This window comes from Pteropus medius, unplaced genomic scaffold (assembly GCF_902729225.1).
Source record: "Pteropus medius unplaced genomic scaffold, Ma_sr-lr_union100, whole genome shotgun sequence".
NCBI lineage: Eukaryota > Metazoa > Chordata > Mammalia > Chiroptera > Pteropodidae > Pteropus > Pteropus medius.
In genome coordinates, this window is record NW_024344240.1 from 10,630,140 (window position 1) to 10,774,318 (window position 144,179).

At 31.9% G+C, this 144,179-nt stretch overlaps 1 protein-coding gene across 1 annotated transcript; it reads right to left on the reverse strand.

Annotated features, from left to right (window-relative positions):
* Positions 1 to 29,427: 29,427 nt before the first annotated feature.
* Positions 29,428 to 98,749, reverse strand: SNTG1 (syntrophin gamma 1; the record flags this gene model as incomplete). The annotated part of the gene is made up of 6 exons (XM_039868965.1): positions 29,428 to 29,713; positions 57,125 to 57,235; positions 74,136 to 74,228; positions 78,734 to 78,886; positions 97,361 to 97,432; positions 98,627 to 98,749. Coding segments are annotated over 6 exons (711 nt in total), but the record flags the coding sequence as incomplete, so codon positions are not given.
* Between the last annotated feature and the right edge of the window lie 45,430 nt (positions 98,750 to 144,179).

Sequence of the window (144,179 nt, forward strand, 5' to 3'; positions counted from 1 at the left end):
CCTTTTTAACCATGATAGCTTTGAAAACCAGCAGCCTCGCAGATACTTGATAGGACAAATGGCTTAGAATTCCTCATAAGAGACTTTGTATTCTCGGAAAATTTTAATAGTTTAATCTGACTAGTAGTTCCCCAAAAAGCTACATTCTCAAGCTTTCCTTTTATTAAACTTACCAAAGCTTATACCTCTAGAATAGCCCTATTCCTGTGGTGTTTATCAAATAGAAATGATGACCTTTATTTATTTATTTATTTTTTAGCATTGCAGCTATCTGAAGTAATATAACCCACAATTGGGCCTAATAAGAGACTGACAACAAATTTAACAGGAAAATCTGAGAAATGAGATATCTATAAAAGGCTTTGAAATAGTTCTCGAAATTTAAAAATCCAGTGAATGTACAAGGCAGTGCGTAAGACTTTGAAAAAGCTGAGAGAGCATAAACATTTCACAACTGGCTGACCTTGAGGCTCTGTGCAAGCAGGAATTGAAGATTAAGGCAGAGTTATAAATTCCAGAAGAATGTAGGCATTTTAGGATACAAAAAGAAACCCTCAGCAAAGGCTGAGAGACCTGCTGTCCTAAGGACTTTAAGGAAATTTTAGTCCAACCATTAGCCAATCAGCAGCCTAAGTAAACTGAAACTTCAGTGGCTGCTTAAAACAAAGAATACAGAATTTACTGAATTGTACAGAGAAGTCACTAAACAAACAAATGACAACAACTATAATAACCATGAATAGCAAAAACAACACTGGGAAGGGAAGGAAACATCTAAATTCCATAATTGTCTCATTATACTCATTAAAATGTACAATTATCAAAAAAATTAAACATGCAAAAACACAGACAAATATTCCCTATACAAAGGAAGAAAAAGAAGCAATAGAAGCTCTCGAAGGGAGCCCAGCTATTGAAGTGAAGAGACAAAGATTTTAAATTAAACATTCCCAAAATGTTCAAAGAATTAAACAAAATCTTATTTAAAGAATTTTTAAAAAGTATAATTATATGTTTCATTAAATAGAGAATATCAGTAGATAAAATATGAGAATACATGTCCAATAGATATTTCAGATTTGAAAAGTAAAATAACTGAAATGAAAAATTTTCTAGAGTAATTTTAATGTTCAGAGAAAAAGTATCCATGAGTTTAAAGAGACAAGACAACTGGATTTTTTAGTGTGAGGAGCATAGAGAAAAAAAATAATAAAGAAAAGATAATAGACACTCAGACACATAAGACAACACTATGTATAATGTAATAGGATAACTAAGAGGAAAGGGTAGAAAAAAAAAAGACAGAAAACATGCTTGAAGAAAGATGGCCCCAAATATGCAAAATTTTATTAAAATCATTTATCTACACATTTAAGAAGACAGAAGAAAGCCTGTCCAGAATTCTAATAATTGTGTCTTCATAAAAAAAGTTTATAAACACAAAGACATCAACACTCAGATTCATTATCCTCAAACAGTGAAAAGTGAGAGATAAAGAATGGCTCTAGAAGGCAGCAAAAGAAGAGTGATTAATCATGTACAAGAAATTACAAATAAGATAAAAAGCTCAGTTCAGAAGAAGTGTGCGCAATACCACACTCCCCCCAATAGACTGCATTTCCCTCAGTAGAGCTGCGCTCTGCACAATAAAGTTGGTGTCTGCCATTTCATTATCATGTCAGCCTTTCGTGCATTCTTCCAACTGGGCATCTCATCATTGAACCTTCTCTTCTCGATCAGCTGGGCACTGACACTTGGCATAGCCAACAGGATCAGCTCGCCACTGACAGCAGGATTTATTCCTAGGACACAAGGTTGATTCGCTATCTGCAAATCAATTAACGTGATACACAACATAAAGAAAATGAAGGATAAAAATCACAGGATGCAAATATATACAGAAAAATGTGTTTCACAAAATCCAGCATCTATTTATGCTAAAAACTCCAGCATAGTGGAAATAGAAGGACCATATCTCAAAATAATAAAGCCATATATGACAAACCTACAGTTAACATCATACTCAATGGGGAAAGCTGAAAGCATTTTCTTCAGATCAGAATTAAAGCAAGGATGTCCACTTTCACCACTTTTATTCAACATAGCATTGGAAAACCTAGCACAGCAATCAGACAAGAAAAAGAAATAAAAGGCATCCAAAGTGGAAAGGAAGAAGTAAAACCATCATTATTTGCAGATGACACTATGCTATATAGAAAGAACCCTAATGTTTCCACCAAAAAACTATTAGAACTGATAAGTGAATTTAGTAAAGTGGCAGGACATGACATTAATATTCATGAGTCAGTTGTATTTTTATACATCAATGATGAACTATCAAAAAGAGAAATTAAAAAAAACAATCCCATTTACAGTCACATCAAAAAAATAATAAAATACGTAGGAATAAACATTTAGATTTGAACATATGAATGTCTGACCAAGTACAGCTATGTGCTCAGTTGTCATATAATAATTAAAATGAAGCATGAATAAAACATATACCTTTTCTAAAGAAGCTAAAGTGCTTAATTCATATAAATATTTTCTGTGGTGGATACCTCTTTATTATTAACTCAACTATAAGTTTTCAAATTTCATCAGTTTTTCATTCACTCACACTTGTGAGAGGAAGAGGGGTTGTTCTATATAAAATATTATGATATATGGAGAATTCATGATGCCACAGCCATAATAAGAATGTAGAAAAGTTCTATAACTTTCCTATGCTACACCTTTATAGTCAAGTTCTCCAATGATAACCCCTGAAAAACCGTTGATTTATTCCTCCTTATGGTTTTGTCATTTAAGACTATACGTAATCATACAGTATACAACATTTTGAAAATGGCTCTTCTTATGCAGCATAATGCCCTTGAAATCCCTTCAAGTTATTACATGTCAATTCTTTATCCCTTTTTATTGCAGAGTAGTATTCCATCGTATTGATACACCACAGTTTGTTGCTCCTTCACCCATTAAAGACATTTGAGCTGTTTCCAGCTTTGGCTATTGCCTATAAAACTGATACAAACATTTGTGTACATGTTTTTGTTAATGTAAGTTTTCATTTATCTAGGATAAATGACAAGCAGTCAAACAGTTCCAAAGAAGCAGTAAGATAGCAGCTGCTAGGTGTTCTTGTAACACTTCTAAAGATTTATCTGGTAAGAAGATAAGGAATCTAAATGGATTCATACAATTTATTTTTCATGACACAGTAGACGACATCAGCGTCATATTCTCCTTTGCCCCCCAAGTTCTATGAGGACCCACGTAGATACTGACCACACAGTGTCTGTGGCATGGCCGAGGAGCTTAGAAAACTCCCAACTGTATAAGAGAACTGCTCTAAAGACTAATCCTTGTCTGCTCTGGAGAGAGAGAAAGAGACATATTCATTATGTTAGAATGCAAGCAGATCTCTGAGAAGGAGAGGGCAAGGTCTTTACTATCTTAGAATGTCTCTGAGGAGATAGAGGTTCTCTATCTTTTCTGTTTTGTTGATAAGGTAAACAGCATCTCTAGCTTCCAAGAATGTTTTCTGTGTAAGGATGTTTGAATGAAGATGTGCAAACATTTTTTTGAAATGATGGTCTGTACCACAAGATGTGTGGAAATACCATGGAGAAATGAAATGTTTCCCAGTAAATTGACCTAAGTCCAGTTGTTGCATTGTGTGGTAAATATATATTTAACTTTATAGAAAAAAGCACCAAAGTATTTTCCTCAGAGGCTGTAACATTTTACATTCCCTCTAGCAATGCAGAAAGTACCCAACTGCTCTTTATCCTATCCAGCTAGCCATTTCGTTAGGTATACAGGAGTATTTCATCATGACTTTAATTTACAATTCCTTAATGGCTAATGATGTTCAACATACTTACTTATGCTATTGGTCTCTGTTCAGAAGTGGCAATTTAAATCTTGCGCTCATTTTCTAATTGAGTTTTTGCTATCTGTTGACTTTAAAGTATTACTCATATATCCTGGAAAAAAAGTTCTTTGCTATATACCTGATTTTCAAACATTTTCTTTTGAAGAGGAAATTTGAGGAATTTACATCAAAATGCTAAACCAGCTCTCTGTTCTGCTTCTGTAAATATGCTTGCTGTATGCAGGAGCTCTTGCTCAACTTGTATATGTAACTGTTTGCACCCATAGCAGCTCCCACCTCTTGTAACACTTTGTATCCCTGCCCCCTTCCTATAACAATTTGTATCACTTTGTACCACCTGGTAACCCATGACAACTCCTGCCCTTCTCCATTTTTTCTACTTGCAATCTGCATAGCAACTGCCATCATTTATAATGGCCTGAGTTCAAACTAACCAATCAGCTTGTGCAAAATCCCTGCATATAAGGAATGTTGCAACTGAGCACACTGCCCAGATCTTCAGAGTGTAAGCTCCTCTGGGACCGCGCATAGTAAACCTGAGTTCTCTTTCTCTCCAAGTTACTGCTTGGTTTTTTCGCTGGTCTGACTTTGAAGATTTTCTGCAACACTTTGGCTTATCATTTTTATTCTCTTAACAGGGTCTTTATCACAACATATATTTAAAACTTGATAAAATCCAATTTATTAATTTATTTCTTTATCTTCCTCTTTGAAAATGTTTTAGTTTCTGCCATTGGATAAACAACCTGGATGAACTTTGGCAATATTATTCTAGGCAGAATAAGTCAGACAAAAACAGATACTGTATGATTTCACTCACTTGTGAATCTAAAGCAAACAAAAAAAAAATCATAGAAAAAGAAATCAGATTTGTGAGATTTAAGAGTGGAGGATCTGGATAAAAATGGTCAAAAGGTACAAAGTTTTAGGTTTAAGATAATAAGTACTGGGGATGTAATGTACAATATGATGACTATAATGCTGCTATATGGTATATTTACATGTTGCTAAGAGAGGAAATCCTAAAGCTTCTCACTGAAAAGAAAAAATTGTAACTATATGAGGTAATGGATGTTAGCTAAACTTATTGTGGTAATCATTTTGCAGTATTTATATATCAAGTCATTATGTGGTACACCTTAAACTTATAAAGAGTTGCATATCAATTACATTTCAATAAAATGGAAACTATGTTTTAGTGATTCTACTTCCTTTTCTCTTCCATATAAATTTTAGAATACTTTTGTTTATATCTATAATTGACATATTTACTCTGTTGAGTCTCCTATCCATGAACACACACTATAAATCTTTAATTATTCATATCGTCTTTGATATTTTATAATAGTATTTTGTAGTTAGCAGAATACAAATTATACCCTTTATTAAAATTACAACTTAGAATTTAGTTTTTGTAATTGTAAATAGTGTTATATTTTAAAGTTTGGTTTCCATATTTCCATTTTGTAGAGAAATAAAATGGATTTTTAAATGTTAATTTTGTATCCCACAACCTCGATGAATTCACTTTTAGTTATAAAAGTTTCTTTGCAAATTTTCTACACATTCTGTGAGATTTTCTATATAGACAATTTATGTAATCTGCAAATAGAGACAGCTTCATTTCTTTCTTTCCAATACATCTATCTTAATTTCTTCTTTACTTTATCACAGTGGTTAGAATTTCCAGTGCAAAGTTGAATAGTACTGATGAGTCAAAATTCTTGTACTCATGTGCTGTATAATGATGTTTTAGTCAACAATGAACTGCACATTCAATAGTGGTCACATAAAATTATGATAGATGATCTCACATATATGTGTAGTATAAAAAATCAAAAGAAAAAGAAACAAACTAACAAAAACACAAGTATAATATAAACTATTGCTACTAAACTCCAAGCCTGTACAACACAAAAAGTTCTTATCACCAAGCGACATCATAGATGTATCATCCTAGCACAATGCATTATTCACATGTTTGTGATGTTGCTGGAGCGCCACACACAATTACAGTCAGTAGTAGGCTATATCATCTATGTTTATGTAAGATTCGTGTAGGTTTATGTTACACTCTATGATGTTACACTCTATGAAGGTCACAAAATTGTCTAATGATGCATTTTCCAGATTGTATCCTCTTCATTAAGTGGCACATGACTGTAATAAGTAAAATCCCTGTCATAAGTAAAATCATTCAGTCTTTCACCATTAAGTATAATGTTAGCTGTAGGCTTTTACAAATATTCTCTATGAGTTGAGAAAATTCTTTTGTGTTTCTCTTTCGCTGAGAGTCTTCATCATAAATCGGTGTTGAATTTTGTCAAAAGATTTTACTGCATCAATTGATACAATTGATCAAAAGATTTTACTGCATCAATTGATCATATATTTTTTTTCTTTTTTGCCAGTTTATATAGTAGATGCCATGTGATTGAACTTAAGTATATTAAAATATTTTGAAAAATAAAATATTAAACCACTCTTGTATCTCTGAAGTAAGTATCAGTTAGTTATGGTTTAAAGTTGTATTTACATACTGCTGGATTCTATTTGGTACTACTTTGTTAAGGAGTTGTGTGTGTGTGTGTGTGTGTGTGTGTGTGTGTGTGTGTATTCATGAAAGACATTAGTCTATACTTTTCTTATTTTATGCTATTTTTGTTTGGTTTTTATGTTACAGCAATATTAACTTCAAGTAATGAGTTGAGAAAGTTTCCCTTTTCTTCTACAGACATGCACTACTTAAAGACTGGAATTGTTGAGAAATTTGCCGTTAGATTTTGCCTTTCTGCAAACATCTTAGAGTGCACTTATCCAAACCTAGATGATGTAACCAATTACATGCTTAGACTCTATGGTATAGCCTATTGCTCCTAGGCTTCAAGCTTGTACCAGATGCTACTTTAAAAAACAGTGAGAGATTAAATTAAGCACAAGAGAAAATGATGTAATCAAGAGACCAGGTAAACACAAAACATATGAGGCTGCTGCGGGAGTAACACACTGTACTGTTTATAGCAAGCTTATTTTTATAAGTAGAAAGAATACACTCTTAAATAATGATGAAAAGCATAGAATAGTATATAATAAACTAATAACTTAGTTACTTATTATAATTATCAAGCATTATGCATTGTACATGATTGTCTGTGCTGTACTTGTATACGACTGGCTGCATAGTAGCTTTATTAATGGCAGCATCACCACAAACACATGATTAATACATTGTGTTATAATATTACTACAGTTATGATGTCACAGGATGATAGAAAGCTTTTGGCTCTGTTACAATCTTATAGATACACAGTTGCAAATAAGGTACATCTTTGATTGAAACACCATCATGTAATGCATGACTATATTTTTTCTAAGAGATTGTATAGGATTGATTAATTCTTTTTGAAAGACATTTTTTTCTTAATTTTTTTTGTGACATTGGTTAATGAAATCCAGTAAGTGTCAGGTGAACAATTTAACAGTAAACATATATACATTGCATTGTGTGTTGCCCTCTCATAGTTACATTTCTTTCTGTCACCACATATTTGATTCCTTTTACTCTATCTACCACTCTCACCCCTGCTGCCCACCTACGTTCTGGTAATCACTAGTCTACTGTCCATGTTCATGACTCTCTGTTTGTTTGTCCTGTTCGCTTGTTGCTTTTAGGTTTATATCTTATATATAAGTGATATCATGTGGTTTTCAACTTTTCCTGTCTGGCTTATTTTGCTTAGCATGATTATCTTGAAGTCCATCATATTATTGCAAATGGCAGTATTTCATCTCTTATGGCTGAGTAATATTCCACTGTATATACATACCACATCTTCTTTATCCAATCATCTACCCTAGGACACTTTGGTTGCTTGCATATCCTGGCCGCCATGAATAATGCTACTATGAACATTGGTGTGAAAATATCTTTCCAGATATGAGTTTTCAAGTCTTTGGGGTAAATACCCAATAGAGGGATTGCTGGATCATATGGTAGATCAATTTTTAGTTTTTTGAGGAACCTCTATACTGTTTTCCATAGTGGCTGTACCATTTTGCAATTCCACCAGCAGTGTATGAGGGTTCCTTTTTCTCTGCAACTTCCAACACTTGTTATTACTTGTCCTGTTGAAAACAGCTATTCTAACAGTTGTGAGATGATATCTCATTGTGGTTTTGATTTACATTTCCCTAATAGCTATGTTGAGCATCTTTTCATTAATCTGTTGTCTATTTGTATGATTTCTTGGAAGAAGTGTTCTTTCAGGTCCTCTGCCCATATTTTAATTGGATTGTTTGTTGTTTTTGTTGTTGTTGTTATTGAGTTTGTATGAGTTCTTTGTATACTTTGGATATTGGGCCTTTATCAAAGGTATTGCTTGCAAATATATTTTCCCATTCGGATGGTTGTCTCTTTACCATGTTGACAATTTCTTTTGTTGTGCAGGTATTTAGTTTGATGTAGCCTCATTCACTTATTTTTGCTTTTACTTCCCCTGCCTTTGAGGTCAAATTCATAAAATCCTCTTTATGTCCAAGGTCATTGAGTTTAATTCTTATGTTTTCTTTCATGCAGTTTATTGTTTCAGGTCTTATATTCAGGTCTTTAATCCATTCTGAGTTAATTTTAGTGTGTGGTGATAGACAACAGTTTAGTTTCGTTCTAGTGCAAATGGTTTTCCAGTTTACCAGAACCATTTACTAAAGAGGCTTTCCTTTTTACACTGTGTGTTTTTAGCTATTTGGCAAAAATTATTAGCTCATATACATAGGTTTACTTTTGGACACTGGATTCTGTTCCACTGGCCTGTGTGTTTGTTTTTTTCCAATACCAGACCATTTTGATTATTGTTACTTTGTAGTATAATCTGAAGTCAGGCAGAGTTATTTCTCAAGCCTCGTTCTTTTTTCTCAGGATGTCATGCCATTCGAGGTCTTTCATGTGTCCATAAAAATCTGATCATTTTTTGTTCTATTTTTTTTTAAATGTTGATGAGATTTTGATGGGGATTGCATTAAAACTGTTTTATGCTGTAGGTATTAAGATTATTTTAACTATATTGATTTATTGAATCCAAGTACACAAAATATCTTTCCATTTCTTTCTATCTTCTTTGATTTCATTTGACAGGGTCTTAAAAGTTTTCATCTTATAAGTCTTTCCCTTGTTTTGTTAGATTTATTCCTAAGTATCTTATTCTTTTTGTTGTGATTGCAAAAGAAATTATTTTCTCCATTTCTTTTTCTGACACTTCACTGTTAGAGTATAGGAATGCTATGGATTTATGAAGACTGATTTTGTATCTAAAACGTTTACCTTATTTGCTTATTGTTTCTAGTAGTGTTCTTGTGGAGACTTTAGGATTTTCTATATAGAGAATTATGTCATCTGCAAATAGTGACAGTTTGACTTCTTTGTTTCCTATTCGAATGCCTTTTATATCTTTCTCTTGTCTGATTGCACTTGTTAGGTCCTCCAATGTTATATTGAATAACAGTGGCGATATTGGCAGCCTTGTCTTGTTCTGATCTTAGAGGGAAGGTTTTTAGGTTTTCACCACTAAATATAATGTTGGCTGAGGGTTTGTCATAGATGGCCTTTATTATGTTAAGGTACTTTCCTTCTATACTGATTTTGTAAAGTGTTTGATCATAAATGGATGGTTTACCTTGTAGAAGGCTTTTTCTGCATTTATTGATATGATCATATAATTCTTATTTTCTTATTTTGTTTATGTGGTATATCACATTAATTGATTTGCATTTGTTGAACCATTCCTGAACCCCTGAAATGAAACTGACTTGATCATGGTGTATAATTTTTTTAATATGATGCTGTATTCGGTTCACTAGTATCTTAATTAGGAACTTTGCATTTATGTCCATGAGGGATATTGGTCTGCAGTTTTTCCTTTTTTTGTGTTATCTTCACCAGGTTTTGGTGTCAGGGTAATATTGGCCTCATAAAATGAATTAGGAAGTATTGCCTCCTCTTTGGTTCTTTGGAAGAGTTTGAGGAGAATAGATATTAAATCTTCTTTGAATGTTCAGTAGAATTTACTGATGAAGCCATCTGGTCCTGGACTTTTACTTTTTGGTAGGTTTTTGATGACGTTTCAATTTCCATACTGCTGATCGATCTATGTAGATTTTCCAGTTCTTCTTGATTCATTCTAGAAAGATTGTATTTTTCTAAGTACTAGTCCATTTCTTCCGGCTGATTAAATTTGGTGTTATATACCTTTTCATAGTATACTTGTATGATCCTTTGTATTTCTGCCATGTCAGTTGTAATTTCTCTCTTTCATTCTTGATTTCATTTATTTGTGTCCTTTATCTCTTTTCTTAGTGAGTCTAACCAGGGGTTTGTCAATTTTATTTACCTTTTCAAAGAACCGACACTTTGTTGCATTTATTATAATTTTTTTATCATTTTTGTTGTTGTTTTCAGTTTCATTCATTTCTGCTCTAATTTTGATTATTTCTTTCCTTCTGCTGACTTTTGGTTTCATTTATTCTTCTTTTTCTATTTTTTTAAGATGAAGCCTTAGGTTGTTTATTTGGGCTCGTTCTTGTTTTAGGAGATAAGCCTGTAATGATATGAACTTTCCTCTTATGACCGCTTGCTTATGCCGTGTCCCAAAAGTTTTCATATGTTGTATTATCATTATCATTCATTTTTATGTATCTCTTGATCTCTCTTTTTATTTCTTCTCTGACCTAGTTATTCTTCAGTAGCATGTTGTTTAATCTCCATGTATTTGTAGAGAAAGCTACTTTCTTTTTGCAGTTGATCTCTAGTTTCAAAGCATTATAATCAGAGAATATGATTGGTATGATTTCAACCCTCTTATATTTATTGAGACTATCTCTGTGTCCCAGTATGTGGTCCATCCTTGAGAATGTTCCATGTGCACTAAAGAAGAATGTATAAGCAGCTGTTTTGGGATGGATGGCTCTGTAAATCTCAATGATATCCAGTGGGTCTAATGTGTTATTTAAAGATGTTATTTTCTTATTGATTTTCTGTTTGGATGATCTGTCTATATCTGACAGCGGGGTATTTAGATCCCCTATTTCACTAGTGTTTTGGTCTGTTTCTCCCTTTAGTTCTGTTAGTAATTGCTTTACATACCTTGGGGCTCCCTGATTGGAAGCAAAATTAGTAAGTGTATGTCATCTTGATTCATGATTCCCGTAATCATTATAAAGTGTCCCTCAGTATCTTTCTTTACCTTTATATTTTGAAGTCTATTTCATCTGATATTAGTATCACTACTCCCACTTTAATCTGAATGCCTTTTGCTTAAATTTATCATTTCCATACTTTCACTTTGAGTCTATCTTTGTCTTTGGAGCTGAGATGTGTCTCCTGGAGGCAGCATATGGTTGGGTTTTATTTTTTGATTTATTCTGCAACTCTATGCCTTTTTATTGGTGATTTCAGTCCATTTACATTTTGGGCGATTATTGAAATATGAGATCTTCTTATAGCCATTTTATCTTTTGCTTTCTGGTAGCTCAGTGTTTCCATTGCTTCCTTGTCCTTGTGTTTCTGTTTTCTTTATTTTGGTTGGCTTTGTATTCTGTTTGTTTTCATGTTACATGAATTTGAAGTTCCGAATCTTTAGGGGGTAGGTGTGGTTAATTATTATTGAATATCTAATAGATATTATATATGTATAATATAATAGGCAGTATGTATATATTATATACAGTAGTGAGTATATATATGTGTATATATATATTAAGACATATATACATATATTACTGGTTGTAGCCACTGTGTCCCAAAAGTTTTGGATACAAGTCAGTATTTAATTCTCCTTCTATTTCTATGTGTATCTTCTCTCTGATCTCTCTGTTATTTTTTTTCCTGATCCGTGGTCATTCCTTTTCTTTCCCAAAGCGTGCATAGTTGTTTAATTTCCACATATTCAGGTTTTTTCTATTTCTGCTTTTTTTTTTTTTTTTTTTTTTTTTTTTTTTTTTTTGCAGTTGATCACCAGTTTCAAAGCATTGTGATCAGAGAATATTCTTGGTATGTTTCAATCTTCTTAGGTTTCTTGAGGCTAGTTTTGTGTCTCAATATATGGTCTATTCTTGAAAATGTTCTATGTGCTCTAGAGAAGAATGTATAAGCTGCGGTTTTGGGATGAAGGGCTCTGTAAATGTCGGTTATGTCCAATTGGTCTAATGTTTCATTTAAGGATATTATATCTTTTTTGCTTTTCTGTTTGGAAGATCTAATCATAGCTGAAAATCGGGTATTTAGGTCTCCTACTATAATTGTGTTTTTCTTGCTTTCTCCCTTTAGTTCTGTTAGTAATTGCTTTATTTATTTTGGTGCTCCCAGGTTGAGAGCATAAAATTAATATGTTAGATATTCTTGACTTAATATTATCCCTTTATCATTCTGATGTGTTCATCATTGTCTATTTTTACCTTTTTTATCTTGAAATCTATTTAAAAAGATATAAGCATGACTATAAATGGATACCATTTACTGGGATTATCTTTTTCTACCATTTCACTTTGAGCTTATATTTGTCCTTAAAACTGGGATATGTCTCTTGAAGGCAGCATATAGTTGGGTTTTGTTTTTTAATTCAATCTGCTATGCTGTGCCTTTTTATTGTTGAGTTCAGTCCATTCACGTTAGGAGTGATTATTGAAATTTGAGGTTTTCCTATAGCCACATTATCTTTTGTTTTCTGGTAGTTCAGTGTTTCCATTGTTTCTTTGACTTTGTGTTTCTGTCTGTTATTTTGATTTGGTACTATTTTGTGAATTTTCCTCTTCTCCCTCTTATTTTATGATATGTGTCTCAGTTCTGGATTTTTGGTGTGTGGTTACCATTAAGTTTATGTAAAGGATAGTTATACATATACAGTGATTTGTTTTCTTCTATGTTCACATTATCTTCAATCACTTTTGCAGATTTGAATCTTTACTCCTTCCTCCTTTCTGTTTTTTTTTTTTTGTCTGAAATTATTGCTAAATATGCTAAACAGTCATTTCTAAGTTGCAATAGCTTTTATCTTCTCTTTTCAGGTTTATTTTTTTTCTTTTTTCTTTTTTTTTGCCTTTAACTATTATGTAATTTTTAAGCTTATAATACCTTGTCTTTATAAGGTTAGCCCTTTTCTGTTTCTATCTGCCTGTTAGTCATCTTACTCATATTTATGTAGTTTTTGTCTTTTTGTTTTAGGTAAAATTACGCCCTTCAGTCAGTATTTTTTGTAATGTAGGCCTTGTGGTGGAGAATAACCTCAGATTTGTATGTCTAGAAAGGTCTTTATTTCTCTTTTATATCTAAAGGAGAGCTTTGTTGGATATAATATTCTTGGCTGGTAATTTCTTTCTTTCAATAATTTGAATATCTAGTTCCACCCCTTCCTTGCTTGTAAGGTCTGTGCTTAAAAGTCTAATGAATTTTCCTTTATAAATTATTGTCTCCTTTTCCCTAGCTGCCTTGAGAATTCTTTGTTAGTAATTTTTGACAATTTTAATATAATGTGTCTTGAAGAAGAACTTTTTGGGTTGAGATAATTGGGTGTTTTTATTTTGCTTCTTGGATTTGAAGATCCAGTTCTTTCCATAGGTTTGGGAAATTATTATCAGTTATTTGTTTGAATATGCTCTCTGTTCCCTTCTTCCTCTCTTCTCTTTCTGGTATACCCATTATTCTTAGGTTGCTTTTTTTTTTTCTGATTGTGTCAGATAGTTCTTGTAGAGTTATTTCATTTATTTTTCATTCTCGAGTCTCTTCTTCCTTCTGCATCATTTCCAGATTTCTGTCTTTGATATCATTAATTCTTTTCTCCATCTCTGTTTATGAAGCTGATATTTCACTATTCATGTGTTCTTCATCTCCAGAAGATCCATATCATTCTTTTTTATGGTTTCAGTCTCCTTGGTAAGTATTTATTTTCTTCATTTATTTTGTTTCAATTTTTTTGGACTTGTCACTCAGAATTCTCTTGCATCTTGTTGAGCTTTTTCAGAAGTGCAATCTTGAATTCTCTGTCATTTAAATTATATAGTCTATGTCTTTAAACTTATTTTTTGGAGATTTTTATTTGCTTCCTGAGCTGCCTTTGCATCTTGGTTGTTCATGGTGTTTAATAGACTATTCCTCTGCCTGGGCATTAATGGGAGTGAGCTCTGCTTTTTCTTTTTTCTTTTTTCTTTTCTTTCTTTCTTTCTTTTTTTTTTTTAAGAAAATTTATTATTATATAGTGATCTCTCTTTAGGAGATTGATAAGAGGATGTTCTTCTTTTCATTTCTAGTACATAGAATTCAAGCCTCTTGAATCTCTGCTTTAAGGCTAAAAATGCTCTTTCCTCTCTGGTATGTGCCTGTGTGCCTCCTCTGAGTTCAGGTCCATCAGTCCCAGCGCTCCACCCTTGTAATGAATGTAATAGATAATGGGGGTCTGAGTCTCTGAAAAGTTCCTGAAGTCTCATTACTGCTCCAATAGTCAGATGCCATGCTCCGCTGCTTCTTTCCAACTTAGGCTGACTGGGTGGGGGTGGAGTTGATTAGGAGAATTCTGTGTTATGTTTGGCTATTTCACTTCCCTGAGTACTGTTCCCTAGGGTTTTGCTTTCTTGCTTCAATATCAACGCACTTGTCTCTGTTACCACCTTTAGTGTATGTTTCACCACTGGTTGCACAAATTCCCCAGGGGCTTAGTGGTGGGTGGTGTTAGCTCAGAGAAAATATGGTGGGGAGAGGGCACCCTCTGAGTTGGTACATGTGTGTGTGAGGGAGTGGCCAGGCTCTGTGATTCAGCCTCCCGTTTAGCAATGGCGGTTGCTAAGCCACAGCTGTTACTCCTCAACATTCAAACTCTTCCGTGTTTTCTGTCTTGATCCCTGGACTTTGCTGTGTAGAATGAGCTGATCATTCAGGCAGCACTGCTCCAGGCTTTAAAAGGCTAGAAAGTGTCCCTTCCTCTTCTTCCTGCAGGAAGCCCCAACATTGCATCACAGTTCCTTTTTTTTACACTCCTAATCTTCCTCCCAGTCTCATGTGGATTTGCCTACCTTTGAATGCTCTTATGCGCAGATCTCTCAAACATGCTCTTGTGGAGGTTGGGTGTTATTTGTTGAGTTACAGAGGTTCAACTTGTTCTTTCAAGGGGAGAGATCTGGAAGATCCTGCATACTACCATGCTTCTGACGTCCTCGATTTGTATTTCTTAATCTCTTTCTTTTTTAACCCAACCTCCCATACCCCTTAGCAACCATCAAAATATTTTCTGTATCAATGAGTTTGTTTCTCTTTGTTCATTTGTTTATTTTGTTCTTTAGATTTCACATGTAAGTAAAATCACATAGCATTTGTCTTTCTTTGTCTGATTTATCCCACTCAGCACAACACCATCTATATCCATCTGTGTTGTTGCAGATGGTAATATTTTATTTATTTTTTTAAATTTTTTATGGCTAAATAATATTCAGTTGTATAAAAGTACCACTTCTTTGTTGATTTGTCCATTCATGAACACCCAGGTTGCCTTTATATCTTAACTATTGTAAATAATGCTGCAATAACCATATAGATGCACATGTCCCTTCAAAGTAGTGTTTAGTGTTTCTTCAGATAAAAAAAGTAGAAATGGGATCACTGGGTCCTTCTTTGCTGTACTTTTGTTTTAAAGTCTATTTTGTCTGGTAAAAGTATTGCTGTCCCAGATTTTTTTTCTTTTTTCTTTTTTCTTTTTGATGAAATAAATATCTTTACTATCCCTTTGCTTTCGATCTGTGCGTATCTATCTATCTGAAGTGACTTTCTTGTGGGCAGCATATGTAAGTGTCTTGTTTTCTTATTTACTCAGCCACCTAATGTTTTTTCATTAAAACATTTGAACCATTTGCATTTACATTAATCATTGATAGGTATGTAGTTATTTCTATTTTATTATTCATATTTTTTATCAGTTTTTTTTATTCTTAAATAAGTTCTTTCAACATTTCTTATAACACTGTTTTGTTGGTGATGATTTCTTTTAACTTTTTTCTTTATCTAGAAAGCTCTTTATCGGTCCTTTGATTCTAAATGATAGCTTTACTGGGTAGAGTGATCTTGGTTGCTCTCTCTTCTTCTTCAGTACCCCTATGATGCGAATATTGATACTCTTCATGATGTCCCAGAGACTCCTTAAACTATCTTCGCTTTTTAAGTTGTTTTTTCTTGTTGCCATTCTGATTGGGTGTTTTCTCATATCTTGTCTTCTGCATTGTTTATTCGAACATCTGCTTCATCTAATCTACTATTGGTTCCTTCTAATGTATTTATTTCCATTATTGCACTCTTCATATCTGACTGGTACATTTTTTTTTTCTGTCTCCATTTTAATGTTTCTTATCTCTTTGTGAAGTTCTCTCTGATATCATTGAACATTCTTATAACCAATGTTTTGAAATCTGTATCTGGTAGATTGTTTCTCCCCATTTTTTTTTTTTTTTTCAGTTTCCTAGAGCTTTGTTCTGTTCTTTCATTTGGGACATGTTTCTTTGTCTCCCCATTTTCACTTTCTCCCTGTATTTGCTTTTAGGTATTTTAGGTATTAGTAGAGTGGTCTCATGTAGTAGGTTTTCTATGCAGCAGCCTTCCCTGGTCACCTGATTTAGGTACTCCAGGTATGTCCCTTGTGTGGGTTGTGTGTGCCCTCCTATTGTAGTTGAGCCTTGGTTACTATTTGAGAGGGATCGACCCTTAGGTTGATTGATTGTGAAAACTAGTTGCGATTATAGTATAATAGCTATTGTTCAGGGGCTAACCCTACAGCGTGAGATTTGCTTTAGTAGGGCTCTGGTACTTGCCTAGTCTGCCCTTTGGGTGTCTCATCTGTGGAGGCGGCTTGGTGGTGCTCAGGTATGATTTGAAGCCTGTCATCAGGCATGCTGGCCCCAGGGCTGCAGGCCAAGTTTAGCCACTGCTTGTGTCCCAAATAAAGTCACCTGGCATGAGCCACAAAGCAATCCACAGATGTCTTTTAGCTTCACTGGAATTGGGGTGTCTGAGAGAGTCTAAGATGCAAACCAAGACTGCCACTACTACTAGGCTTGGAGCTGCTCAGCAAGAGGTACAGGGCATAATGAGGCCAGATGCTTTTTATTTGGGGTTTGTGAACCTCTAAGAAATTTTAGGAAAACTCAAAGCATGAACCAAGAGACAGGCCATTTGTATGGAAAAGCCACTGGAAATGGCTTGAGTGGGCCCTCAATTTGGGTGGGGAAGGGTCTCAGGGGATCACCAGGGTGGAGCATGATTTTTGTGAGATTGCTGGAGACTCAAATATGCAGCTGCCTACATCTGCACACTGGGTGGGATCAAAGGCTCAACAAAGGAATGATGATCTCTTCCAGCATTTGTGCCTGAGAGAAAGCTAAGCTGATCCTCCAGCCCTCGCCCTAAAGCCAGACAATTCAGTTCCTCTTCATGTCTCAGAGCAAGTTAATCAGTGTATAAGTGCATGTGTGGGCCCACTAAAAGGAATGCTTAGGACTTCAACATCCTCCATTTTACACAGTTATAATATCCCCTGTTTTCATAATAGCCAGAAGCTTGAGAACTTCTCTTCCCAGCACTTGCTTTTTAAGGGGTACCTTTGCAGATAAGACATCCCTCCTGATTTTTAACCCACTATGAGTGTGAGACTATTATCAGGTCTCTTCCCCTCCTAGTAGTCTTGATGTGGCTTCTTCTGTATGTCCTTAGTTATAGGATTTCTGTTAAGCTGGTCTTCAGATGATTCTCCATGATGGTTGTTCTTTAGTATATTTATAATTTTGATGTGGTCATGAAAGGAGAAAGCACCATATTAGCTTACTCTGATATCTTGACCAGAAATCCTATGTCTAGTGATTTTTAAGTATAAATGTCTGCACATTTTTTACTTCTGTAGGTAATGCATTATATCTTTATAATATGCCTATTTCTGTTGTCATTTTACCAGTTCAAATGCAGTATAGATATGCAAACTTCCTTATATCTGTTTATCCATTTTTATTTATAATATAATTGTATTAAGAACTTTATCATTACTTTTTCCTCAACCATCATTCATAATTTAGAAAACTAAATAAGAACCTAAACTTATTATATTTAATCATGTTACTTTTTCTATTCTTTCTTACTTCTTATAATGACAAGATTATGTTTTTAATAATTTCTATTTTCATTTGAAAATATTCTTTAGCCATTTTTTCTTGGTAATGTTCTGCTCATGATTCTTTTGATTTTATTTAGCCTTAGAATATCTTGATTTCTTCCTTCTTCTTGAAAGATGTTTTCATTGGATATAGGATTTAGGGTTGGTAATTAGCTTTTTTCAGTACTTGAAAACTGTTGTGCTACTTCCTTCTGGCCACTATGGTTTCTGAAGTTAAATCTACTGTAATTCTAATTGTTGTTGTTGTTCCTTATATGCAAAGTGTCCTCTCTCTTATTGCTTTCATTTTCTTTTCTCTTCATTTGAGATATGTATTTTGACTTTGATATAGTTTGACTATCATATATTTTGCCATTGAATTATTTGACTTTATCCTGCTTAGGTTTCATTTTTATTCCTGAATCTATATGTACATATCTTTTTCAAGTTTGGGCATATTTCAGCCATCGGTTTTTCAAATACTTTTTTAACCCCACCTTTCTTCTCTCTTTCTCCTGGGATTCCTATGACACAAATGTTAGATTTTTTGCTGTAAGCCCACAGATACCTGAGGTTCTGCTTTTTTGTTTTCAGTCTATTTTCTGTCACTTTATTGTCATTTTCATTGATAATTTCTGCTGTCAAAATATTTTCTGTCCTGCTAGTTTGTCCATTACCAGGTCATCTGACTTAAGAGAACAAGTTTAACTTGGAGCTTTTTAAGTTTGTTTGTTCTCATTGGTGTTCTGGGTTGATGATTTTTGATGGCACCCAGTCTGAGACAAATGGCAAAAAGAAAACCCAGAGAATTCATTGCCACACTCTTTCTCAGGTCTCAATTTTCTTAACCAGTGTGTATTCTCTTTATTTCAAGTAGCCAAAACCCTTGCATTCACATATAGCCTATTTTAGTTATCATTTGCTTAACCTTGTATGAATCAATAGGCTATGTTATTCAGCTTCCTTATATAGAAAGTGAAAATAATGAAATGCAACTCACAAATCTTGGTGATGATGTTGAGAAAGAGTGGTTTCAGGAAAAAAAAAACAAAACTGTTAAAGTTACATTTGAAATGATACTGAAGTGAGTCCAAGTTATCCAAGCAGATTGATGGATGACTTCCCAAGTAGAGGCCATGCTAGGATGAAAGGTTCTTAGCAGGAAGAAGCATGGAGCAATAGACATTTCAGAGAAGTCTGGAAAAGATAGAACCAAGTAAACTTGGCAAAAAGGAACCTGGTTATACAAGTGAGCCATAGTGACATGGTCATTGTTAGTGGAAATCCTAATATTATACTGCCTTCCCACTGCAGGGTCTTATTGTAATTTGATTACAAAACATATTCATAGCAGGAGCTTCTGTGTAATATATTCCAAGCTTATAAAAAGCATCTACACCCAAAGGAATGATACAGCTACTCATTAACATTGTCGTAAAATCCACTGTGAATGTGCTGGTTGTAATCCAATGAATTTGGGATGCCAGGCATCTCAAACAAAGCTTTTGTGAAGTAGAGCAATACCTCAGGGAAATCCAAAAGGACAATCATCCAATCAGTGGAATGCTTCTAGTACCCTCAACCTTTAATTAATTACTAGAACTGGAATTGCAAAAATTTTGAACACTAGTAATACTTTACTTATTTTACCTGCTTTTGTAATTTACTAGAGGATTTGGGGAAGGCTATTTAAATGCTATGTTCTTACCCATAAACTGGGGATAATATTAGTACCTGCCTCAAAAGTAGTTATAAGGATTAAATAAGTTAATATATGTAAATCAATTAGAAACATGTTGGACACATAGTAAATGTGTTATAACAGTGTTACCTGTTGTCATTAATATCTATCATTGCATTCCAACTTTTTCTCCATTATTTCTCTTAGTGTCTTAGAACTTAAGAAACAAGAACTTTAATAAAACAGAGATATATAATTTTGGAGCATGTTAGATAACACTAAACTAGAAAGGTTTGAGAATACTGTATAAATTATTCAAATTATGCAGAAACATGCACAGAAGAGCAGGAGAAAAGGTAGCCCATTTCAGAGATAAATTGTGTTTATTTAAATTATTTTATAGAATCCATTGTGAATCCAATAATGGACTTAAAATTCTCCTTTGTTTTCTCTCTCCCCAGTACTATTAACTCCCGGCCACCAGGACTTGGACTACCATATGATCCAGCAATCTCACTACTGAGTATTTATCCCCAAAACTTGAAAACCCATATCTGAAAAGATATTTGCACACTGATGTTCATAGCAGCACTATTCACAGTGGCCAGGACATGGAAGCAACCAAATTGTACTATGATAGATGACTGGCTAAAAAAACTGTGGCACATGTATACAATGAAAAATTACTCAGCCATAAGAAGAGACAACATACTGCCATTTGCGACAACATGGATGGACCTCGAGATAATCATGCTAAGTGAAATAAGCCAGATTGAAAAAGTTGAAAATCACATGATATCACTTATATGTGGTATATAAACCTAAAAGCAACAAATGAACAGGACAAACAGAGACTTAGGGACATGGACAATGGACTAGTGGTTACCAGAGGATAAGGGGTAGGGGAGGAGAGGAGAGGTAGATGGGGAAAAGTGGGTCAAATATAGGGGTATAGGGGGAAGGCAAAGTGGGTAAAGGGGATCAAATATATGATAGCTGAAGGAAATTGGACTTTGGGTGATAATTATACAATATATATATGTTAAATTATAATGTACACCTGAAAATTATATAATTGCATTAACCAATGTTACCCCAATAAACTTAATTTTTTTTTTTTAAAAAAAAGGACTTGGAACTCAAATAAGCAGAATTATTACCTGCCTTTTGTATGTAATTGTAACTTTTTGTGTGTAATTGTAACTACATATAATCTCAAACAAACATCATTTCATTTCTTTAATATAGTTTTTTCTGATTCGAGCTGGTTATGCCCAGATCATGGCATTGTGACTTACTTGTTTTTTCACCCTCTTTCCCTGTATACCTGCTCCTTTAATCATTAAGTCATAGAACAAAAGATTTATAGAGCCTGAGGTCCATGCTCATGGGGACCATAGGTTTCAGTTACACTAAGGATAAGATCTTGGCCTTAGATGTGTTTCAGGCCTAGACCCATCGAGCAGAATAACAATCCCACTGGCCATGGGACCAAATGAGATGGCACTATGGCTGATTCCAGAACCAAACACAATGATCAATTTCTCCAGCCTTGTCCAATCATCCAGTCAGTAGCAACCAAGCCTCCACCTCCTTAGTTTCCAAGACAACTGATTTTTTCTTATATAATCTGTATTACCAAACACCCAGAGGGCCAGATTGTTAAAAACATTAGCTTGCCTGTGTCTCCAGGACTTGCGACTCACTAAAATAAATCCTTACTTTCTTTGCTGCCGAACCTGCACATATCTTTTCTTTGACTCAGGTGCGTGTAAGCAGAGGGACCACTTTTGTTCCCGTAATATGATCAAAGTAGTTGGATATTCAGCCATAAAAGGGAATAAAGGACTCTTTCACACTATAACATAGATGAGCCTAGAACAAGTTCTGCTGAAAGGGAGCCAGACACAAAGAACACATATTATATCATTTTATTTATATAAAATATTTAGAAGATATAAATCCATAGAGACAGTATACAGAGCAGATTAATAATTGTCAGAGAGTAGGGGGAAAGGGGAATGAGGAAAAACCACTTAAGGGGTAATGGATTTATTTCAGAATGTTGAAAATGTTTTAGAACTAGATGGAGGAGGTGGCACAACACTGGGAATAAGCTAAATGTTACTGAATTGTTTAAAATTGTTAATTTTATGTGAATTTTGCTTCAATAAATCATATTACAAATCACTTACAAAATTTTTTAAGAAAAAGTATAAAGTTATACTTGTTTATCACACTTTAGAGTTTTAAAACTTTACTGAATCATGAAACTGAAAGTGCTTTTTATAAAGGGAAAGCGGATGTGAGATAAGCGGTTGGATAATGTTGTTGACAGAGGTGACCATGACAATACAAATTTTTTTTAGAAATGACATAATTTTGTTCCACATAAGTGTTTTGTGTGAACTGTTGCAGAGCAGATATGCAAATCTCATTATTGTATATTCAAAGTCAATATAACATATTCAGGATTATTTAACTTTGATTCCTTGGTTCAACTTATCTTATTTTTTGAATAAAATTACTAACTCAAGAAGAGTTAAAGTAGTTTCTTTTATTCTGAATATTCATAAGAAATTTAGCTGGTTACTGATATAGATAGCAGAGATCCTTCCCTCTCTGGATGGCATTCTGATTATATTTTTCAGGATGCATTTCACAGAATTAGTAAATTGAGTTCCTCTGTACAATTTTATATTTATGTATGTTTTTCTTTGTTCACTTTACAATGCCTTAATTTTGAAGCTTTTTCTTTTATATTTACTTTTGGAAAAATTCACTCTAAATAAAGAATTTAGTTGTTCTGTAGAGATACATAGCATTAATTTGCTTTAAAATTGACAATGTTAAAAATTTACTAATATACTTTATATATTGCTAGAAGATGCCTTAAACAAAATAATAATGCAAGACGAGAAATACAGATCTAAAAATAAAGAGAAAAAGTATGGAGGAATAACAACTCTTGTTTTCTTATTTTGTCAGCTATTGTTTATATGGTCAACATCTCTCTATAAGTGGAAACTCTCTAAAAATGATTTTCTTGAAAAATTAAGCAATTTTGTCATGATAATCACCAAAATAGTGCCATGTAGTCACTTTTGTATTGCCATATCCTCTAATTCTGAACAAAACCTCATTTTGGTTATTGTTTTAATTAAAATCATTTAACAATACACCCTTTATTAAGCACCTTCTGTTCCATTCATGGTAATAGGTGGTAGGTATATGAAGGTAAGTAAAATAGACATAGTCATTGACTTCATAGAAATTAAAGTTTAATAGGGAGGATGAAAAATTAAACCATTGAAATAAAAGTAGCCAAGTGCTATAAGTACATGACAGATAGAATCCAGCTTTTTTTGAAGGGAAGGAGAAAAACCCTTCTTATTGGAAGGGAAGTTTAATCTGCCATATAAAAGGCTGTTATGTGTTGAAATGTGTCACTCTCGAAATTGATAGGTCAAAGTCTCAACCCCTAGTATATCAGAATGTAACATTATTTGGAAATAGGGTCATTGCAGATGTAGTTATTTAAGATGAGTTTGTGGTGGAGTATGGCAGATCCCTAACCCAATTTGACAGTCGTTCATATAAAGAAGGACACACACACAAAGTGATCCCTATGTAGAGTTTTTAATTATGCTACCATAAGCCAAGGAACCACCAGGTAATAGAAGAGAATACCAGAATGGGTCTTTCATAGTACCTTCAGAGGAAGCATGGCCCTATTGATGTCTTGACCTCAGATTTCTAGGTTCCAGACCTTTAAGCTAATAGATTTCTATTGTTTAAGTCATTCAGTTTGTGGTACTTTGTTATAGCAGCCCTAGCAAACAAATGCAAAAACTATGAGAAATTTCAATTTGAGACAAATGAGAAGAAAAGAAAAGGAGCTACTGGATACTTAGGATTAAGAGTCCTATTCTTCTTATGGTTAAATGTGGATGCCACTACACACCGATTAGAATGGCCCAGATTTAGAACACTGAAAACACCAAATGCTGGTGAATACGTAGCAACAGGAACTCACATTCATTACTCTTGGAATGTAAAATCCTACAGCTACTTTAGGAAAAATGTTTGACAGATTCTTACAAAACTAAACATACCCTTACCATATGATCTAGTAATCACTCTCCTTAGTATTTACTCAAATAAGTTAAAAACTTATGTTCACATAAAAGTGAACTCATGTAACCTCTTGAATTTAAAAAAAATTGTATTGTGGTATTTTCCTTTAATAGAGTTCACATTCCAAGAATATGTTCTCTTTCTTTTTTTCCATACGTTCTCATGCAAAGAGTAGTACATGACTCATGCCTAGAAAATTCTAAACCAGGTTAGAAGTGCTTCTCACAGAAGACTGATGGGCAAAGGGTAAAAATGGTTATAGAACATTTGTGGACACAATTAAAGGAATTAGAATTGGTATTCTCTTGAAAGTGGACATACCCAAAATGACTATGAAGAGAACTGATCTCAAAAAAGAGAGATAATAATCTCAAAAGATGACATATTGTACATTTCAATTTTGGAAAGAGAAAACTGTGGAGACAGAAAACATCAATACTGGAAAAGGGCTGAAATTAGGGGAAGGATCTGTCTACCAAGTTATTTATTAAACCTATCATATTTTCATCTCAGTAGTGGTACACAATCATACCTACTTATCAAAAGTTACAGAATTGTATTCGAAAAGGTTGGATTTTTGTATCTAAAATTTATATTAATTGATATTAACATATGAAAAAAGAGTATTCTTGAGGTCATGATCCTTTTAAAATATATACATAATTCTACTCTTTATTAGTATAGTTAAATCTTGAACAACACCGTTTTGAACCACACAGGTCCACTTTATATGCAGACATTTGTTACTAAATATACAGGCAGTGTTCACAACCTCATGTTCACCCAATCGTATTTTCTCTCTTTGATTAGGAATCTGCAGATGTGGAGAGGCAACTCAATGCATTTTTCTACACCATTTTATATAAGAAACTTGAGCATCTGTGGATTTTGGTATCTACATGGAGTCCTGGAAACAATCCCCATGGATATCAGGAGACTACTGTAGTTACGTTTCTGGGGAGTCAAACATTATATGCAGATTTTTGACTGCACAAGGTATGGTAACCCTAACTCCTGCATTGGTCAAGGGTCAACTGTATCTAGTTAAATTTTAAAATTCCACATTTTTCTATTCTTGTTCATATATATGCCCCAAACACAACTATCTATTTATTTTATATTATATTTTTGTAGGAATAAATTTATAGAAGCATTTAAATCTATATATTTGTACATCAATTAATTTTCTTTTTATGTCTGTATAAACATATATATATGTTCATATATATACATATATATCATATATATCTAAAATGAATAGTGCATATTTTTGTGGTTTTAATATCTATTTGTTTTGCTTTATTTCTTGTATTTTTTATGTATGTAAATTAGCAAAGGGCATGTACTAATTTTTCAGATATATATTTTTTCAAAGCAAACAAACAAAAAACAAAACATAAAAGGAGAAAGATGTTCATGTGATAACTGGAATAATATAGATATCAGACTTGTTTTTAAATGATTTATATAACAGTCACTTTTATGGCACTGCAATTAGCTGAAAGACAATTATAGTCTTGTATGACATAAAGTGAAGAGCTGCTTCTCAGTTACAAATGACCAGATAATAATGCCCTGTCAGAACGGTCTTCTCAATATAGATTTAGTTCATAATAAACTATTGTGAAAATAGCTAAGTTGTTATGCTTTCAATAGTTGTAACTCTGGTTGTTTAAGTAATTTGTCAAATAGCATCTTTCTTTGACCTAATATTCATGAATATTGATGAACCAGAACAGATCATGTCCCAAAAGTTTCTCACTCAAGGCAGACAGCTCACATCTGCTCCTGTTCATTGCAGTTATGTCTCTCAAGATCACGATTTAGTACATGTAAAACTTACAAATCTAACCCAAGAAGTGAAAACACGAATATAATAAAAAGGTTTTTTTAATTTTCCAGTATGATTCATTAAAAAAGGTACAGTTTTATTAGTAGCACATTAATAAACTTAAAGAACAAAGTGACAAGTTATTGTCACTAATATTATTTTATATTTTACAAACATCCACCAAAACAATTAAAAATGAAATAAATATATTTACATTTCATATTTCTGGAATTTTCATTGTATTTTAATATATATATAAAATATATAACATTTGCAATATTTATTTATCTTCAAAAGGAACTTCAAATGTGCAAATATGTGAATTATGATCTTAAAGTATTAAGGAATAAGAATAAATCATTAACAACAGTTTTAGAGGTATGAATAAAGCAATTCCTTATGGAGAGCTGATGAGTACAGTAGCATTAAGAGTGGCAAAAGATTTGTTATTACATCAGAACATCTACACTTACCTTTAAAAGTTAAGCACAAGATTGTCCTTGTGCTTTTAAAGCTTCTCTACACTGCTGATTTCTAGCAGTAATTCTAAATAATTGCTAAATTATCACTTTCCACAAAAATAAATCAAGCTTCTCTCAAATCTAAAATTCCATGTACACAAAGTTTATGAACAAGCTTTGTCATTTTAAATGAGGGAAATGGTGATCTATAAATGAATGCACCCAAAGGAAAATTTCTCTTCTAACATGGCCAATACGGACTTGATGTTTGTTTTCAAGTAATTACTTTTCTACTTTCTAAATGACAGTTTTATGAGCAAAGGTTTTAAAATTATAAGTTGGTACATGCTTAGAAAATGGATAAGAAATTATTAGCTAATTATTCTTCTTTAAAAGTAGTGTTGGATGATAAATGTTAGGATACACACTAGGTTTATATTATCTATTAAAGTATTTTTAAGTAAATACTTGTTGCAATATAACACATTTAAAATTGCCCTGCTTTAATATATTTTGACTTAAATTAATTGTTATTCTTTATCAGGCAAAATACATTATTATAGTAGTTAGCAAAGATTTAAAATAATTGAACTCTCTTCTCTGACCTAAGTATCTGCAATATAATAGTCTCTTTGAGCTTATGCTATGTACACTATAATGAACACTTTAATGTGCATGGTATACAACGGGTATACACACACAGACACACACACATACACCAAGGCACTGGAGGGGTTAACACAAAATTAAGCATTCTGCTGTTATAATGTGCTCTAGTACAAACTAGATTTTGATAAATAAATCTCATGCATATAAACCTAAATTACATGAGAAATAGAGATTTATCTGAGTATTTTTCATTTTTAAACTGCCTCATTCAAGTAATCCAAGTTATAACAAATGACAGTGACTAATCATTGCACTGTAAAAGAAAATGTTAAATATTATTTGCTAACTAATAAAAATCAGAATAATATTTTTGTAATAAGTGGCTTCTCTAGTAATCATACTAAGTAGAAATTTAGGCCTTTTTTATCAATAGTATAAAAATAAATATAGTGTTATCATAAATTTTGATTCAAGGTACAATTTACAATGTAAATTTAAAGTATATTAAGTACATATATTTGAAATATATCCTTTTAATATAATTTGCAGTTAATGTTTTATTATATATACATATATGTATATGTGTATGTGTGTATGTGTGTTGTGCAAAGAAATATATAATCATACATATCTAATTGTTCACTTTTTCCTTCATCATACACATAAGCATAGGCTAGATATTTATGACAACAAAAAAGATGTTTAAATAAATTATCTTTTTGTATTTTTAAAATGGAAATTTTTACATAATCAGACATTAATTTTTAATGGTTACATTGCACTTATATAAAGTTTTAAAACTATTTTTTTTTCTTTTAGCTAACTATCCCATTTCATATTGCCTGTGGACCAGATTATCACACTGTGGACACACAGGCATTACCCCAAGTTAGGGCACACTGAGTTACAATTCTAGTTAGCAGCAGAGACTCCATAATGAGCTGTCTGCTACTGTTTCACATCGCAATGTAGATAACTCTCTCTATTTTTTTTCCATAAGCTCAATAGTGGCCTACTGAAGCCTGTTTTAGTGGGATTCTAATTTTCAAATGACTATTGTGTTTAATCGATACATCGTGAGGAGTAATTCCATGGTCTTGCTCTAATTACAGTTATGTATTTAGTTTTTTGTTCAAAATAAATTATATAGAAACAGCATATTGTTGAATTTGCTACAATTCTTTTAACACTTGTCCAGGTTAAATTATGAACCTTCACTTTTTTTTAAATTTAATGTTCTTCAGAAGCAGATGCGAAGCGAATTGATAATTGATGATTATAGAAATAGTTTGATGTTAAATTTTTAATTATAATGTTAGCGCCATTTTTACAAATTATTTTGTTTCTTTCTTGAGTGACTTTTTCTCTCCTATTTTTTAAAAAGGTAAATCAAATCACTTTATTAGCTACTTGGTCATTTTCACAAGGAAATATCTAATTTTAATGTAGTTAGGAACACATGTGTTAATAAAAAAAAAAGGATTATTTTTTCTTTTTAAATAGATAGCTGGTTGTTTAAAAGCAGATCTCAGTAACAGCTGTAGTGAAGGACAGAATGTTTTCCACATTATACAAATAGTTATTTAATACATGGGATCTGAGTCATATGCACACACTTCCAATGCTTTCAAATTTTCAGTCTCTTCACATTTTCATTCTTTAGACAATATACCTAAAATCACTCACATAGTTTGGTGTTATATAATCCCTTTTTATGACACTATAAGACAGACATTTAAAACTTTATTTTCATATCTCACCTTATTTTCTCATAAAACATTATACAAAAATAGAAAAATGTACTTTAACATAAGTAATAGTTTTAAGACTGCTTTCTAGAAAGATTTCATTTCACAATTAGCTAGCAAGGTTAGGAGTACAAGGAATTATTTCTACACTACATTTGTTAATATTTCCTCTATGAAAGTTTTTGGGGACACTGAAAATGTATGAAGAATAATAAAGCCCATTAGATAAAATATAAATCTTCTTAAATAAAGAGAAGAACAAGAGGTTCATGAATGTTTTCATTGTTCATAATTAAATTAATACATTTTGTCATATTTGGTTGACATGGCAGCAAGTAAAACATTTAGTATCAGTGATGCAAAAGGAAATAGTTCATTTCATACTTTGTCTATCAGAGGTCAATATTATAATTTTGCAATTTTTAGGAATATTTTACAATAAGATGAACAAAATTGCAGTTCTAATGTCAAATTATGGAATGAGAATGCCAAGAGAAATCTAAATCAGCAAATTAAAGTGCTTTTTTTAATGAGACTTTTTGCATGCTAGTGTCCTTGCTGTCATATGTCTTTTTTTTTTTTGCCTCCTTATGTCCCTCATAATACAATTATAGGGCATTAGTTTATGATCTGAGCCAATGTGTATTTTGCATACAAAATAATCTAAAATACAGAATAACCATTTAATTGGTGTTTTTATTTATAGATAGCTAACAATTTTTATATTATTTACATAATTCAAATTATTTACTTTTTGTCTTCAGTTTTGATGAAAGCAGTATACTGGTACAAATCCACCAGGTGAGAAACAAGCTGTTTTACTCTTTTATGATTATTCACAGATGCCTTCCAGAATAGAAATGTTTTTGAAATCCCTTCTGACCTTTTTTTTTTTTCCCCAGCAGAAATTTTAATTTGACTTTACAGTTGACTTGATGATATTATTGTTTCTTCAGGGTCTAAAATGAAATATGTTTATTAATTTTATATAGTCATGGTAAGTGGAAATACAAAGCTCAATGTATCAAGTCATGTACTTTGTTTTGCTTGTAGTAGCAGAGCTGGCAGCAGCAGAAGCAGTGACCTGATTGCTTAAAAAGAGTGGGTCCAAACAAGCTACTTTGGCAGCAAAGAAAGAATGAATGCAATGAAGAACAGCAAATAGATTTGAAAACTCCAGCTCCTGAAAAGAGAAATGAGTCAGACAAAATAAAAATAAATTTCTTTAAAAAATTGATAATAACTAGACAACTAGATAATAACTACACATTTTTTTTCAAGTGCAATAAACTTAACTAGAATCAATTATATCTAATGTATGGAAACTGTAGAAATACTTGTTAAATATATAAATTTCATATGTATTGCAGATTTACCTCAAAATATGGTGGTGTAAGAGCTAGAGGAATGAAGCATTCTTATTATTCATAGAAGTCACTTCGGTATTGATAAATGCTGCATAAAACATTATTTGGACAGATTAAGATTTTATTCTTAATAAAATATAAGTAAAGAGAAACATGGGAGTTGTTTAAAAAGTATTTTTTTCTCTTTATACACACGTCAAATAATAAATTTGGAATGGGGCAATTTAAAAATATTTTCCACTATTCTTTAGAATGAGTTAGTATTTGTCATAGAATATTAAATATGAAATACTGAAAGTAAGGAGGTATGCATCTTTATAACATTAGAAGCCACATCATTCAATTTCAAAAAATAGTGCATGCCTTAATTTTAAATTTAAATAATTTTAATGCTCTATTTGGTTGTTTAAAATTGTTGTACGTGATTGTTGAAATTATGAGTATACTAGATAGATTTTAAAAGCTGACATCACAAATGTCTCTAGGAAAAAATATAAAAATATTTTAATTTCAAAAGAATCAAAAGAAGACAAATACATATTTGTGCTTAATGAAGTCTATATAATAAACTTATCCTAAAGAGGACAGAGGCTGATAAACCGTAGGAAATTGCTGATGAAATTGTTGTTTTATCATTATGTATTTGTAATAAAGAACTCAGAATTACATTTGATATGTACATTATTGAGAATATTTTCAGTTTATAGTATGTAGCAATGGAAAATAATTTTAAAAATATCCAATTAGGACATGTTTTAATATCTTCATGTGCCAAGGAACTGTTAAAATAATTCATTTTAGGAGTATTTTTTCTGGTCATGCCATAGCAGTGCAATAGAATTTAACATAGATTCATAGTTTTGTACAACATAAGTAAAATACCTATGTTGCCCCAGTAATCCCCTTCAAAACTTTAGCATTTCATAGCCAGTTTTCTATGGCACATGTTGACTTATCCTAGAGAACAGCAAATATTTCATTTAACTAATTTAATTTCCTAAATTGTTTCTCCATAAAAATTATTTTAGTTACTTCATCGGAATAATTTCAGAAGCTTTAGTTTTAGCATTCCACTTTTATGGACTGTTACTATAACTATGATATGTTATTGTTCAACTAAAGGTTTCCCTTTTGTCTTAACCCCCAAATCCTCCATTCAGCATTTCATTTTTTGTGCAGTCAGCATATTTCTCCTGCAGATTTTGAATCTTTTCTGTGTCAACACATATTAAGTCCACCAGATATAAAAAGAGTGGGAAAGTTTTTGAAAATATGACATGTGATTGTGTGCTATTAAAAAAAAATTTAAAACCATGTGATTTATTCTCCATGAAGGGGAAAATATTGTTGAATGTTGTAACTGGGCAAAAATATAACAAATAAATTCTCAAAAATAATTCGGACACATTTTTCTTAAATTGGAGACTATGTCTTGCTTATCAAAAAACAAATATCTAAACATACAGAAATTTTGGAAAGATTAATATTTTCAATTATTTATGCCTTGTCAATTAATGTCAATTATGTGATGTAGATTGGCTCTTGAAAATTTTTAGAATTTTGCTCAGAGTGGTAATAATTGAGTGGTAAGCAAGAAATAATTGGCGTTTAGGAGAGAAAGGAGGCAAAGATGTGTTCAAGTTTAACTCTTGATTCCAATGTCAGCTCATCTTTCCTCAGCCTAAACGATTACCTTTGACAATGACATTCACTCCTAAGGCTTAGATGATTACTTCTATATAACTACAACCTTCTTTTACTCATTTATAATGTGAATCCTAGGCCTACATGTCAATCTATCTACTAAGCATCCACAGATGACTTCTACCAAGTTATTTACTACCTCCTTGTAATAAAGCTCTTCTAAATCCAATGAATCTCATTAAATATTAAGTTCTCTTCAAATTTAATCAATTTATTCAATTTGTAATTATTGATGCTTACTATGCATCTAGTCTTTTTCTTGGTGAAAAAATATGGTAGTGAGCAAAAAAACAGACAAAAATAAGTACTAATGGGACTTACATTCTAGTGGTGGGGGACAAAATATAAGTATAGAAGTAAATTAAATATGATACTTCTAAATATGATAATAGGTACAGTCAAGAAAATAAAGCAGGAAAGAATAGTCAAAAGACATTGATGAACGAAATTGAATAAAACACAAAAAAAGAAAGATATTTTATGATCATGGATCAAAAAAATTAATATTGTTAAATGTCCATATTACTAAAAATGATCTATAGATTCAATGCAATCTTTATCAAAATTCAATATCATTTTTTTCACATAAATAGAACAAACAATCCTAAAATTTGTATGGAACCACAAAAGACACCAAATAGCCAAAGAAATCTTGAGAAAGAAGAACAAAGCTGGAGGCAACATGTTTTCTAATTTCACCTATACAACAAAGCTATATTAATCAAACTAGTATGCTACTGACATAAAAACAGAAATAGATCAACAGAACAAAATAAACTCCAGAAATAAACCCACATATATATGGTCAATTAATTTAAAACAAAGCAGGCAATAATACACAATGGGGAAAAGATAGTCTCTAATAAATGTTGGGAAAACTGGACATCCACATGCAAAAGAAAGAAACTGGGCTAGTATCTTATACTATATACAAAAATAAATTCAAAATGAGTTAAAAATTTCAATGCAAGATCTGAAACCATAAAAATCCTAGAAGAAAATATAGTCTATAAACTCCTTGACATCATTTTTGGTGATGATTTTTTGGGAATCCGATACAAAAAGCAAAGAGAAAAAATAAAAATGAACAATTGTAATGATATCAAACTAAAAAAAGTTTCTGCATAGCAAAATAAATAATCACCAAATAAAAAAGAAACCTACTGAATGGGAAAAATATTTGCAATATTTGATAAGGGATTATTATATATTATATATAAAGAACTCATACACATTTTAATAGCAAAAAAAAATAAAATTCAGTTAAAATGTGGGCAGAGAAACTAAACAGAATATTTTCCAAAGAAGACATACAGATGACCAACAGGTACATAAAAAGATGATCATCAGAGAAACACAAATAAAACCATAATAAGTTATCACTTCACATTTGTTAGAATGGCTATCATAAAAAAGACAACAAATAACAAGTGTTGGCAAAAATGTGGAGAAAAGGGAATGTTGTGCACTCTTGATGGGAATGCAAATTGGTTCATCCATTATGGCAAACAATATGGCCGTTCATCAAAAAATTAAAAATCAAACCTTCATATAACACAGGATTTCCACTTCTGGGTATTTATTTGTAAAAAATGAACACATCGCCGTGTTCATTCAGCATTATTCACAATAGCCAAGATATAGAAACAGCCTAAGTGTTTGTTGATGGGTGAAAAAAGAAATTGTGATTATATATAATTATACACGCAAACACACAATGGAATATTCACCCATGAAAAAGCATGATTCTTGCCATTTGCAACAACATGGTGAACATTGAGGTCATTATGATAAGTGAAATAAGTCAGAGAAAGAAAGAAAAATAAAGTATGCTGTATCTTATATGTGGAGTTTAAGGGAAAAAAAGCTCATAAATACAGAGATCAGATTGGTTGTTGCCAGATGTAGGAGTTGGGGGGTGGACAAAATGACTTAATTAGGTCACAAGATATAAGCTTCCACTTGTAAAATACATGTCATAGAGATATAATATACAGCATAGTGACTATAATAATGCTATGTTGTATATTTGAAAGTTCCTAAGAGAATAATCTTATGTGACCTCATCATAAAAAAAAAAAAAATTGTAACTGTATTGTGATGAATGTTACCCAGACATATGGTGGTGGCCACTTCACAATATATACAAATATCGAATCATTATGTTGTACACCTGAAACTAATATAATGTACATATTATTTATACTTGTTTTTTAAGAAGTCATTTTAATAGCTTCATAATTTCAGAAAAAAAAAACAAGTTTAAATTCGTTTTATCACATATACTTTAAAAGTATATACAATAAAAATAATGTCCAAGTTAAAAATTTTAAAAATCTAAAGTATTTCTTTTGTGATCATCATATGCCTAGATATTATTTTTTAAATTCATTTTGCTAATAGTTTTTGTCTAGAATGTTTAATCTATTTACTTTAAATGTAATTACACATAAAACAAAATTTATATCTATCATTGCTATTTGTTTGCTATATATCTTAGTCTTGTTGTTCCTTTGTCCTTTCATTACTGCTTTCTTTTATGTGTGGATATATTGTCCAAATACATATATAATTTTAATTATGTATGAAATATAATTCAATGTAAATTTTATTACATATAAAATACATATTAATTGTAATTCTCTTGTTTCTTTTAATATATATTTAGTTATTCTCTTATTCCAGAAATATAATTAACATCTTAACAATCTAGTTCAGATTAATAGCAACTTAATTTCAATAGTATTAAAAATTTGTTTCAACATACCTCTCTCCTTTATGTTATAAACCTGATGACAGTTTTATAATCATTGTTTTATGAAACTGTCTTTTAAAACAGAAGAAAAGAATTACAAGCAAAATTGTATTTGTATTGTTAATTATATTTAATTAGGTAGTTCCCTTTAACAGTGCTCTTAATTTCTTCATGTGGATTCTAGTTACTGTCCTTATTTTATTTTTAAGAACTCTGGTACTTTCTGTACTGTAGATCTACTAGTGACAAATTATGTTCTCGTTGCTGTTGTCATTGTTATTTAATCTAGTAATGACTTATTATTCCTTTTGTTTTCATTTATTATGAAAAATCATCCATTAATGATCCCATGTATGATTTGTGTTATTTTTTCCTTGCTGCTTTTAAGAGTCTTAATTTTGGGATTTTGAAAGTTTAATCATGATGTTTAATTCTCTTTCTATTTATCTTACTTGGAGTTCACTGAGCTTCTGGGGTGTGTAAATTAAGTTTTTCATCAAATTTGAGATTTTCATTTATTTTATTCCTTCAAGTATTCTTTCTGTTCTTTCTTTCTCTACTCTCCTAGAATTCTCATTGTGTATATAATGGTACACTTGTGGACCTTTTTCATTTTTATTCTTTATTGTTTTCCTGTTCCTTAGACCAGATAATAATTGACCTGTTGAGAGTTAAATGTATTGAACTTTTCAAGTTCATTCATTCTTTCTTCAAAAACTCAATTATGTTCAATTCCTCCAGGAAATTTTGTATTTCAGTTATTGCACTTTTAAGTTACAGAATTTCATTTGATTCTCTTTATTATTTCTATCTCTTCATTGACATTCTCCATGTCATGATACACACCATACTTTCAGTTCTTTGGGCATGGCTTTCTTTAGTTCTTTGAATGTATATGCAGTTGATAATTCCAAATTTTTGTTTAATACGTCCAAGGTGGATTTCCTCAGGGAAATTTCCTATCGAAGATGTATTTTATTACATAAGGGCCACTATTTCCTGATTCTTTGAATGTCTCATAGTTTTTGTTTAAAACTGGACATTTCAAATAATATACTCTTGAACTTAGATTGCCATCTCTCCCAAGGGGTTGCTTTTGTCACAGTTTATTATTGAGTTGTTACTGTTCTTTGTGTGTGTGTGACTTTCCAATAGTAATTCATAATTTTTAAAATCTTGTATTTTTTGTCAATATTGCCAATAAAGTCTCTACTTGTTTAGCTTAGTGGTCACCTAATGACTGGGCAGATATTTCTTTAATGAATTGAAGCAATTTCTTCCAACTTTTCCATGGGGTTCTGTGTGTATTTTATGGGGATCCTTCAATGATCTGGCAGTTTACACCTCTTTTTAAGTTTTACTTCCTTATTTTACAAGCTCATATGATCAGCCAGAGCTGAGACATTAAGGGATCTTTCCTGGTCATGCACATAGCTCTGCATGTCAATGTGCCCCTCTAGGTTCTCAGAAGTATATTGGAGTTTTCCAAAGCCCCTTATTAATATCTTATTCATCAGACTTTTCCTCCACATTTCCTTAGTTTCTTATTAGCCTTAACTGGTATCATCAACTCGGGTAGCTGGAATCTTAAACAATTACTGCTAATTGTTTTCAATAAATACCTTAGGGCAGAGTTTTCCCAATGAACAATGTCTAAGTAATGTCAAATAATGAGAAGCACTACAGATGCACTTTTTCAGGGGATTGCCAAATAAATCAAATAATTACAATTTTCTGGCCAAAGAGCTTTTAGAGGTGCTCCAAGCCCAGTCTACACTCTTCAGTGGCTTCTGGTCCGCTGTTTTTCACAGCTATCATTTTTTTTTCTAGGTGACTCATTTTCAAGGTGATAATGAATCTCTGGAGTGGGTGATTGAAATAGGGCAAGTTAAAATGCCACGAAGCTCTTTATTCTTACCAAGATTCATCTGTTTATTTTATTTTTAAATAAAAATAGTTACTACAGTTACTACAGTTACTACAGTTACTACAAACTTTTGGTTAATTTCCAGAGTTCTGAAAAATTAATTCTGACAATGTTGACTGTTTTCTCATCGCTTTTTCAGAGAAGTGCAATTTCAGTAAACCTTTTTGTGTCACTCTGGAAGTTCAATCCACATTGACAATTGATCTCTTAAAATACCTAAGGTACAATGATTTTCAAAATATATGTGGTCAATAATATCAACTCATTTGTATTGCAATGTTTATGGACATAGATTAGATTTCAATCTACTTTTTTTGGACTCTTTTATTTTACTTTCTTCATCTACATTATGGATCCCCAATAATAACAACCTATATCTCTTTGTGGTTTGGGTTATTGATTTATTATGTATTCCATTACAGAGCTTGGTAAATAAAAACAGAAACTTTTTAATTGCCAATCTATATTAAACTGTTCGCTTTTAAAATCTTAAGTACCTCTAAAATCTTGATATAATATAATCTTGTTTGATAATGTCTTGTGTCATACCTTTAAATTAATTTAAAGAAAATAAGATTCTGATATATGTTAATATCATGTTTGTATCTCTTTTCTAATATAAAATTATTTAGTGAATGGTAATATGTTTAGCGAATGTCTTGATACCCTTATAAAATTGAAGGAGACATGAATGTTAAAGTAAAGAAACTCATCTGGGGCATTGTTAGGCATAATTTTAACAGTTAATTCTAAAACAAATGCAAAAGACTAAATAATATTTGCAGCTTCAGAACAGTTCCATGGTACTTGTTTCATCAACTTATAATTTTTAGGTTGAAAGAGTTTATTTTTTCTGTTTTCTAATACTTGCATATATTTATATTTTGTTTTTATTAATTTATTTTTAATTATAGTTGACATACAATAATATGTACAACATACTGATTATACATTTATATATCATACAAAGTGATCACCCTAAGTCTAGTATACATCTGGCATCATATATAGTTATTACAATATTATTGACCATATTTCTTGTGCTGTACCTTACATTCTCATGACTTTTTTTATAATTGGAAATTTATATATTCTTAATCTCTTTCACCTTTTTCACTCAGCCTCCAACACACCTTCCATTTGGCCACCATTACATTGATTATTTTAATTTTTTCTATTATTTCTTTATTATGAGAAGATAACACAGTACCTGGTTATTATACTCTGTATTTTAAGTTAATTTGCATTTTTGGAAAATGTTTTCAATTATATCTTTTTTCTTAAAATTCTGATTTTCAAAATGATTTTTGTTATATGAATTACATAAAATTTAATTACATTTCTTCTATAGGTAAAGGTGGCTTTTGGCAAGAAGGAATAAAGAATCAAAATAGCTCCCCTTGACAGCTACTTATTTTGGAGGGAGTTAATCTATTTGTTTTACCTAAAAGATGTTAATTTAAATTTTATAGCTTATCATATTAAAAATAAATATTCTAAAACCAACATAGATGGGTAAATGAACTTCAATATCTCTGTGGAGAAAATAGAAGACTTGAAAAATAAATTATGAAAAAGAAGGGGAAAAAATCTAATATAAATAAAATGGTTCAGAATCCTCAGTGATTCTCAGATGGTTAGAAGCCCTTTTAAAGGTAGAGGCACATGTTGTTCAGGTATCTTTTTTACCATATATTCCTTTTCTTAATCCAATTAATAGTTTGAAATGATCTCAGCTAAAACAAGCAGTATGTAAATTACACACACACACAAATTGACTTTAATCCCCTCCATACACACTTTATTTCTAGCTGCTTCAGTTTCTTTTATAGTATGATGAAGGACCTGTACTAAGAAGTAGGTATCCTTGCCCTGTCCTTGTTTTTCTTCTCCATTATCTAAAGGGCCAGTGCTCTGGACAGTTTGTAGTAAAAGGAAAAGAACTTTGGAATTTTAGAAAATCTTTGGTTCAAGATGCCAAAAAGAGTCAAAAATTGTGAAAAGCAGGATATATAAGAAGCAGATCTTTTATTTCCAGTGCAGAGGCATATCCTTCATCCCAAATACCTACCCAGTTTTTTAAATATTAACTTCTCCTATATGAGACCTCAAGTGCCATAAAAATTTGTTAACCTTACCAGTTTTTCTTTTCTGAAAGGCAAACTTCAGCACATTGTGAATTCTTTAGTGGGGATTTTTTACAGACACTTACAGAGCATACAAAATGGTTTATCCACTTTATTATATACTCAATCCTTACCTTCAAACCACAGAATGTTTTGTCTCTAGATTAATCTTCTAAGGCAGGAATTTTATCCAAAAATTATAATGAGAAAATGAAGATTTGTAGAGATTATCTAGAAGGTGGCATTACTGAAAGTCAATTCTTCAATTTCTTATTTGAGTCTTACTAAATCATAATATATGTGGAAAGATATTTTATGGCAGCATACAGTCTCTGAGACCCTGGGGGTTGGGGCAGGAAAAGGTTTGAGGGAAGAAGCATACAATGACAGAGTCTATTTAAAAGATTTCCAGAAGGGTGCTTCAAAATGGCGTAGACGATAGAGGCTCTGTTCATCTCTCCAGCGACCAAATCAAAGTTGTGACGGAAACAAGGAGCAGCAACAAAGAAAACTCACCTGGGATTTAGATGAACAAGCCATACAACTAGAGAGAAATCCAAGAAAGCACCCTGCAATGGTAGAAGGTAGGACAGGGCAAGGACGCGGGACGACCTGTTCCAGAGCAGCTGAGTGAGACGGAGACTGAGGCGGTGACAGCGGCAGTGTCAAAAGCCTATTAAAGAGGCCGTGTCCACGAGTGAATTTTCATGGGACGAGCCTGCTCACTCTGAGCACCAGTGCCAACTCGGCTGCGTGCAGGGGGCATGAGGGTTTTATAGTGAGATATTGTCAGAGAGAGGGTCAAAGCGAGATTCCCTTGGAATCCATTGTTCTCTGATGAGCCCTCCCCACTCCCAGTGTGTGGACATCATCAAACTGGATAACAGAGGTCGCTCTACCCAGAGGATTCCCTGAAACCCTGCCTCCCCTAACCCGGGCCCCACCCAAGACACATCCAGGTATATACTCAGTGAGTCATATGCGCCTTGCTGAGCAGTACCTAGACTCACATTGGAGGCAGCTGGCCTCGGTTTCTGGTGTGGCCTTTTGATGCAACTATAAGCACAGTCTCTGTGGATTGCTTACTGAATCTTGACAGGTGGCTCCAGAGGGGTAGAGGCTTGTGCTAAATTTGGACTGCAGCTGAACCCCTCTCAGGACTGTGCCACTGGACATCTACATCACAAATCTGCACTAATAAGACCAGGAGAGTTAAGAGCTTTGCTTAGTACATAGACACAGAAAGACAGCCAACATGAGAAGACAAAGAAGCTGAAACCATATGAGAGAACAGAATAGAGGTCTAGATAAAATAGAGTCAAGTAATTTAACAGATGAGGAGTTCAAAACACTGTTTATAAAGATACTCAATGAACTTTTGGGAAATGTAGAGAACTCCAACAAAGAGATAAAAAAAAAAAACATAAAAATAGAAATGGAAATTATAAAAGGGAACTAGTCTGAAATGGAGAACACATTATCTGAGATGAGAAGTATATTAAATGGAATAAACAAAGTGAATAAGGAAGAGGATCAAATGACCTATAGAGTGGATGGGAAAGTCAAGGATACTCAATCAGTGTGGCAAGAAAAAATAAGCCAAGACTATAAAGATTATTTAAGGAGAATATGGGACACTATTAAGACTCCAAATACTCGTCTAATCGGCGTAAGTGAAGAAAATCAAGATGTTGAACAGCCGTTTGAAGATATAATGATGGTAAACTTTCCTAACCCAGTTAAGGAAGTGGACATAAAACCCCGGAAGCTCAGAGGATTCCAAAAATCAGGGATCCAAAGAGGCCCACACCAAGACACATCATAATTAAAACGCCAAATGTTAAATGCAAAGAAAAAAAATTTAAAAGCAGAAAGAGAAAAACAAAGAATTATATATAAGGTAACACCCATGTGACTGGCAGTTGATTTCTCAAGAGAGACTATGCAAGACAGAAGGGTCTGGCAAAAAAAAAATATTCGAAAGAATGAAGACTCAGGATATACAACCAAGAATAATTTATCCAGCAAAGTATCATTTAGAGTTGAGGGACTTCTTTAAGAAGAAAAAACACCTATCAATATCGGGAATAAAGAATGGTAACAACTACATTCTTATCAATAAGTACCTTAAAAGGAAAAGAATTAAGTGTTCCAACCAAGGGATGGAGTAGCTAAAAGGATAAGAAAGCAAGACCCCTACATATGAAAAGGAAGGGGATGGAAAAAGATATTGCTGTGATGAACCTAAGAGGTATTTAAGTCAGACAGAGAAAGATAAACACTATATGATTTCACTTATATGCGGAATTTAAGGAATAAAAAGAACAAACTAATCAAAAACAGACTCATAAATATAGTGAACAATTTGGTGATGGACAAAGGGGGCGGTTGGAGGGTTGAGAGAATGGGATGAAGGGTTAAAGAAGTACAAATTAGCCGACGGATGGTCACAGGGATGGGAAGCATGGCATAAGGAATGCAATACATTAATACATTGGCTAGGTGGAGGGTCAGGGGAGGGAGGGAGCAATTGGGGGGATCATTTTACTAACTATATAGATGTCTAACCAATATACTGTATACTTGAAACTAATTAAAATTTTTAAAAAATTAAAAAATTAAAATAAAAGTTTTCCAAACTATGCACTGCTCTAAATAGATAAGCAATTTTCCTTTCCTTCTCTTATTGTACTGTACCAAAAATACTACCTTGGCTCCCAGATCTCAAATCCAGTAATTTAGAATTAATATGCTGTATACATGAGTTTAGGAAATACATGTATATATTTTTTTCTTTAACTAAGAAATTTAGTTATGGACAACTATGAGAATATGTTAGTAATCTTTGATTGTCTATAATAACAACATATATAAATTACTTTTTAAAAGTTTAAAGTAGCAGTAAAATGAGATTTTATTGTAAATTGTCAAATAAGTACAATATTGCTCATGATTTCAGTTAGGAACCATTCTTCTGTTCTAGGAAAATTCAGAGAAGTTTAATGAGGCTTTGGAAAATAGATGGAAAACTTATCAAGCTTTCTGAGTCATGAAGTGAAAATTTGAGTTTCTGCTTTCAAAGAAAAAGTATAGCAGGCTTTCGTATTATAATATTATTCTCATATATTTGTAAGACAACATCAACAACAAAAAATTAAATTCCTTCAAGTTCCACATAAAACTACATGCCTTTTTTCAGTATTTCTGAAACTTCTTTTTACAATGAAAAGTTAAATATAATTTAGAATGTTTAATCTTGTAGTAAATATAGTAACTCAGACAATCATGTCCCCCAAACAAACCATATTTTTTTGTTAAATAACCTCTGGTAATAATGTATTTGCCTTGTAACTGGGAATGTACATATATATTATTAAATTAAGACATGTTTTATCAAAAATATTTGCTTATCACATGTGGCAAGATCTGAGTTCACTCTCTAAAACAGTTTATCACTTTTTCAATTATTTTCAAAAGAAAAAAATAATTGTAACAGCTTCCATATTTAACCCCCTTTTTTGACCCATATTTCAAATGTGGCTCACTTTTCATTTCATTTCATAGAACTTTATTTTATATCTTTGACATGTAAAAATGTATACATTTAAAATGTATGAATTGATGTTTTGGTATATGTATACATTGTGAAAAGAGCACAACGATCAAGCTAATTAACATATTCTCACCTCTACATAGCTACTGTGTACATGTAGATTTTATTATAAAATCTATCCTTATTGCAAATTTCAAGTATAAAATACAATAGTGTTAACTATCATCATCACATTATACATTAGATTCCTATTTACTTGCATAAATGAAACTTTGTACCCTAGGATTAACATCACTCCATCACTCCATGCCCCCAGGCCCTGGTGATGATCATTCTACTGTACATCTACATTTGAGTTTGACTATTTTAGTTGCCATGTATAAGTGAGATCATGTAATATTTCTTTTTCTGTGTCTTGATTATTTCACTTATAATAATGCCCTTCAGCTTCATCCTTGTCACAAATAGTAGGATACCCTCTCTTTTAAGGTGAATAATATTCTATTATGTCTGCCAAATATATATCACATTTTATTTATCTCCTCATCTATCAAAGGACATTTAGATTTGTCCCATATATCTTGGCTATTAAAAATAATGTTATAATGAACATGGCAATGCAGATATCTCTTCATGATACTAACTTTATTTTATTTGAAAATATACCCAGAGGTGGAATTGATAGATAATTATGATAATTCTGGTCATTCTATTTATTTTTTGAGGAATGTTTATACTGCTTTCCATAATAACTGTACCATTTTACAATCCCATCAACAGTGTATAAGGGTTCCCTTTCTCCCCATCCTTGACAACATTGTTATGTTTTGTCTTTTTGATAATAGCCATCTAAATAGGTATCTCATTGTGGTTTTATTCTATGATGATTAGTGATGTTGAGTACATTTTTATATATTTGTTAGCTATTAAAATTCCTTCTTTTGAGAAGTCTATTATGCCCTGTGCTAAATTTTGAAATTGAGTTATTTGTATTTTTGGTATTAAATTGTATGAGTTCTTTATATACTTTAGATGTTAACCCATTATTGAATATGCGGCTTACAAATTATTTTTTTCTCATTTTATAGTCTATTTTCTTGACTTTTATTTATTTATTTTTTTTTTTTTATTTATTTGCATTGATTTATTTACTTGTTAGAAGCTTTTTAGTTTGATGTAGTCCCACTTCCCACTTGTCTATTTTGGCTTCTGGTGCCTATGCTTTCAGTGTTGTATCCAAAAATTATTGTCAAGATCAACGTCAAGGAAGTGTTTTTCCATTTTCTTCTAAGACTTTTATGATTTGAGCTTTTACATTTAAGTTTTTAGCTCATTTTGAGTTCATTTTTATGTACAGTGTAAGATAGCAATCCAAAATCATTCTTTTGCCTCTAGGCATTGCATTTTCACAGCATCTTTTATTAAAAATATTGTCCTTTCATCGTGTGTTCTTGGAACCCTTGTCAATGATCAGTTTACCATAAATGTATGGGTTTATTTCTGAAATTTCAATTATGTTACACTGGTCTATATGCCTATTTTTATGCTTGTACCATATTGTTTTACTTTAGCTTTGTAATATAATTTGAAATTAGGAAGTGTGATGTTTCTAGGTTTTTTCTTTTTGAACAAGAGAAATATTACATGATCTCACTTATATGTGGCATCTAAAATAGTCAAACTCAAATGCAGATGTATAGTAGAATGATGGTTATCAGGGGCTGAGGGGAGTGAAAAATGGAATGATGTTGGTTCTAGGGTACAAAGTATCATTTATACAAATAAGTAGTGATGTAATGTATAATGTGATGATTACTTTGGCTATTTGGGGTCTTTTGTGGTTCTATATAAATATATTTGTTTTACATTTTTGTAAATATATTATTATAATTTTATAGGTATTGAATCTATAGATTAATTTGGATAATGTGGCTATTTCAAGAATAATTTTTTCTATTTCATCAATATAATATATTTCCATTTATGTCTTTTAAATTTTTCATCAATGTTTTATAGACTTCATTGTACAAGATTTTTACCTCCTTAAGTTAATTCCTCAGTAATAATCTTTTTGTTGCTATTGTAAATGAGATTATTTTCTCAATTTCCTTAGCTCATTGTTAGAGTATAGTGATACAACTGATTTTATATCAATTTTATATCCTGCTACTTTAGTGAATTTGTTAATTAGTTCTAACATATTTGTGTAGAGTCTTTAAGGTTTTCTATGTATATTATCATGCCATCTGCAAGCAGAAATAACTTTACTCTTTCCTTTCAATTTGGATATATTTATTTTCTTTTCTTGTCTAATTGTTCTGGCTAACACTGTCAGTGCTATGTTGAATACTAATGGCATGCATGGGCATTCTTACCTTGTTCCAGATCTTAGAACAAATTCTTTCATTTTTTTCCTTATTGATTATGATGTTAGCTGTGGGTTTTTGAAATATAGTTTTATTATTTTGAGCTATCTTCCTTCTGCACCTATTTCGTTGAGTTGTTATAAAAAAGAAACTTTGTCAAATGTTTTTGTACATCTAATGAGATAATCATGTGGTTTTTATCTTTTATTCTGTTAATGTCTTATATCATATTAATTGATTTTTATGTTGAACCATCTTGTATTCCAGACATAAATTCTACTTGGGTATGGTGTATGATCTTTTTAACATGCTGTTGAAGTTAATTTGCTAGTATTTCATTGAGGATTTTTACTTTAATATTTACCAGGGTAATTGGCCAGTGGTATTCTTTCTTTCTGTGTCTTTGTCTGGCTTTGGAATCAGGGTGATGCAGGCCTCATAAAACCAATTTGGGAATGTTTCTTCTCTTATTTTTAGAAGAGTTTAAAGTTTTCTCTTATGTTTTGAATATTAGAACTTAACCATTTTGGTCCTAGGCTTTTCTTTGTTGGAAGATTTTTGATTATTGATTCAGTCTCCTTGTTATTTGTCTGTTTAGATTTTTTATTTCTTTTTGATTTAGTTTCCATAGTTTTTATGTCTCTAAGGAATGTATTTATTTCTTCTAGATTACCCAACATGTCGATATATCTGTTGTCAATAGTCCCTTATGATATTTTTTATTTCTGTTATTCATTGTATTTTTTCTACCCAAATAGAATGTTTTATTTTCCACAGAAATATATGTAAAATATAATATTAAATCCATTTAAGACTAGCCAAGACTTGATATTACAATTTAAATACTCAAATATTTTATTCATAAGGTGTTTGGTGAAAGATTTACAATTATATGACCATTGATATTATTAAGCTATATCAATAAAAATACAATCTTTTTCAATAACTATCCCCAAACCAGCAATAAGCAAAATAAAAAGTGAACAGCATCATAAACTACTTAGTAAAACCTTGAAATACCAGGAGAAACTATTTTAATATAAATCTTTTAGACATAATTCCTAGGCTACATATTCGCTTATCTACATAAAATGAGATCAGAGTGAGAAATACAAAATAAGATTTTGATAAATGAATACTATTTAATATTTTAAGGATGAAAAATGTTCTATTGGATCATAACTAATGGAGATAAAGCAAGGCAAATTCTAGTAAAGCAGGCAGTGGCCTTCTGATCAAACTGTTGTGGGATTACAATTCCTTTCTAAATAGGAACTATTGCAACTCATATTTCAACCAGAACTTAAATTTATTTTATGTTTAAAATTAAGAATAAAAAGTAAAAGTTTAAAAGTTACATTGTGTTAAATTCCTTCAAAGCATGTAAATTCCTTTAGCATTTTTAATCATTTGAGATCTATTATTTTGTTGTATCAGATTTTCAGTAAAAATAAAGTGGAACTCAGGAATGAAATTGTAGAAACCTTTAACTCTACAAAATAGATCTATATAGCTAGGTCCTTACATATGAAAAATTTTTGCTACCCAACTATTGAGCTAAAATAACAAAAATCATGTCCATAATAAGTTTTATTGTCAAATTTTTGTTTTATTTCTGTCACTAATTCGCTTTATTAAAAACTAATAATCAGACTCACTATGACAATTATTTTTCTTATAGAAGTGGCATTATTAGTATTTTAGAAATAAATATAGTTCTACTTTTGGTATGATAGAGCAGATGTATGTTTCCCTATCTTTGCCCCTCCCCCCTACTCCTCAGTATAACAAAAAGCCCTGAATATGATCTGCAAAAGAAACAAAAGGACCCTCTGAAAGAAGGTGAGAAGAGGCAAATAGGCTAGGGGTCTGGAAACCTCAGGTCCCTCTGAGAAACAATATCATGGTTAGGTCTCTGTTTTTGTTTTTGGTTTTGTTTTTTTCAGCAACATACATCTCACACAAGATAGTTGGGACTCTGAGGATCCAGAAATACCAATGAGTGCAAAAATGAATAAATGAAAGACCAAAACTAGGAGATATCTACTCTCTCTAGCCATTCAACTTGAAAAGGAGCGGTACAGCCAAGCAGGAAACTTTTATACATTAATTGCTCTACTTTAGCCAAATGCTACAGAAAAATTGTTGACCACTCCTGCAAAGGCTGAGCAAAAAGCCTAGACTTTTACATTTGCCAAGCTGTAATAAAGTCATATCTTAGGCTATTAAAAAAAGTGAAATCATACTGAATGAAAATAGAAATACAATATGTCAAACTTTATAGAATGCAATAAATGCAGTGCTAATAAAAATTATAGAATTAAATATTTATATTAGAAACAATGAAGTTTTAAATCAACAATCTAAAATCTCATCTTGTAAAATTAGAAAAAGAAGAGCAATATAAAACCAGCGTGGGATATTGAGAATTTTCTAACAAAATTAACAGAAAAATAGAGAGAAGTCACCATTGCTGATTTCAGAAATAAAACAAGAATATCATCAAATAATCTTCAGTCTTCAAGGTGACAATAAGGAAATACCATGAAAACGTCTACACACATAAATGTGACAACTTACATAAAATTGGCCAAGACCTTGAAAAGTAAAAATTACAAGTGATCAGATAAGAATGGATAATTTAAATAGCTATCTATTAAGTAAATTGAATTCATAATTTAAAAATATGACAAAAATAAAATAACCTGGCCAGATGGTTTTACTAAAGAGCTCTACCAAAACTTTAGGGAATAATCAACAATGATTCTACATAATATCTTCCAAAATATAAAGGAGGTGGGAACATGTTCAACTTATATTCTAAAGCCAGTTTTACCTTGATACCAAACAAGTAAAAATAGTACAGACAAAAAAAAACAAACAAAACGAAACAAAGCAAAACAGCTTTATAAACCAATATCTCCCATGGATATAAAGGCAAATATACGTAATAGATTTTTGACAAATAAATCCAACAATATATGTAAAGAATTACACATCATTATCAAGTAAGATTTATTTCAGGAATGTAAGATTGGTTCAATGTTTGAAGATCAATTAATATATCCCACCATAATAATAACTTAAACAATAAAATTTACATAGTTATATTAGTTGATATCCAATCATAATGAAAACTTTCAAAAAATTAGAAGTAGAGGGGAAACTAACAGAACCTGAGGGAAAAAAAATGTTATTCAAGCACTTAAGTTAGTAACATACTTAATGGTGAAAGACGAAATGTTTTTCTCTAAAATAAGGAACAAATAAAGAAGGTCCAAAACTATTCAATATAGTTTTAAATGTATAGCCACAATAATAGGCAAAAAAATAAAGATAATGTGATTAAAATATTTAAATATATGTACAATTTCTTTTTGATGATCTATGTAGAAAAATGCAAAGAATCCTACAAACAAAAATTGAAACCTAGCACTAATAAGTATATTTATACAGGTTTCAAAGTATAGTTTCAAATAGTACCAATACAATATACAAAACAAAATTTAAAAATGCCATTTATATTCTCTGAAAAAGAAGAAATGATTTACCTAGACATACACTAACAAAACATGCATAGGATTTGTATGATGAAAATTATCAAAAAGTCCTAAAAAATAGAAAAATAGCTTTTGTTGCTTCAAGAAATCAACATAGTAAAAATTGTCAATTCTCCTCAAATTGATATGTCTTATGCCATTCCTATCAAAGTGCCAACAAAATTATTTATAGACAAGATAATTCTAACATATATATGGGGAAAAAAGGAACTAGAATAGCTAAAGCAATTACGAAAAATAAGAGTAAAGTAGAAATAATTCTTCATTTCAAGTATTATTATATAGATAATTTATTGAAGAATGTATTATATTAATAGAGAGAGATGCACAAATGAAATAAGAAATATTATCCCATAAATATGACCAATTAATTGATTTTGACAAAATTGCAAAAACGATTAAATGGAGAAAGAACAGTCTTTAAAATAAATGATGCTGGAGTAATTGCACATCCATAGGCAAAAGAGTGAAAGTTAAAAAATGAACTCAGAAGTGTCGTATATTTAAATGTAAATAGCAAACCTATAGAACTTTGAAACCTGTGTCTTGCTGAAGAATTCTAGACATGACAACAAAAGCATAATCTACAGAAGAAATAATTGACAAATTATTTAAAGAATGGGAGAAACTCCAGAGAAAGAACTAAAAAAAGAGAGGCAAGCAACCTTCCAGAAACAGAGTTCAAATTACTGGTTATAAGGATACTTGAGGAACTTAGTGGAAACTTAAAAAAAGAGATAGCAAGCTTTAAAAAAGGACATAAAAGCCATAAAAAACAACCAATCACAAATGAAAAATACAATAACTGAAATGAAGAATACACTAGCAGTAACCAACAGAAGATTAAATGAAGCAGAGTATCAGATCATCAATTTGGAAGACAAGGTAGCAGACAACACCCAATTGGAACAACACAAATAAAATTAAATAAATAAATAAAAATAAATGAAGATAGTTTAAGGAATTTCTGGGGCAACATAAAGTATAATAACATTTACATCATAGGCATACCAGAAGAAGAAACTAGAGAGCAAGAAATTGAGAACTTATTTGAAGAAATAATGACAGCAAAATTTCTGAATGTAGTGAAGGAAATAGACATAGAAGTCAAGGAAGTGTAGAGAGTCTCAAACAAGATGAACCCAATGAAGCCCACATCAAGACATATCATAATTAAAATGCCAAAAGTTAAAGACAAAGAGAGAATCTTAAAAGTAGCAAGAGAAAAGCAGTTAGTTATCAGAAGGGAGCCCCCTGTCAGCTGACTTCTTAACAGAAACTTTGCAGGCAAGAAGGGATTGTCAGGAGATATGCACAGTGATAAAAACCAGGGAACTACAGCCAATACTACTCTACACAGCAAGACTATCATTTAAAATTAAGGAGATATTAAGAGCTTCCCAGACAAGAAAAGCTAAAGGAGTTCACCACCACCAAAACAGTATTATAAGAAATGTCAAAGGGACCTTTTTACGAAGAAGGAGGAGAGAACATTAATAGGAATGATCAAATGGTAATAACTATCAACAATCACTGTAAATGTAAATGGATTAAATGTTCCAATCAAAAGACATAGGGTAGCTGAATGGATAAGAAAACAGGACCCATACATATGCTGTCTACAAGAGACACACTTCAGATTAAAAAATACACACAGACTGAAAGTAAAGAGATAGAAAAAGATACTTAATGCAAATAAAGATAAAAGAAAAGCTAAGGTAGCATTACTTATATTAGACAAAATAGACTAAAAAAACAAATGCTATGATAAGAGACAAAGAGAGACATTACATAATGATAAAGGGATGAATCCTACATTAGAATATAACCCATGTAAACATTTAAGTACCCAACATAGGCACACTTAAGTACATTAAGCAAATATTAACCAACATAAAGGAAGAAACTGAAAGTGATATACTCATAGTAGGGGACTTTAACACAACGTTTATATCAAGGGATAGATTCTCCAGACAGAAAATCAATAAGGAAACAGCAGCCTTCAATGACAAATTAGATCAGATGGATTAATTGATATTTTTAGAGCATTTCACCCCAAAACAGCAGAATATACACTCTTTTCAAGTGCACATGGATCATTTTCCAAGATAGATGACATGTTAGGCCATAAAACAGGTTTCAATAAATTTAAAAGTATTGAAATTACACCAAACATCTTCTCTGATCATAATGGCATGAAACTGGAAATCAATTGCAAGAAAAAAAGTGAGTCTAATGGCTATGCCATCCTGAACAAGCCCAATCCCATTTGACTTCAGACGCTAAGCAGCGTTGGGCCTGCTTAGTACTTGGATGGGAGACTACCTAGGAAGACCAAGTGCTTTAGGCGTAAAAAATAAAAAAAATAAGGGATTGTAAGCTAACAAGATCCTTGCAATCTGTGAGGTCAACCAAGGGTTGCCTCGTCTGAAAAAAAAAAAAAGTGAAAAACATACACACGAAGAGGCTAAGTAACATGCTTAACAATTAATGATTAATGATTAGATCAAGGAAGAAATCAAAAGATATTCTGAGGCAAATGAAAGTTAAAACAGAACAACCAAAACTAAAAGGGAAATTCAAAGCAATACAGGCTTATCTTAAGAAACAAGAAAATCTCAAATAAATAACCTAACTCTAGACCTAAAAGAACTAGTAGAAGAATAGCAAAAAAAAAAAAAAAAAAAGTTCAAAGTGAGTGTAAGGAAGGAAATAATAAAAATCAGAGCAGAGATAAATAAAATAGAGTCTAAAATAAAAGAAAAAAATAATAATAATAAAATAAACAGAAACCAAGAGCTGGTTCTTTGAAAAGAAAATTGATAATCTTTTAGCCAGATTCATCAAGAGAAAAAACGAGAGGACCCAAATAAATAAAATCAGAAATAAAAGGGGAAAAGTGAAAACTGACACTACAAAAATACAAAGGATTATAAGAAAATACTACCAAAAGTTATATGTCAGCAATTGGACAATCTGGAAAAACTGGATAAATTTTTAGAAACATACAATCTTCCAAACCTGAATTAAGAAGAAACAGAAAATCTGAACAGACCAACTACTACTAATAAAATTGAATCATTTATCAAAAAAACTCCCCACAAACAAAAGTCCTGAACCGAATGGCTTCACAGGTGAATTTTACCAAACATCTTAAAAATAAATAACACCTATTCTTCTTAAACTAGTTCAAAAAATTTAAAGGTGGTAAGGCTCTTAAGCTCATTTTATGAGGCCATTATTACCCCAATTTCAAAGCCAGACAAAGACATGGAAAAAAAATTATAGGTAGATATTTCTGATAAACATAGATGCAAAAATCCTCAACAAAATATTTGCAAACAAAATTCAGCAATACATTTAAAAGATTATACACCATGATGAAGTGAGATTTATTCCTGGGATGCAAAGTTGTTTCAATATCTGCAAATCAATTAATGTAATATACCGCATAAACAAAATGAAAAATAAAAATCAAATGATCATATCAATAGATGCAGAAAAGGTATCTGACAAAATCCAGCATCCATTTCTGAGTGGAAATAGAGGAAACATACTTCAACATAATAACAGCAAACCTACAGCTAACATCATACTCCATAAAATCATTTTCTTACAATCAAGGACAAGATAAGAATGTCCACTTTCATCACTTCTATTTAACATAGTATTGGAAGTCCTAGCCACAGCAGACAAGATAAAGAAATAAAAGGCATTGAAATTGAAAAAGGAAGAAGTAAAACTGTCATAATTTGCAGATGACATGATACAACATATAGAGAACCCTAAAGATTCCACCAAAAAAATTTAGGACTGATAAATGAATTCAGTAAAGTTACAGAATACAAAATTAATATTCAGCAATCAGTTGCATTTCTATATACAAATAACAAATTATCAAAAATAAAAATTAAGAAATCAACCTCATTTGCATCAAAAAAGTAAAATATCTAGATATAAATTTAATCAAAGAGGTATAAGACATAAGAAAGAAATTGAAAAAGCTATAAATAAGTGAAAACATAAACTGCGCTTACAGATAAGAATTAACACCATTAAAATGTCTATACTACCCAAAACAACCTAAAGATTCAATGCAATGCCTTGTAAAATATCAATGGTATTTATCAGAGAATTAAAGTAGATAATTTTTAAATTTATACGAAGCCACAAAATACCCTAAATAGTGACAGCAATCTTCAGAAAAGAAGAATGAAGTTGGAGGCTATAGTAATCTAAACAGCATGGTAGTGGCACAAAAACAGTCACAGAGATCAATGAAACAAAACTAAAAGCCCAGTAATAAACCCATGCCTATATGGTCAAACAATCTACGACAAAGGAGGCAAGAATATACAATGGATTAAAAGCAGTCTATTCAATAAATGGTGTTGGGAAAACTGGACAGATAACATGCAAAAAAAATTAAATTGGACCACCTTTTTACTTTATATACAATAATAAATTCAAAATTGATTGAAGACTTAAATGTAACACTGGAAGCTATAAAAATCCTAGAGGAAAACAGGAAGTAAACTCTGTGGTATTGCTCCTAGTAATGTTTTTTTCTGATATGTCACCTTAGGAAAGGGAAACAAACAAACAAAAAATGGCATTACATCTAAGAGTATTTATATAACAAAAGAAACTATCGACAAAATGGAAAAAAAAAACAACCTACTAAATGGGAGAAGACATTCACTAATGATATATCTGATAAGGGGTTAATATCTAAAATCTATGAAGAACTTAAGCAACTTAACACCAAAACAATTAGCGATCTTATTTAAAATGGGCACAATAGACATTTCTCCAAAGAGGACATACAGATGGCCAATAAACATATGAAGAGATACTCAACATCACTAATCATCAGAGAAATTCAAATTAAAACCACAGAGATATCACCTCATAATCAATCAATCAACAAACAAGTGTTGGTGAGGATGTTGAGAAAAGGGAATCCTTGTGCATTATTGGTGGGATTGCAAACTAATGCAGCCACTATAAAAAATAGAATGAAGTTTCCTCAAAAATTTAAAAATAGAACTACCTTTTGACCTTCTAGCAATTCCACTTCTAGGTTTTTATTCGAAAAAATTAAAGACACTAATTGGAAAAGATATGCATATCCCTGTGTTCATTGCAGAATTATTTGCATTATCCAAGATATGGAAGCAATCTATTTGATCATTAATAGACAACTAGGTAATAATAAAGTGGTACACATATAAAATGGAATATTACTCAGCCATTAAAAATAATGAAAGCTTACCATTTGTAACAACAGGGATGGACCTGGCAGGTATTATACTAAGTGAAGTAAGTCAGACAGAGGAAGACAAATTCCATATGATCTCACTTATATGTGGAATCTAAAGAACAAAATAAATGAAGAAACAAAACAGAAACAGACTCATAGATGCAGAGAACAAGCTGTTGGTTGCCAGATGGAAGCGGGGTTGGTGATAAGAGTGAAGAAGGTGAAAGGATTAGAAGGTACAAATTAGTAGTTACTAAATAGTGATAGGGATGTAAAGGATAAGAAATATAGTCAATAATAAGGTAATAACTATATATAGTGCTAGGTAGGTCCTAAACTAGTCAGGAGGATTACTTCAGAAATTATATAAATGTCTAAAAACTAAGTTGTACACTTGAAACTTACATAAAATAATATTGAATGTCAACTGCAGTTGTAAAATTTTAAAAAGAGGGGAAAAGATGAAGGGGAGTAAGAGGTTCAAATTTCCAGGTATAAAACAAATAATTCATGGAGATGTAATGTACAGTATAGAGAATATAGTCACTAATATTGTGATAGAATACAGTGTCAGGTGGTTACTGAACTTATCATGGTGATCACTTCTTTAGGTATGTAAATGTTGAATAACTGATGTACAGAAACAAACTCATAGATGCTAAAATAACATTGTATGTTAGCTATATTTTAATAAAAATCTTTAAAATTTTTTTAAAGTTATAGGGAAGAGAAAATAAAAGAAAGTATAAATAAAACCAAGGTAAAAAACAACAACAACAACAAAATGAAACAATAGTTAATTTGAATAAACAATTTAGCATGTAGTTACACGTAATAAATGCCAAATATTTCTACTGATCATCTAGTATGCTTCATAATATAGATTTTCATAGTCCATTAGATTATGACTACCTAGTTAATTTGTTTGCCTAACTGAAAAAAAAATGGATGGAGTGACTAAATAATAATGCAAGAAAATATTAACTAAAATAGAGATAGTTATTACTTGCCCATTCCCAGGCAATCATCAGGCTAGGCCTTAGCAATACTATGTTGTAAAGCATATGCTTTGAGTTTAAAAGTTCTTGATCTAGTGGAGAAAGCATACTAGTGAATAATTACCAGGAAGGAAAGACACCAGGGTTATGGTATATAGAAATTTAGAGGAGTTATATAATATATAGGAGAAGGTCCTGTCCCTGTGTTGGAGACAGAGATTTGAGGCAAACTTTCCTCACTGAAATTTTAAAAACTAATAGAAATTAACAGGACTCAGAAAATACCGAAGGCATTTGATAAATGACACAAACTTGGGCTATGATTATAAATCCGAATTTCTTAAATGTGGGAAGGACAGCAAGATTATTCAAGTTAAATAGTCATCTTTACTAACTTCTAATAATAATAGAGGCTATTTTTTAACACTCCCTTAGTCATTATGCTAATTCCTTTAAAAACGAAATCTGTCATTAGTAATTTATTGAGTGTTTTATATATTCCAGGCAGTGGGGGTATTTATTTTTTATACTTTCCCTGCAAGGTAGCTATTGTAATTTGGTGGTAAACGCCCCAGGTAATATAGCTAGAAAATGGTAAAGAAGATATTTTAACTTGAGGCAATCTAATTCTAATTTTCTTTCCACTCTTGCCTACCCCCTCATTTAAAAATAGTAATGTTCTAATAAAGAAAATGTTGAACCTTCTAATGACATCAACTTCAACCATAAGCCATCCTTATGATACATGGGGTTATATAAGTCCAGTAATGTGATACATGCTGGCTGGCATTCTCTTTGCTTTCCTCCTATGATGATATTTTTTATTATTTCTCACAGTTGCAGTTATAACAGTTGTAAAATAGCAATTATACTTGTTTTAATTCTTATACAATTTCTGTGATGTCAGCAAAGGTGATACATATTAGTATGGCTAAACAATTCTATAGAACCAGCTACCATTCTGATTGGTTAGTGCTATTTGATGCTAAATAGTGTCCATATTTATTGTGGTATATTCAATGTTACCCATGAAGTATTATTATCCCTCATTTTACAGAAGGAGATAGAGACTTTAAAGAACTTCAATAACTCTATTAAAGAACTTCAATACTCTCATTTTTCAGACTGCTCTACTATTCAAAAATTGTTGTCTATAAGTTCAGGAAACGTATTCAAAGATTATCTTCTGAAACTAGCTCTTAATGAATAAATCTATAAAAATATTCCTTAAAAACACTACAATAAGAATAACTAATATTTAGAAGCTGATGGGTAACTAATAACTAGTAAAGGTAATTAGCTGCATATAATGGACTTATCCTACTACACCAAACTGAAGTCTAAATACTATACTTAGTAGTCATTTCATTGCATTTATCTTTTTTGCTTCTGTTGTCAACTAAGGATTTGCTAGCACATTGAAGAACATTAGAAGAGGAGTAACTTATCAAATGTTATGCTGCTGTCAGCAACTAGTAGTTGAGGTTCCACATTAGCCAGAATATAGAACTGACAATATTAACATCATACACCAATACTGGGATATGAAAGATTGAGAAATCTATCAAAAGGTAAGAATTACAAATTTTAGACAGTAGTAATGCATTTCTTTATAGTAACTCTAAGAATCAGTTTAATGAACAATGGCTGGCACAAAGTAAATGATCAATCAGTGGTAATCAGAGGGGAAAAGAGAAAAAGCTATAACAAGAGATGAACAGAAGGCAGTTCCAGAGATGGGTCTATATTTAGGGAAGAGGCAATGATGTAACATAGATTTGAGAATTATGAGGCAAGTTTAGTAAAAGGAGTAGATGAAGTTACCAAGATATATGTCTAAACTAATGGGAGACAAATGCAAGGCAAGACCACGTGTTAACAATGAAGCTTTACAGATATGCAGTAAGAAAGGAACCAGCAAAAGGACCTACGGCCAGAGTTTTCTCTTCAAACAATCTACAGACTAGGAAGGGGTAGAAAGATTAGTCCAGAGACAACCATAAGACACAAATGGGTTATTCTCAGAGAGATTCAGACAGAAGGCTAATGAAAAAAGTTAAGAGAATATCATGAACAGATATATAAGGCAAAAAGGAAATATCTTGTTAAAAGATGAATGAGAGCACTAGAATATCAGATAGCAACATTCCTTGGAAGGCTTTGACTATCAAGCTAATGCTATTACGTTCTAAATTTAATAGGTACTGGAATGTAACAAGTTGTGGTAATTGTAATCCATAGTTGACAATTAAATCTGGGTTTTCATTTCCATATAATTATTTTTTCACTTTGGTATTTGTTATTTTTCCTTTGCTTCCAGACTGGAATACTAGGTTCATAATTAATTCTAATCCAAATATTGTTATTGTGAATTCCACAGTAGAGTAGTGGAAATAATTCAGACTTTGAATATTGAAAAATATACATATTCATAAAAATAAAAGTAGTAAATCTTTCTGATGAGTTAAAAAAGCATAGTTAATATATTTCAGAATACTGAACATTTCCATCAAGCAAAGAAAAACCATCTATTTAATACATAATAACATGAGAAAAACATGAATTATTTAAAAATAATTTTCTTTAGGGATTTCTATTCATATCCAAAAATGACATAAATAATAAGATTGAGTCAGATTTTATAAGTATTAAAATTATTATTTAGAATGTGAAATCACCAACACAGTGACTTTTTTAGTTCCCAGAATGTCATTTTAACATGATATAGATGCAGTTCATAAGGAATTAAAACTAAGAAATGCAATTAGCTGTAATTTATTTTGTTATACATTTCAGTGAAAATTAGCCATTAAAATCTTTAAGTAAATTTATTCTTCTGCCCATGAGGGACATTCCAAATAAACAGAAAAAGAAGGTGTTCTTTTTCTATTTTAGTTCTGCTAAATTTTCTCCCCTTTGCATCTTAACAGTATTAATGTAGTTAGAGGTGGTTTATGTGATGAACTTGGGTTTACCTTTGCTTCAATCTGTTTAGTATCTGGATTCTGAAACAAAAATTTGATTTTGCTCTTGCCATCATCTGAAGAACCTTTAAGCTGAGAAAATTTGTACCTCCAAAGTACAGACTAAAGGAAAAAAAGAAACATGTGCAAGTCAGTACAATTAACATTTGCTTTAAAACCAAGATATAGTTCTAGCTTGTGAGAAAAGTTAATTATATTAAATTAGTACCAAATCCCAATATTAAAAATAAATTAAAATAAATTTATCAAAGGCTAAAATTTAGTATTCAATATATATTTAATTTCTAGATAAGTTTTGTACCCATGAAATAATTATTTCAAAAGTATATATACAAATAAATTGGAACATTTTGTTTTATTTTATCATGAAATAAAGCAAGCTAACTTAAAGCATATGTCTAGAAAGTGAATAAGCAAAAAAACACCTATTATTTGTTTCTTGTTTTCCATCACTAGAAGTAATAAGATAATTTAATTTATTTTTTTAATTTTTCAAATTAAATTTATCAGGGTGAAATTGGATAATAAAATTATGTAAGTTTTAAGTGTACAATGCTATCGAACTTCATATGTATACTGCAGTATGTGTTAAATTTCCTTTTGTTGCCATATATTTGACCAACTTTATTTTTTTTTTCAATTACTTTTGGCATTCAATAATAGTTTCGGTTGTACAGCATAGTGATTAGAGATCTATATAATTCACAAAAGGTTCACCCCCACTAAACCTAGTACTCCTCAAATATTTATTTATTATATATTTATTGCATATTACATATTTATTGCATATTACATATTCATATTTTTATATTTTACATATTTATTACAACATTGCTTTCTTATGCTACAATTCATATCTCCATGTCTGTTTTGTAACTGTCCATTTGTACTTCTTAATCCCTTTACCCTTTTTCACCATCCCCTCAATCTCACTCCCATCTTATAGCCCTTAAAATATTCTCTGTATCTATGAGTTTATTTCCATTCTTGTTGTTGTTGTTTATTTTGTTCTTTAGATTCCACATGTACGTGAAATCATGTGATATCTGTCTTTATCTGACTTACTCCATTCAACACAATACCCTTTAGGTCAATCCTGCAATATCATTTCTCATCCCTTCCTTTTAGTCTGTGTGTGTCTTTTAATCTGATGTTAGTCACTTATAGGCAGCATATGTAGGGGGCTTGTTTTCTTTTCCATTCAGCCACCACATATTTTGGTTGCAGCACTTAATTCATTTCCATTTGAGCTACGTGTTGATAGGAATGTAGTTATTACTATTCTTTATTATTGTTTTTAATACATTTTTTTTTTCTTCTTAACAAAGTCCCTCCAACATTTTCTGTAACACTTGCTTGACATTGATAAATTCTTTTTAGCTTATTTTTGTCTGAGAAGCTCTTTATCTGTCCTTCAACTCTAAATGATACTTTTCCTGGATAAAGTATCCTTGTTTGTAGATGCTAATTTTTCATCACATTAAATATTTTGTGCCAAGCCTTTCTGACCTGCATAGTTTCTTTTGAGGAATCAGCTGTCAGTCTTATGGGTGTTCTTTTGTAGGTAACGAATTGCTTTTCTGTTGCTGCTTTTAAGATTCTCTCTTTGTATTTACCTTTTGGCATTATAATGTGTCTTGGTGTGAGCCTCTTTGGGTTCATCATTTTTGGGACTCTTTGAGCTTCATTGGGTTGTATGTCTATTTCCTTCACCAGGTTATGGAAGTTTTCTATCATGATTTCTTCAAATAACTCTTCAGCTTCTTCTTCTCCTTCATACCCCTATGACACGGATAATTTTACATTTAGTTTTGTCCTATAGTCTCCCTAAATTATTATTATTGTCTTGGTTCTTTTTTCTTGCTGTTCTGATTGAGTGTCCTTGGCTTTCCCATCCTCTATATCGGTGATTCAATCCTCTTCTTTATCCACTCTGTTGATTCCCTCTAATATACTCTTCATCTCAGGCAATGTGTTCTTTAATTCAGATTGGTTTCCTTTTATAATTTCCATTTCCATTTTTATGTGTTTTTTTAATCTCTTTGTTAAAGTTCTCACTGAATTTATCTACACTTCCCCTAAGTTCATTGAGCATTTTCATTAGCAGTGTTTTGAACTCTGCATCTGTTATATTGCTTGACTCCATTATTTCTGGCTTTCTGTTCTGTTCTCTCATATGGTTTCTGCTTCTTTGTCTTCTCACGTTGGCTGCCTTTTTGTATCTGCTTCTAGTACTAAGCCAAGCTCATAAGTCTCCAGTCTTATTTGCATGGCTTTGTGTAGTAGGTGTCCAGTAGCATTGTCCTGAGAAGGGTCCAGATGCAGGCCAAGTTTAGTCTCAGTCTTTGCTACTCTGGGGCCACATGTCAAGATTCAGCAAGCAATCACTAGATGCTGTGCTTATAGTTGCCTCAAAAGACCACACTAGAAATTGAGGCCAGCTGCCACCAGTGTGAGTTGTGGAGTTGGCTCAGCAAGGAGCACCAGACTCCCAAGGATACAATTGGATGTGGCTTGGGCAGGGCTGCAAGTTGGGGGATGCACAGTTTCAGGGAATCCTCTGGGCAGAGCTACCTCTGTTATCCAGTTTGATGATGTCTTAGTTATGGCAGTGTTGTGTCAGCATTCTGGGAGGAGGGAGGCTTCAACAGAGGAGCAGTGAATACCACCAGCATTTCAGCCCATAGAGAACCTTGCCTCCGGTCCTAGCTCCAACAACTTGGAGTTCCTCTGTAAGTCCCGGTTGCTCCCCGTGCAGCTGACCAGGCACTGGTGCTCAGAGTGAGCAAGTCCATCACCACAAAACTCCGGTTGCAGACTTAGCTCCTTTAAGATGTGTCTGCAGTTGCCGGCTCCTGCTGCCGCAGCCTCTGTCTCACTCAGCCAGTTGGGACTGGGCAGCCTCACATCATCGCCCCCTCTTACCTCCAATTGTTGCAGGGTGATTTCTCATTTTTCTCCCTAGTTATAGTGCTTCTGTTCACCTAGATTTCAGGAGACTCTGCTTGTTCTTGCTCCATGTTTCCATCACAACTTTGATTTGGTCACAAGAAGGATGAACAAAGTCTCTATTTTCAATGCCACTTTTTTCTTCCCCCAACCCTCTCTATTCTTATCCATCTTCCTTTTCCTCACATTCCCTCTAGTAACCACTAATCCACAGTCCAAGTCCATGAGTCTCTCTTTGTCACGTTTATATGTTGCTTTCAGTTTTATATCCCACATGTCAATGAAATCATATGGTTCTCAACTTTTTCTGTCTCACTTATTTTGTTTACCATGATAATCTCAAGATCCATCCATGCAAATGGCAGTGCTTTGTCTTATGGCTGAGTAATATTCCATTGTATAAATGTATCACATCTTCTTTATCCAATCTACTATCAAAAGACACTTTGGTTGTTTCCATGTCTTGGCCACCATGAATAATGCTGCTATGAACATCAGAGTGAATATATCTTTATGGATAAATGTTTTCAAATGTTTTAGATAGATATCCAGAAGAAGGATTGCTAGGTCATGAGGTAATTCTGTTCTTAGTGTTTGAGAAAACTCCATACTGTTTTTCATAGTGGTTATACCAATTTACATTTCTACCAGCAATGTATGGGGGTTCTTTTACCCTCACAACCTCTCCAACACTTATTATTAATTGTGTTGTTGATTATAGCCATTCTAACAGTTGTGAGATAGTATTTCATTGTGGTTTGATTTACATTTCTCTAATAGCTAGTAAAGTTGAGCATTTTTATTGGAAAAATGAGTTTGTATGATGCTACACTAAAGCTTAGAAAAAAATATGTAACTTTTTTGTTTTCAATTTTTTTTATTCTGGTGTAGTTCATATACAATAGCATAGTTTCTAATTACATACATGGAATGAGATTAGGAGGATTTTAAAGACCAGAAACCCCTTGTTCCTAATCACTTATTTTTGGTGTCTTCTTGATCATAAGCTGGCCTAAATTCCATTAACAGTAAATTATAATGCATATATTTCAGGAAAGCTAATTCATTTTTTTAAATATACTGAAATAAAAACAAATGCTGATCATAGAGCTATAAGTATTAAAATATAAGCCAAACTTTATATCCTATTCAGAAGCCACATGACTTTGGGAAAGATTCTTCATTGACTTGAGCCTAGTATATTCTAGTATAAATCAACTCACAAATATGTCCACATAGAGGGCAGTCTGTTCTGGGTTTCTAAGGTAGGACAAAAAAGGCTAAGCTTCGTTTACAGATGGACAGATTCATCATGTTAGAGTGTGAGTGGACAAGGTGCAGCTTTGTAAATAAGCATCTTCATGCATCAAGCTTTGTATAGGGTGGCCAGCATTTACATCATACCAGAATATTCTCCTGGTCAGCACAAATGGAACATGTAGAGTCCTTGCTGATAAAATTAAGTGCATTTGGACAAAAGGTGCTAAAGACAGCTTGTTTCTTCAGGTCTCTTGTGGTGAAGTGAGAAGTATTTAATATTTCTGTGTCCTTGAACCAGTTTGTGTACCAACTTGCTTGTTGAAACCTGTCCCCAGCATCTGAGTAGAGTGAAGCTGTTAGGAAGCCTGTCAAAGTGTCAGTGGGAGAAAGGGGAAATTATAGGTGGTATGTATAACAAAGATGCACAGGAAACAAAGGACAAGCGGAAGTTCTGTAGGGTTTATAAATGGCAATCTGAATACTTTTATGATAGAGGTCTTGATTATTATATGATTAAGATAAAAACTATTTTATAGTTTGGTATATTTTAAATTTTGCATTGCATTCTTTCAACAAGTTAAAAATGAAAGTAAGTAAATAATAAAAACCTAACTGAAGATTCTAATATTTTAAAAAGTTGATAATGGGTGTATAATTGAACAAAATCTATTTTTATGTTTACCCATTTACCACGGTAACTACAATATCACTAATCACATAAAAGTAAAATGGTGCAAATTAGAAGATATATGAAATATTAGTAGTTATGTTTTTAAATGTGCCCAAAGAGTTGTTGTAATATTTTAGATACATAAATATATTTACAAATTATTCTTTAAGCATACATTTTTATTTAGATCAAATGATTCTCCTTTTAAAACAAACCTGGTTATTCTGAACTTAAAGTTTTTCTTGTTCAGGTATCATAGTGAAGCTTTTGATATTAGTTTGCCTCCATTAGAAGAAAAACTTCATAATTAAATGATGCAATTTGTCTATTGCTATTTCAATTAGAAAATTTGTTAACTCTAATAACTTCTTTCATTTAATTTGTAAAATCAAAATAAAATTTTAGAAATTTTATTAAATCAAAATCAAAATATCTCTACTGTTATGATTACTATCATAACTTCAGTTAAAACTTCAGCATTAGATAAGTTATTTGTAATTGCCATGGTTATATGGATATATACTATACATCACATATATAGAGCATGATGTTGTGGTAAAAATCAATATTTTTCTAAATTAAGAAATGTATATAGCTAAAGTATACTTGGATTGGTTTTTGTGAATACTCCATTCATAATTGCATCTTAACAGGTTCTAATACTCTACTAAATATTGTACCCAAAATAATTACCCTGCTTATTAAAGCTTAGATAATTAATATAAATGTCTTAGTTTTTCTTTGCTATGCTTAAATGTATGTTCATATTTTAGGGATAATAGCCTTTTAAATATAACGTTTGAACAGAACTATTTTACAGGTCCACCAATATCACAAAAACAATTTATTATCTAATAAATAATTATTTATTATCATATTGTGGATAGTAAATTGCATTATTACTCCATTTATTGACTACAGAGGGGCCTGATATTCAACTAGAATTACAAGGAACTCAGATTAGAGGAGAATGTCCTACTCTCATCTCTTTTCCAGAGACCTGACATCTTTATTTACTTGATGATCAATAATTATAAATGCACAATATATTTCACTTGGTACCTTTTTTTGTTTGTGATTATCCCCACTATATCTGTGATATCCTTCAAAACCAGGTGCCCATTCTACTCCTGATATCGAATATAAAAAAGGTAGTTAACTTAGACCATTTAAAGTACAAGGCAAATGTTAAATACAAGTGAAGTAATAAAATGAAGGCCTTAGGTAAGTAAGGTACAAGTAAAAACATGAATCCATTTTTAATTAGCATAATATCTCGCTTTCTCATTCTCTCTTCACGTCCACCCCCGACACACACACACACACACACACACACACACACACACACACACACACACAATAATAATACAGAGTCTTTTATATTTCTACAAAAAACAAAGCTCTTTCATGCTTCTGGCTTAACAGTTTCTGTTCTCTCACTTAAAACTTCTTCCCCTAACTAATTTCATAGCTGTTCCATTCTCTCCAATTTTTAGGCCCTACTAGAAATATCAATGCCTCAGACAGCCTTTTCCTGTTAAACTATTAAAAGGCCTTTCTGAAGTTCTCTGTCTCAGTACCTGGCTCATTTCCTTCACAGACTTGACTACAATCAATCTGTGATTGCCCTGCTCTGTCTCTCTCCATTATAAAGAAATCTTGAAATGAATGTGTAATTGCCCTAAATATCTCATCATTGCATTCCTCGATCCTAACAGAGTAGCTGATATACAGTAAACACACAGTGAACTTAACTTTTGTGAAAGAAATGCATTAAGAGAGAAAAAATACTAAAGAAGAAAAATGTCCCTTTTATTCCCTTTATCCTTAAGCTGTCTTATTGTTGGAGGCATGCAATTGGGAAAGGTGGGGAAAACATATACTAAAATGAGAACTTATAAAGTACTGTGAGATTTCTAACTATCAATAATAATCTTACTCGTTTGAACTTGAATGAAATCAAGTCCAAAAGGAGAAAAAGATCCAAACAAAACTGAAAATAAATAAATTATGGCAATTTATGAAAACTTAATTGAATGTTTTGAAGTCTGAAATTTGACCCAAAGTCTTCAATGTAAATAATCGCAGACTGGAGTTTCATTTTCTCAAGTTTTTCCATGGCTAATTTCTGCTTGATTCTGGAGAAAAAGGATGTCAAACATGTTCAAATACATTTGGTGAAGATCATTCGCACAATAAAATCTGAGGATAGTTTTAGAAAAGAAACTCATTTAACTTTATTTTACCAGGTAGCTTTTTCCATGGTATACATTTCAAGAAATGATAAAAATCTGCACTGTAAAATGAAATATTTAATGAATTTAAGTATAGTAATAATGAATTTAAAATACCTTACTGATTTATTAGAACATTTATTTGTTTGTGACCAGCAGAAATAGTGTTTAAGTCAACATATTCTTTGAATGATTATTAAACGATAAATATAAAATGCATCTGACATTTTTAAGATATATGTAAATATTTTTAAGTGCCTAATATCTAGAAGCAGAAGTAACTATACGTATGAAGAAAGAACAGCACAATAAATCACAATATTTTCAATGTTGTATTTGTAATGCAGTCTTTAAAGATGACCAAGAAAGTAATATGAAAATATACAGTAAAAGTGAATCGACCAAAGTGCTCTCACAGTTAAAAATTTTGAAAAAAATCAATTCTGCAAAAAAAATGATTTGCCTCTGAGCTACTCTTTCTAATAGATATGTTTTATTTAAAACAATGCAAGCAAACAGATAAATGCTAAAAGCCTTGAATGCAATGCCATTTGAGGTTTATAATTTAAGGTCATCATTTCTAAACCAAGGAGTAATCTTTATAGAATATGCTTGCAATAGTGATTAATGCATGTGTAATAGAAGATGGAACATTGATTATTATCAAGCAGAATATTTTATGTGAAGATAACGAGGTACATAATATGTAATCTATCATTTATTCCTCACATTGATAGGTGAACACATATACAGATCAATTTAAACATACTTCATTTGCAGCCTGCAAAACATTGTGTATCTGCTGTTGTCCTTGCATGGGACATTGCTTTGTTATTACAAGGAACGTAACACTGTATGAGGCCCTTTCCTACATTTTCTCTCATCTCTGTGAGAGCTATGTATTAGAGAAAGAATTGCCATTTTCCTCATGATATAATTAATAAAACACCATATACATTCATAATATTCCACAGCTAATAAGTGTGAATCAAACCCCAGCCTGTTATTCTCCATTCATATTTCTTTTTTTATCTCAACCTGCTTCTTTGTTTTTTACAATTATTTTCTTAACTAAACTGGGCATGCTTATAGATGAATTTTATTGCAAATGCCTGAGTCCTTTCTTAAAATAGAGGAAGAACCCAGAGTCCCAGTTAGAACAAGACACGAAACCCAGAAAATTAATTTACTAATTTTTTTCAAGCATAGTATGTTCTGAGTCATAGTTTCCTTTATTTATAATTCTGTTATTATTTTATGCTTTTATTTCTCTTTCTCTCTAGATAAGAAAAAAAAATATTCCTATGAGCTATTCATTTTTTAAAATTCATTTTTAGATTTGGCTTAAAATTTGGAAATACAAGTGATGCAAAAAACTTCACTGGGAAGGAGAAAAAGAAACCTGTCCTTACACTTTATTTTTGCCATTTATAACAAAAATTTTCAAAACTTGTTATAATCCATCAGAGAGCTGGGATGCAAAGCTAGCTGTAACCAACAGACACAGGTTAATGAACAAATTAACCTTTGTAGAGTATGAAGTGATCCTTAGATGCAGACTATTCAAAAATAAAATTGAGTAATTATGTATAAATGAAAAATGAGGTTACACAAATGATAGTGAAAACATTCTTGTTGAACAAAAATAAGCAAAACACACTCCAATGCATCCTTTATTATTTTCCATTTCAGTTCAGTGTTCACATGCTCAATTTGTCATGCCCCACAGAAAAATCCCTCTATAAGAAAAATATTTTCTACATACGAAGATAATTTAAGCAGTATGTAACCTATTTTATAAAAGACAGAAGTAAGATTTTACTACATAGAGGGCAAAAATTCTAAAAGAACAGTCTACGTGGATGACAACATAATACATATAACACATTATAAATTACAACAAAGATGTTTTGAAACCAGGATCTAATTTTATACTCCCCATAATATCAATTGCCTGGTATTTGACATTTAACTAACGTTTGCCAAGGAATAGCCAGAAGTATATTTTTTCTTGCAAATAATCTTTTTTATTATATATATTTGTATATATGCATAATTTTCATTTAGAGGTGATGTACACTATTATATTAGCTTCAAGTGTACAGTGCAGTGATTAGATATTTATATTCTTATGAAGTAATCATTCCAATAAATCCAGTATCCATCTGAAACCATATATAGTTATTATAATACTACTGACTATATTTCTCATCCATACTCTACATCATGACTATGTTGTAACTACCAATTTGTACCTCTTAATCCCCTCCACCCTTCACTCATTCCTCCAACCCACAATCTAACAACCATCAAAATACTCTCTATATCTATGAGCTTGTTTCTATTGTTTGCTCATCCTATTCTCTAGATTCCACATATGACATTTTCCCTTCTCTGTCTGACTTACTCCGCTCAACACAATACGCTCTAGGTAGATCCATGTTGCTGCAGATGGCAAATTTTCATTCTTTATTATAACTTAGTAATATTACGTATTTTATATATAAATATATATTTACTTCTTTTTCATCCATTCATACATTGATAAATACCCAGGATACCTCCATATCTTGGCTACTGTAAATAATGCTGCAATGAATATATGGATTCACATTTCCCTTCAAAGGAGTGTTTTGAGTTTCTTCAGATAAATACCCAGAAGTGGAATAACTGGGTCCTTCTTTGTCTCTTGTTATAGCCATTGATTTAAAGTCTATTTTGTCTGGTGTAAGTATTGCTACCTTAGGCTTTTTTTGTTTGTTTCCATTTTCATGAAACATTGATTTCTTATTCATTTGGCCGCACTATCTTTTACATGGAGCATTTAAAACATTTACATTTAAAATAATTATTGCTAGATATGTAGTTATTATCATTTTATTTTATATATATATATATATATATATATATATATATACATATATACATTTTTTCCCTTCCTTCTTCTTAAAAATGTCCCTCTAACTTTACCTGTAATAATGGTTTGGTTATGATGAACCACTTTAGCTTTTTCTTGTCTATAAAACTCTGTATCTAGTCTTTGATTCTAAATGATAGTTTTGCTGGGTAGAGTAATCCTGATTGTAGGTCCTGGCTTTTCATCACTTTGAATACTCCATGCCAATCCCTTCTGGCTGCAAAGTTGCTGTTGAGAAATTAGCTGACTAACTGCTTTTAACTAACTGCTTTTCTCTTGCTGCTTTTAAGATTCTTCCATTGCTTTACCCTTTGGCTTTTTAATTATGATGTGTATTGGCGTGGGCCTCTTTGGGAGTTCATCTTGTTTGGGACTCTTTGCACTTCCTGGGCTTGTATGTGTATTTTCTTTACCAAGTTAGAGAAGTTTTCTGTCATTATTTCTTGAAATAGGTTTCAATTCTTTGTGCTCTCTCTTCTTCTTCTAGTATCTTTATGTAAATGTTGGTATGCTTGATGTTGTCCCAGAGGCCCCTTAAACTATTCTCATTTTTTTGGATTCTTTTTTCTTATTGCTATTCCGAGTAGGGGTTTTCTCCTACCTTATCTTCTAAATTGCTGATTTGTTCCTCTGCTTCATATCATCTACTGTTGATTCCTCCTAAGATATTCTTTATTTTAGTTATTGTATTCTTCATTTATGACTGGTTCTTTTTTAAGTTTTCTATCACCATTTTTATGTTTGTTATCTCTTTGTTAAAGTTCTTACTGAGTTCATCTACTCTTCCCCCAAGTTCACTGAGTATCCTTAAAACGAGTTTTTTGAACTCTGCTTCTAGTAAATTGCTTGTCTCCATTTTGTTTAGTGCTTTTTCTGGAGTTTTATTCTCTTTTTTCATTCAGGACATGTTTCTTTGTCTTCCAATTTTGTCTGCTCTCTTCTGTTTGTTCTTATGTATTAGGTAAGGTTTGTATGTCTCTCAGTCTTAGCAGAGTAGAATTATGTAGTATACATGCTATGGGTCCCAGTGTCACAGTCTTTCCTGGTCACCCAAGTTGAGTGCTCCAAGTATGTTCTTTGTATAGGTCGTGTGTGCTCTCTTGATGTAGTTGAGGCTTGGTTGCTGCTTTCTGGTAAATGAGAGGGATTGACCCTCTGGCTAACTTGTTGCGATGATTGGCCATGACCAGTGGAGAAGTAGTTATGCAGAGGCTGATCCTACAGAGCTGGATTTACTATAGCAGGATTCTGATGCCTGCCCTGTCTGCCCTTTGGGTGTGTAGCTCTCTGATGTGACCCTGGATGGTTATCCAGCTCAGATCAAAGCTGGCCACTGGGCATGCAGGCTGGGGCCTTCTGGAAGGGGTTCTGCCACAGGCCAAGTTTAGCTTCAGCCTGTGCCCTACCTTGAGCCACCTGGCATGAGCCGTCAAGAAATCTGCGGATGGCCACCACCTATGCTGGGATTAGATGTTCCTCAAAAAGCCAGGCTGCAAAATGAGGCAGACTGCCACTAATGATGAGCTTTAGGTTGCTCAGCAAGAAGTATGGGATCATGCTGAAGTCATATACTGCTTGTTTAGATTTTGTTAACCTTGGAGAGATTTTAGGAGAGTCTGTAGCAGAAGCCAAGTGAGGCTATTTATATGGAAACATCCACTGGAAGCAGCTTGGGTGGGCCTGCAAGTTGGAGTCATAGAGAATCACCAAGGTGGGTTAACCAGTCTTAGCTAGGTTGATAGAGACTCAGATATGGTGCTCACCTGAGTCTGCAAGCCTGGGAAGAGTAGGGCTCAACAAAGGAACAATGGGACTTCTGTCTGGGAGAAAGCCGTCCATCCAGCCCTCTCTCTGAAACCAAACAACTCAGTCCCTTCCCCTCTCCCCATGTCGCTAGTACCCCTCGAGCTGCTGCTCCAGAGCTCGAGCTCAGAGCAAGTAAGTCCATCACCTAGTAAGACCGCAAGCGAGCCCCTTAAGAGGAATGTCTGCAGCTATCTCAGTCCTCCGTCTCACTCTACAACAACTTCCGCTGGTTCTCACAGCCAGAACTGGGGATTTCTCTTCCTAGCACTGGAACTTTGGGCTGGGGAGCCCAGTGTGGGGCCGGGACTCCTTACTCCTCAGGGATGACCTCTGCAATGAGATATCCCTCCCAATTCTTAACCGCTACATGTAGTTGCGGGACCTGCCTAGTTCATGTCTTTGCTCCTCCTACCAGTCTCAAGGTGGCCTCTTCTGTTTGTCCCCAGCTGTAAGACTTCTATTCAGCCAGACTTCAGGAAGCTCCTAATGATGGCTATTTTGTAGTTTAGTTGTAATTTTGATGTGGTTGTGAGAGGAGGCAAGCACAGCATTTACCTCGTCAACCATCTTGACTGTCACAAATTACCTTTATGGATTTTCTAGTTAAGTAGTAAATCAAACTTTCCCACACAATCCTATTTCTATTTTGTATCATCCTTCAACTTTGGCAAAAAGGCCATGCACACATATCCTCTCTTGCCTTCTAACCACCCAAATGTTAATGTGCTAAAAGTTGCTCCTTTTCCTTCTTTCTTATGTGGGTGTTCCAGGGGTCATATTTAATAGAAAATCATGAGAAATATTTTCTTTAAAACTATTTTTTCTTTACACATCTTTATACTTCTCATTATTCTTCATTCATATGAAATTATCCTAATTAAATGCCCTTATGCTTAAATAATTACATTTTTACTAAAATTAGTTCTTAAACTACATACTAATTTTATAAATTTTATAAATTTAACTTGTGATAACGCATAAAGGGATAAAATATAAATACCAAAAGATCACAAAGTAGATGAAAGCTTATGTCTTTTACTATTTTCTTAAATGGTATTATATTCATTAACATAGTTGCCACTAGTCACTGTGCTTTACTGTGGACAAATTGGTTATAGTTCATAGCTCTACCAGACTCAATTGTAATACCTTACATACTATGTATGATAAGTGCTATGCTAAAGTATGCTTACAATTATCTGCTGTCAAAAGGATATCTAAATCAGATTGGTGAAAGAAGACTTTTTGGATGAAGATTTGCACTCAAGGATAAAAGTAAGTCATAGGAATGTTATATGTAAAAGCATGGAGTATGGCAGAGCCACTGAATACATGGAGAAATGCAGGAGATGATGCTAAATTGCAGGCAGAGACCAGAACATTAAGAGACTTCTATGTTATACTAATAGATATTGTCTTAAAGGTAGTAGGAGGCCAGTAAGATAATTTAATGAGAGAGACTGATGACATAGCTGAGTTTACACTTTAGAAATATCTTTCACCTGGTAATGATGTGAAAGCTGGGACACAGAGGGATGTAGTTACTATGTCCTCATAATGCATTTGCTTCTCACTAGGCCCAGATCTGTCTTTTCCATTAGACTGTAGACTTCTTAAGGAAAGAAACTGTTTATCTATTTTTCTATTCCTAGTATTTATCAATGGTCATGGCACATAATTGTTACATAAAAAGAGTGTGTTCGATAAATAATTATAGAAAGTCTGTTTGGATGATATTGCAGTAATCCAAATGAGAAGGGAGTACTCAAGTTACTTAGGGTACATCTTCTACATTTATTTAGAGGAAGTTGTTGAGAAAGAGGTATAAATATAAAACACAATTCAGATTCCTTTCAATATCTGAGATAGAAATGCAGAGGAGTCAGATAGAAATGGACAACAAGGTGAGTGTCAGACACATCTTTACTTAACATGTAGCCTTAAAAATCAAGATGACGTCTCATTTGTAGTTAACAGAACAGAAATCTGGAGTTAACAGAAATTTAGGCAACTTATCAGGGTAGTTGTCTAAATTAAAAACTGAATGAAATTGCCCAATTAAGCTCAGGGTTTCTCCATCGAACATATTGTATTTAAATCTATCCCTTCCCCCAAATTGACTCTGCATATAGGGATATATTTACATATATTTACATATACATCAAATATATAGAATATTCAAAGAGGAGTATACAGATTTTCACTCTAAAAATTTATTTAGAATATATAAAAAATAAAAGCAGAATAAATGTTTCTAAAATTTAGACCTTGTGGATTATTTTGTAATAGATTAAAATCATCAATCTGGTGGGTTGATGTACACAGAGTACTTATTTTAATCATATCTATGTAAAATTTTTCAAAAGAATAACCAAAATAGTTGTGGGAAAGGAAGCACTAACATTTCCACATACTATTAGATATGGTATGATATTTATTATTCTTAACATACTAATTTTATTTTGAGAAACTTTGTATGTTGTCTGCATAATAAATACTGGCAAGAAAAATATATACATTTATCAGACATTTATTGTTTTGTTTTTGTTTTGTTTATAAAATTCAGCCACTCTTATGATTTATATTATCAATTCTCTATATTAATAAACTCTTTTCTAGTTATTTCTTTTTAACAGATATATACACAGTCGCTAGCTCAATGGATAGTAACAGCTCCAGAGAGAAAAAAAAGAAAATGAGTTCACTGGTAGTCACATCTAAGTTGATATATCTGTGCAACGTAATAAGCCATTACTATTTCATTCTCTTCCAGGTTGTCCACAGGCTGCTCCAGTGACAGAAATTAAATACTTTATTTAAAAACTGCTAAATTAATGCATACATTTCTGCATATGTTTATTTTGAGGCAGTACTATTCTTCACATTTACTAATTTGATTTCTATATGCTCTAGGGTATGAGTAGTATGCTGTCATGCCCTCTAGAACACCAACATTTAAAAAGTGCTGGATACATCTTAAGGATTCTGTCCACATGTGTATCAAGTAGATAAAATTAGAACAAAACATGCTTTAATTTTTATGTAACCATTATCTCTTTTGGATTTTTGTATTTAAAAATAACTTCTTCTGAGCTCATTCCATGGAGTGAGGCAATTTTCTTGCAGTAAGATCAGCTCCTTGGTTTGCCCAGGAATCTTGATTAATGCCTGTCATCCTGAAGATATTATTTTTAGCTCTCCCATTCACACTTCAAGTGTCACTACTTCAGTGATGAATAGTATATTTATTATAATGCATATAGACTCTTTTCTATCTCTCCCAATTATCAGATTGCCTTAAAGTTAGATACTTCCAATAACAGTCAGAAAATGGAAGGATAGTGATTATTACTTCTGAAGACCTTCGATTTTTCCTGCATGTCAAGCTTGTACTGACTGGAATCTATTTCCTACTTAATGGCTATTCCTAGATTGTATCATAACAATTGCTTGGATTCTGCTGACTAATCCCTCCTTCCCAGTGTACCCAGAGAGGAGGACATAGATGGGCATGTTGTGTAGGCCATCCACATCATGATTTTCTCTCTTACACACTGAGAGCCAAAACAGAACTCTGACAACAGTTTTGAATTATGGTGGCCTTAAAAAGAAACTCAGGACATATTCAGGCACTCAGAAATGTGTTCATATTAATTTTATTTGTTTCCTTCTCATCTACTACTATGAGATTCTTTTACCTTTATGTAATAGAGTTTGATAACAACTCTGGCAATAATATGTCTTTTTTTAAAAATCAGACTAACTTTTTTTCTAATCAGTTACTTATGAAATTAATTAATTAATATCTAAATTAGTATATTTATTTAATTGATTTAATACTCATGAGCCTATCCTGATTTAAATACGTATTTATTTTTTCAAAAGAAAGACTTTAGTCAGAGGGAAAATATATGGCAGGCTCACTTGAGAGTCATCAAAAGAGCTGCTGCCAGCTGAAATTCCATATTTAGAAAAGTATTCTTTTGGCATTACTCAAAGACAATGCACTAGACTGTTAAATCTGACCAACATATGCATGCTATTTAATTTTACAATGACAATATAAAAAGAAATATTGATCATCCTTAACTAATGTGAGATTTTGTATGACAATTTTGATCTTAAGTTCTCTAAACACCAACCCGCATCTACTTGGCTGTGACCAGCTGGACTGCATCATTAGACTCCTATTTTTTCCCAAGATCAAAAAACTCCCAAATCTGTACACTCTGCCTTTCTCACATAGTTATATTGCTTTCTTGTTTTATAAGCATTTGTTTCTAAAATTCTATACAAGGCTTAATTTCTGGGTAAAATATGTTTCCCAGTAAAGAGTTATTCATTAATACTTAAAATTAATGAGAAGGAATATATCAGTTTATTTCTTTTCCATGCTTTGATAAAGGAGAAAGTGGGATGGATCTAAGAAATTGATATCCTTATAGAAAAGAAAAGAATGTCTTCCATGGGGACCAGTTGCAAGTCAGAAACTTCAGTAGTGACTACAGTACTGGAAGATTAGCGATGAGTAGTGGGTCAGTTGAGCTATTCTGCAGGTATGACTGCCTGAGAAAGTGTCCTTCATTATTAAATATACATCAGTCCTAGAGACATAATCTTTGTGGAAAGGGCATTCAATCAGACAGTATAAGACCCTATTAGGTTACGTGTTTATACGAATTATACTTCCTGGCTAGAAAAGTCAAACCCCCAAATTCCTCCATTATATAATTCTAACAAGTTACCTATAAAACTCAAAATATGTTTTCCACATTTTGATATTGGAGATGTGATACCAAAAAATAGTAAAGCATCATTTTATTTAAAAACATATTTTGGGAGGAGGAAAATTTTCCCTCTATATGAAAATATGAGGTCATAGCTTTAGTAAAAGACAATATATCTATAGTATAATATAAAGAGCATATATACACTTTAAATAATTATAATGTTTTGTGGCAACACATTTGTTTTATTAAAATTTTAAACTTTTGTTTTTCTATAAACAGATTAAATCATAATTTAAATTTTGTTAACGAAAATGAGAACCTTAAATTTGACATATGATAACCAATTAAAATGTTGATGGGCATTCAAGGTTATTTCAATTATTCTTAAATTAGAATGACTGCAGCACATTTCTCAGAGCTGACCTGAACACATTACCTTTGTTGCGGCATCAAAGCAGATAAATCCTGCGCTAAAGTCAATTGTGAGTCCCATTAGATGACTTTCTAGCACACATGCATATGTCTTGCACTAAACAGAACAGAAAACACTGTTACTTTTCATGTAATTGACCCAATAGCCAACATTTATCAAAGACACTGTGAAAGCTCCTATAATAAGTTCTTTATATAATAGCTAACTTAATATTATAGTAACTGTATAAGGAAGATAATATTATCAACATCCTAATGTTAATAAAACAGAAGCCAAGTGATTTTTGACCTGCCAAGATAAATGCAGTGTCAAGCTTCCAATCCTGCTCAGTCAGCCCTTATCTTTATCTTGTGCCACACTGGCTCCCTTGCTATATAGGAAATAAAATCTATATTAAAAAATTTATATGTAGATAAGATTTTGTTCAATTGTTAGGTCTTCTAGTTAAATATCACTTCATTTTCATTAAATCAAAAGTGAATTATTAAAGATTAAGGTATTACTTAAATTCTTGGCATATGAGTTCATGAATATTATTAAAAGAGAACTCTCAGGCACACAAACACAGATTCTCAAACCAAGGCAAAAAATACAAGAAACATCATAACCTTAAGAGTTCTATATGTTTATCCATGTGGAACAAGCTATTTCCCAAAGACACTTACCACTTGCCTATTATTTGTATAAACTTATTGATTCTTCAGAAATCAACTATTAAATGACTTTTCACATTAAGACAAATTAATTTATAACGTTACTTATATAAAATTTTTGGAATGACTAATAAAATTTAGATACTGAAATATAAGAATAACAGATATAAAATAAAAACATGAGCTTATATGAAATATGATGTATTTTTATGTCCATAGACTAGTTTTATTTGCATTTAGTTGCAAACTGTAGTGAGATATTCAAATAAAGAAAAATACTTTTAATTAACACACAAAGAGAAAGAGAAAGTGGAAGAGGAAGAGAGAAATCTATCTTAAGCAAATTTTCAATACTAATCTTTATGTCGTATTTGTTTTTGTAATACTATATATAAAAGTACAGTAAATGAATCACATTCTCACTATAATTATGGATAGATGCATTAAGTTGCCTTTATCAAAAAGCTATATTTTATATTCATATATTTAAACCCAATTTACATAAGAAAGTTATAACCATGCCAAATTATTCATTTGGAATTGAGTTTTGTTTTGTTTTGTTTTGTTTTAAAGCAGGTTAGCAAACAAACTTAATAGGATTTATAAGTTAATTTTAGGGTGGAATTTTATTTAATACATAGGCATCTTCCATGTTTGCATCTACCCATTACTATTTAGTCAAAACTATTCTCAACATTGAGAATGTTCAAGGCGATCTCATATCCTCCAATTTAGACATAGTTATTTGCTACTTTCAAGTACTATCATTTAAAAAAGTATGTCAGTTGCAAATGTTAAATATTATGTTAAAATTTATTTTTTAAGTTCAGAATTATAAATTAAATTACATGGTCGATAATCATTAAATTGAAACAGATAGATATGCTTTAAATTGAGATATATCGAAGTTTAATTCTATAATATCTAATCTTAATCATATACAATGATTATATATCTTTTATATTGAAATATTTGATATATTGTTTATTTTGTATTTTCATTTTATAATAAAAAAATAAATTAGAGTTAGACAAAAAGTAAAATCTTACTGTTGTTAGAGAAGTTCAAACTAGAAACATTTTGAAAGATTTTTGCACATTTATATATAACACATTTAAAGATATATTACATATAAAATACTTGTTAATATGCCCTCTTGGATGATAGTTAAATGTCTATAGCTTGATAAAATGCATATGAAAGAGTTTGAAATAATAATATAGAAAATATATTTTTAAAAGTAATGCACTTTTTCATTAAAAATCATTTTTTAAAAGAACTACTTTTTTATCAAATATAATTAGTGTAAGGTCAGAAAATGTATCTGCTTCTTACTAGTATTATTCATTTACTCTGGGAAAATTGTTCAGAAATAGGATGAGCAAAGATACTAATAATACTGTAAGTGAATTAGGTTTAATATTGGTACTTTGAATACTAGGTATACTAAGTTTGAATACTGGTACTTTGAAATGTTGTAAGATTTTATCCATATCAATTTTTATTTCCTGTTTCAATATTCACTACATTTTCTAAATTTTAAGGTATTAATCTAAATGCAATGTAGAATATTTAGAAATGCCTGATTTAACTGGATTATTTTTGAAAATATATGTAGATATTTATATCAATATTAAGTACATTAGATATCAAATAATATGTAAATAGGTAGAGATATATTAGAAACTAAAATGTTAGTGTGCAGTCATATTAATGAAAATCAAATTCAAAATAAAATTAATTTTATTTACTAATTCATAATTGGATTATTCAATTCATTAATTTTCTGCATTTCTGCTCATTTCACAAAAGGCCATATATTTTCTTTTTATTTTATTTCTTTATCAACTTTAATGATAGTGGGAATATTGAGAACATAGAAACATAAGGTTCTTCATGTAAATGTACTTACATTCTTGAATTTTGAAAATAACACTGTGAAAGTCTTTAGTCATTGACTACTGATTTCTGATAAAGTAATCAAATAAAAATAGTTTTATATTTTTATAGAAAATTTATGACTAGGAAATTAGGAAGTCTATAATAAAACCAAAAGCTAAAAAGGCATTAAATATTATCCTTTTCACTTACTATATGCATCTTACATTGGTATTATGAATAGGTAAGTTGATGGTTCAAATAAATGTATTGTTCAGGAAATCAGCTTAGAGAAGACGAAGCCCATATTAAATAAGACAGTATTAAAATACAGTGAAACAACATAATTTTATCTCTACCTCATTTATAAACATTAGGAGACTTAAAATTAAATGCTAAATTGAGACTATCAGGTAAAAGTCACCATGTAGTTGCTTCCAACTGAAGTGTGGTATTCTAAGAAAATGATAATTACAAAATCCTAAAAATATCAATTTAGATTTTAAAAATGACAGCTATTAAACTAACATATTTTAATGTTGTAAATCATCTTATATGTTGGCGTTTGAAATAAAATCATATTTAAATAGTTTTTATCATTTCATTTTTTATATTAAAGTATCTATTTATTGAAATGAGGTTCTATACAGTTAAACTTTTGAAACAGTATTTCTCAGTTATTTTAACATATTTAGATATATGCAGATCAGCAGAGCTATTAGAAAATGTTCATTGAGCAATAAAACAAGTGAAATGTGAATCTTTTTACTGTCCTTGTCCCTGGATTGTCATGTCATACTGGTGCAACTCGGTGTGTTGAATATAGTTTTTAGTCAGAAAAAAATAATCTATGTTACAAATTAGTTCAACATATAGAAAAAATACATACCAATCTCCTATTGTAGATAAGGATTCCAGAACAGTAGTCAATCAGCATTGTCACATAATTTTTAAAAATCAATGCCATGTTTAGGTCCTGGCTCTATGAATACATTTGTGTATAGCAAATGCATAACTGTTCAGCTTTGTGAAAGGTCTCTGCTAAAGATCTGCTGCCAAACCAATATTTGGTAGCCTGTTCCATTTCATGGTACCATGAATTGGAGAGGATGAAGGTTCTATGAACCTTTGATCTAGATATAACTCCTTTTTTTTTTTAAGTTTATTGGGGTAACATTGGTTAATACAATTATATAATTTTCAGGTGTACATTATAATTCGACATCTATATATTCTATTGTGTGATTACCACCCAGAGTCCTGTTTCTTTCAGTTACCATATATTTGATCCCCTTTACCCACTTCAACCTCCCCAAGTCCCATATATTTGACCCATAACTTCATACTTAAGAAATAAAGTTTAATAAATATCTTCTGAATACTTGTGATGTACAAACTGAATTGTACTTCCGTTTGTAGATTACTAAAATAATCCCAAGCAAACTATAACTTAATGTGAGCAATGTCAAGCACACATCACTCCAATACAAGACAGTATGTGTAGACTTAAGAAAATGAACACAAGAAAGTAATATTAGTGTTCAAAAGTGGGAAAGTTTGAACAGAATTGTTGTGGAAGAAGTAGTGGTAATTGGTGTGCAAAGCAGACTGGAAGTCAGGAAAATCATAAAGGGTGATGTGAACTATGAAAAAGTTTTAAATTCTTTGTATAGTTTTGAAGGGTAGGGAGCATTGTGGGTGAATGGAGCCATTCAGCTGAATGTTAGGTGATCATTATTGGAGAACAGAAAATTGCTTGAAACCAATTAATTAAAATCAGAGCATGTTCAGTTTAGATTTGAAGTGGAGCAGATTCTAATTAAAATTAGAAATAATATATTTTGATGAATGGTATGAAATAGCCTAGAGAGATCAAATTATAGAAAAATTAAAATATTTTTCAGAGCTGTGTTTCTATTCATTTAATCACAGTGGCTAATTATCAAATGTATTTGAGGAGGTCAAGACTCATGGAGCTGTATTTTTATGCTAATTTGATTTTTAATTAGAACTCTAGAATGTGGTCATGCATTTGTGGTAGTCAGGTGCTAAAATTCCACAAACTCTCACCTGTATTCGTTCCACTTCCAGAAAAGTTGCTGTTTGGAAGGCTCTTTCCCACTGGGCAAGGTCACAGTCTAACTCCACAGAGAAGTAGAGATCTTCCCCAGACTCAGACTGCACAGTGAAGCAGTGTTTCCGCCGGTCCAGCATGTCACTATCCTGATGAAAACCTGGAGTTACATAGGCTGGCATACATCAATTCATAATGCTAACACGGTCATACTTTGAATCAATGTTGACTAATACATAGTGGAGATGCTATAATCATAAAGATTATACTCTGTGATATCACGCTATCTTCATTAAAAATGGTCACAGCAGCCAAAATTCCAGAACTCAAAGTCCATAATTAACACGTTTCTTCTCTGTATTGATACTGAAGCACGTCCGTAATATAGAAGTCAAGATTTCTGGCTTCAATTCTTACTAGCAATGTAACTACCAAAAAAGCATTTAAACATGAGATTCAGTTTCTCACAGAACAAAGGGATAACACACAATCTCCCTTTTTCCTTACAGAGCTGTTGTGATGGTGAAATTATTAAATAGAGTGTGAGGTTGGCCTCAATAGAAACAATAGTCTCCAGAAAACTTTCGAACATTGGAAAAATATCATTTAAAAATAGTAATAAAATAAAAGCTAACATATATGGAACACTATCATTGTAGATTTTTCTCATGTATGACTTCTTCAGAAGTATCTTCTAGTTTTTCAGATTTATTCTGAGTCTCTTGGATACCTTCTGTAGACTAATAACCAAAATCTGTCCTAGAATACGTCTCAGATTTACATATTTACATAAAAACATTATATTACAAATATATTTGATAATGTCTATATTTTTTTAAGGTAGTCAGAGGTCAATGGATATAACTAAAATGTATTTGTATTTCTTTTGGAAAACAAATACAATAAACCATGTGTTTATAATAATCATTGAACACGTAGACATTACGGTCATACATTTTCTATTGTATTTAAAACACATAAAACTAAATGCAGAAAAAGTGGCCAAAAATTGGTAATTCATTCCTATAGCATGTTCTTGCATAAACTCGTATGGTTTCTTCTTTCCTTTACACTATAATTATGTCACCTAATATTTGCTGATTTGACAAGTCACTTGCTTTTAAATTTTCCAGATGCACTTATCATTGCTCTAATAATAGTTATATTTTCAAGTTTATAGTATTTGTGGAATTGAAAATAAAAATAAAAAAATAATAGAAAGATGAAGAAGAAATATTTTCTATTATTATATTAAATATAAATTACTTTATAAACTATATGACTACACTAATATGTTCTTGATTGTTATGTTTGTTACTGCATCTTTTACTTGAATTTGTAGTGAATCAGGAAATCATTTAGTCTTTAGGTATGGAGTTATTTTAAACAAACAAAAAAATCTAATTTATAATGAAAAAGAAGAGCAGACTCAGGATGGATTCTTCAGCTACAATTAATAATTTTTATTCTTTTGCAACTATTTTAATAATTAAAAATGGAAGGAAAAAACATATCATCAAAATTAAATCTTTCCAATTAGTTTTGAATTAGAATTTCAGGAATTATCAAGCCTCTAAAGGGCCTTATTAAAATTATATCAATTCCCATACAAAAAAATGATAGTTTTAATAAGATAATACAATTTTTCATTTTTATAAAAAAAACAATTGTAATATTTTGTATAGAGAAAATTTAGATATATATCAAAATACTGCTAGCAATATCATTAGATTTATAAAAGAGAAAGTTAGTAAATTGATTCAAAATATTATAAATTTGATTCTGTACATGACAGAATGAAAAAGATATTTTGTATTATTTAGCCAGTATCACATATATGGGAAAATAATGTTTGTTTTAAGTAATATTAAATCAAGAATTACATAATTTCAACTTTCTTTTGCACTATGTAGAAATAAACTAAAAGTAAAAGTAATATCATAAATTTTAATATTTCCTTTTTTATAGCTACGGCAGATTCCAAGATATTAAAACCACTTTTTTTATCATCAAAACGTCAGTAATGCTTTCCAGAGTAATTATTTTGACTACCATCAATTAACTAACACTATTCACAATAAAAGTGAAACATGCTTGCTGGAATTATTACATATGCAAATTTGACTCCTGCTATTCCCTAGATATTTATATGTATACTGTGTGTTTGTACCCATAAAGGTGTGTGAATTCCATCCCAGATTAAAATAGCTTCACACATGTTAACCCTGATCCCTATAAGTATGTTTATTGTTCATGTTAATAATATTTTTATTTGAAAAACATCATATATATCACCAAATATTTCTATAGATATTATCCCATTATCCATTTATATTTAAGAAAATTAAGATCTAGAAAGTTTAAATAAATAAGTACAGATACTGAAAATTTAGAGATTTTAGAATTTTTAGATAAAATATGTTTTCAATAAACATAACCATTCACCAATTGTTCTAATTATTGGCATTACATTAGTTATTCTAACATTAAAATTTTTAGGTTTAGAAATCTCTGGAGTAGGGTGGGGAGAGACATGAGTGGCTTAAATAAGATAGATGTGGGATAAATTCCCTCAGACCACCGTGATACCAGCAGAGTGACAGTTTTTTTTTTTTAAGCACATATTAGTTTCAGGTATATAGTACAGTGCTTAGACATTAATATAATTTATGAAATGATCTGGATTAGCCTAGTACCCACCTGACACTATACACATTTAGTTCAATATTATTAACTATAGTTTTATAGGATAAAATTCTCCCTAGCGGCTTTTCTCTTGGCACTAGAATTTACCTGATTCAGGTGAAAATACATTAACTGATTATCTTAGAGTAAAACCAAAGTTGTTGTTCCTTGACTCTTTTAGGCAGGGGATACAATGACCAAAACCAACTTCCTGTTCTTCCAACATGTTCCTCTGTTATACCACTCATAATGATCCCCTTGTTTAAATCTATGCACACAGCATGGCTTAAGCTCCTTCACTGGTTTACTGTGTGTTAAATTTAGTTTTCTACAGGACTTAGAGAAGCAAAAAAAAAAAAAACCAGAGAGAGAGTTCCAATAAAGATAACTAGCCTATGTGGAAAAATGCTATGCATCCTTAAAAGGAAAAAAAGAAATTATATAGTAATGTTTTTAAAAAGTGAATGTTGTATAAACAAAATATAATTATCAAAAGAAACAATTTATCCCAGTATTCGATTTGCATTTTTGATTTCTTATTTAACATACTTGAATTAGTCTTCATGATTGTTTTGATTGACAATAGCATTTTCCCTAAAGCATTATTATTGAAACAAATAGAAGCTTTACTACCATAAATTAACATTACTAGAAATAGAAAAGCAAACAAATGAGACATAGAAAACAACAAAATTAATTCCTTATAACATTATTAAAAGGGATGACTGTTTAGATTAATGGTTTTAATTAATAATTATGAGATTCATCTTCCAGATTTTAGTTCTAATATTCTATTTCTGAGGATAATTACATTGCACTAAAAAAAAAAAACAAAAAAAACCCTCAAATTCATACTTAGAAATCTACTCGAAGTGTATATGGTTTTCCAAAAAAAAAGGCTTTCCAGCTACTTGCTATTATAAATATGGACATTATAAGGTGAGAAACAGTAGGAATTGTGGCTGGTCATGTGGTCCTGCCTTCCAAAAATAATACAAACAATCCTACCTTTAAATATCTCCAAAAGAATGAAATTCTAGTTCTTAGACTCTAATACTAGGTATGTGAAAACTGTTCTTGTTTCCTTTTTTGAAAACTGAATTCCTCTCACTGTAGTTTATACCAACTTTTTTTAATCTTTCTTCAGGTGTGATTAAAAACAGGTGGTCACTTTTTTAAAAAATAAACTTTTATATACTTGAGGAAAATTATCAAGTTACCTTTTAGTTTTTTTTTTTTTTTTTTGTAAAACCAAATGAAGTAAATTATTTTACTTTTCCTCTTTGGAGCTAAGTTTTAGCTATTTCATTCCTTTAATATCTCTACACTGAAACCTACTCAACTTTTTTTCTAAAAGTTCAAGTAATAAAAAACATCAGCTAGCCAGAATGGACTCATTCAGTTCTGAAGAAAATGAGATATAAAGGGACTTATGGCAACTAAAATTACACTTTTGCTTATATATACCCTAGTATATTGCTTCAATACTATGTCCGGGGAGATATAAAATGTGCAAATCATTGTGGAAAGTGGTATCTGGTTAGCAAATCTCTCATAAAATGTGTTCAATTAATCTTGTACATTTTGTCAGATGAAGGGGAAGTTTTTAGGTCAAACTGTTCAATTAGTATTCATGAATATAGGTGATGTAATCTTTGACCTGGCTTCTGATTTGGTCTTCCAAAGAACAACTCAAGACAAAACAAACTGCAATTAACAACCAAGTACCATTAGATGTTATCTTTTTTTTCTATTATTACTTCTTTTACAAATATAGATAATTTCCTAATATAGGTAACTTTATAAATATAGATAACTGTGGAAATATTTCAAGCAGAATTCAAGACTGCATGAACCCAGTGCTATCTCAGAAAGTATTTTACCCTTCACTTATATTGATTCCTGTATTAGGTATACGGTTGATGTTCAGTCAAAGAGTATTGAATGCTTACTATATGCTAGGCACTATTCCAGTATATAGACATATCACTGAACAAAACAGATGACATCTCTGCCTCATAGAGATATTTTTTTTTGAGTGGAAATGAGACAAATCATAAACAAAGTAAGAAAATGCTTAGTCATAACATGTCTTATGGTATTAAAGCCTATTTAAAGCTTTTGGAAGTGTTAGCCTCATGGGTCATTTATATAGAATGATAAAGAAAGGACTCTTTAAGAAAGTGACATTTGAGGAGAGGCATGAAAAGAGCAAACCATTTAGATATTTGGAGAGTATGGCAAGTTCGAAGAATCTGAGACTGGTGTGTGCCAAAACATGATAGTGGAATTGGAGTGAGTTAGTGGGCAAGTAGCAGGAGACTAGAGAAAACAAATAGAGGGATAAGCGGGGTGGTATGGTAGAGATCTTATAGTGTCCTGTCGTTGTCTGGAAAACTATAAATTTTACTTTGAGTCTAATCGAAAGCTAATAGCTGGCAAGGTTTAGGCAGGAAAACAGGAGAGAAAGGATAAGACTAATAGAGTTGGGACTTGAGGGTGACCAATGACATAGCAATAGTTTGAGGTATATCTCTGCTGATATGTCAGATAAGTGTGTGAGAGAAAGACTTAAGCTTGACTCCAAGGTCTCAGAAATGAGCAATTGGAAAGTTAGCAGGACCATTAGCCAAGGTAGGCAACTGGAGTGTGAGAGGACATGTTAAGTTTTAGAAGTCTACTAGGTCTCCACATGGAGGCATCTAGTAGGCAATAAATGAGTTTGTTTGGAATGCAGGGGAGAGCTCTCAGTGAATTCATAATTATTGATATTTAAATGACAATTAAAGCAATGCAATAGGAAATTGGTTGGGGATATCTCTGTAGTGAGTTTCCATGAAGGGCTATTAGCATTGCTGGATCACTCTGAGTAACTTTTTGTTCTCCTCATTTTTCTACATGACAGAACAAACGTCAAAACATATCAAGAATAAATTTCCTCTCATATATACAAACATAGCATTATTGTCATTTTTACACATTTCCATGATTAGAAAACAGGTTATGTACTATGTATCAGTATATATAGCAATATGTAATTAAAAATTACATAAAATGCATATATAAATGCATACTCATGAAATATGTTTTATTATAAAGAACATTGTTGGAAAATAGACATAATTCCTGGTATACTCAGAGTCATTATTTATATCTGGAATAAAACATATCTCTCTTTTATTTCACATGTAATTCTTTTTCATTCCTGACATTTAAAATAACTATATGACCTATAATATTCATTGTATCAGTTTATGTGTCTACATCAATAACTCTGATTTTATATAATTACAAAGCCTATAGATATTCTGTCCAAAATGAGTTTTTATTTATGCAATCAAATTTGAAGAAACTCTTAGTTAATGCCTATAATTGTTCTAGTATATAACATTTATCATATTAGCTCTCAAATTATTAAATTAATTAATAAATATATTCTGTGTCAATTTATTTTTTGTTTATGTGGTTATGACTTTTGTTTATTTGAAAACATTTATCCAGAGAAACAGAACTATAAAGGAAGAGACAAAATGACCAAATGAAGTTTAAATATTTGTTTAATTTTATTATATTGTGTTTGCATATACCGTTTTTAGGGTCATTTTGATGGAAGGTCAATGCCGATAAAGTCCGTCCACTCACAGTTCATTTACTGTCATTGAGACTAAGTGAGGCTGGAACTGTGAGCACATATCTGGCTCTGGTCTTACCTTCACTCTATCTTCTATGTTGCAGCCAAATGCTTCTATTTCACCAGAGCCCTATGATGCTGCACTTGAGGACCATAGGTCAGATTGGGTACTGGTGAACAAAGGAAGACAAAAGAGAGAGGGTGGCTTGGAAGGAGGGTGGCAGAGGCATGGACAGAGTGTCTGCTGTTTTCTAACTGTGCCCTAGTTTGCAATGCTTTCCCTAATTTTAGTGTGTGCAAGCTTAGATCTTCTCCAAGCAAAAAGAGAATCTGAAAAATGATACTTAATCAGGACAATGCTTCATAGTCCAATGAGAAAATTTGAATTTATTATCGTTAGCGCTTTGATGACATTCACACAGTTTTTCACTCTGTGTTGACCAATTACAGTTTCATCAGTCTTTTGTCTCTAAGTCAAGAAGTTGAAGGCCATAAAGAGTGTATTATACAAACAAAGATTCCTAACGTGATTTGCAAATTCTATGTGAGAACATCAAGAAAAGAATACTATTGGATTCATACTGTTTGAATTGTTATTTTCAAAAAGTGTGTTATATTAAGCAAGTCTTTTAACCAAAAGTTCCTGTTACACACAATATCCTTTTTGAAGAAGCTGTCTGCACTGCATGCCTGCCCTCTTCCCCACAACTGTTGTACAGATTAAGCAGATGGATCAATGAGTTGTAGAAATTGCAGATGATAGAGTCAATTACTATCATCAAAAGAGTTCTCCCAATTGAATGTAGTGGAAAAAAAGTAACATCATGAGGGTCACCTGACCAGGGTTATTATCCCAACTCTGCTGCTAACTGTGCAATAAAAAGTCTCAAGGAACTCATGCCACTTACACTCAAAAATGCCTAAAGGTGTCTGTACGTGACTCCCACATAAGATACGGTTGCTGAGAAATATCTACCATTGAATTATAATCTTATCTCTGATATCTGGGACACTCCTGATTTCTCTTTCTAAAATGTGTGTGGTTGAAATGGAACTGCTACCACATCCAGAGAAAAGTAAGCTTAAAGAGTTATAAAGATAGTAAAATTTTAGATCACCACCAGGAACTGAGTCTATTCTCTTAATGTTGAGCAATTGCTCAAAAGACTGTCCTATAATTCAAACAATAGAGGAGATATCTCATTCAAATACTTATTTAGACTAAGATAAAATGCATTTATGTCTTTACACTAATCATAATAAAGTCATATAATTTAGAAAATGGGTGTGGGAACTGCATTGGATAAAAGTAAAGGAACAGCCTTGGTGGACATGACCAATACCACTTTACAGTGACATACATTTCAGGAGCAATTTAGAGACAGAAATCACTAACATTTATTCAATACCTATTGAATGCCCTTTCTTAGTATACTTATTTATATCAATAAACCTACAAGGTAGCTATAATTATAATTCCTGATTTAAAGGTAAGAATTTGAAATAAAGATAAGAAATTTATCAGTGATATATTGCTGGAAATTAATGGAGCAAGAAGTCAAGCAAAGGCAACCTAATGTTAATTTATATTATCAACATGCTACTGTTCTTTCTCTCAATCAACTAATCTGGTGATCATGTTAAAATGGCATATAGAAACAAAATAATAATACTTAGTAAATAATAAATGGCTGAAGTATAAACAAATTTTAGGAAAATAAAAATAAAAGTAGTAAAATTATATATTGAAATAAAAGTAACCATAAATCATTTCCTTAGAATTCTCTTAGTTCCTATTAAGTTCATCGGCTATTATTCAGAGCAAATGATAATTCAGTAAGAGAAAGAAAAATTTGTATAATAATACTAAAACCAAATTGAATTTTATTCTATATTTTGATAAAATAAATATAAAAAAGTTATCTGTTATTTCCAAAACATCATAACTGATATCTCCAAAACACAAAATGACTAAACCTATGTATATCTATAGCTATATTTATATCTATATCTATATATCCATGAAAAGCAAAACATTTCATAGGAGTGCATCATATATTTCTCAATAACTCTTTGTTGGCCACAATAAATTGGAAACCTGTAAAGAATTTTCTCAATAAATAGTTTTTTAAAAATTAAGAACAATATTAATTATGACAAGATCTAATTGTTGATGAATGTAATCACAAAGGTAAAATTTAAATGTTCCTAACTTTATTATTTAAGAAAATACATGTTAATTTAAAATATTTCAGATATTTTAGAACTGGCCAAAGACTCTTTTCCCTTTTGGATATGACATAATTATTTTAAAGTTGCCACGCTGACAGGAGCAAAAGCAAACAAACAATGAAATCTAAATGCCTAAGTTAAATTTAATAAATTAGGTTCACCTATGTCTTAAAAACCATAATACTTGACCCACTCCACATAGTATAACATCTCGACATTTTTAATGTAAACATCACAGACTTTAAAAAAGTATAGACCGGTAAGGATAGAGAGCAACATATCCAGAAAGTCAGATCCTTCTGTGTTGTGTAGTTATCACCCTGAGTATATCTAATCTTCACTTTTTCTACTTTATAAAGTGAGTTCATGAGCAATAGGCCCAATCTATTCAACTCTTGAAAATATTCAAATGATAAGTAACAAGAGATAGTGTTAAATATATTAAGTTTCTATGAGAAATAATATTAATCATAGAAGTTAATATCATTATAAAAAAACATAGGAAAATAACAAGAACAATATTTTATTAATAAAATAATATGTAATGTATAATAGCAAAAATGTAGTTAATAATAATAATAATAAAATCATATGATTTAAAAGTGATAGTTCAAGCAATTTATGCTACTGTATCATTAAAAAAGACATTCTAAATAAATTTTAAGGAGACGTCAACACTTTTCTGCAATATTCCTTAGTAGATGAAGGCTTCATAAGAGGCTGACATCTGGTTTCCTCTAGTATTAAAATTATATATATTTTTTATTTTTAAAAACAATAATATACGATTTTGGACAGTCAAAAAGTTTTAAGATTTTATTCAATAGTAAATTTGAAGGGCAAATAAATGTATGAAAACAGATATGCAAAAGTATTAATTTTAGAAATATTGTAGAAAACCTAAAATAGACCTGAAGGAATTTAAACTGAATAGAAGATTACAAATGATTTCCTTCTTAAAAGATAAATCCTTGAGATCAGTACAAATTAATTTAGATTACAAAACCAATTTTCTAGCTTTCTCCTTACTTGGAGGATATGTTCTCATTAACTGCCCATACAAAATTTTACTAACCAGAAATTTATTATAGAAGATAAACTAACATTTATTTTACTTTGAAAGTTTTCAACTTATTTATATTTTATGGTTATTTAAATTTCATTTAGATATGTAAGAAAGACATACTCATATTTTTTAATTGACAAAGTAAATTAAAATAGAATTTAAATCAGAAATGCTCCCTAGTACTTATTCTCAAAATCATAGTCTTCTAACAAAGATTAAAGAAGTTTTGTGAAGTTGTAATAATTTATAAATATATTGCTCTTGATAGAATGTTTCATCAATAATTATATAAGAAGAAAGAAAAAGATAAGGTTTTGGTTTATTTGAAAACCAAGATTGGATATCTTTTGTGAATTAAGTTCTTAATGAAAGAAGAGACTATATCTTTTTCTAACACATCTCATTGCTAAGAGATACTTATTTGGTTTAAATAAAGACCTTGAGCTGCTTTAGAAGCTTTATGAAAATATTGTAAAGCTATAAATTTTATGACAAAAAGGACAATCGAAAATTTTAAAAATCATCAGATAGGTTACAGAAATCTCCCACAATTATTTAAAATGTTTGATATTTTCATGCTTTGTTCATACTTGACATAGAAAATGCAATGCAAATGGTATCACTTAAGAAAAATAGTAAAATAAAAATGATACTGAAATGTATGTACTACATAAGTAAGGGCAAACAAAAACTATTTAAAACATCTAGTCTAAAAAGAAATCAAAGCAGGGAAAGTATTATATTGTGATGTTTTTGAGCCTTCAAGAGCATACATAGGTCAATAAAACAAATATTTGTTTATTTAAGATGGGATTATTCCATTATTTCAACTTGATAAAGCTATTTTTTTCATTTAATTCTTTCTCAATTCCATTCATTTTAATAATTATTTTTAGTTGTTCTGTATTTGAACAAGATTTTAATCAGCATTACCTTAGAGTGTTCATCAATAGCCTGATTGCCTTTAGGCATGATTTACTGCATTTACTCTGAATTAATTGTTTTCTCTTCTTTCTTTGTTTTAAATTTCTCCTTGTTTAGCAAGTCCTGAAGAGCAATAATTTTTATTATGATCAGAAAAAGAAAACTTGCTGTAAATTACAGATTTATTTCTGGAACAGTTTGATAATTGCCTGTGTGATACCTCATAACTTCACGCTCACTCCTTAATTTTGTATGTAATTTTTGCAAATAAGAACATTAGACTATTCACACATTTAACCCTTATAGAATCATCAAAACAAAGATTTTGATATTGTTTATTGCTTCCCTCTATTCCTCAGACTCCACTCATGATTCACCAGTACGGAATCATCCATTGCATAAAAGTAGTTATGGCCTTTTAGTTGCCTTTGATGGGAACAGTACCTTGACTTTTCCCTAACTCTGATGATCTCAACCTTATTGAAGACTACAGGCCAGTTATTTTGCAGATCATGCCTCACCTGGGTTTATCTGACTTTTCTTCATAGTTAGACTAGATTAGATTACATCACATTGGATTAGATTACATTACTTTGGATTTCTCCATTATAGCATTAAATGAGATTGGACATTTCTACATGGTTAGATTGAGTTTATTTTACAGCGTTAATAGGAATGCCACAGGTCAGATATTTTTCTAATTGTGATATAATACTATCATCCAATCAGACATGCATACTTTTGATTTGTCCCATTAATAAAATGTTCACTTTAATCAACTTGTTAAGTCTATGCTGCCACTCTTGTTTCTGTAAAGTTATATAATATTTCATAGGAAAGTACTTTGAAACTATATTAATGTTCAGTTCCTCATTAATATTTTCACTTATTTATTTATTTATTTGAAGATTGATTCATGGTTTCCCATTTTATTCACTGAATTATAATGCATTCCTATTTTTTTTTTTTTTGAGATCAATTCATTCCACAATTGCTTGTGGATGCCCTTGCAGCTGGCTTCTGTGTCTTTTGACAGGTCTTCATTGTTCTTTGAGCACTTACTTATTTTGTGGGACAATAAGATGACAATCTTATTTTTTACTTTGTGTTCTATGACCTAGCCATCAGCAATTTTTGTACAGAATTCTGACAGCTGAATGCTGGGTGTTCTCCTTGCTGCATGGGACTCTGTGACCCCAGGTACTCTCAGGAGGAATCCCAAGGTCCTGATGTGCATATATATATATATATACACACACATAAACTTTGTATAAATGTGTGTAAACACATCTGTATTTATTTATATAGCCAACTATATATCTATACATTCATATTATATTATCATATATTTGTAGAGATAACTAATTGCATACCAATATTTCTAATTCTAATCTAGCACTATAAGGTTTATTTTAGCCTTCTTTCCTTTCATAATTGCAATTTCATCTCAGACACCAAAAAATTACGCTCCTATGACACACCTACTAAGTTGATCAATCCCTTTCCCTCTCTCCTCATCTACCAACAAACACCGAAAAGTTCTCTTCACTTAACCCAGCCAGGCATGCTATTATTATGTAGTCAAGCGGGCATGAGAGACAGGAGCAAAGGCCCAGCTCTGTAACCATTGAAACCTCCCTTGAAGATGTTCCTTAAGAACCTCCCAGAAACATCTCCTCTTTAGGGTTATAAATTAATCCAAATACTAAGGCACAAAGGCCATAAAAGCTGTTGGCTTAACCAGCCACAACACATGTGCAGAAAGTTCTACCCTAACCTGCCCACAATCTAAGCCTCATTATACCATTATTATAATATTATGCCTATGCCCAGAAGTTCATGAACCTAATTTTAGACTGAATTCTGTATAAGCACATGTGCAGTTGGCAAAGGGTTATATGGCAGCCAACTGTCAGTCAAGGTGACCTCACGTGCAAATAATCTAGGACCTCTCATCATGGCCCAAATATAAACAGACCTTTCCACTTCTGTGCTGTTATAGCTCTCTTCACTGAAAACCTGCTTCTTCCTTGGAGTGTACTCTGTTTTCTCTTTTATCTTTTCACCTCCCAAATTTCACAGGACTGCAGCCTTTTTTAGCATGGCCCATCTCCTTCTAAAATGCGCTTTCAATAAATTTTACTTCTTCTAAATCTCACTGACCTGTAATTCTTTTGTGTCAACAAAGAACCAAGGATTACCCTCCCCTACCCTCATGCTGCTGGGGCCACACCAGATTTCACATCACTCCAGCAGTAACAATATGTTGGTATTTTTCCTGAAAATGATTTTAGAAAAAAATATCAGTGTTACATTGATTACTTTGTATATTTTATCAAGAATTTAAATCTAACGCATATAATGTTAGTCTGAAAAGCAGTGTTCTAAAAATTCAAAAAAGAAAGATGGTCTTTCAAAAAAGATGCCTTTCTGCTCAATCTAATGCTGGCTCTGAAAGGAGGCAGGCTGTAAATTTCTGCAAACCAAGTGGTCCTACACTTTTTCAGGATTTGCTAGCCAAATTATATTAAGAGGTACATTTCTATAAAGAAGAACATACAATTCAGCTGTTTAAAATAAAGCCAAATATTTCATTCTCTCCTCTTCTGTGTTTTCTCATGTATGATTGGTTGATGGGATGATTATTATATCTTGGCTTTCGCATCACACAGATTGTTCTCATCTTTCTCTCATTAGAAAGAATCTGACCATTGGAATTGCACTCATAAATCCAGCTGTAGAATGAGGAGCTATACCTGAGCTAAAAACTTCGCTGTTCTGTAGGAAGAAGGTGACACTGGTGCTCAGTTAGATAAGAACAAAACACTGGAGTACAATTCTCTTTCCTAAGGACACTGGTATTAAAGAACTGTTTTCATCTGAAGATACTACACAGCACCCCAGAAACATAAGCGTAAAAAATACTAAAGAGCTGTGTTAGATGGTTATTTAAAAATACAATGAACTTATTTCTAAATTTTCCAATTTTGTAGTCTTTGTCAACTTTGAAAATTATTCTATATTGAGAATGTTTTCTTATTTTAAATATTCACTTTCAAGCCTAATTATATATTTCTACTTTTGCACATTTTGTTTTTTATTAATGAGGCTCAAAAATTGAATAAGCGACAGGCTCTACATCTGGACACACCCTTTTTGATTGGTACCCAAAGACCTCTAATGGTAAAGTATATCTAATGTTGAGATGTAGTGTGGTATTAGTTGCCTAGAGTATTGGCTTTGCTACTTTAGGTAGCATATCTGTTGACCATACTTCCTTCTTCTAGGTTCTAAAAAAAAATAACAGAATTTTAGTTTTTGTTTCATTTTTCTCAAACTCCATTTTGTTTCATGTTCCCCTCCAATTGCCAAATTCTAAATTAGAGACATGTAAAATCTGAGATTTCTATTAGACACATAAATACACAGGTATACACACTATTGAGTGCTTAGAATTCAGGGACAAGATCTGGGCAAGATATATACATGGGGGGGTTATCATATATATACATCTGGATATATACATTGGTGTTTCATGTACACCAGAGTAGCAGAGTTGACAAGATCTATTACACTGGGAATAGCTGGCCTGAGATAAGAGCAAAGGACTATCTATCAGTATAGGGCTGCAGTGGACATTTGAAATGCTTAGAGACTTTTTAAATAGGGTATAGGATCATCACCTAAGAGTGAGAATGAGAAGCATATATTAATGTTGAGAAAATAGAAAACGGTTTAATGTAGGCCCTGGTAGATTAGGCAAGAAGATGGACTAAAAAAATATAGCATGACTGTAAGGCAGAATTAAAGGGTTTCTTAAAGTCCTGGTCTAGAATTCAAAGCATGGTGTGCCTTTGTCCAGCTATATTCAGCTACACTGCTGTGTTAGAACTAGAACTCAGGTGATCATTTTGCCAAAAGAGTCAGATAAACAAAACCAGTGCCATAGGTTTGGGCTCTGGAGACATGAATGTAATGACTGACCATAGGCTTTTATGCAGTCTTTTCATCAGGTCCTAATTCTTCTGTCCTGCACCTCTCCAGCCCACCACCCATGCCTTTGTTTGGAATATGTCATCTCTGACCAGAATCTTTGCAGCATCACCTGGCATGCCCTTCTCCCACCCCTCCAATTCATCTCACATTGAAGCTAGAAGTCTCTTTTTAAAAAGGCAAACTCTGTCATTTCGCATGCTTGAAATCCTTCAGTGTCTCCCTCCTTTGTTTTTCAAATAAGGTTCATATTCCTTATTATTGTCTTTTAACAGCTCCCCCTACCAACACAAAAACACCAATACAAACCTCATACCTAAGTGAATCACAGCTATGCTGAACATTTTTTAGTTGTTTAAACGTACACTTCTTTGTACACTTGGACAACTTTACACATTACTTCCTATGCTCTGAATGCTTCTTTCTTCTCTCACTCACCAAACTCCAAGTCCAACCCAAACACAGCTTCATCTGTTGGATCCTTTAATAATCATTTAGATTTCAAGTTTATTTAAACCCCCCTCCAAAATGTCCTTTTTAAATTCCTTTGTCAGCTAGGCTTTTGGTCAGCTAAACCTTCTTATACATTTGTATTAAATCCCTAATACCTCATGGAGTGCTTGACACACAGAAAGTACTTAACAAATATTTATATTAATTAATAAAAACACATTCACAAATCAATTAACAAATTGCTAATTTTCACAATAATCTATGCTTTTTTAACCCCTTTGAACCATTGGAGAAACTGAAGATTACAGTGCCTAATACCTTTGCAAAGAAAATGTCCTATCTTATTGTAAATGGTTTATCTCTTATCAGTACCAGGATGATTTCTATTCTCTTTTCTTTCCAATCTATCAATGCTTATACTGAGATAGAGAAAGAGGTCATATAGTATAACATTTAAGAGCACAGATTTTTGAGACAGACTTCAAAATTCAAATCCTTAGCTCTGACATTTACTACTTATGTGTCCTTGAGCTATTTACTTAAACTTTTTTTGTCTCAGTTTTCATATCTGCAAAATGGAAATAATAATAACTGCCTCATAGTATTATTGTAAAAATTAAATAAATTATATAAAGCATTTAGAATAACACCTGGGACATATGTGTAAGCTAACTATACCAGATGATGATTATGTTTTTATTTTTATTATTACTGGTGTAGCTTCATATCAGAAAAGAGGGTTTACCCAATTAGTGGTCCCAGGTAAGATGTTCTGTGATCTATTAAATTGTGTTTTTAAATTTACCTTTTCTGAAGAATACCTTCCTAGAGACAGAAGTCTACAAATCACAACTTGCAGAGGATTCTACTTCATGATAGAAGATGGTTGGTTCTTTGAAACAGTACCTTCAAATTTGCTACCCAGACTCAAACACCTGAGACTCAGCTTCTTATCAAACCAATGGTCCTTCAGGCACTGGTGTGTGTATGCAGAAAGAAAATTCATTTAGCACTGAGTCTTATATCCACCCCTCTATTCTTATGTAATATGAAATTTTCCTTCGGGAAAGAGAATCTGTGATGGGTAATTCTACATGTCAATTGTAAATCCATGAAACATAGAACTTTGGTGTTATACTCAGTAATGATAGGAGAGCTTTCTTATTTACAAATAACAAGTGAGAATAGATTTATATTTTAGTCAGAGTCTGAAAATATTTATATCCAGGCCTCACCAACTTATGTAAATAAGCTAATAAGCTTAAGACAATTTTTTTGCTGAAAGATAAATGTAAAGTGCTCTTTGATTTTAATTTGGGCAAAGTGAAATACATGAACATTTCTAGATACTTGTGATAGCAGTATAAATTTGGTATATTTTTCTATGAGGCAATGTAGATATATAAACTTAACATCTTCAATATATTAAAATATTTTCCATTCAGGAATTCTTAAACTTGGAATTTAGATAAAGGAAATAACTTGGAAATTACATGACAGTCTTTGGGCAAGGTCAATCTTTTGCTACCTATTTTTTATGCCTTTTTACATTTACTTAATGTCTGTATCGTCCCAATAAAATGTGAGCTCAATGAAAGCAGAAACTTTTTTCTGACTCCTTTTCCAGCCACATCACAAGTGTTTATCAGATTATCTGGTATATAACAAATACTCAACAATTATCTGTTAAATAAATCAAAGAATGAGTGTTGTCATATGTTTGATAAAACAATTGGAGAAGTCTCTAAAACGCAAAATTGAAGATTTGGCTTAGTAAATATGGGCAAATAATGGGATAAATATATCTACTGAAAATTATAGTGTTTTTGAAGGAATATTAATTGATAAAAAATTCAAAACATATTTTTACATGAAAAAGCAGATTTCAAACCATATAATCCTAACTTTGCAATAAAATATTAAGTACTTATGTGGAACCAGACATAATTTACATTGTCTCTTTTAAATTATTTTTTAATTTCAAGTATTATAATAAACACAGTATTTCTAAATGTTCGGATCACTTTCTTTTTTTTTTTTAAGAAAAGGTTATAAAGACCATGTAGCTACTTGGAAAACAGTTAGGAAATAATCTAAGTCTAAATAACATTAAAATGCATGCTGGACATGAAAGTTATATTAATGTATGAAAAATTCATATTAACATGAATAAGGGATGGACAAATAAAACTAATTTGTTAAGGTAGTTAATTTCTGGGTTCTTTATCTTTTCTTTCTCTCTTTCCCTTCTTCTTTTCCTTCCTTCCTTCCTTCCTTCTTTCTTTCCTTCCTCCTCCCTTCCTTCTCCTCTTCCTCCCTCCTCCTTCCTTCCCTCCCTTCCTCCCTCCCTCCTCCTCCTCCTCCTCCCTCCTCCCTCCTCCTGTCCTTCCTTCCTTCCTTCCTTCCTTCCTTCCTTCCTTCCTTCCTTCCTTCCTTCCTTCCTCACCCTTGTTTTATTCTTACTTTTTAATCTCACTATATTTTTGGTAAAAAAAAATAATTAGTAGCTATCTTATTATCCATTTTGTAATTATTTTTTTTAAAAAACTGGATTTGTGTAGGATCTCTTATTCTCTAGACGCTGGTATATCTTTTAGGAGCTGCCAAAGCCTTCTTTATTAACAATAAACTCAGGTATACTAGAGTTTTTCTTCCACAATTAGTCCCATGATAGAACTAAAACTATATTACATTGACGATTAAGCCATGACTTATATTTTTCTTTAGCTCTTGTGCTATTGTGACTGTCAGCTTTAATCTAAGATTATTCTGTAGAGAAGAAAAATTGTGAACCCTTTTGAGGTAATCATATTTTTTGGTGTCTCTCTGCCTTCAGACATGTTTGATACATTTCAGTACATTGTAAATGTTTCAATATTTTCTACTCAACTGAGAATTTAACTGAAAGAAAAATAACTGACATAAAACACAGGAAACTTTATTCTCCTTGATTTTAAAAACAAGGTCAAACTTAAGAAGGACTAATTATGTCTGTAGTACTTCGAAGCCTACTTCCAAGTTCCTAGATTATAAACTAATGTCAATTATTATTTAGGTTTTATAAATTATTCCCAATTTGATTCTTAAATTACTACAGAAACCATATGCAATTTCACAGAATTCTTGATGACTTTCTATTACAACAATCTTTTGTATAGCAAATTTGATTCATGACAATTGTATATTGTTTCCCATACTCAGAAAGATAACTCCACGACCACAAAAAAAAATACCTTTCTTTGTATATGCCTTTATATTTTCTATATTTTCTAATTCTCAGCCTTAAGCAAATCTTTCTCTTATGTATTTTACTCAGCAAAACACTATGGTAATAATTACAGTTCAAATTTAGACTATTTCCAAGTGAACTTTTTACTTTTTCCTCAAAGGATTCCTGTGAACCTTTTCCCTGTTCTCTTCCCCAGACTGAGGTACTGCAGAATCTGCTTAATTATTTAAGCCAATGAGATGATGCCTATGTTTTTCTCTACATTCCATCTATCTATATATTTTTATTTGTCTTTACCTTGTATTTTTTTTTATATCCATGCATCATTTTTTTGTATGACCCACTATGAGTACAGAACCATTCTTTGCTGAGGAAAAAACATTAAAATCTTCACTGCTTATTGATCATACCTTAAGAATCTTGCACATAATTTCATAAACTGAAAACGTTTTCTCTGCTCGGGTCCAGTCCCATGTTGTCACCTTTAAAAGATAAAGTAATATGCCATTTGTCTTAAAAAGATAGTTTCTGGTTTTTTTATATATTATTTATATAATATGATTCATAAGTGAACATTTCATATATGTAATATATAGTCTCTCAGTTGTGAAGTTACACTCATAAAAGTCCATGAATAATGCTTTGGTCTCCTCCTTTCTAGGCATGACCACCATTTCTCTTCCTCTTTCAGCAAATTTTTTATTGCATTCAACAGTCTCCATTTGTGCAATGTCTTTACATATTTTAAATAAAGCATGTATTCTCTACATATAAACACTAACTATATATATATTTCATATATATATTCTCTATATATTCCATATATATTCTCTATATATTCCATATATATTCTCTCTCTCTATATATATATTCCATATATATTTAGTTTACCACTAGTTACATAAAAGAAAATTACTAGATAGCAACAAAGGCTTTACTTTTCTTAAAAGATAATTTATTTTAGGAAGTCATCTTATGTGAACATCTTATAACATTGTGAAAACACCAAACACTACAATGAAGTTTCACATATTTAAGTTTGGAAATATATCTGTCTGCTCAGTCATAAGAAATTATTCAGAGTAGTAATATAATAAAAAATATAAATATTAGTGGCTTTTTTACTCCTTCCTGGTGTTTTGAAATTTATATAGACATAGATATTCAAAATAGCAGCAAGTTGGACTTGATAATTCTAATACTTTAGGCATTATTAGATCTCTAAGCGAGTGGTCTGGCATTTGATATTTATAGACAATAAATATTTATTGAGAATATACTGCTGTGTAAGGTATATGTTTCCAAAAGCAAAATCTTTTATGCAACAGATACCCATTTGTATTTAATAGAAAGTCCAATAACTAGAATATAAGATATCAAAAATATTATTGATTTGATTTAGACAGATTTGTGCCACATAAACATATTTTAACTGTCATGAATGCCTAAATAGAAAAGACTTCTAGATTTCAAGGGTTATAAGAAAAAAATGTTTAATGCCAGAATATATATCTTTAGCAAAATATATTCAGAAATATTTGTACTGTTTTCTGTATTTTTTCTGTATCTTATTTTCAAAATATATTGGTAATATGGTTTTTGTTATTGTTAAACTGATGTCATTCTGTAGTGATAATAGAAGGAAAATAAAAAAAACATTGGACAAAAACACTTACTGGAGGTGCCAGAAACTTGTAAAGACATGATCCCCTAAGAGCTAGAAATGTTGGTGAGTACACACATTCTTGAAGGGGATCCTGCTCCCGTGCTTCACACCATCCCATGTAGACTATCTGCAAGGAAATTGAATATAATTACTGCCCTGAAAGTCTCATATCAGAGGTATTTTATGTATATTTTTATATTTTGCAGTATTTTAATTCTCAACATTATCAAATTAATTGATGCAAAAAAGTACATTAACCAAGCTTACAGTCAATAAGTGAATATGAACCATTCATACAAGTTTATAATATGTTTTTATCAGCATTTATCAAGTGTTTGTTTATGTAACCCAATTTAGCATGAATTATATCTTCCACTTTTTATCATTTATGCTATAAAAATATTTCTTTGTAATAGAATTCATGGACTTATACTATCAGTTTCTTAATTAGTGACATTTTACTATCTGGGAATGTATTCCCAGTATAAAATATTCAAGTAGAGAAGTCAAAGAGAGATACCTGGTGTGATTACTACTGGTGTGTGACATACCACATCTCCATTGTGACTGATAGCATGGGATGAAAACCTTTCTTGCTTTAGTCACTGATCTAAGATGAATATATATCTATCAAGCATTATTCACATATAAAATGGCAGTGCCAACTCTTTTGCTTTTAGCTCTTAAATTTAGGTGAATCAATTTCCAAAAAAAAAATCTTATGAGATAAACCACTCCTCTTTTCATCTTTTGATTGTTTTGAAGGTTAAACATGTACATAAACATTTATTAAATGAGTCTTACATATCTAAAACTGTATTCATATGTCATTCCATATCTCTTACCACAGTCTATGTGGTCAAAGTATCTGGGAGGATATATTTCCCATCTCATGTAACTTACTTTGTTTTTATGGTTGTTCTTTCCTGCTCTGACTTTCTTTCTTTCCTTGTCTTTCTTTTTCTTTTTCTTTTTCTTTTTGTTATGGTAAATAGGTTATTAATGCACATGCATAAGTAGGCTGGATTTAGTATCTTGTGCTTCTATTACTACCATTAAAAAAGCATACTCAAGTTAGACACATATGGAACAGTTGATAGAGCCCAGACTATCTCCTGTACACAAACCGGCAAACTCCAGCCTAGTGGCTAATGCCAAACAACCAGTTCACTTGCAGAGAGAGATAAATACCTTTGTAATGTTCCACCTACTTTAGGGGTTGTTTTGTTATGCACTATCACTGTAGTGAAAGCTTACTAAAAACAACAAAAAATTGAAATGTGGAATTTGAATTAAGATAACTGTCTGATTTCAGATTTAATTTTCTTTCTGCTATATTTACTCTCCAAAATAATTGTATTATCTATTATCTCATTATCACAGTTTGTCTTACAATAAGCCTGTGAGATATAAAGAAATTACAGAGTTACAATTTAAAAAATTAGCTTAACAAGTGAATCAAACTCGGTTTAAGTTTAAACTGAACTTAGAACCAAGGTCCCTTATTCTTTTAATTCTATTATGTATTCTCTATATATGCTTTGAAATCTATAATACAGCTATTCAGAGACTTCATTGGTTAGTAATCATTTAATAACAACCAGCTATAATAATTGATTATTTTGTATTGCTTATATGCCCAAGTAGATACTTAATCAGGCAATATCATGTTTTTTTTTTTAAAAAAGTAATTTCATTACTCCCATTTCCATTTGCCTTTCTTAAACCTAGGGATGTGTGTATATATATATATATATATATATATATATATATATATATATACACACACACACACACACACACACACACACACACATATATACACATACACATACATATATACATATAATATATATATATATATATATATATATGATATCATTATTAAATGTTGGCAATCCCAATCAAATTTTAGCAAGTTATTTTGTAAATATCAACAAACTGATTTTAAAGTTTATATGGAGAGGCAAGAGATGCAGAATGGTCAGTATCATAATGCAGATGAACAAATGTGAAGGACTCACACTACCTGACTTTAAATCTTACTGTAAAGCTACATTAAGTAAGGCAGCATGATATTGGTGAAAGAATAGATAAATAGATCAATATTACAGAATAGAGAGACCAGAAATAGATCTATACAAATGTAGCCAACTGAGCTTTAACAAAGGAGCAAAGGCAATGCCATAAACAATGCTTTTAAATAAACAGTGCTTGAAAAACTGGACATTCACATGCAAAATAAATAAATAAATAAATAAATAAGAATCTTGATGTAGGCTTTATACCCTTCACAAAAATTAACTCAGAATGGATCACAGACCTAAATATAAAACCCAAAACTATAAAACTTGCAGAAGATAACATGGAGAACATCCAGAACCTAGACTTCATTACACATTAAAAAAAAAAAATACCTTTGTTCTGCAAGAGACAATATAATAGAATAAGAAGATAAGCCATAGATTGCAATAAAATATTTGCATTACACATATCTAATAAAGGAATTTTATCCAAATATCCAAAAACTTTTAACAGTAAGAAAACAAATAACTCATTCCACAAAATGGGCCAAAGACATTAACATATACCTCACCAAAGAAGATATACAGATGGCAAGTAAAAATATGAAAAGATGTTCCACATTATATGTCATCAGGAAATGCAAATTAAGAAACAATGAGATACCACTGCACGCCTATTAGAATGGCCAAAACCTAGAACATTGACAACACTAAATGCTGGTGAGAATGTGGAGTGACACGAATTTTCATTCTTTTCTGTGAGAACGCAAAATTGTACAGAAACTTTGAAAGACAGTTTGGTGGTTTCTTACAAACTAAGTATTCTTTTACCATAACTTTCAGCAATCATGCTCCTTGGAATTCACCTAAATGAGTTGAAAACATATGTCCACACAAAAATCTGCACACAGATGTTTATAACCTGTTTATTTACAATTGTCAAAACTTAGACGCAATCAAGATGAGCCTTCTATAGGTGAACAGATATACAAACTGCGTTACATCCAAACAATGGAGTATCATGCAGTGATTAAAACAAATGAGCTATCAAGCCATGAAAAATATGGCGGGATCTTAAATGTCTACTACTAAGTAAAGGAAGTCAATCTGAAAAGGCTACAACTATATGATCCCAATGATATGATATTCTGAAAAAAAGTAAAATTATAAAGAAAGTAAAAATATCAGTGATTGCTAGAGGTTGAATTGGAGAAGCACAGAGGATATTCAAGATAGTGAAATTATTCTGTATGATACCACATGGTAGATACATGTCATTGTACATTTGTTAAAACCTATAGATTGTACAACATCAAGACTAAACCATAACATAAGCTATGGAATTTGGGTGATAATGACCTGTCAATGTTGAAGCATTAACTGTGACAAATGTACTCTTCTGGTGGAGGATGTTTATAATGAAGAAGTCACACAGGCTGTGTATATATGGGAGCAACATGTCTGTGGGAAATCTCTCTATCTTCCACACAGATATGCAGTGAACCTAAAACTGCTCAAAAAATAAAATATATTTTAAAGGGAAAATTGTTATTTTAAAATATGTTATATTTTACATTATAATGGGGGGATTTAAGAAGATACAATATAGCATGTAACAATATATTTATAATAAATGATAAAACTGAAGCAAATGATACATCCTTGCAGCAAAATAATTATAGCACACTAAGTCTTTTGCATTTATTAACATAGGTCAACAAGTTCGTATTTCACTTTTTCTTGGCCAAAGAGAAGACAGACAGAACTCTTATCTGATCTCCCTGTGATAGTGGGGTCCTTAGTCTGTTGGCATAAGTATCATTTGGGAACTTGTTAGAAATGAAAATTCTTATGCCATTACCCAGACCTATTAAATCAGAAACCTTAAGGTTGGAGCCCAGCACTGTGATTTAACAAACCTTCCAGCTGATGCTGATGTGACCTTAATTTTGAACATATTTATCCTGAAATCAGGGAGTAAACCATCTGATTATGTCATACTCTCAAGAGCTGGTAAGGTTATGTTTTGCTGAGAATAGTGGGTTTTTTGTTGTTGTTGTTGTTTGTTTTGTTTGTTTGTTTGTTTGTTTGTTTATGGCAGAGGAAGCCATAGTGAATACATTCTAGTACTTGAAAGAGAAAAAGAAATGATGGATTCTTGATAGGACATTTTCAAATAGAACAGTGGTGGACCAGCTGGTTGAAGACCAATTCTACTCCTTGGGACAACTGGAACAAAACAAGCAACAATTTTAAAAGGAGGATAAAAGTATTTTTAGAAAGTATTACAATGTTACCAAGGCATAAAGACTTAAGCAGCCCTGCTTCTCCTGAAGAGTAAAAGGCAGAGATATGAGTCATCTCCAGTTCCAGTTCCCCTCAAGGCATTTGTCCATTGCAAACAGAGGGGCTGAAATAGTGGATCTCAGCAGATTTAAAGGTTTATGCAATACATGTTGGATTTAAAGCCCTCCAGAAAAAACTCAGTAAGATACAACATAGGAGTAAAAATAAATGAGTAATAGGCTAGACCTTCTAAAGACTGGAGCCTAGTTCATAAGCACTCAGTCCTGACTAGGATGAGGTAAATTGTATTTACTTTGTTTTGCCTGAAATAAAAGTAAATCCTCTCTGGAGGAAGATAACATTATTCAGAGCCTCAAACTATGTCTGTAATTTTTAAAGGCAACGTCCGATCTTTAACCAATATTTAAAAGCTTTACGAGGAGACAAAAATAAATACAATTCAGAAAAACAGAAGATGAAACAGACAATAGAAGGAGAAAAAAACACACACAAATAGGAGATTCAGAATTTAGAGATATCAGACCCAAAATTTAAATCTACTATTATGATCAATATATGTTCAAAATATAGATGACTAGTTCACAAATTATAGCAAATAACTGGAAATTGCAAAATAATAAAACAAATATCTAGAAATGAAAATAAAATAACTGAAAGTGCAACTCGATATATTTGCCGGAAGTTTATATGCAGCTGAAAAGAGCATAGAATTAAGTAAATGTAAGTCACTGTGTAAAATAACAACATAACAATCAGTTGCATTTCTATAATGAAAAAAAACATTTATCAATCTCTCGATGTGTGTGCACACGTGCACATGTGTGTGTCCGTGTGTGTTGGAAGGAGTTTAAATGCTACAACTGAACACACATGGAAGTAACAGCTATTTCTCAAGCCACAGCAATCTGAAATGTCTGCAGAAGGCAAGAGGATAAAACATTTTAAATTGTTGACAAAGGAGTCCTGGTTCGGTGGGACCCTCAGCTCACAGCACTACTTGCTTCGCAGAATTTGGGAAATAACTTCGAGTTCCTAAATCAAAGGAGAGGAAATATAATGTCTCCTAAATTAGTCATCTTCATGTTTCACCTGCCCGACATCAACAGCATCTAAGAAACTCACATGTCTGCCTTTGCTAATGTTTCCAGGAGGTTTCTGACAAAATTGTGCCTATATTCATGACACTATGTGGTCACTGCCACCACTGTGTACCTCACTGATATTTTCCCACAGTATCCGCTCCATCTGCCTCTTGGAGAGAAGCCTTTCCGTGGACCCGTGGGCTTGAGTAGCAGATCGTCTCACTCATTTTATAATATGAATGCATCCTTTATTCCTCTTCCATTATTCTTTGCATTCAGTAGACACTATTCCCAGAAGCTGAAGCCATTCAGCTTGCCAGACTATGTCTCATCAGGGCCCTGATTTCATTTAGCAACAAGTTCACCCTCCCTCTCAGACAAGGAGGCCAGCCAGCTATCATTTCCTTGGTATAGCAATCAAAACCACTTCTTCATTCTTTATAAGGAAATTATTCTTCTGCCCAATCCCATTGTAATGTCAGTTACCCACTATTTAATAAATGTTTCATCAGGTGATTTTATAGGGGAGGAGGTTTTTATAAGACTTTTGTTGTGTCGATATTTCTTTATAAGAAATCTTAATAAAACGAATTTGAAACAGAGTTAAAAATGAGAGAGAAGTTACAAAATGGGCTAAATGTACCCTGCATGTTCTGGTACAAGCAGAAAGAAGTAATCTTCACTTTTGGTGAAAGGGCACGTGGTTAATTATGAGTTTACAAATTAACCTATTGTCATTTTTATATCAGCTGTAGAAAACCATCTTTTTTTCCTCTTGCCAGCTGCTTCCCTGAAAACCATACTGAGCCAGCAATTACTGTAGCAGCACAAAGCTCCTCAAATGGGAGACCATGGAAATTACCCTGATTTGTCACCACAAAGGGTTGACTATAATGGCTTCTTTCAAGACATTGAAATTAAGCAGCTTGGGACTGTGCCAGGGTATTTTAGAAAGTAGCAATCAGGAGAGAAAAAAGAGACACCACTGACAGCACAAAAAAGCAGGTAGACTTGGCAGCAGGGGCCAAGTGCGTGACTAGGAATCAGGATGACCATCTTCTGGCAACATGTGTCAGGGTTATCTGCAATACATTGTTCATCTTAGATTGATCATTCTCTTACAAATAAAATAATTCTAAGCTATCTTGAGTCACAATTAAAGAGTAGAACAAGACGTTTTGTTTTTTGTTTTGTTTGACTAAGAGACATCTCAAATATAATGACATCCAAGTCTCCACATACATAAAGATAACATTTTCAGATTTTATTAATCCGGACATTTTTCCTTCTTACATACACAAAATTCGAGTAATTAATTCAAGTCTCTGTTATAAATATTAAACTAAATACATACTGCAACAATATAACTTAGATTCCACTTTGGAAGACTGAGAATGAAAAAAGTAAAATAATGTTATATTAAAGAGTAGAAAGTCCTAAGGGAAACAAGTTTAAAATTAAACATAACAGGGTAAGGAAGTGAGGAAGTATTGAGAAGGGTTTGAAATTTTAGCTGATTTTATAATGTCCCACAGGGGAGACATGAGTACAGGCTTAACAGAACTGACAGTTCCCCATATACTTATCTACAAGAAGAGAATTAAGGCAAAGGCACAAACAAAGGCAAAGGCACAAACAAAGGCAAAGGCTGGAATGCAAGAGATTGATAAGATGACTTGGGGAATTGGGAAACCATGGAGAGGATAGTTGATCATGAGACAGAATGCAGTATGCCCCCAGATGTGTATAGCCTTGCAGTCCATTGTAAAGACTTTGGCTTTTGCTCTCAGTGGGATGGTAAGTCACTGGAAGGTCTGAGCAGAGGAGGCACATGATCTGGTTTGTATCTGAGCAGTATCACTCAACTGAAAAGGAAGCAAGGAAAAAGGCAAAGAGGCCTCTTGGGACGCTATTGGTAGCAATTCAGGCAAAAGATGAAAGAGGCTTAGAAAGAACTGGCAGCAGAGATTTTAGGAAGTTATTGGACTCTGAATATATTTTGAAAATTGAATTTCAACATATGATGTGAAAGAAAAAAGTGAAGTTAGGGATGATACAATGGTTTTGACCTTTACAACCGGAATGCAGATGACCACTATAAAATGAGATAGGCTTTGAAAAAATTAGCTTTAGAGAAAAAATCAAGAACTCAGTATTACACATTTTAAGACTATGAGCATTTTAAACTTAAAATGGGCATACACAGAGGCAAATTTGGTAAAACATTGTGGAGTTCAAGGGAAAGGTCAAGTCTTATGTAGAATCTTGATTCTTCAGTTTAAGATTGATATTCAAAGCCCTTAAACTGGATAAATGTATGCAAAAGAGACAAGAGGCCCAAAGACAGAGTTTTGGAGCAGCAAGTTATTTGGGTGGCAGAAAAGAGGAGAAAGCCCAAGAAATTTTGATGTCATGAGAGACAAGTGAAAAGAGGGTGATTAGCTGCACCAAATGCTACCGACAGCTCCACTACCAAGAGGACTGAGAACTGATCATCGATCTAGCAAAACAGTGCTCATTTGTCTCCTTAAGACAAATTGTTTTTGGACTGGGCTCAAGAGAGAATGGGAGAAGGCTAACTGGAGACAGTTAATATACAATCTGTCTTTAAACAAAGTTTGCTCAAAACAGAGTGGAGAGTAGAGTGGTCATAAGAAAAATTTAGTGGAGGGGAAATAATGATGCATGAAGGCAGAGCTGCCAGAGCACTGTGCTTGAGTGAGCTATAGTGATAGCTGAGAGCTCATAATTTAGAGCAATAGCAGAGCAAGCACAGATGCAGGGAGCCAGACAAATGTGTTTGATTCTCCTTGATTATTTTTATTTTCTTAGTGAAGAAAGGAGCAAAATTGTCTTTTAACTCTGAAGGCAAGCGTGCTGCTTTGGAGGGTTGAAGAGACAGCAGAAATTCATTTAAAAGAGAGAAAAATAATGGACCAAGAGAAGATAGAATAATTTGCGAACTGCTTTAGGAGTCTACTTGAGGTCAGCAATCATGAATTTGAGACATTATCATGGGTGTTCATTTCTCTTTAGCTATTTTTAGCTAAATGAAAATAGTTGTATAATGGAAGGAAAATTTGATTTATTATGGATTATTTTTCCCAGGAGAATAAAGAAAAAAGTGAGCTGAGGATAAAAGGGAGGGAATGATAATATTAATTGATCATAAAAATTTAAGCTGGGTAAGAGGCATAAAATAAATGAGGTAAAATGAAAAATGCAGGGATTCAAAGTTCGAGATTCCATTAAAGTCAGAATATTGTGGAGTTTGGGGTACTAGAAGGACTAGGAATGATTAAAGGTGTCACTCTAGAAAAAAAAAATGTTTGAAATTTAGATTATAGTCACTTTGTGGTCCCTTAAATGACAAGGTGCTGGGAAAGGCCAAGGGGAGGAGTGGTAGAGAAAGTAAGAAGATCAAGGCGATTGGATAAGAGGGGGTCAGGAAACTGGAAAAAACAAAAACAGTACACTCTCCTATATCTTTTTTAAAATGAAAAAGATATTGAAGGACTAATTGTGGAGATATATATATATAATGACCCAGAGACTAAAATTATCACCTGGTTGAGCAAATATCTGTAGGTAGATGTCTGGCATAGTGGATGGTAAGAGTGGATCAGAGAGAGAGAGAGAAAGAGACAGAGAGAAAGACAGAGATAAAGAGAAGATTAGAATGACAATATAATAGGAGCAAGCATAATGCCTATGTTTCTCCAAGTTTAGTAAGATGAAGAATTAGAGAAAGAAATTAGATACTGCTTGAGAGACCTATAGGATCAAATAGCTCTCCACAGGAAAACCAAGTGTTTCAATTAGCCTAGGAAGGTAAGAAATGCAGATACAAGAGCTAATAAAAAAAAAAAAAAAAGGATTTGAAGATGACTGACCTTAAATTGTCTATATAATTTTTTCCACCTCTATGTTCAGAGTAGGGTAGTGGGAAGGAAAGAAAAAGAAAAAAAAGAATATAAGTAGCACAAAGCAAGAAAATCCATACACAATAAGGAAAGTCAAACTTCTGTCTAAATTTGTTCCTCAAAGAGCTAAAGTTTTCATGAGACAAATTATTTAATCCATATTATTTATTTAAGTTCTCAATATTTGTGATTTATTAATAGGCATAGCTTTCAGTTTATAAATATGCAGGCCTGGGTGTTTAATACATTATTTGAATATAAGTGTATCTTTAAATATATATTACTGTAGCAAAGATTAATAAACTTTTGCTGTGACTAATATAACTCTATGAATAGGACATCATAAGCATGATTACAGAGAATTCTACTGTGGTCAATAATACATGTTTTAGTACCTTAAGCAAATATATATATTTGAAATTATTATGGAAGCAATAAAACCAAATCACCTTTCTTATAATGCATTTAAATTTCATTGATATGCTGACATTATAATTTTTTTCTCATATATAATTTCACAGAAGAAAATTCTATAGATGTCATATATAAAAGAAATATATGAAGGAAATCAAAATATTAAAAATTTAGAGAGCTTAGTGAGAGATTATCTATAATTTAGTATTCTGATAAAGACAATGAATAAAGGACCATTGTGAAAATAAATAAGCCATTGAAATGTAGCAATAGTTGTTTTTAGAAAAGTATTTCATTCACTAACAGATTATTTTATTACAGAATAATTAGCTTCTCCTATAAAACTTTAAACTTGCATTTCCATTTAGTGTATTTTCAGTTTCTACATTTTGCTTAAATAACACAGTCTCCTTTATATTAAGACGTAGTTAAGTTCATATACAATTGAAATGTTGTGCCATAAATTCCAATTACTAAATGGTTAAAAAAGACAAACAGTAGCAACAAACACTCTTGGAACTCGATTCCTTGTTGTTTCACTAAAAAAGCGGCAGAAAGCAGATGAGAAAAATCTATATCGTCATATGATGTCTTTGAATCTACACTCATTTATAAATAATTATAGATTTAGTACTTTATAGTGGCACCTTATTTCCTTGATTATACCAAAATTTACTTTAGTTTTCTATTGCAGCTGTAAAAACTACTACAAATTTAGTGGCTTAAATAGCACAAATTTATCATACCACGGTTCTATTGGTCAGAAGCCTGTTTCTAAAATCTCTTCCTTTATCACTTTGGGTGAATTATTTAACTGGGACCATATTTTGAGCTCCTTGAAAGTAAAGATGATTTATTCATATCAGGCTATCTAAACCTAAGAAAGGTTATCTTATAGAGTTAACAGAAAGAGAATGAATTGAATTGAATTAAACTTTTGGGATCTTTCTCTCTGTAAAACAAGAAAACTAAACTCAAGAATTTCTAAAACTAACTCTAAATTAAAGACTTCATCATATTAAGAAATAAGAAACTCTTATTCATCATAAGATACCTAATCCCAAATAAGAAAGGATAAAATGCTAAGGTTTAGAGATAATTTTATTAAGAAAGGTGAAAAATACAGTTGGGTATCAAGAAAGGCTATATTTTGCTTTTTTTTCAGGTAGGTCTGAACATGTGACTAGAAATCACCAATGACATGTGAGCTGAAATGATGTATGTCAGTTCCAGGCTAGGCTTCTCTATTCTATTCTTTCAAATTAATGTGTCTTGATACCAAGCCCCTAGCAGATGGTAAAGCTACAAGACAAGATTCTGAATCACAGAGCAGAAGACAGTTGCCTGCCTGTTAGGAACATCTATCTTGGGCTGTTGGGTGAGAAAAAAATCAACCTTATATTATGTGTATACTTTTGGAACTGTCATTATAGCAATTTACCCTAACTAATATAATGATTAGAAAAAATAGTATTGTTATAATTAATTTAATTTCATTTTATTTCAAATGATAGGAGCATTATTATATTTTTAAACTGTTTTTATTATATAATTATATACTGTTCTATATCAAGAACCAAGAAGTGATATCTCCTCAAAACTGAATGTCTTACTTAAATGAATAGATGATGAATTTACATTAATTCTTCCTTACTAGTTGTTATCAAATCCTTATTGAATGCTTAATCTTGTCAGGCACTACACAGAATGTGGGGGGTAAAGAGATTAGTTCATTAAATAAGTACTAATTGAGTCTCTAAATTATCATGAGATCCTATTTTATGTAATCATGCAGAAGTTTTCTAAGAGAATACCTAAGAATTATTTAGAATTTCCAAAGTCTGTTAAGGAGGATAAAAAACTTTTAAACAGCGAGTGCTACCTGATTGTCCATACCTTTTCATAATTCTCTTCTCTTGAGTGTGGGTAGGAACCTGTGAATATGGTAGATGCCACTCCCTTGATTATATAATGTTCTATCCTGAAGGTGAAGAGATAGTGCATATATCTTTAAAGTCTCTAATTAGTTGACTTTAATTTAATGAAAAGGAAATTTATCCTGGAGGACATCAATCAGATAAGCCATTTAAAGAAGATTGAAAACAGCAGGAACACAGGCCCATTGGCCTTGATGAAGCAAACTCCATGTTGTAAAGAGGGTCATATGTTAGGAAATGGCAGGAGGTCTCAAGGAGCTGAGTGTCTCAGTCCATAATCTGAACTGAATCCTTGAAGAGAAATTCAAGCTTCACATGAGATAAAAATAAATAAATAAATAAATAAATAAATAAATAAATAAATAAATAGATAGATAGATAGATAGATAAATAAATAAATAAATAAATAAATAAATAAATAAATAAAATTAAAAAAAAAAAGGAGGCTAACCCATTGATTAAAGCTTTGTGAGATCCTGAGTAGAGGAACCAGCTAAGCCAAGTTTGGACTCTTGGTCAACGAAAAATATAATAAATGAGTGTTGTTTAATGTCCCTATGTTTGTGGTCATTTGTTATGTCACAATAGACTACTAACACAGATTTGGGTACTAGAAGTATAGTGCTGTTTTCATAAAGATCTAAAATGTAAGTGCAGTTTTAAAATTGAAAATCGAGTGGGTGGTGGCTGAAAACCTTTTGAGGAAGCATGATAGAGCCAGCCTAAATCACATTAGTTAATTAAAAAGACTTAATCAACTAGAATTATTAGTGGAATCTAAACTTCAGGAATTCTACCTCCCAGTGAGGGCTCCAAAGGAAATAAGGAATCTGTTACTGATAACTAGAAGAAAGAAGATCCTTGCTATGTGGTGTCAGCAAAGTTGGTGAAATTGTCTCTTATAGTTATGTGAAAATAAAAAAAATATATAAAAAATGAATCTGGCTATTAACTTATGAAGATTTCCAAGCAAAATGTTAAAAGTACTGCATGGTTTCTTCTTGCTGCAAATAGTAAAAATGAGAGGAACAAAGAAAAAACATGATGAAGAACTATAGAATACAAATGAAACAGGACTTAATGATTTTTAATATTCTCAGCTTTTACAGACAGCAAATGTGCTTGGGTGACTCCTGAAATTTTAGCATAAAGGAATGCTTAGGTGTGTGACAGTACAATTTCTTCCCCAAATTATAGAAAGATCAAAATTTTACAGAAGGTCCTTTCGAGATATTGCTGAAGTGACTAAACTAAGCAGGAGAGTCTCCAGAAATCGTAAGGATGTTGTCCCCAGGCATCTCAGCAGGAAGCCAGGATAAAGAGGTGATTGTTTCAGAAAGATCTGTGAGGATAACTTTTGTTTAATGGAGTGAATATTTTTGAAATTTATGAGTTACCTCCAAACAAGTGAGAAAATTGTTTCAGCAGAAACACTGCCAACTTGAACTATAAGAGGGACAGTGAGAATACAAAATTAAAGGAGGCTCTTGAAGTCCCAAAATTTCATTGGCAGGAAGCAATCTTATGAAACTACTCAGCTTCAAATACGTGCTATCTTTCTTTAACAAGTAAAAAAAAAAAAAAAAAAAAAAAAAAATAAAGAAAAATAAAAAATGACTAAGAGGGTGGAATCAAGAACCCAGAGTGTAGAGTCAAATGCTACAGAGAATTATGACCAGATCTTGAGACTTCATCAAATAAATCCAACATTTCCCTGCTGCATTTCAGAACTTTTATGGACCAGTGACTCTTTTTGACCTTACATTTTGAATTGGAATGTCTATGCCTGCCATCATATGCATTTCTTACTGTTGTGTGATTAGAGCATTGAAAGATAGATGGTCCCTTTAGTCTTGCAGTCTACAGATGAAGAGGAATTGAGACTCAGGAACTGTGCTTAATAGATTATACCAGGAATTTTCATCTGTGCATGATTTATGTGATTCAAATAATTAAGTTTTAGATTTTGAGCTGATAAAATTTAGATGAGACTTTTGATTTTGAGCTGATGTTATAATAAAATAAGACTCTTAGAAATTTTTGAAAGGGTGAATGTATTTTACATTTCAGAGGAACAAGATCCATCAGGGGCCAGAGTGCAGGCTGTTTTAGCCAGTCACAAAAGATTACATGCTATATTATTGCTTTCATATACCATTTCTGAAATAACCAAATTTTAGAAATGGAAAAGAGATTATTGGTTGTCAGAGATTAGGGCAAAGTGTGAGGATAGAGGTGGATATAATTAGAAAAATAATATAATACAAAGGATGATGATAGAGATGTGAATGTTTTGTATCTTCCTTGGTGGTGGATACATGGCCTATACGTGTTCTAAAATTGTATGAAACTAAATATACACATATACACTACAAATGCATATAAATAAAACTGGAGAAATATGAGCAAAGTAGATTGATCATATCAATTTAAATAACCTGGTTGTGATGTTGTACTATTAGTTTTTCAAAATGATGCCAATGGGGAAAACTAGGTAAATGGTACACAAATTCTCTCTTAATTATTTCTTAAAACTGCATGTGAATCTAAAATTATTTCGATAAAAACTTCAATTAAAAAAACTTGCTTAATAAGATACAACTTGGATAAAGAAAAGTGTTTTTGCAAAGCTTGATGATGAATTCAAAGAATTACTGTCCAGGATAAGAATGATTTCTCAGCTAAGGACTAATCTTTACTATGGGCATCTAGATGAGTGCACCAAAGAGTTGATCAGCAGCAATGACTTGTTTCTGCAGTTAGTGTCCCCCAAAGGAGTCTTAAATATTCCAGTTGGTACTTTTCCAAGTGGCAGGCCAAATAGTTGGGCCATTGGTAACAGATATGTATTAGTAAACATATAACAAGTTTTATCAAGGAGAGCATTAAGAGCTATGAAAATGGCTTTGAGTCTGCCCACTGAGTGGAGTGATTGTGTCCATGTTTGGTTCTGCATAGCTCATATTGAGGCTGAGAGACCCTGGCAGCCCAGTGGACGCCTTCAGATTTCAGCTTTGTTGAACCATCAATGACTCAAGCTCAGGCATTAAGGGCAAACCCTGTGAATAAAGGTCTTCTTTGGATTGGTGACTTTGTTTAAAAAGGTGGCAGAATAGGAAATAAAGTTTTCCCCAAAGTGGAATCTGTCACTTTTTCATGTAAAGCTCAGATGCTGCTGGGGGCAGCTGACTGTGTTTTTAAATATTCCATTTCCATTTGACAAGTGCAGCCTGTTGGGCTCTTTCCATCTTGTTAGTTGTGGAGTCTGAATTGATCCACCATAAAAAGGGAATGTCAAGTCAAAGAGTCACAGGGCCTACCTGGAATAGCTCAATTGTAGCACGTAAAGAGCTTTTTTTCAAAAAAAGGTGTGTCTGATAACCGTGTCAGGGAGGTGACAAGTCCAAAACCCCGGAGCTACCTCTAGGTGAAGATCATCTCATTTTGTCAGTGATTCTAATTGGCTGAAACATCAGTCACAGAACCTGTAACTCAAAGGGGTAATATGGGTTGTGGAGTCCAAAAGTATAAGTTCAACTCTACCTGTGGCCATTTTCAATTCTGAGAATTCTCTCTGGCACTTATGAAACAGAGAAGCACAAGCATATAATGCATCGATTCTTACTATACTTACAGATGTAGAAGCAACAACACAAGTACACTGAATTGGCCTAAAGGGCTTAAACCTCAAGTCAAACCCCATTTGTTGAATGTCACGTTAGCCTCTCACCCCACAAGAACAGGGAGGATAATAATGTAAGTACTTGTATCAAATGGAACAATATAATTTTGAGTCCCCTCGCTATATAAAGTTCCCAGCTATTTGAATGGTAATGCATCAGTTATTTTGGGGATCATGGTGATCTCAATAACTGCTCCTCCTCCCCTATTATATTTCCTCTTAAAGCAACGGGGGGCGAGGTATAGGATCAGGGAGAGATCAGGGTGTAGAGGGAGCAAGGAGCTCCATGCTTGAAAGCAAGGTGCATTTTTTTTTCTTTTTTGAGCACAGCTCTTGTTATTCTTCTTTATGAAATATATGTGTCATATCCTCTCATCTCCCAAATAAACCAGGTAACATTCTAACTATTTGACTGGTTTCTGCCCATAGTGGCTATAAATTCCCCTCACGCTCAGTGTTGGAACACATCTGTAACTATTGCCTGAAAAGAGTCAGAATATTCTGCTTTTCTAGAACAAATGCAGCTATTACAGGTGATAAACCTGAGACTGACTGCCAGATTGGTGAGCAAGACCGACCCACGTAAGCACAGTTTAAATACCTGAGGCACTATTCAGGAGGCTGTTTTTGAATCCACTTCCCAGTACCCTTCCTTTAATAATGTGTAAAATTATTCATCTTTACCAATCAATAAAATGGAAGACAACTTAATGATCTGGTTGAAAAAATAATATGATCAAAACGTTTGCTACTAATATTCATAGACTTCTCTCAAATCCGATTAATAGTCTATGAGGCCCTTATTCTTCTTCTATCAAAAAGCCATGTTTCTGTCAGCATCTCATCCTCACTGCCAAACTGTTAAGAACCATGAAGAGTCTGAGATTTGGTAAGCTATGAAGTTAGCCTGTACCGAGTTTATGGATACTAGCAAATGATATAATATTCTTGGTTGAGATACAAAGGACTTTATTAATCATAGCACAGCAAACACCATGAATATCAGCATATTTATGTCAGATGTGCTTAGACATACAATGGGTTGCATTACATGAGAGGATCCCTGAATTTAGGAAACCTAGATCTTTTATAAAGGATAGTAGGCATGCCTCCCCTTCGCTCTGGAGAAAGATACTATCTCTATCCTTTAAGACTATAAACAACTCTTCCTATTGCTCTAAAGAACACTATCTCTATTTTCTAAGGCTGATTGCTATATCAACATCATTGACAAAACAGTCTGGAACAAAGTGTTTCTACTCATAGGAAATGTAGAAATGCAAATGGCTCATAGAGAAATATTTTCCAATATGCTGGCACCTTTTTGGTGATGCTCATAATGCCTCTATTTCCCTAATTATAAGGAACTGGAAGATCTATTTCTGTGATTCTTCAAGAAAAAAAATGAAATGGGCTGCAATCCTTATTTTTATTGTGTCTCACTGAATCCTACTGATGCCTGACATAATTATCACTTTTCATTTGAAAATCAAGTCTTCCTTGCATTCATTAGTATAAAATGTTCCTTCTCTTACTTCTTTTTTCCAGCCACATGTTTCTTTATACCTATAAGCCATCCTATCTTGACCTCCATAAATACAAAAATCCAGCATTCACATGCCATAGCCAACTAGAACACAGACTCTCCTTTTTGACACCTCTAGACTTATTTTACTTCATTAAGACCTCACTTTTCATACTTAAATTTTCAATCCTTACCTCATACTTTATATTTATGTTTTAGCACTATTTATCACTGATAATTGTTCTTTTCTCCAGCTATGTATCTCTGGTAAACGCCCACCTAGTTCAAATAGGCTTGGAGTCTCCCCACCTAGGAACTATGTCTGGTAGTACAGTTGCCACCAACCTCATTTGGGCCTGAAGGTGAAAACAAATAGCGTCAACCTTTATTTTTCATATAATCACAATTTATTTTTAGATATGACAATCTTCTTCATAGTTTAGGATTTGGGTGTGCATACATTTTACTGGTTTTGTAATACCTGGCTAAAAGTTAAACATAATTTAGCTCTTTACTTATTTATTATTTAATAATAGTAATAGCATCCAAAATATATTTGTCTTAAATTAATAAAAATAAAGCATGTGATATAATATTTATCATTTTATAACATATTCCCCTAATTCACAAGCCTACACCTTATATAACTATATATAAGTTATATATTTATATAACTATAAATATAATTTAATAGACAGTTTTGCATTTTGAGCTGTTTTGTCCTTTAGTTAATTTCATACTCCATGTCTATAAAAATCAACCACTGTTGGGAAATATGTTTCCTAAATAGTGTAGTATTTGTTTCAAGTGAGCTTGTTTTAAAGTGTTTCTTAATGAGAAATCATTGAGCGGATTAGTCACAGATTGTCTGAGCTGTACTTTTACACTTCCAATAACACTAAACACTAAAAAATAGTCTAGTAAAATACATGCAAACAGGAGCATTGGTTTAGTGCCTACATCATCACATCATCAAAACTGGTAAGGAGAGAATTCTAGCCTTAAAGAAAGTTTCTGCAGTGTATGCAATATGGAGCAAAGAGTCAATCCATTACACCCCAAATGGAATGAATGAGTCTCTTAAGCCAAACATTCTTACCTTCTCTAAAGCATTAAACACTTACATCTTCCTTCATCTATCAAGGGAAATGGATTACACAATTGGCCAACTAAATCATGCTTTAGGAAGTGATAAAGGAAGCAAAATATAGCAGTGTTCTATCCACGCATTATTTAAAAACATAAATCTTTTACCTGTGGAGGTTGTCTTTACTTAACCTTTGTTAATTTAACTTTATAATATGTAATTTCCTCCTTGAATAAACCTTTTTGGTTATTTAGTAGAGTTCTTCATTATTAGTTTGATGAACTCAACGAACTGTTAAAAGCATATGAAATGTGTTCTGGTTTAACTAGATAAATATTATTCTACTATAAAATGATCATGATCACACCTGATGATAATGAAGAAACAATGTTAAAGAAAATGTCATTGTAACATCGAAAATAGTTGTAATGTAGAGAGGAGACAAGAGAACTAAAATGATAAATCAAGCTATATTCGGAGATTGAAATATGCTGATCAGCCCATGAGGAAAACTGTAGAACAAAGGAAGATTTCTGCTGGGATTGCTAACAAACCATTTCCCCACACCATGTAGAGAAAACAGGAAAACAGAGTCTTTAAGTCATGCCATATGCAAAATAAATTTTTTCATTTCCTATAGCTAAAACCTTGGGGGAACTTATTATTTAAAGCCTGGTAATTGCCGGCAGCCTTTTCACATTACATATTCTTACTTTTTCACACTCCATACCCTTGTCCTTTCTCACTGCATGCCCATAATATCAAAGAAAAATGGGTAAACAATGTCTTTAAACTGCCAATCATAGAAACTAAGAAAGATATATAAACTAAATTTCCCAAACACTCAGGGTCCCTCTCAATGTCTTTTTCTACTTCTCTATCTTTTGCTCTATCCCTTTACCTTCTCTGTCTCTCTGGATCTCCCTCCGGTCCTCTCACTCTTTATCCTTGGGAGGAAACCAAGCTCAGTTTAATAAACTTTCTTTTTGATTCTAACTCTGGCATATGTTCCTTTTTTTGAGCTCAGCCAAGAACTTTCTTTCTCAGTGAAGGGCTTGAACTTCCCCAAATTTCAGGAATTTGCCCTGTCCTACATCAGTTATGCCCATCTACTATGAGGAAATAAAACTTCTCTGGATTTCTCAGTGTTCCTATCAAAAACCTCGCCTCCCAAGACAAAAAAGTTGCATACAAAAAGAGGCAAGAATGTTTGCGTTTATTTTTACTAAAAAAATTTATCTTTTCACATATCATGAGAATTAGATCTGTAGCTATTTTTCTAGTTTATTGTTCTGTTCTGAACTGAAAGGATAATAAAAACCTTCATCTGCCTGAGAGGGTCAGATGATTACAGTTCAGTCAAGATCTCCAGGCTAAGATCCAAAGTGCCAGGAAGACCAGATCACGCTTTCTCTCGAGATATGTACATTTAAAAAAGAAAAAAAAAAAGAAAAAAAGAAATATAACAAATAAATAAATACATAAAAGAATGCTCAGAGTTCAGAGACATCTCTAGGTCATACAGTATAGGGACACCTGGTGTTTATCTGGCCCTTAGAGAGACTTTTACATATGAAAAGTTTAGGCAAAGAGCCCAGGATCTTTCTATCCTGTCTCAAAAGGACAAGCTGTCTATCTCTTTTTTTAGGAGTGGAGGAGATAATTGTCTTTTGCATAAACAAAGAAATGCTTTTCTCCATCTCTCTTCCAGCCCTGTAACCTGACATTCAGGTGAAAACAAAAACAAAAGCGAAAACGTTCCATCAGCTCTTACTGTGTTACCTGCAGGTCTAGGTGTGGGCAACTGACACTGATGTTACTCTGGCTATAGATCTGGTTGTGAGACTCAATAAGAAACTTTATTTTATGAACTAGGCGTCTCATGTTTGTACAGTATTTATATATTATATTATATATATATATAAATTTACATATTTATATATAAATATATAAAATATAAATATGTTTACTATATATGTATGTATATATAAATATACATAAATATATGTAACGTATAATATATAAAATATATAATATAAAATATATTATATATTTTTCATATATAATATATAAATATATAATATAAAATATATTTTATATATAAATATATTATATTATATATATATTTATATTTATATATATAAAAATACATACACACACAAAGTACATAAGCTTGTAAGTGGGTTAACATCTCAGACTCTTTTTAGTTCTTGACAAGCTGGTATATGTACTATGTGCCAAACATAACGCTACACTATTTACATCTATTAAATCACATCATACCTTAAAATAATCCATTTATAGGTCAGGCAATTAGAAGAAAGAGTTACGAAAACTAACCAAGAACATAAATTCAGCCACTAAGAAGTAAAGAGATAAGAAATTTGGTTTACATAACTCCAAAACCATTGGTTAGTTACTAGGCTGTCTTTATCACACATGATATTGACAAAGATTAAGAAGTCTAAGGCAGATAATTCTGTATTCTGTTCTCCTAAAATATGAAACTAAGACAGGCCCACATTTCTCTCTCTTTTAAGATTTAACTTATGATATTCGTTATCACCCAAATATAAAAAAAATACAAATTTACTCATAAATGAATATTTCAAGCCTCATATTTTATGATCTTACCTATATATGAAATTGTATAACTAATTTAAATCCTTCATAACGCATTAGTTTTTGTCACTCTGATTTTTCATCAATAACGTACACATTGAAAATTGAATCTCAAAAATAATTTCAAAATTATTTAGATATTAGAGAAAAATCAACTAATTTATCAACTGAAAAAATAATCAAATACTTTCCCTGCATAGGCTCTAAACTAGGTAATGAGTTCACATGTATTAATAGTATCAGAAGAGCATTGTTTTGTATTTTCTTTGAGATGATAGCTAAGTTCATCAGCCAATATATCTTTCCCACATTTTTGGATCATGAGATGTGCCGGTATAGCATGTTACAGTATAGTATGTTGAAAAAGCAGAAAATAATGAACTCACAGTTTATATGAGCACAGAAAATGACCTAATTAACACGGTTCTACAGTCATAAAATACAGTGCTCTGTAAAGCTTACAAAAGCATAAACAGCAGATGAGTGCTGAAATGCATTTTCTATGAGCAGGGACTTCATGTCTAATTTTAAGGATTCATTATTCTCTTAGCTTATACAAATGGTTCATATAACTGATCACACATTTATATAGCTTATAATCATGGAAAGCATACAGGATAGCAAACGTCATAAATCTCGGGGAAAAAATGTTTTCAAGTGTTTTCTTTTCATAACCAGAATTTTGTATTTATTATCTGCATATGGTTAGTAATAATTTGTTAGGTTAAACTATTTCATGAATGTTTCTGCATGCCTGAATAGAGTTGGCTCTTCTACAGCATTGACCAGAAAAAAATCACTTCATCTGAACTATCTCTTTAGTATCTTTATAGTATCTCTTTATACTTACTGCAACTGAAATGGAGATAATGATCAGAAAATATCACTTCGAAATAAACAATACTTAATAAAATCTATTGTAATAACAATTTAAATTATAACAAAATTTGCATAAATTAAATAAATTTGAAAAAAACTCCCTCAACAAAGAAACGAAGCATATATAAAGAACACAAGTAAGATAATATAGCAAAAAGGAAAAGAAATATAACTGGCGCATCTCAGAAGAGAAATAAAAACTAAAAAATAAATAAAATTCACAAAATTGAAGTTGAAATTCAAAGATACTATCAGAATTATCACTGCTGAAAACTCAACTAGGAATAGAGAATAAGACTAAGAAAATAAGAAAACAAAATAGAAATAGTTAAGAATATAAAAGGATTCACTAGAAAATAACTGTGGAAGAAAAGTAAAAGATATCAAATACAAACACAACTAGTGAACTCGAATAAGAGAATAATTACAAGAAAAAAATATAAAAAGCTATATTTAAAGCAATAATATGTGCAAAATATAAGATTATTTGAATCTACCAATTAAATAAATACACTGTATTCCAGGAATAATTGAACCAGGAAAGTCAATTCTGAGACCTAAATCAATTGTTATTAAACTTCAAATAAAAAAAATCTTTGATTAGTCATTTTAACTTCAAAATTTAACACATGAAAATAATGTTCTGAAAGAAAGAAAATGTGAACTTTCATTACCAACATGCTATTCAAGAATAAAGGACACAGTTTAAAAATTCTGAACATGTAAAAACTAATGAAAAAATAATTATTCTCCTGAAGAGAATTTTCCTATAAAAAATACAAGAGAGCAAACTTCTGCCAACTAGAGAACTTAAATGAGTAAAATAAACAAAGAAAGATGGTATCGATAGTGGAAAGCATACTGTCTTTAAAAAGAAAGACAAATTAAATTGACAATTATTGTTACAAAAGAGGATTTAAATGTTGCAAATTATTGCACATTAAAATGTGAAATAAAATAAATAAAACTAGCTGGGAGTGGTTGAAGAAAGAGAACCACCAGCAATATAATTATGCTGAGTTTATCTTATGTTACACCCAGTTATTAAAATATATCATTCAGTATTAAAATTTCAAATAATTAAGTAAATATGTTGTGTATATAAAATAATTTATTGAAGAAATGGAACATTAGGAGAGAAAAAAGGAGGAATAAACAATACATATCTTATTTTCCAAATTAGGGATTCTATAGCTCATATCTAATAAAATGAAGAATAAAAATTAGAGGATTATAATAAAGTAAATATTTTCAACTAAAAGTAAGCACATATAGAGTATTCAGTCACTCAATTCTTTTGTTAAAACTGATAAAATAATTGTACAATTAAACCACACATATCCGTTACTTTAATTAATATAAATGAAGTTTATTCATTAAAAGTAATGTCATGTTAGTTCAGTAAGCAAAACACACCTATGTGATATATACAAAAATGATGTAAAATGAAGTGAATTAGGAGAGTTGAAAATAAAAAAAATGAGCAGAGGCAGACATGCCAGGCAAGTGGAATAAAATAGAGGTGATAGTGTTTATATAAGAAATGTAGAATTCAGGAAAAAAGCATTAAGTAAAGCTAAGAAAGACACTTCATAATAATAAAATGTACAATCTGCAATATTAATACACAAAGATCCCAAAACATTAACATCAATAATAGAAAATACATGGGAATTATATGAGAAATAAACTGAAACTTTAATTTACATTTCTTTTTCCACGACAGATCAAAGAGATAAAACCTAAGTAGTAACATAGAAGATTGTATTCTTTCTAATCCAGTAACATATTTTGCCTAATTTATTGAATGGATTTATATAACCTACTTGTACTACTGCCTTTGTTGTCTACTTCAATGTGTAGTCAATAGGGCCTACAACTAATATTCTCAGCCTACTTTTGAAATACTTTGACAGACTCTATCAAGAAATATATAATAAAAGGAGGTTGTTGTGCAAAGGAAATTCAGCATACATATTCTCATAAGTGTAGTAATGCCCGAAAATAAAGTTGGGAATATTAGCTAATAGGTTGGAATTGAAATGCAGATTAATATACTTTTTGTCAGACTGAAACAAACTAATGGAATTTAAGAGTATTAGATCCAAAATTATTCATTTGCTTTTAAAATATTAACTATGCATGAGTGGAGTAATTTGTGATGGCAATACTTTTGAAAAAAAAAGTTGCCTGAAAGATCTATATAAGTAGATGATTTTATATACATGTATACCTCATGTTATTATTCTTTGCTTTATTGCACTTTGTAGATATTGTTTTCTTTTACAAATGGAAGGTTTCTTATGGCAACGCTGCACCAAGCAAGTCTATCAGCTCCATTTTTCCAGCAACGTTTGTTCACTTCATGTCTCTGTGTCACATTTTGGTAATTCTCACAAAATTTCAAACTATTCACTATTATTACATTTGTTATAGTGATGCGTGATCAGTTATCTTGATGTACTTTTGTAATTGTCTTTGGGGCACCATAAACCAAGCTTATACAAAATGCAAACTTAATCTGTAAATATTGTGTCTACTCTGACTGCTCCACCCAAAAGCCCTTCCCCATCTCTCTCCTTCTCCTCAGGCCTCCCTATTCCCTAAAACACAAAATGCTGAAATTAGGCCAATTAATAATCCCATCATGGCCTCTAATTGTTCAAGTGAAAAGAACCTTCACATATCATTCCCTATTAAACAAAAGCTAGAAATAACTCATCTTAGTGAGAAAAGTATGTTGAAAGCCAAAAGGGGCTGAAAGCTAGGCCTCTTTCTCCTAACAGCGAACTGTGAACATAAAGGAAATGTTCCTGAAAGAATTTTAAACTGCTACTCCAGTAAACATACAAACAAGGAGAAAGTGAAACCCCTTCATTGCTGATATGGAGAAAATTTTAATGATCTGAATAGATCAAGCCAAACACAACATTCTCTAATCTTGAGCGAAGACTCCAACTCCTTTCAATTCTATAAAAACTGAGAGAGGCGAGGAAGCTACAGAAAAAATGTTTAGAAATGGCAGAAGTTGATTCATGAGGTTTATGGAAAGAAGACATCTCTATAACATAAAGTGAAAAGTGAAGCAGAAAATGCTGATGTAGAAGCTGAAGCAAGTTATCAAGGAGATCTAGCTAAGATAATTAATGAAGGTAGCTATGGCAGATTTTTCAATGTAGACAAAATAATCTTATAGTGGAAGAAGAGGCCATCTAGGACTTTCTAGCTACAGAGAAGTCAGTTCTTGGCTTCAAAGGAAGGGCTGGCTTTTTTGTTAGGGGTAAATGGAGCTGGTGACTTTAAACTGAATCTAATGTTGATGGACCAATTCAAAAATCTTAGGGTACTTAAGAATTATGTTAAATCTACTCTGCCTGTGCTCTATAAATGGAATAGCAAAGCCAGGAGGACAACATATCTATTGACAACATGGTTTACGGAATATATTAAGACCACTATCAAGACCTACTGCTCAAGAAAAAAAGATTCGATTCAAATTACTGGTTATTGACAATGCACCTGATTACACAAAAACTCTGATAAACATATATGGTGAGATTACCTGATAATACAACATTCTTCAGCCAATGGATCAAGAAATAATTTCAACTTTCAAATCTTATTATTCAAGAAATAACATTTCTTAAGACTATAGCTGCCATAGACAGTGATTCCTCTAATGGAGCTGGGCAAAGGAAAATGAAAATCTTTTGGAAAGAATTTATCATTCTAGATTCCACTAGAACATTTTTGATAGATGGAGGTCCAAATACCAACATTAACAGGAGTTTGGAAGAAGTTGATTCCTAATCTCATGGATGAGTTTGAGGGGTTCAAGACTTTAGTGAAGGAAGTGACTACAGCCATGGTGGAAATAGCAAGAGAACTAGAATTAAAAATAGAGCCTGAAGATGTGACTGAATTGTTGCAATCTCATGATATGTCTTTAACAGATGAAGAGGTGCATCTTATGAATGAGCAGAAAAAGTGTTTTTTTCTTGAGGTGCAATCTACTCCTGGTGAATATATTGTGAAGATTGTTAAACTGACAACAAAGAATTTATTTTTAGAATATTACATAAGCTTAGTTGATAAAGCAGCAGCAGGATTTGAAAGGATTGACTCCAATTTTGAAAGAAATTCTCCTGTGATTAAAATGCTATCAATCAGCATTGCAGGATACAGAAAAAAGTTGTTTGTAAAAGAAAGAGTTAATTACTGCTAAAGTTAATTGTCTTATTATAAGAAATGGCCATAACCATCTCAACATTCAGCAATCACATACCTGATGGATAGCAGCAATCAACATCTAGGCAAGACTTTCCATCAGCAAAAAGATATGACTTGTTGAAGGCTCAGATATTGGTTAGCATTTTTTTTTTTTTAGCAATAAAGTGTTTTTAATTAAGGTATGCACATTATTTTTTAGACATAATTCAATTACATAGTTAATAGGTGATAGTATAGTGTATACATAACTTTTATATGCACTGCGAAGCAACAAAAAAAAAGGTGTGACTTGCTTGATTTCAATATTTGCTTTAGGATGGTTGTCTGGAACCAAACCTCCAATATTTCTGAGGTATGCTTGTGACCGTCAGATGGTATTTTTACAATACTTATTAAATATAATGCCCACAACAAGGAAAGTAATAAACCCCTTGAGATCTACATTGTCTGCCATATCTAAAGCAATGCATGTAAGGTAATTTGATTGCGGTCAAATTACATTTTGGGATCTAGCCCCTAACCATATCAATAACTAGCTGTGTATCTCTGCTCAAGCTCCTTTACCTCCATAACTGTAGGGACCCCATGGGTAATATGGGGTAACAGAACCTATCACGTATATCTAAAATTAAACAGGATAATATAAGTAAAGAACTTAGGAAATAGCCATCATTATCATAATTATTCTGAAATCATATTTTAATAGAGAAATTGACCAATTAATGTATGCTTAGTAAAGTTTAACAAAATGTTGAAGATTTTGGAAAGGAAGTACCAAAGAAAACAAGTAAAGAAATTATGTTTGAGTCATGCAAAAGAAGTCCTAGAAGAGGTAACGTTTCTTTGATTATGTGAATGTCTCACATGGTAGCAAGATTAACATATCTTTGTGTCCTCCAGAGGACTCAGAGGTGTCATTAAATGGCTACTGCCAGGAACATGACTTCTTATCATTTTAAGGAAACTTTTAAATAATAAATGTTTTATAAGGAGAAAAAATTAACTTACAAATAAAATGGAGTTAGTGGTTGTGAAAGTGTAATGCATAAACTAGGTACTGTTAGCTAGGAAGGTGGTGATGTTAAGAAATGGAAGATCAAGTTACAGAACATGTAAGGTCTTAAGACTAGAATCCCATAGCTTAATAAAAGGTACTATCATGATAATATTCTAAGCTGGTCTTGGCCTCATTCTCTCATATAATTTAAAGTATTATATTCCATTTGTGCTTTCTCTGACTTAATATGACCTCCAGGATCATTTTGCTCATCCTAGGAAAGGTGATCACAGTTGATATGTGGCCAGAGTAAACCAAACAACTAACAGAAATTCCCAGTATATAAGCAGATAAAATATTTCTTTAGGGCTGTCAAACCAAGTCATCAAAGATATGCAATATGATTGGTCAACAAAGGTGTTTTTCTGTCAGAGATGGAGAAATAAATCATCTCACAAAAGGAAAGTAAATACATGAATTCTAGTGTGAGGTACTAAAATTAAAATGGCACTAGTGGCCACTCTAATATGGCTATAGAGAGACTTATTTTATAACATTTGTTGAAGGCAGTTTTGTTATATGTAACTATATATATATAACCACAGTCATGAAAATTGTCTCTGACTCAATAATTCTACCATTAGGAATTTTCTAAGGAAATTATCAGAAATTCATACAAGTATACATACACGGGCTACTTAATGAATCAGTATGTGTAAATTCAAAGAATAAAAAAATAAATTTATAAATTTATATGAATAGAAGGTTGCATCTACATACTTTGATACAATTATTGAAAATCAAATTTCAAAAGAATATGAGAAAAAGCTCACAATATAACAACTGTGTAAAACTTTTAAAGTTATAAGGATAAGAAAAATAGTATCTTAATTAAAAATTACATAATGTATGCTATATACACAAAAATTCATATTAATGATTAAAAACATAATGAACTTTGTATATTGAGATTATGAAACCTATATTTTTTCTTTCATTTTAAAAATATTTTTCATTTTTGTAGGAAAATATTTATTTTAAAGTCAGTACTTAAAAATGTTTTAATACATTTGTTTTTATCAAAAAAATTGTGAAAAGTCATTATATATTTTTTATGATAAAAATGATGTGAAAAATGGCAGTTAGTGATAACTGAAAATATTTGTGTAAAGTCAAAAGGGAAACATCCAGGACATAAACTTTGGAATCTGCAATTTTTAATCATTGAAACCATTTAATCATTGAAATCATTTAACCATTTTTGTGTATGCAAAGGACTAAATGAACAAATAACCTTATTTAAGTAGATGAGAGAAAAGTTGGTGAATATTCACAGTTATCATAAAATATAATTTAAATTTGTACTAATTCTGTGTTCTGTTTACTAATAAAAATTAAAATCTTGAAATAGTTGACTTAATAATTCCAAGGATTGTTGAATTATAAACGCTAAATTATAAATGTTTGTTACAGGAAACTATATTTGTGGGGACTTTTAAAACTTATTGTAGAAAAGTGTGTCTGTTCACTAAAAGTTGTGTAAGAGGCTTGCCACTTATTAAGTGCCTTATTGAAATTAACACCTTGACTATAAATTTCACTGTCTTATTTTATTTAAGAGGTATAAATTACATAAAGTAGTTTTTAAAATTATGAACATAGGTAAAGGAATTCTACCTTATAAAAATGCATCCTCTAATAAATATTAAAGGTATGCTTTTATCTAATTTAAATAAAAGCAACTTCACATATTAAAGAACAAAATAACCCCCAAATTAGCAGAAGGAAGAAAATAATAAAAATTAAAGCAAACAAAATAGAGTAGAAAGATAAACAGAGATAATATTTTTTTAAAAAGTTAGTTCTTCAAATGAAATCAATAAAATCAATAAATTTTAGCTATATTGACCAAAAAAAAAAGAGAAAGAGAAGATTCAAGTAACTAAAATTAGAAATAAAAAATTGGGGCATTACTATTAATTCTACAGAAATAACAAGAATCATAAGAGAATGTCATAGACACTTATATACTAAAACATTGAATAATCTAAATAAAATGTGAAAAACCTAGAAACATACAACCTGCTAACACCAGACTTTGAAGAAACAGAAAGTCTGAAGAGACCTGTAACTAACAAGGAGATTGAATTAGTAATCAAAATCTCCTAACAGAGAAAACTTCAAGACAAGACGACTTTGCTGGTGAATTTTACCAAACATTTAAAGAATTAACACCAATTCTCCTCAAGTTCTTCCAAAAAATTGAAGAGGAGGCAAGTCTTCCATTACTCTGATACCAAAACCAGATAAAGACATTGCAAGATCAATATCTCTGCTGAATATAGATTCAAAAATTCTCAACAAAATACTAGCAAACAGAATTCAACAGCCCAGTGAAGTGATTATACACTATGGCCAATTATTTATTCCTGGAATGCAAAATTGATCCTACATATGCAAATCAATCGATATAATAAACCACATTAACAGAGGCAGGCAAAAAGCCACATGAACAATCAATTGATGTAGGAAAAAAAGCATTTGACAAATTCAACTCATTTTCATGATAAAAACTTTTAGCGCACTTGGAATAGAAGAGAACTCCCTCAACAAAACAAAGGCTCTATAGGGAAGCCCACAGCTAACCTCATAATCAATGGTGAAAGACTGAGAATTTTTCCTTTAAGATCAGGGACAAGACAAGGTTGCCTGCTTTCATCACTTCTATTAAACACAGTACCGAAAACTCTAGCCAGAGCAGCTGATAAAAAAAGAGAGAGAGAGAGAGAGAGAGAGAAATAAAATGCATACAAATTGGAATGGAGGAAGCAAACCAATAAACATATTTAGCAAAATTGCAAGATGCAAAGTCAATACATAAAAATCAGTTGAATTTCTACACAATACAAATGAACAATTCAGAAAGAAAAATCACTTAAAAGTGTAATTTCAAAAAATATGTTCATAGAAAACATTCATCAATTAGTTTACAAATATATAATTCAGAGAAGCCGTATTTAGTTTTGAGGATACATAATTGAAATTCTCTAAACTCAATTATTCAAAAATTCTTATTTTAGTACGTCCTTAGGAACTTGATGTTAGTCTGTTAAACCTTTGTAATAACAGGAAAGCAATAGTGTTGAGACAAACATTTTCTTCAATACAATATTGTTTGTGATACATTATTAGTTATTTTTGTAATTTGTAACTAATTTGATAATTTCAGATATATTTTTCATTGCTTATGACCAGAATCACAATTATGACAGAATTATAAAAAAAGTCATTTCTCCTATGTAATTTTTAAATGTAAATTCATTTGGTGGTTAACTCACAAATAATGAGAATTTTCAGTTTATCCTAAGTGTCAAACTGAAATCGGAAAGTATGATGGTGAGTTTCCCAAGGACAAGAAGGACAAATACAAATCACATAAATACACGCTCAGTCTTTTTTTCCTAAATTATCTGCAACAATTAAATGAGGGAATAAAATACAGATTAATAGCAAAATATGTCACTATAACAAGATTAACTTTATAAAACTGTTTGTAAATAATGAGAATATTGTCGGTATCATTTACAGAAGAGTATGCATTCTCTAATTTGGCAAATATTTACTAAGCACCATTTCAGCTCCTTTATATATCTAACAAAATTAACAAATGTTTTTCTACTGGTGGTTTGTAATTTTCTAAAGGAAGGGAAAAGAGGAATAGGACATGGGATAAGGTGCTCGCATATAGATTAAGCAGAAAAATCAGTTAGACTCTTTGAGAAGGGTGTATTTGAGAACGTTGTTGAGGCAGATGGAAGAGTTAACACAAAGATGCTTGGTGGAAGAACACTGCTCTCAGAGAGTAGTGCGCACAAAGATCCAGAGGAAGACAACACTCTGTGTTTGGGAGATGGCTAGTAGATTAGCATGGCTGAAGCAGAGGGAAGCAAGATGGAAAGTAGCTGAATATGAGATCGGAGATGTAATTTGTCATTTAGTGTAAGCCCATTTTTATCTCAACATCTCTAAGTGTTTTACATAACTAAAATAAAATTAAATATTTATAGATTATCATAATGTTAAAATGTTTCCAAATTAACTCCTGCATCAATAAATCTTTATATGTGTACTCAATCACATAACAATAAATCATCAATATATACTTGTTAGGATAAGTGATCAAATTAGGTTTTGTTCTCGTCCTTTTGCTTTCTTAGATTGTTGAAATACAAATCAATAGTTTCTTTTTAATTCACTCGAGTTTATTTGGTGCTTACCTTTTATGCTCTTTATTTAATCTATTTTCTACTCTAAAATTTCTGAAAGCAATTGATACTACATCTTTGTTGTATGTATTATCACTAATAATAATGGTTATAACACAAAAGTAAAACCTGTTTAAATTTGTCTGAACAAAATATTTAAAAGGAAATAATGCACACTCTTACACCTCTTACAGTTGTTGAACTTGTGATGGTACTGCATTCATTAATTACTTTGTACCTGTAAGGCTGTATGTAAGGACAGAGATGGTCCAGCCTTGCGGTGAGAATGCTTTATCTTACCTCTGAATGTATGTGCTATCGTCCCAAAAGGCATATGTAAAAGGCAATTCATTATTTCAAAGAAGACTATATTGACTTGATTTTTTTTAATCTAATAAAGAAATACAAAATTATGACTATATCACAACAAAAGAAAAGAGAAAGTAAAATTCTCATTAAATAACATCTCAAAGAATGGTATCTCTTTACGTTCACAGTCCCATTTAACCCTCTTTCCATGTGAATTAATAACGCCCAATCTCCTTGCCCCGGGTTGCAAAGTCCTGCCTGGTCTAGCTGTTGCCTATCTTTCCAAGATCACCTGGAACCGCATTCTTTATCATCTAGTATGCTCTAGCTGCCATTGCTTTCTTTAATTCTAAGAGAAAGACAAGATCAATTACCTTGAACAGTTTTGTACCAGATCTTTTTTTCACCCCTCTGCTACATCTTTCCCAGTCATGTCTTACTCATGGCTGACATCTGTATTCACTACACATGCTAAAGTTGCCACCCAGTCTCCTCTACAGGGGACAATCTGGTACTTTTCCTATGAATATATTTTTGTTCATTGTCTGCTTCTCTTAACTAGAATTATTATGCCCATTCTACCAATGTGGAAACTGAAGCTCAGGAAGAGAAAAAACTTGTATAAGGTTCACAGCAAATATGAGCTTTGTCTAGCTCCAATTCCTATGTATGCTCTCTAATCTTCCATCTCCATCATGGCAGGCAGAATTATATTCCCCAAACTACACCCTAATCCCAAGAAGATGTACCTATGCTTCTTTCTATGCCAAAAGAGGCTGTGAAGATGTCATTAAAGACTTTGAGATGAGGATATTATGTTGGATTATCCAGGTAGGTTCAATGTGATTACACAAATCCTTAACAGTAGAAGACGGAAGCAGAAGAGTCCATTAGAGAGCTCTGACAGAAGAAAAAAGAGTAGGGATTTCAAGCAGGATTGGGACTCAATCTACTCTTCTTGGTTTTGAAGATTGAGATAGAGAGCCAGGTATTACAGTGATCTCTAGAATCTTAGAATGACCCTCAGCTGGCAGCCAGCAAGAAACTGTGGACCACAAGCCTATAACTGTAGGAACTGCCCTCTGCCAGCAACCCTGGAAAAGTCTGAGTGAAAAAACAAATTTTCCTTTAGGCTCTCCAGAAAGGAATACAGTCTTACCAACTCCTGAGTTTTAGACCAACGAAACCTCTAAGAGACTTCTGGCTTACAGAAATGCAAGATAGCAAATTTGTGTTGTTTAAGCTGCTAAAGTTGTATTCATTTGTTATGGCAACAGTAGAAAACAAAAATAACCATACTACTTGTCCATATACATGTCCAGGAGGAGGCTAAAGAGTGTGAACCACTACATTTCAAGTAAAAAGATTTAAATCAGGTTCCATGGAAAGAAAAAGATAATAGAGAATTTTAGTAAAATGGGCAAGAAGTCCAAACTAACTGCTTTCTTTGAGCCGTTTGTCATATACTGGCCCAGAGATGAAAGTAGAGAAATAGATATTCTCATTAATTATACAGGCGCTGCTATTTATAGCAAAATAATTTAAAATATTTATCATATTTGAAATAAAAATTAATATATAGAATGCATCTCAAATTCCTGTCTGAAGCATCAAACATATGTATGTGCCATTATATTTATCAAAGTGCAATTAATGAGAACATTACCCCTCTGATGCTCCATAATAGAGAATTAAAACATGCATATAATATAAAGGTTAAATTATATAAGATAAAACATGTTATATATACAATATGACTACTGCAACAAAAATGAATAACAACCATACATAGAAAACAAAATAAGTCATTTTTTAGAGTGGCTGCCCTTGGGAAGTAAAATCATGTTTGTTTGTTTCTAAATTCAGAAACTCATTTACTATAATAATTATAATAATTATAGACATTAAAATACAAAAAAAAGAGAAGTGTTTGTTTCAGATAAAAAATGTAGAAAAAAAAATGTTTTTAATTACACCTATTTGCACAGAAGTCCTGAGGAAGAAGAGCCAGATGAAAATCTAGATGATATAGGTAAAAAGGCAAGCTGATTAAACTCAGAGAATAATAGCATCAATGAGAGAAAGAATATGTGCTCTTCTCTCATTCATTTTGTGTTACTTGATGTTCCTTAAAAACAGCTTGTCATTAGATTATCATTCAAATAGGCACATAAATTTTATATATCTACTATGGTAGACTGAACAGTGTCCGCCCAAATTCCTGGTGCTAAGTACTAGATCCTGTGGATGTCACCTTATATGAAAGGGGGAGATTACCCTGTGTTTTCTGTGTGGGGCCAAATGTAATCACAAGCATCTCTTTAAGAGGCAAAGAGGGAGATTTGAGAATGGAAGAGATGGAAGATCATGTGGTAATGGAAGCAGGGACAGGAAAGGGGATGTAATATTATGAACCAAGGAAAAGGGGCAGCCTCTAAAAAGCTGAAAAGAAATATTCTTCCCTAGAGCTTCTATAGAGAGTATTCTCAACTGACACCTTGATTTCAGCCCAGTGAAAACTCATTTCTGGCTTCTGGCCTCATGAAATGTAAGAGAATAAATGTGTGTTGTTTTAAGTCACCAAGTTTGAGGTAACTTGTCATAGCAGCCATAGGAATGTTATTCATCTGCAAATGAGCAAAGTACTATGAAGCATCAAAATTCTATAAGAAATAAGAAGCAAAATAAGTATAGGGTTTATGTTGGGAATATTTCTGTATATTTTTTTTGTTTTGTTTTATATGATTATGTGGTGGACACATACACAGATGACCCCAAATGAGTCACATAATCATGTCCTTATAAAATTTCCCCCTCTGAGGGACCTGTGACTTACTTCTAACCAATAAAATATTTGTCTAGCAAAATTCAATCTTGATAGTATACGCTAAAGAGAATTATATACTGGACTTGAGGAGAACAGCCATGCAATGAACTGCCTATGCCGAAGGCCACTGGAAAGGAAATGCAGGTGGTTTTTAATATTTGAGATCTCCAGCCAACAACCTATAAGCTGGGCCCTGTCACAGACCTAAAAAAACTTAATGCTGCCAAAAATTTAATTAGATTGAAAGGAGATTCTACCCCAGTTAAGACTCTAGATGAGAACATAGACTGGCCAAGAAATAAATTGCAGTCCTGGGAGACCCTAAGCAGAGGAACCAGCTAAATTATGGAGGAATCCCGACATAGAGAACTAGGAATAATGTCATGTATATCATTATAAATAACTTATTTTGTTTAATTTACTACAAGAGTAATAAAATACTAACATATTTCTAGTTATTTTTTTGAAAAAAGAAATGTAAACACGTCATACAAAAAATTCAGTAAATAATAAGAAAATAATGAGACTACAATGTAGTTTTTTAAATAGTAATTATAACAATGGAAATGCTTAAGATATAACATGACCATAAAATTCTTTACTTAAAAAAATTAAATTCATAGAAAAAAAAGATTTAGACAACAAAGTACCGCTATAAATATACTTAGGTATTTTGTTGCTGTTGTCATTCTTATGACAATAATATATTTTTTTCTATTATAATCATTTTCAAATTATAATTTTTTAGTTTTATAATAGAAGTCACTATAAGTGAAAAATTAAATGTAAACATAATAAGATCTTAGGTATAAGGCAAATGGTTCTTTGCTTTGTCTTTTCTTTAATTAATTAATTATTAAGAAGTTGCTATGTGTCAGATTTAGTTACATGTATTCTGAGTACAATGATAAAAGAGTAGAAATATCCCTGTTTTCCTGAGCCATTTATTTTTAAAGGAGTTTTTTATTAAAATATAGCTAACATACAATACTATATTAGTTTCAGGTATATACTATAGTTATTCAACATTTATATAAGCTGAAGAAGTGATCACCATGATTAAATCCAGTAACCATCTGACACTGTACAACATTATCACAATATTATTGACTATATTCCGTATGCCGTACACCACATCACCATGACTTATTTATTTTATACCTGAAAGTTTAACCTCTTATTCTCCAACATTTCCCCTACTTTTGTGATTTTTAAATTCTCTGTTTCTCCTGTTCATTTGTTGCTTTTAGGTTTATATCTCACATATGTGATACCATGTGGTTTTCAACTTTTTCTGTCTGGCTTATTTCACTTATCTCAAGGTCCATCCACATTGTCGCAAATCGCAGTATTTCATCTCTTCTTATGTCTGAGTAATATTCCATTGTATATATGTTCCACAGTTTCTTTAGCCAATCACCAGTTGTATGACACTTCAGTTATTTCCATACCCTGGCCACGTAAATAATATTGCTGTGAACATCGGTGTGCAAATATCTTTTTGGATATGGGTTTTCAAGTCTTTGAGGGTAAATACCCAGTGAAGGGATTGCTGGATCATATGGCAGATCAACTTAGTTTTTTTGAGGAAACTCCATAGTGTTTCCTATAGTGGCTGTACCAATTTGCAGTTCCAGTGTATGAGGGTTGCTTTTTCTCTGCATCCTCTCCAACATTTGTTATTAGTTGTCCTGTTGATTATAGTTATTCTAACAGATGTGAGATGGTATCTCATTATGGTTTTGATCTGCATTTCCCTAATAGCTAGTGATGTTAAGCATCTTTTCACATCTTTGTTGGCCATTTGTATGTCTTTTTGGAAGAAGTGTCTGTTCAGATCCTCTGCCCATTTTTTAATTGTATTGTTTGTTTTGTTGTTGTTGTTGTTAAGTTGTATGAGTTCTTTGTATATTTTGGATATTGGGACCTCATCGGAGGCATTGCTTGAAAATATATTTTCCCACTCGGATTGTTGTCTCTTTTTCTGTGCAGAAGCTTTTTAGTTTGATGTAGTCCTATTCATTTATTTTTACTTTTACTCCTCTTGCATTTTAGGTTATATTCGTAAAATCCTCTTTAAATTCATGAGAAAAGTTACTATGTTGCCTTCTACATACTTTATTTTTTCATGTCTTATATTCCTTAATCCATTTTGAGTTAATTTTTGTGTGTGCTATTAGACAATATCTAGTTTCACTCCTTTGCAGCAGTTTTCCCAGCACCATTTATTACAGAGGCTTTTCTTTCTCCACTGTATGTTTTTGGTATTTTTGTCAAAATCATTTGCCCACATAAACATGGGTTTATCTCTGGACTCTTGATTCTGTTTCACTGGTCTGTTTTGCTGCCAATAACATGCCGTTCTGATTACTGTTGTTTGTATAATTTGAAATTGGGGAAAGTGATGCCTCCAGCCTCATTCTTTTTTCTCAGGATGGCTTTGGTAATTCGGAGTCTTTTGTGCTTCCGTACAAATCTGATATATATATTTTTTCTATTTATTTAAAAATGCCAATGGGATTTTGATGGAGATTGCATTATCTTTCCATTTCCTTGCATCTTTGATTTATTTTAATAGGGTCATAATTTTCATTGTATAGATCCTTCGCTTGTTTTGTTAAATATATTCCTAGGTATTTTATTCTTTCTATTGCTATTGCAAAAGGAATTATTTTTTTCTACTTCTTTTTCTGACACTTCTTGATTAGAGTATAGGAATGCTATGCATTTTTAAACATTGATTTTGTATCCAGAAACTTTACTGTATTTGCTTATTGATTTTTAGTAATATTTTTATGGAGTCTTTAAGGTTTTCTACATAGAGGATCATGTCATCTGCAAATAGTGACAGCTTGATCTCTTCATTTCCTATTTGGATGCCTTTTATATCTTTCTTTTACCTGATTGTACTCGCTAGGACCTCCAGTGTTATATTGAATAACAGTGGTGATAGTGGACAGCTTTGCCTTGTTCCTGATCTTAGAGGAAAGGATTTTAGTTTTTCACCATTAAGTATAATTTGGGCTGAAGGTTTGTCATAGATGGCCTTTATTATGTTAAGGTACTTTCCTTCTATACCGATTTTGTGAAGTGTTTTGATCATAAATGGATGTACTTCGTAAAAGTCTTTTTCTGCATCTACTGATATGATCATATGATTCTTATTTTTAATGTGTTTATGTGATATATCACATTAATTGATTTATGTATGTTGAATCCCTGTTTCTCTGGGATGAAGACCACTTGATCGTGGTATATATTCTTTTTATTATGTTACTGTCTTTGATTCACTAGTATCTTATTTAGGATTTTAGTATCTATGTTTCTGAGAGATATTGATCTATAGTTTTGTTTTGTTTTCATGTTATCTTTACCAGGTTTCATAGCAGGGTAATATTGGACTCATAAAATGAATTAGGAAATATTGATTCTATTTGGATTTTTTTGAAGAGTTTGAGGAGAATAGGTATTAAATCTTCTTTGAATGTTTGGTAGAATTCACTGGTGAAGCAATCTTGTCCTGGACTTTTACTTTTTCATAGATTTTTTATGATTGTTTCAATTTCCATACGGCTAATCATTCTATTTAGATTTTCCAGTTCTTCTTGCTTCAGTCTCAGAAGGCTGTATCTTCTAAACACTTGTCCATTTATTCTAGGTTATTAAAGTTGGTGTTTTTACTTTTTCATACTATTTCTGTATGATCCTTTGTATTTCTGTGGTGTCTGTCATAATTTCCCCTATTTCATCCCTGATTTTGTTTATTCCTATCTTTTCCCTTTTTCTTTAGTGAGTCTAGCCAGGGGGTTGCCAATTTTATTAACTTTCTCAAAGAACCAGTTCTCTGTTGCATTTATTTTTTTCTATTGGTTTTTTGTTTGTTTGTTTGTTTGTTTTTGTTTTCAATTTCATTTATTTCTGCTCTAATTTTAATTATTTCTTTCCTTCTGCTGACTTTAGGATTCATTTGTTCTTCCTTATCTAGTGTTTTAAGATGAAGGTTGTTTATTTAGGCTCTTTCTTGTTTTTGGAGATAAGCCTGTAATGATATGAATTTTCCTCTTATTACCGCTTTTGCCATGTCCCAAAAGTTTTGATATGTTGCACTATCATTATGATTCTTTTCTATGTATCTCTCTTTTTTTTATGATCTCTCTATTTCTTCTCTGATGCAGTTATTTTTCAGTAGTATGCTGTTTAATCTCCATGTATTTGTGTTTTTTTCTACTTTCTCTTTAGAGTTGATCTCTTGTTACAAAGCATTATGATCAGAGAATATGGTTGGTATAACTTCAACCCTCTTATATTTGTTGAGACTATTTCTGTGTCCCAGTATGTACCCATCCTTGAGAATGTTCCATGTGTACTTGAGAAGAATGTATAAGCAGCCATTTTGGGATGAAGGCTCTGTAAATTTTCATTATGTCCAGTTGGTCTAATGTGTATTTTAAGGATGTTATTTCTTTATTGATTTTCTGTTTGGATGATCTGTCCATATCTGACATGGGGGTATTTAGGTACCTACTACAATGATGTTTTGGTCTGTTTCTCTATTTAGTTCTGTTAATAATTGCTTTATATATTTTGGGGCTCCCTGATTGGGTGTATAGATATTAATATGTGTTATATTTTCTCGGTGAATGATTCCCCTTATCATTATGACGTGTTCCTCAGTATCCTTCTTTAGCTTTTTGATTTTGAAGTCTATTTCATCCAATATTAGTACCGCTTCTCTCACTTTTCTCTGAATGCCATTTGTTTGAAATATCATTTTCTACCCTTTGTCTTTGAGTCTATATCTGTCTTTGGAACTGAGATGTGTCTCCTGGAGGCAGTATATGGTTGGGTTTTGATTTTTGATCCATTCTGTAACTCTGTGCCTTTTTATTGGTGAGTTCGGTTCATTTACATTAGGGTGATTATTGAAATATAAGGTTTCATATAGCCATTTTATGTTTTGCTTTCTGATAGCTTGGTGTTTCCATTGCTTCCTTGTCCTTGTGTGTCTGGTTTTTTTTTTGCATTGACTTTTGTGGGTTTTTCCTCTGGTTCTTCTTTATTTTATGTTATATACCACTATTCATTTTATTCCAGAGCTGTATCTCCGTTTTATCAGCCTACCAGTCACCTTTACTCCTAATTACGTGTGGGTTTTTTTTTTTTTTTTTTTGTCATTTTGTTTTAGGTGAACTGACCCCTTTGAGTATTTCCTGTAGTGCAGGCCTCATAGTGGAGAATTCCCTCAATTTTTGTATGTCTAGAAAGATCTTTATTTCTCCTTCATATCTAAAGGAGAGCTTAGCTGGATACATTATTCTAGGCTGGTAGTTCCTTTCACTTAATAGTTTAAATATTTGATTCCATTTCTTTCTGGCTTGTAAAGTCTACACTGAGAAGTTCAATGATAATCTAATGAGTTTCCCTTTATATGTTACCGTTTTTTTTCTCTCTGGCTGCGCTGAGAATTCTAACTTTGTCACTGATTTTTGATAACTTTAATACAATGTGTCTTGGTGAATACCTTTATGCGTTGAAATAATTGGGTGTTCTGTTAACTTCTTGAATTCCAAGTTCCAGCTCATTCCTTAGATTTGGGAAATTTTCATCCACTATTTGTCTGAAAATGCTTTCTAGTTCCTGCTCCTTTTCCTCACCTTCGATAATGCCCATTTTTCTTATGTTTCCTCTCCTGATGGTATCAGCTAGTTCTTGTATTTCTCTTCCATTATGTTTCATTCTTCGGTTTCTCTCTTCTTCCTTCAGATTTATTTCTAGATTTTTGTCTTCAGTATCACTGATCCCTTCCTCCATTTGGTCAACTTGATATCCCATGCTGGCTATTTCATTTTTCAACTCTTGTAGTGTGTTCTTTTTCTCCAGAAGTTCTATTCGGTTCTTTTTGAGGGTTTCAATCTCCTTGCTCTGCTCATCTATGTGTTTTCAATTCCTGAAATCGTTGATATGACTCATTTTAGAACTCACTGAGATTTTTTCAGAAGTACAATTCTGAATTCTCTGTCATTTAAGTCACATATTTCTATGTCTGTAAGTTTATTTTCTGGAGATTTTTCTCTTTCTTTCTGATATGCCTTGTCATCTTGGTTGTTCATGGTGTTTAATAGACTATTTCTCTGCCTGGGTAGTAATGGAAATATATTCTGCTGTTTTTCCAGAAAGATTTATTATATAAAGGTCTCTCTTTAGCCCGCTGCAAAGTAGGTGCTTTTCTTTTGGTTTCAAGTAGGTAGCATCTAAGTCTCTTGGTTCCCTGTTTTATATAAAGTCTTAACAATGTCTTTTTATTTTCTGATAGATATTTAATCACGCTTGCTACCCTCAGTTTTACTCCCTGTCAGTGTCAGCAACAGTTTTGGTAGCATTAGCTAAGATTCCTTTGGGGCCCCGCAGTCTTCCATTTAGGAGGATGTAGGGGAGGGCCCTCTGGATTTGGGGCTGGGGCTGCAGCTCAGCTTTGGTTTTGCAACCGCAGCCGGTAAAAATTAATTATTGTTTTTCTGTCATCCCGCTTCTCTGCCTATTGCCCTGATGACTGGGCCCTGCTCTTGGCTGCAGGGAGCTCACGGCTTTCCCAGGCAGGGCTGTTCAGGGAACTTGCCACTCCTTCTTCCCTCCTCCTATAGGGAGCTCTGCAGCTGTGAGAGACAGCTTCTTTATTTGTCCCAATTCACCGCCCAATACCCGGGGTTCTGATTTTTGTTCAGTTTTAGATGTTCTTCTTATTGTTGTTTCAAGGGGAGAGATCTAGAACATCTCTCACTCTGCCATGTTTCCTCCACTCCACCATGCTGGTTTATTGTCACTTTGGAGTATAATTTGAAATCAGGCTGAGTGATACCTCCGGCCTTGCTCTTTTTTCTCAGGATTGCTTTGGCTAGTCAGTGTCTTTTGTGCTTCCATATAAATATGATGATTTTTTGTTCTATTTCTTTAAAAAATGCCATTGGGATTTTGATGGGTATTGAATTAAATCTGTATATTGCTTTGGGTAATAAGATCATTTTAACCTTGTTGATTCTTCCAATTCATGAACACAGAATATCTTTTATTTGTGTCTTCTTCAATTTCTTAGAGAAGAATGTCTTATAGTTTTCAGTGTATAGGTCCTTCACATGCTTCATTAGGTTTATGCCTAAGTATTTTATTCTTTTTGTATCAATTGCAAAAGGAATTGGTTTTTTATTTCTTATTCTGAAAATTCATTGTTAGTCTATAGGAAGGCTGTGGATTTTTGTACATTGACTTTGTAACCTGAAACTTTACTGTCTATTATTTTTAATAGATTTTTGGTAAAGTCTTTAGAATTTTTTTATAGAGAGAATTATGTCATTTGCAAAATGTGACAATTTGACTTCTTCATTCACAATTTGGATGCCTTTTATTTCTCTTGCCTGATAGCTCTAGCATATCTGACATTTTAAAAAATCAAAATAATGGCTCGAAAGTCATATTAAGAATATTTTCCAGAAACCAAAGTGAAGGAAAAAAAAGAAGAGGAAAGATTAGAAAAATAAAGAATCATAGTGGTTCAACAACTGAAAAAAATCGGACTCACATAATTCTCTGAAGAGAAAGAAAGAATCTTTGTCAAAATGTATAATTATAATATTTCAGAACATCGGAGACAAAAAAAAAAAGATGCTAAAAACTCTCTAAAAGTTAAAACAGATGGCTCAAGAAGGCATAAAAATGTTTTTCATTGGACTTTAATGAACTAGAATGGTATTATAGTAATACCCTCCAAATTTGAGGGAAAATATTTTTTAATCTAAAAATCCAGATGCATTTATACTATCAATCAAACATAAAAGACTAAATATAATTTTTTCCTTAATTACCCTGTCTTAGGAATTTATTAGAGAATGTGCTCTTCAAGAAAGAGAGAAACTAACAAAGGAAAGAGGAAAAGGGAATTTGCATGGTGAGGGCAAAGTGGTCCCAAATGCTAGTTGTGCTTCTGGCTTTGAGATTGTTAGTGTATATGGGTATGGGAGGACTGAGTTATCTGGGATGATGGCCACCAAAAAAACGGCAATCTTATAATGACTTAACATAATGACATTTTGGAAAATACTGTCAACGTGTTTATAATGGCTCTAGTAAAGGATAAAAACAAAACCTAAAGTATGTAGAAATCCAAGGAAATAAGAAAATAATATATCAATTCTGAGAAGATCAAGAAGTTGTGCAAGAAGGATATGTAATCATTTTTTGGCTCTGCAGTGAAAATCTTTATTTAGGCCTTAAATGTAAATAAAGAATGATGTAACCAAACTATGATATAACCATATTAAGAAAAAAAAGAGGAATGGATATAGTATGTGGAGAGGAGCAATGTGACAGAGAACCCATCTTTAACTATGTAACCAGAGGTTTTTGATAAACATGAAAAATTGATGAGCAGCAGTCAAAGAATATTTAGAGGGAACAAAAATATAAATACTTAGAAAAATAAAAACAGGTCAAGGAATAGTAAGTGGTATCTCTGGGGAGCAGGATTAGAGGGTGGCAAGGGTTGCTGCAGGAGATCATTTTTCTCTAGAAACTTCTGAGAACTGCTTAATTCAACTATGTGCCTACTTTACTTTGAAGAAAATGTTTGTAAATCTATAAATTACTATGAAGACTTTACTGTTTATAACAGGCAAGTTCACATTGTTTTTATTCATTTAAAAAATAAAAGTTTATAAGGCATTTACAATATATGGTGGATTTAATGTTTTATTTTATTTTTTTTATTTCTTAGACTATTTTTGAATCCTCCAGACATTTAAAATTGTAAATAAAAGGTACCAAAATCGATAATACTTAAAAAAAATAAGAGCTTATCAGGAAAGGGAAAGAATCGATTAGAAGATGGCTAACTGGGGACAGGACCAGCAGGAGGCTGGAGAATGAATATAACAGCTACATATCATTCCAATGTAGTGTTAAACAAGGAGGCCATTAGACTGAGGTGGCTTTAATGCCTTAGTAGCCTCCTTAAGTAAACCAAAACCTAAGCCTGTGATGCCTCAAGGTTAAGAAATCTAAACTGAAGGACAATCAATCACAGTTATATAGATTTCCACAATGCAACTGCTTAAACTATAGCCAACCGAATAATTCCCTTGACTTGCTTCCACCTCTTCTTTATAAAACACTTACTCACTTCTCTCTGTGAGAGGCTCCTAACCACTTCCATTTTGGTAGCAGCCAACTGATACCAAGTAAACTTAAAATTTTAATATGCCTCAGTTAATTTTTTAACAGTAGACACATGATGTATTACTTTCATTATCATTATTGTCATTTTCTATAGTTATTGAGCACTTATCATATATCAGGAATCATATGAAACATATTATATATATGTTATATACATATATATAATTCCCACAACAACCCTAGATAGAAACCACTAAAAATTTCCCTCTCACACTAGTGATTCTCTATCACATTATCTGCTCTTATTTTCTTCTCAGCAATTATAACTCTCTGAGTTGATATTATCTTTTTGTTGTATTTTTTTACTTGCCTATTGTCTGTCTATAATATGTTTACTTGTTTATTGTCTCTACACTATAGCTTCATGAGAGTAGAGATTTAGTCTGTGCTTTCTATTATCTGAAACATAGTAGATACTCAGTAAATTCTGCATAAAAAATAAATGGGTTTGACAAAATTAATCTGGAGAGAGGTTAAATAATTACCTACACTGAGTGTTAAAATATATATATATTTTTAAATTTACATAAAGAAAGACATCTAAGATAGTTGAAAATAATTGTTATTAAATCATGTAAAATATGAACCTGTGTGTGGGAATATATACATAAAGGAAGTAGATAATACAAAATATTAACATTACATATTTCAAAATGGAAGGTTAACAAATTTTTCTCTCTGTTTCTCTGCTTATTCTAATTTTTCTGTATTAACCATAACATATAATGAACATAATAAAATATTGTAAAATGTTTAAAAAGATCACATGCTACAAGATGCCTAGTCCACTTTAGGACAACCTGTGACACCATGGTCTCACAGCACCATTAAGTAAGCAGCTAAAATAACATATATTCGACCAAATCAAGAAACTAAACTCTTTTTAATGATTCTTCTTAAGACATACTCAGATTTTCAATGTGAAATTTAACTCTTTTTTATGATCAAAATCATCTACTGAAGTAAATAGTACTACATATATTGTCAGGGCTTAGAGGTCACATATGGCTATAGACAATATTTCTCCCTAACAGACCTTGAAATACCCAAAGGTATTCCCTGTTAATATTCCATTTTCTCTTTCGAGTCTAAATCCATTTGCTCTAAGCTTTCGCTTTGGCTTTCATTTTCAGTCGTTTTAGTAGGTTGGTTTCTTTTTCTAGCTTTTCCTTATTCCTTCCATGTATTTTCTCATATGTGAAATTGCTACCTCTTGAGACCTAAATGTACTGGTTAGTGTGGTCATGAAAATTCTCTTATATTCTTCCTATATGAATAAATCTGTTTTTCTCTAAAGCTATTTTTGATGGCCCAGATACAGTTCACCATGCACTAATAGAAAGATTGTTTACCTAATGAACTGAAACATAATAAAAATTTTTCTCCTCACCTCATTTAATCTACAAGTAAGCTTTCATTTTCAGGTTTCATTTATACATATTGCTTTTTTTTTTTTTTTTGGTCTTGCTTATAATAATACAAATCTGATTATAACTAGCTGGTGTGCAAATCCTGTTAAAATAAACAATTGTACCACATAACATGTTTTTTGATGATTAACCAGTAGGAAACATTTACCTAATGTTACATATTATTGCTCAAAATTAAATTTTATATATATATATATATATATATATATATATATAGGTATGGGTGGGGAACACTACTATAAATTATGTTTAATTAAGAAGCAAGTGTTGTATAAAAATGTAACATATTTTCGCAATTCACTGAAGCATATTTTCTGATAAATACATAGGTCATATAAAAATGTAATATTCCTATAAAAAGCTGAGTGAGATGGTATAAATGAATGTAGCAGACTCTATTGCTATCAGTGTAAGGCACCTGTGTGATCAATGCCCCAAATGCCTTTTGGGAATAAGGCCAAATTTGGGACCATGCATGCCAGGTGATAATCTAACAGATGCAGCATGACTTTCACTTACTCAGTGCACTGACAGACAGCACCACCTAAAACCAAACAAAATAGTAGCCTATGTGAGGAGAATAGCATTAAACATGCAAAATAGAAATAGTCATCAGGGATCTTTTAGGAAGACAGTCTTCCAGTGGCCTACCAAATAAAGAGAAATAGTAAACTCAATATTTTCTTCTTTTTTGTTTTATTAAAAGTAGCTGCCTCTCCTCTTATATTACTATTAGTAACTCAATCAAGTAACATGTATTAATCAACTGATATGCACAATGCCACATGTAGATGAGGT